The 143,802-nt window shown below is 41.7% G+C and overlaps 2 protein-coding genes across 3 annotated transcripts; one reads left to right on the plus strand and one right to left on the minus strand.

The window, feature by feature from the left end:
- Positions 1 to 3,319: 3,319 nt before the first annotated feature.
- On the minus strand, positions 3,320 to 16,869 carry UBXN1 (UBX domain protein 1). Of its 2 annotated transcripts, none has more exons than XM_075188589.1 (10): positions 16,775 to 16,869; positions 16,048 to 16,108; positions 15,439 to 15,492; positions 15,259 to 15,362; positions 9,675 to 9,720; positions 9,206 to 9,397; positions 6,085 to 6,136; positions 5,181 to 5,309; positions 4,276 to 4,459; positions 3,320 to 3,552 (listed from the first exon to the last, which is right to left on the minus strand). In XM_075188589.1, exons 2-10 carry the CDS (start codon positions 16,104 to 16,106, stop codon positions 3,512 to 3,514), a joined length of 861 nt encoding a protein of 286 aa, XP_075044690.1. In that variant the 5' UTR covers positions 16,107 to 16,108; positions 16,775 to 16,869; the 3' UTR covers positions 3,320 to 3,511. The 2 variants fall into 2 exon arrangements, with proteins under 2 accessions (XP_075044690.1, XP_075044691.1); XM_075188590.1 differs by lacking the exon at positions 16,775 to 16,869 and adding an exon at positions 16,513 to 16,584.
- A 23,392-nt stretch (positions 16,870 to 40,261) lies between these two features.
- On the plus strand, positions 40,262 to 107,452 carry LOC142104108 (protein lin-54 homolog). The gene is made up of 8 exons (XM_075188597.1): positions 40,262 to 40,409; positions 41,046 to 41,119; positions 66,981 to 67,072; positions 77,589 to 77,660; positions 95,931 to 96,033; positions 97,284 to 97,331; positions 103,840 to 103,949; positions 106,845 to 107,452. The coding sequence occupies exons 2-8, from the start codon at positions 41,066 to 41,068 to the stop codon at positions 107,029 to 107,031; spliced, it is 666 nt and encodes a 221-aa protein (XP_075044698.1). The 5' UTR covers positions 40,262 to 40,409; positions 41,046 to 41,065; the 3' UTR covers positions 107,032 to 107,452.
- The last annotated feature ends 36,350 nt before the right edge of the window (positions 107,453 to 143,802 follow it).

A 143,802-nucleotide genomic window follows, 5' to 3' on the forward strand; every position in this document is an offset into this window, starting at 1 on the left:
TGATCCCGTGAATCCAATTGTCCTCCGAGGACTCTGCCCACCGATCCCTGAACAGTAGCAGACGTCCCCCCACTCCCGCCGCCACCAATAGGAGGGGTGGGGGTCATGCTGCTGGTTTATCCAGAAGCTTGGAAGAGGGACGGCTTGTGGATGAGGAAAACCTACCTCGGAGTGAGTGTCTCCTGGCACCCGACGATCTGGACCTAAAAGTCTGACCTCTGCCCGACGGGCCCCCTCGAAAGGGCTGTCTAAATTAACTAAATCTTTGAGCCCTAGGCCTTGGAGCTTTGACTGGCAAAAAGGTACTCTTGCCTCTCGTAGCCTGGGAAATCATGGAATCTAATTCCGGCACGAATAACACTCTTTTGGACTCAAAGTCCGCATCCTAGGACCTCAGCCACAAGGCTCTCCTAGCCGCCACAGCTGTTGCCGATATAGAGGAGGAAATTGAAGCGGAGTCTTGAGCCGCCTCATAAACGTACCCTGAAGCCTCCTTAAGGTGCAGTGCAAGCGGAAGTAATTCAGAATCTTGCAAAGTTGTAGCTAACTGGTCAGCCCACGCTTCCATAGCCCTGGCGACCCATGCTGATAAAAAGGTGGGCCTGAAAGTGGTACCTGCTGCCGTGTAGATGGACTTTAAAAAAGCCTCTAACTTACGGTCAGTCGGGTCCTGCAAGTAAGCTGTTCCTGGAACAGGAAGCGTAGTGTGGCAAGCTAAGTGTGCCACTGGTGTATCTACCTTTGGGAGCTGTTCCCAACAAATTACATCTTCCTCCTAAAGAAGGTATAAAGACAAGTACCTTCTTGTGATAGTAAACCTTCGGTGAGGTTGTTTCCAAGATGCTTCTGCGATCTCTTAACTCCACAGATGGAGGGAAATGGATAGCTCGTCTTGTAGCCTTTTTAAATAGACTACGATCTGTAGATCTAGTCTCCTCTATGTCTAGGAAACCCAGTGCCTGACGCACTGCTATCACCAGGTCATCAATCTCCCGATATCTGGGAGACTCCTCTGTGTCTGCCTGTGGGGAGTCAGAATCTTCTAAGAGCTTACTCTCCTCTTCTGAAGATCTCTCCAAGTCAGAGAGAGACAGAAGGGGGTAGCAGATCTTTGCCTCCTGTTTTTAGGTAAATGTCTGGGGTTCTCTAAAAATTGGTCCAACCGATCTAGACCCCTGACCAACGATGTGGACCAAGCTGGCTCACCCATAAGGGGACTTGAGATGGCAATGCAGAGGGATGTCCTGCCATTCCTGAGACAACTGACTCGGAAGTTCCAGGAGCTACCCCCTGAACTAAGAGGGGCTACTGTTCCAGAGGTTGAAGGGAGTACAACGGCAACCGCTGGAATTTCTGAGGGCTTAGAAAGCAGTTGTACCAGTGTACTAACCCCCTGCGTCAGGGCAGCTGTACACGCTGGTGTTTCTGTCATAGCTAGGGCGATAGTCTGTGGCTGCACCGCCACGGAAGCCCCGATACAGTCAGCAGAGCATCCCTGGGTCCTGGTGTTCACTAGTCAAATTAATGTTACACTTGGAACAAGTATAATATATTTGGCCCAAGGAGCTTTACCCTTATCAGACATTTTAAGGTAATACAGTACAGCCAATAAGAAAACAGGCAAACACACAAGAGATAAGGCGAAGATACTAACTAATCTATGACAAGGTCAAAAGATAGTATCCCTGTATGAACAATTATATGTGAGAGCAAAAGTATCTAAACAATAATATACTATACCCCAAAAATATATATATGCATAAAACAGTGGTCTAATACTTCATTATCTATAAAATAGAGTATATAAAACAGTATTTTGGTACTTAGCCTTCCATGGACTAAGCAACAGCAGAAGGAGAAGCCTGTCAGCAACTCTACAGCCTCAGAAGGAGCCGATGCCCCTCTTTCCCGGCCAGATTTTGGTGCCTGGACGGCTCCACTGTGCACTGCAGACGGTGGGGTTCCGTTAACTTAAATCTGCCCCGTCTTCTGATGTGTTTTTCTGCTTGTTGTTTGCAGCAAACACTTGACCAGGCGATTTACTGCTTCTATATAACCAGTAATCGCCACTGCCTCTCTCCCCTGTCCGGCGCCGACTTCTTTAGCCCGGCAGTGCAGAACCAAGTTCCCGCCCTCCTTTTCTGAGGAGGGGACTTGGACTGCTCCAACATGATAGCCCCAGGCTGTGAAGAATACCGGCGCTCTCTGCCTCCGTGGCACCGCTGGTAATCTTAAAATCCTCAGTGTGACAGCGGCTTGTATAAGCCGCTTGTCACACTGCTGAGAAGCCTAAAAAAATAGAAAAAAAACTTCTCCAGACAGCTGTTTCTCCGAACGAGAGTACTCTATATGGAAAAGAGCACACTCGTTTTACCTAAGTACAAGAATAAAAAGGAGAAATAAAATAAAAAGCCTAACCACAGTGAACAAATTAAGACTGACCCATCAGCATTAACATGCTGATGGGTCAGTCTTACATGTATACTGTCGATGCAGTATGCTTTGTGCAACTTATAATTAAAATAGTAATGTATTTCAAATGTATTAAAGTTAATTTATATAATGTTTAATACAATGTATCCTGATGTCTACTAGAGATTGGGGTGAATTCAGTAGCACAACTGGAGGGTGGGCCACACTTCAGCCTGGGACAGCTGCAGAGGAGGGGCTTATAATTGCATTTCTGTATTCAATAAGGCTGCCTATGGCAAATCCTAACGCCTGTGCCGAACTGCTGCTGGAGGAAAGGTGACTTGATTAAATCCCTTTCTTCGAGGCGTTAGGAGAATAATGTGTGGCCTCTTTTCTTCTCTGCTTCTTTTTTTTGTCTCCTGGATTAGTTAAAAGCTGAGGAGATGACCAGGGGGGCTATGAAGGGTGAGGAGTTAGGTATTTTCGCCAGTGTCCTGCCTACTAGGCCTAAAACATAAACCAATGTGTCTTTTTCATTACAACAGCTGAGAAAGGGATTTAAAGGCATGTACAAAAATCACCTTACCCACAATTTGTCCACTTGGAACAATGACACTTATTACATTTTTACAATTATGTTTTTCATACACAGAGAGGGGCTGATTCACTGTAAATGTTCAATGTATTCCCATAAGCTATAGCAGAATCTTCACGTTCCTGGGAATATACTCCATTGTCTAAATAACTGTGTGGCAGTTGATACATCATAGAAAAGGAGCTATGTGTGATGTGGATGACTTGTCATTTGGGGTCTATTATATATGATAATTTAAACATTATTATCAATGTGCAGCGAACAACCTTTAGAGAGGCTTTTCTAAATAAGCATGGTGCTGTACAAGAAAACTTCACACAACTGATTTATTTCTCCCTCACAATACATAGGCTAGCACATCACAGATAGGGGAGGTGAGGGAAACAGTCTGTGTGATCCTTATAAGAAGATAGCTCTCATGATTTTCCTCTGTGTTGATCTTGGTTTCTTGTTGGTGTCATCTGTTTTTGGTTAGATTTACATAAGTAAAATCTGGGCGTAGTTTTATTTTCTGGCAACAATTATGACTGCGGAAGGCACCAAACCTGCAGAAAGCAAAAGTAGTAAGAAACAGGTTAGTCAGCTTTAATGTAGCATATAGATCATGCGCACTGTTAGATAACATATATATACATATCTCTAGCTTGACTGGCATGCACAGAGCTCTGGCTGGAACTCTGTTGAATACCTTTGGGATAAATTGGAAGAGCAACCTTATTACCAAACAATGTTCAACCTCACTAATGCTCTTGTGGCTAAATGGATGCAAATCCCTGCAGCCATGTTCCAACACCTAATTCCCAGAAGAGTGAAGGCTGTCATAGCAGCAAGAGGGGGGACGGGGGACAACGGCCATGCATTTGGAATGAGATGTTCAACAAGCGCACATGGATGTGATGTTTGGGTGTCCACATACCTTTAGCCATATAGTGTATCTAATTTATCCCAATTCTAAATACTGGATAAAAACTGAAACCTGGCTAATAAAGACAAAAGCCTATGCAAATCACCATAAATCCTAGTTCATACCACCCAATATTTAGAATTGGGACAAAATAAACCCCATCTCCGATTTGCCCAAACCACATAAAGAAATGCCCCCTTTTCAATTGAACTTCATCCATTTTCATGCAAGCCACATGAGATCCATTAATTGGGACTGTCCTGCCAATATCAGGACAGTCGGGAGGTATGCCCTTGTTTATGCAAAGTCCAGTTGGATTAGTTAACTTTAAAATAAACTGGGGGTTATTATAACAGACACTTACCGAGTTCTTGCAGTGGCTTCTCCATGTCTTCTTCTGTGAAAACACGTCGGGGGAAGGTGGTCAGGAGGTTAAAAGGTCCTTCAGGACCGCCAGGCCAGTTTAGTTCCACATACAAGCGGACAGCAGCCAGCTGCTCTCGGGCACGAAATGTTTGAGATAGGGATGTACCATCCAGTAGGCGCACCTGAAGGTATATAAGAATGTAACTTGTATGTACTGATGTAAACATAAAAGAGCATGACTTATGTTTTACTACCACACATATATTGAGTTTTAGACCACTTTCTCAGAAATTAAGAGATGGGGATTTCATAAAAGTGGAGGAAGTAAAAAAGTGGAGGTGCACTAACACCATGGGGGGTATTCAATTCCGATTCGCAGCTGCGTGTATAAAGTGCCATTACGGTACCGCAACATCGCAAATTTCCACGTGGATTTTCCATAGCGGAAATCCACAATGTTGCAGTACTGGGACTCATGCAGCCGCATGTAATCGCAGCCTTGCATCCTAACTGAATATGCTCCCATGATCTTTAAAATAAAAACATCCCTTTATATCCAGTTTTTTTAAATAGAATATAGTTATTTCACCACTATTTAAAGACAAGTTACCATCTTGTTCTCCTTCCTTAACCTTTAGAATCCCCCCCCTACTGAGACCTATATCTAATAACCTGGTAACTTTAGATACCTGAACTTGGAATGTAAAGGCTCAATAAAAGAGGCTTCCTGGGGTGTATCCATACATATAGATATAATAAATGTGTGTGCTACTTTTTGTCTGGCAAAACTCCAGCCTACATTGTAGCTAACATTACAAATGGACTCTCTAATGATACCCATTTCAAAATCTGCTCTCTCTCAACAGAATGCAAACACATACAATTCAGCACAAACTGAGCTACCTGTATACGGCATTGATCATACTCCTTCTTACTGGGCGGCTCCTGTATAGGTGAAGATGGGGAGGGTGTGGAAGCTGGAACGGGTAATTCTGCTGGAGGAGAGATTGGCTCTGATGCTGCCCCCCCAAACTGAAAGCAAGAGGATACCAATGAACACATTACAAACAGAAATTGGTTCATGTTAAAGAGCAACTAGTGACATTCACAAATATATGAAAACCAGTTCAGGAAATGTCAATAACTAAATATGTTTATGGTAATAAGGGGAAGGGTTCCCACTATTCAGCAGTGTCTATTGAACTGATGAACATTGAGGAGCCTTACTGCTGGCTCACTAGTTTACATGTTTTGAACAAAATATTACACTAATACCTCATTTTTACTGTACTAGATATGTGCAGTATTACACAGATGAGGTAAATGTGAACACACCAATCACACAATATGTCTTTACTTTATTGTTGTTATGCTATTCCTCTGCACAAGCCTGTCTCCTCTTTTCCTGCTCCTTTACATTTTCCTGATCTTCCAACCACACCCACCATCCCCATTAGGCCACATCTCTAAAGTGCTGAATGGTGAAAGGATTATCACATGATAATGAATGAATGACCGGAAGGCTCTGGTGGCAATAAGGAGGACTACGAGTCACTGATAAAAACAAACCAGTCTATGGCAAGGTAATTTCTGCAACCAGATGTAAATATACTAAAAATGGGTATACACAACTGTTCTTATACATTAACATTTTAATATTTCCATTACCAAAACACAAAATGAAAAAAGAAAATCAATGATGTAACGCACACCATGCTGTTTTTGTCAAAATTCTATACTGATAGAATCTAAAACGCATATCTAAAAACATGGTCAAATGCATAACCTGCATGAAGATCACACTCACCCTTCTTGCTCGATCCGCTTTATCTCGTGCAATTTTCTCTCTTACGCGTTCTCTGTAAATGAGAACAAGAGACTTTCATGGGTGGAATGGTGAAGGGCATGGGCGTATGCCCGTAGTAAATGTACAGGAAGGGCCAAGCTCGCGTGCATGCAGAACTTTACAATTCAAGCTTTGGTGATCTCAAAGGTATGTGTTTTTCTATTGTATGACTTGCACCAGCTACAGGGCAAGTGTAAGTGCTGATTGTTAGTGATGATGTATGTGTCTGCATGCCAGAACATGTGTTTGCAACCAGAAGCAACTGTAAAAATGCATTTCATGTACAGCAGAGATTAATAACATCCTGATAAATGTACTTTATTGGGAGGAGGGGGGGGGGGGGGGGATATGAAAATCCCTCACTTTCTCACTTTAATTTTTTTTCATTAATGACTATATTATTAACAGGTGACAATACTTTTTTTGTGCTTTCTTTTGGGACTTTATATTACACATATGTACTGGACATATCCTGTAATATATTGTCAGTCAAAGTAAAGTGCACCTAGACCCACACGAGATGTTTCCTCAGATCCGCTTGTAGTTGAGTACGGATATGTATATGCCCGAATTGCGTGTGTTTCAAAAAAAAAAGAAAGCAATTTACATTTGCTTTGCATGCTTTAATTAATCAGGCCCTGAATCCACATGAATGTATGGACTGCTCCTGCTCTGAAAACTGAATGGGATGCCATGTCTTAGACAGTCTTGCTTCAAGTAACAGTGGGTGTGCCAGGTGAGGGATTGTCACAAAGCTTTTACATCAAGGGGCAGGGCATAATGAAAACATTTAGGTTGAGACATAAAAGGCCATGGCGTTTTATTAATGGACACAAAACCCTTTATGAAGATGTAAAAGCCAGGGGAACTCGGACAAGGAGGGCACAAGGGCAAGTGACCTTCAGGCAACTCCTGTTTTACAAATAATGGCAGCATTGAGAAGTTATAACGGACTCTTTCAATGCTGCAAATAATCAGCGCCGTCAACAAATTACAATTACTTTGACTATCCTGCAGGAAGAAAGAAGCACTCATCCTCAATGTCTGCCAACCTCTAGAGTCCTTCCTATAGTATTATAAACATGTAGCAATTTCCATGGTACCATGGGCCACTTATTTCTTCTTGCCCCCTGAGGTGAAGAAGTCAGTGGTTACATGCCATGGCAAGGTTACAGTAATCACAAATTTACCCAATTAAAGACCAGTTACTTCTTACAGATAATGTTGCGAATTTGTACAGACTAGGGGATCCATCAAAGGTTGATATTGGTTACAAGTTACAATTGCCATTAATATATCCCAAACTCTACAATCTTTTAAACATTATTTCTTTCAATTCAGACTGTTTTTCATTAATTTGAATAGGAAATGCATTTAAATATGAGCAGAAAGAACAGCATTGGGCATAAAAATGAATGGGATGAACTCAATCAATTACATATGCTTACATGCCATACATGTGATTGGCTGAGCAGGTACTGACCTCCAGCCCCACTGATAACAATGGAGCTAGAAACAAAGCAATTAAGAACGAATATGGAACTGTTCTGGCTATCAGGACATGTTGGCGCTTATAGCTTCACAAGTCCCAGCAATTACTAGGACTTGTAATTCCACAAGCGTAATTGTGATTACGGAGGCAATTGCTGCCTGGGCTTGCTGGGACTTCAAAATGGTATCTACATTTTTTTTTAAACTATTTGTTGCAAAAAAATATTTACTTCACAGAGCATTTCCCATTCATTTCAATTGGCAATGCATTTCTGTTGGTTTTCTGCATGGTGGCAATTAGTGATCTCTATAGTATAAACAGCGCCAAGATAATGGTATTCAATGTAACTTTGGATATAGTTAATATCAGATCTTATGCTGTAAGTGAGATTATTTTTGGAGAGACATATGGCGATTTGTCTTTTGGAGGATTTATAAAGTAGATTACGTGAACTGCAAACTGCCATGTGCAGCACTAAAAAGGAAATTTGGTCAAAATTGACCTTTGAAAAGACTGAAAATGCACTTTAACCATTCTATTGCAGGAATCGTGGTGGCAAATGATGTTTTCCTGATGGGTACGTATCCTACCTCATTACTCCTTCATCTCTTCAGAGAAATTGAAGAATATGGTTCCCAGTCAACCCCCAAAAATTAGGATTTCAAAAAACCAGTGCCAGAGCTATGCACAATATTTGTCATCTCACTTCCATGTTCAATATCAACAATGATTATTATACATATCAGGGTTCTCCATCAGAAGGGGGCAAATCTAATTTGAACGGAGTAGTTAGTTCTAAGAATAGCATCATTATTTAAGAAATAAATTAAAGAGAACTATATTTGTATATATTATTTTATCATAAATATCCTTCATTTTTATTTATTGGTTTGAATATGGGATTTTGTAATTTTTAAGAGTATATGTAAAGTATTATTAAACATATCAGACACATAATCCTTATAGGACCTGATACTTTCAGCCTAACATGATCAGCTAAGAGTTCCATCTAATTACCTTGTATACCATATTAATCAGCGGTCAAAGTAGAAATTTAGAAGTGGCGTTATGAAAATTTTGAAGTAGTGGAATGGAAAATTTGACCACTGGTGTTTATAACAAAGCACTATATTATAGATGTAAGATCTTGGTTAAAATTTCCTTTGATCACCTAATGTGTTGTGTTTCCTGATCATTTCTATAATCTTTACATTGAGGTTTGTTATTGTTCAGTGTACTATCAATAGGACGTGATCGTGGTCTACACTTAGGGTCATCTCTTTTTTTTTTATTCATATAATATTTTTATCATGAATGTTTCTTTTTTTTTTTAAGAAAAACCTTGTACTTTATGGTTAATAGTTTTGCATGGTAACATTAATAAGGATCGAGGTTTGATGGGAAGCTTATGTAACTATTTATAATTTATTTAAAGAAATATAGGATTCGCCACTTATTATTTGTGGCCTTTTCTTGTTTGTCTAGGACTAGTTTTTTAAATTAAAATGATATATATATATCTATATACACATACACATACACATACACACACACGCATATACACACACACACACACACACACACACACACCTGGCCAATCTCTCCTCCTGCTTCTCCTTTCTCCTCTCTTCAGCTGCTTTCTGCATTTCTTGCTCCTGTAGTTTCTGTTTGATTGCAGCTAACTCTTGTCCTTGTTTCCGTCTCTGTTTCTCCAGCTCAATCCTCTCCCGTTTTTCTCGTTCTTCACGTTCTTGTTGCTTTTGAGCTATCAGCTCCATCATTCTGTTGACAAACAGACCTAGAGATTTAATACCAAAAATCTGACTCAAATATCCTTGCAATGTCCTCTTTTATTGAAGAATAGATTCAGGCTTTATTACGAGTTTTAATATTTTCAAGGATGTAAAGTTCTACATTCGGATTAACCTAGTACAATTGGAAGGCTCTGCAAGAATGTTCCACTTATAATGGTATACTAGTAAAATTAGCAACCTGATGTTATATATCAGAGATTTCAGCTTGTCAATCATACATACACTGATGCTAGCATGACACTAACCTTTTTGTCTGCTTCTCTTTCTCCTCCTCAGTTAAGGATGATCTTCCTTTGGTAATGGAAACAAAAGTGTTATATTATGCAGACACAATTATTAGGAAGTGCACAAACCAATACATATCTAATGCTTTTGTTTAAATAATCACACAGAAGGAGCAAGTGTAAAAAGATATACATTAAATTTAACAGAAATAAAAGAGAAAATGGAAAACACATCCACTACACACTTCAGGCAAGGCAACTGTTATTGACAGAGAAGCCTTTGTTAACCAGGAAAAACAGGAAACTTTTGTTAACCAGTTGATAACTAAATTGCTATACATGTTTTATAAGATGCCAAACCACACCATGGGGTAAATGTATCATACCCTGGTTTTTTCAACTCGCCGGGAATCGGTGAGTTGATAGCTAAAATTTAAAGCAGCGCTGGCTTGTAAAGGCAGCGCTTGCCTTTACAAGGCAGCACAGTTTTAAATTTTAGCTGTCAACTCGCCGATTCCCGGCGAGTTGAAAAAAACTGGGTATGATACATTTACCCCCATGTCTGTATACATGATATATGGATGAGTAATGAGTATTCTAGCATGCTACTCGAGTGCTCAGGAATCTCTTTTAGCCAATCAGAAAGCAGACAGAAGAATCTAGAAAGAAGAAAGGGAATGCATTGGTAGCTTGTGTATCGTTCGAGTAAATCAGCAACCAAAGATAGATTGAAAACTAAACACATATTCCTTGTTGCACTGAGAAGATAATGATCAAAATTCACTGTCAAGGAATATCTTTGGTTCAAACTTCCTACGTGAGGGAGTCAGATTTCGATAGGTATAGAAAAGGGCAAGAAAAAGAAAGGGTCACTGTGTATTATACAGTATGCAAGTAGATGATATGAATCACAAATAGGTTTAACTTTTACGTTATAACATGGCTGACGGATGTCTCATTTTCAGCATAATGACCTTATTAATCCTAGTAACTAGATCGATCTTGCTCTATACTCTATATCACTACATATTTGCAGTATATCTTGTGACTATCAGCTCTGATGACCCTGATAGTGCTTACTACAATTTAAAGTGATAATTATGTACTTACTATTCCATAATCCTATAGGTAAATGTTTAAAGGTAAAAAGAAGTTAAAAGTTCAACATAAACATTGGTAATGGGATGGTTCAACAAAAAAGTGAGGCTGCATTACATAAATAAACAATGTTTTCATTCTGAAAATAAAAAGAGATCAGAAATTATCAGGTAATAGATTCAATAAAAACTTATACATTATCTATTAGTTCAATAGAAGCATTAATGAGAAGATAAATGCAAAGTAAAATCAATAGCATTTGTAAACAAAATATATATGTGAAAACGAAGAAGTGACCATTTAAAAATAAGAAATCAACTAGTCTTAAATACAACATCCAAACAACCATTCTAATGTATTTTATGGAACAAAAAAATAAAAAACAAACAAATGAACCTCGCCAGTAATTCTCCCCACACATTCTTCAGTGGAGAGAACATTTGAGGCTAGATTAAGCCTTGGTTTCCTTTAGATGTTTCGCCCTCAATCTCTATATCCATGTTTGAGATGAACTTTTAGGATGTTTGTTTCAGCTGTGACTGAAAAAATGTACTTAAGACTTGGCATTCTTGGAAATCTGTGTGGTGTTATTGCCAAGGTGGAAGTGTGAGATATAGACAGAGGTTCAAGATCAGTGGACAGATTGGTGGTTGTAGTGATGTGAGGCATTTAAGTGGGCAGTTTAGTCAAAGAACTATTTTTTGTCTTTCGGGCTGGTGAAATTTTCCTCCAATTGGTTAGATCATGGTTTTTTTTTATTGCTACTTTGGTGGAACTTGGAGAATGATTGTTATTAATAGAACTTCTTGTTTTCTGAACAAGGAATTGCTTGTTGTAATTTTATATGGGTTAAGTTCCCTATTTAGATGGTGGTTGCTAGTGGAGATTAATTTTTTTTTTTACGGTTTTGATGAGGTACCAAGAGTAGTTCAAACTCTATTGGGATTAACTTTTTAATTCTGATTAACCATTTTATGATACAGTATTATTGGGAACTGATCAGAAGCATCTTATTACTTTTTTTTTTCATTTTATTAGGGGAAATGTATTTTTCTAGCCTTTTGAACTTGTATTAATAATTAACTAATCAAAATGATTTCTAAAATTCTCTTGTTGCCCCTTAAATAAATTAATATTTCTGATTGCCATTGTACATTCAATTTTGTGAGTATAATTATCCTTTTTACCCTCTGGTTCACCTGTGAAAAGGGCACTATTACTACATTTTATCTCTGGGGACGTGATCCACATTCTGTCTACATAATCCCAGGAACCCTTCAAGTAGTTTGCAAATGCTGGTTGCCTGCCATTATGACTTATTTTAGCAATAAACCATTGTAAATATATACTTCACATGTAATGATGTTTAAGAAAATACACCATATGTGCTCTTTCTTTTCTCTGCAGTCCATGTTTATCATTTGGCAAGAGGACGATACTCAACATAAAAGGGGATAAGTGTATTTAAACATAAAAGGGGATAAGTGTATTTAAACAAAAAAAATCCAAGGTTTACTCCTAATCAGGAAACAACTGAATGTACCATATAGTCAGTTTAGTAGAACAAGTAAAAATGTTAACAAAAAACCCCAAATACTAATTCAAAGAAATGAAGCAAAAAGTATTTCACATCACTGATACCAGATTAATTAATACAAGCTAATTCAGGAAAATAAAGGGATTATCTAAGCAAGTTAAACATTTATCCAACGGATACTAAAATAACATTTATCCAACGGATACTAAAATAACAGTAGAGTATCAGTTGAACTTGATTACTTAAAATATTCTCTAGAAAAGTGGAACCATTTAACACAAAAGTCTTTTTTAACTCCATTTTTGGAAAGTTAGAATTATTGGCCTATTTCTCTATTATGAATCGTAGCAGTGAGTATATAGTATATTTGCTTGAATACAATCTATATTACTAGAACGTAGCACACAATCCCTAAGGAAACGTATAGCCAAGCACATGCACAACATCTAGAGGAGCTTTTTCCAGCTGTCATGAAAATCACTCCTATTCAACAATCAGAGAAAGTAATCATACTGGATTCATCAAATGAAAACATTTATTTTTTATTTTCTCTCTCCATTACATCAAGGTGGTTTAGATATTATTTCAGACTAGTCATGGTCTTGTATTAGACTACTTACTTTTTGTTCTTCGTTTACAAATGTAATTGATTTTGTGGTTTGTTTTTTTTACTTTCTCCTTAATGCTTATACTACAATAACAAGTTCTTGTATATGATCTTATTGTATCTATTACTTTACTATTTTTAGAACAAAGCAGCTAGACTAATATTCCTCACAAAATGATCTACTGACGCTCCACTCTGCCAGTCCCTACATTGGGTCCTTGTACTTTATTAAATCCAATATAAAATAGATCTACTAACATCAAAAATATTAAAACACAACACTAATATACATCTCTTTACTTTTCTCAAAATATCTGCCAACTCCTCTGTTCAAAATCTACACCTGCCATCCGCACTCATTACTTGTTCCCATTCTCGGTTAATGGACTTTTTCTGTCGTCTTTGAACAAAACATTCCTGTAGCCTCCAGCCCTTTAAGTGTTCCCTGAAAACTCACTTCTTTAGGCAAAATTGTAGAATTCTTCAAACCACCCTCTTAACCTCCTTAGGCTATTCAACCCATTTACCACGCCTTGACATAGTTAAAAAATAACACATTCATTTTCTCATTTTCTTTTAAATATACAATCTGCAGCTCATAACCTCATTTACCAAACTTCTATTTTCCTACATATTGTAAGCTTGCGACCAAGGTCCTCTTACCTCTTTGTCTGTCTGTCAATACCTAGTCTTGTTTTATTACTGTATTTTTTTCCCTTACAATAAGACGCTGAGGAATATTCTAGCACTATATAAAGGTTAATAATAAAAATGATGTCTGTCTATATATGCTAATGCAGTCTCACTTATGTTTAACCATCCAAGTACCAATGCAAGTTTTAACTTTACATACTTAACGGTATCATTTTGCCCTGATGAAGAGGTAAATCCTCTGAACGCGTTCACGGTAAAGCATTCTCACTTTAAGCTGGAGTAAGCACTATCACTGCTCAATGAGAACATTGTTACCACAGGATATATTGCTGGTGCGTAATGATACTGAAGGGAGAATAAGCTTAAAAACAGTACTATAACTATGATACTAAGTATTCTAAGAATAAATGTCCATTCCACTCACATCAAGGTGAAAAGTAAACATATTTCTGGCACTTGCCATCTACTTGCAGAATATACTTAGTGGTACTGCTTGCTCTCGTTTTTTTCCTTTTAGCCAATCAGAGGATTTCCTAGTGACTATTATCAGCCAATACCAATAAAACAGTGCAATACATTTAAGGCAATATATTATGGGAACAATATTCTAAACTGATTATATGAAAACCTGAGATCTCTGAAGTATTTTACATGATCATACAACAGAACCTAAAAAGCCATTATTCTGGCTGCATGTATAGTAAAATTTGGATGTCTACACATACATGTTAAGGCCAAACTGGGGTCCATGTTACCACTGACAAATTACGACAAACATAGGTCAATGTGTCATTAGCAGATTTCCTGCCCTAATGGATCAATTCCAATCTGACTAAATTTTGTTTGTCTAGGCAATCAGTTTGAAGCCCACATGCTTCCTCATTGTCTGCCAATTTGGGCAGAAACAACCAAAATAGAAAACGGCTCACACAGACCAGCACTTTCAGATAGATTCTTCCATTCTGATATGTACGGAAGAAAATGCAAGAAAAGCACTACAGGCACATAGATTATTAATAGTGTAAACTAGAGAGCTGCTGTTCAAGCATGCAACAGTGTAAATTGCAGTTCAGACCACAATATCTGAATATAGTTCATGCACAATTTTCTGGTGTATAGGTTTACACTACAACTTTTGTGAACAGTACTTCTCTTGCCTCTTGCTCCATATGGCATTCGTTGTGAGAAAATCTTATAAAAGTGCTCATCTGGACAACCCCAAAATCGACAAGTGTATGGGTAGCTTAATACTCATGCAATTAATTAATAAAAACAGGAAACAAAATATATTTTACACATATGTAGAATGAGATCCTACAGAGAACATAGTTATTTAATGACAATGTGTTGCATCAACACAGTTGAGGTAGACATATTGTGAGAAACATTTATTCATGAGAATAGAGCCTCATGAATATTTGGATATGAAGTACTTCAGTGGCATCATTGATACACTTTGAAGTGCACATGTTACCTACAGACAGTAGAGGCAACCATTTTGTTGGCCGATCCACTGCTCATGAGATTGCAGTTCACCAATTCATTAGGAACCAGAGCCTTGTGAGCGTTGGTCATGAAGTATTTTTGTGATGTCTGCATTCTCATGGACCATGGTTCCTAGTGTGACTACATTCTCATGACTATTGTATCAGTCAAAAATATTTTCCTAAAATGTGTACAATTTAAAGATTTGCACGGCAATTACAGACCTCCACTTGTCTCCATTTCTTGTGTATCCACTTCACTTTCTGCATCATTGGTGACCGATACAATTGGCTCATCTAAGTCAGGATCATCTTCATGTTCCATTAGCCTGAAACAACCACAATGAAATGGCAGAATGTACAGGAATTTCCTTATAATACGTACACAGCGATAATTCTGCTTACCAGTCCATGGCAGACTCTATTCCTTGATTTCCAGTGGCAGCCACTGCCTTTTCCCTATTAAACAAACAGATAGCATCAAGGATTATGCAATAACATGGTGCAATTAGCACAAATGTGCTATAAACCATATCAATAATTTTAACTACCTATAATGCAATCCATGAATTGTCTGGATGGTAGCTATGCCTTACAGCACATTTTTTCAAAACAGAAAATGGGTAATTCCTGGGAATGGGGGATGTAATGTGTGTATACGCTGAGGAGAAATTCAATATGAAGAACAAATAATTAAGGATGGATAGTATATAGTTACCAATGTATAACGCCCCCAACTCCCGTACATCAATCTTATTTTTTTTAAATTAAATTCAAGACGTATGGACCCAAGTAAAGGCAAAACAAAAGCCTAGCAAGACAATTGCTAAACTAGTACCACAGTTGGGTAAAAACTGTCATCCTGGCATGGCAATATGACACAGGTAAAATAGATAATGTTGTTTGGAGGGAATATTAAGAATTTAGGGGATGATGGTCATGGTATGTAACAGACAATGGCAGGAAGAACAATGTGTAAAGAGTTAGGGAGACAGTGAAAATTTTAGACATTACGCTCTGGTTTGGGAGAATCCCATCTCTATGAGACTATCCAGCGCTGAACACTGAGACATTTCTGAAAAACAAAATACAAAACAAACACAGTGAGTGGTATATAAATATGAATCATTCACCCACTAGGAAGTATTTATGTAAACAACATTTTTATTGTTAACAATATTATTGTATTTAGTATGCAGGTTTGGGCTGTTTAATGAATAATTACTTGACATTCATTTTTAAATGTACTCATAGTGCCATTTAGTAAACTGCTGACTCTTAGCTGTCTGTTTCTCACAAGCTTTGAGATGACATGGTCTGTGCCTACAGTGCACCATAATAGATAAATTAAATTAAGACCACATAGAGTTAACATGCAAATTTAAACACATCAAGCAATATACGATATTCACATACATTGTGGAGGATGTGAACACAGAGATCATATTTGGTCTATAAGACAGAAACGTCAACACATACCTGTGAACGCAGATGTATTTATAAATATATGCTTTTTTATGTAAACAAAAATGTCAGTAACAAGAAACAATACAATCCGAGATATTTAAATGAGAACATATGTACAATATATGTAGCTTTATAAATCTCTATATACCAGTCACTATACAGCTTTGTGGCTATACGCGTATAATAATAGCACACAGTCCTTTATAATAGCCACAAAATTCTATATTTAAATATAACGATATAGGTGATGGTGACGTCACGTGATCTCACTCACCGGCAGCTCTTGAAAATCACGTGACACTGCACCCTGGGAGGGGCGTCGATGAGCACTTCCGGTTTACGGAAGCCAAAGAAGGCCAATCGCAGGCATTAGGGCGTTACTGCGTTCGACGTGGTGTGGGCAGCGGCAGTTGAAGAGACGTTGACGTTGTGGATTGTCATCCGCGTGCGCTGTGACCATCCTCTTACTTACTGTTCGAGTTCTCATTCTCCTCCACTAAGTGGCAGCACGTTATTGATGTTTGAGATAACCTTACTGCTAGGGATGTAAGTGGGAACATATCTAAATGTCGCGATAGATACCAAACATTCAGGATGCTCGCCCTGTAGATGTTATTCCTGTGTACGTCATTCATGAACCTTTTCATGAGCTACTAGGTAAACGGTAATATAAAAATGATAATGTCCCTAGCAAGTGCCAAAGCACTATAACCTGCCAACTTGTTCCCATGGTATGTGTTATAGTTATTCCAGACCAAGGGGTCTATTTATGGCTGCATCCCTCGTGTATTGCTGCAAATCACAACGGTACATAATGCCGCTGCCCAAAACATCCCCTATGCCGCAGTAGACCCTCACTTCCTCTTCAGACTAATGCTGACAGCAAGTTCAGAAAGTGCTATGATGAATCCAGCAAATCCAGAAAGGCTTTAGATGGTTGTCATTGAAAATGACAAGTAATGTCATCCTGAGGTTGTGTTGAAGTTCTTCATAGCTGACTTCAGTGGTTCCCAAACTGTGCCATGGCTCCCTGGGGTGCCACGGCGATCTCACAGGGGTGCTGTGGCTAGGGCCGGTGGTAACCAAGGCAGGGGACTACTTGGTAATTATTTTGGCTTAGGGGTGCCTTGAAAAAATTATTGAGACCCTAGGGGTGCCTCGAACTGAGAAAGTTTGGGATCCACTGGCTTACTTAATGAATTGACTAATACTGCTATCCCCATAGAGGTCTATGGGGACAGCAGTAAGCTCTGATAATTAGGTTAATGTCAGAGAAATTTATGGTTTTTCCAACTTTAACCCTTTGTTAAGTAATAAAAAGCTGTGGAAGGGGCTTTTGCAGGTGTTATAGCTCATTGCGACTTAAGTAGGCCCCCAAATCACAAAGGGGCATATTAAATTTAAATTCCGTGATCGCAAAGGTAATCCGCGTCGCCACAATAAGGCTGATTTTCTGTGTTATTGTGGTACCGTATTACCTTCGGTAAGGCGCAACTTTAAATTTATCCCACAGAATAGTATACCAAATATATAATTGTGTTATTTTGGTGCATTTCTCTCCTCCCCTTTATTAGAACAAATATAGTTGAGATTCATATGGCAGAATTGTACAGGCAGAAATGTAATTTATCTCCTTCTCTTTTCCTTTGACAGTCACAAGTGCTGTTACCAACCCACCTATGTGAACTTGTTGTCCTTTTTTATACTTCTTTGTTTCCCATTGATATATATTTTTCCAAGAGTCACAATTTCTATTGACGTGGATTTCATGTTAACCATAGTGAACTTTGTATTCTATTCCTTATTAATTAGACCTATGGAGGTTTACCTATTACATAGTTAAATTGTTTTCGGTGACTAAAATGTAAGTGTACAATAAAATCTAATTTGTTATAGCGATCAGAATGCCATGAGGGAGTATACCAGTGATTGTATGATATATAGCAGGGCTTGGCAACCTTTTTCTATCAGTGTGCTAGAATATTTTTTTTCAAGCCCAGGAGTGCCAGTTGTATGTGTGCATGTATATGTATTTCTTATTTTATCATGCTGATATCATGGTAATGTTAATAGTAAAAAGACCAACAAATAAACATTCATGTTATGCAGCATAGATGTGCCCCCATTTTATATTGTGCCACAAAGTTGTGCTTCAAGTTTATATTATGCCTCATACTTACTCTCTGGAGACTCCGCACGCACATCCACACATCATTCGTTCCACAAGGGAACCATGGAACCGATTCATTAAAACTGCTGAAGATTATCAAAATGGAACTGTTGCATTTCGACTATCTTTGGTTGCTTTAGTAAGGCAGCTGCAGACCTCCGGAGTGCCAGAAAGAAGTGGTCCAAGTGCCACGTCTGGCACGTGTGCCGGGGGTTGCCTACCCCTGATATATAGTATATAGTTTCAGGAAGTTTGTCAGTATATAGTATTTAATTACCTTTGTTTCACAGGTGAAATTCCTAATGACTTTACATCAGCTATCAGTATACCAGAAAAATATGACTTTCTTTCTATGGCTAGCAATGAAGACATTTATGTTGATTGTGGAAACATACATGTGATCACTAAACATCTGCATCCTCTTGATGACATTTTCAGTTTGAATACAGGTGATAAGAATGGATAACTTCAAATACTCACCAGCTTTTATTGACTCTTTGAATCTGAAGCCAGGAATAGAAATTCCTGAGGTCGACTGTGGACATGAGCATGTGCAATCCAGTTTATATAGTGTTGATTTGTGTTCTCCTACAATAGCACTGCAAAATAGTGCCACCACACTACTAGACACATTCAATCAAAGTGGAAGATCACAACTTGATGTTAACATTTTTACTGTAAGTTAACAAAAAAACGGTTTGTTTGATATTTACTATTTAATGACAAAAAAATGAAAGCATGAAATGGAATAATGTTGGAGACATACATTTCCGAAATTTAAAAAAACTGTTGTAAATGCCTTTTCACCCATATGGTAAGGAGGTAAAGCTGTCTCCATTGGGCCTTGTAAGCACATTTATGAAAAAAAACTTATCCTGTAGATGTAATGTAGACTTAAAGAAGATAATTGACTGGTATTCCTGTAGACAAATATTAAAAACACCATATTGCCTCTGTAAATTTGCTGCGCTGCTACACTGATGATTCCTACTTTAGTTGCAAATTGGGTGTACGAGGCACATTTCTGAGCCCTTTCTTAGTTAAATACTCTAACAACTTTGGGTGGCAAAACTATGACCTAAGATAGTTTCAGTGGGAGAGAAAGGGGAATGGGTATTAAAGATTGAGGAGGCCAGTAGTAGGGGAGTGGGCAGGGCTAGAGGTGGGCTAGGCGGGCCAAGTCTTAAAAGGCACAGAGGAAGACAGCACTTTCAGTTGGAATTGCTGCAGAACTTGGACCCTGCACTTCTCTGCTTATTTCTCTCTTCTCCTCTTACCTCCTCATATCCTGTCTTGCTGTTACCCCTGTCTGCCTCCTCATCCTTACTACCCGCTTTTACTGCCAAACCGTTTCCACCTTTGCTGTTGCCTGTATTAGCCATTAGCCTAAAATAGTTACCAAGGCTTGTCAGGGATTCCATCAGAGACTCCTGATCCTGACATAGTGAGAAATCATCAGCAGAGACCTGAAGTCTAGCACAGCCATTTTACCAGTGGTTTTTCTTAAAATGATGTGCTTCGTGGCTGTCTGGCATTAGGGTTTTTTTTCTGCTTCCATTTACCGTCTCCTTAATTGACTTTATTTCATTTTACTATTCTTTAATACAGGGAGGATATTAGGAGCCCCTCAATGGTTGAAAGGGGGCGGCCCCGACTGTCACTATGCAGACAGGAAGCCTGACTGTAAATCCCATGCAGACTTGACTAAGCATCTTCTGCCTGTGCACTGACAGGCAAGTGGATTTCCTGCAGGCTACCTGTCATAAAAGACGAACTGCTGTAATGGGGTAAGTGATTGAGTGAGGGGGATGGGGGGAAAAAGTAGCAGAGGGGGAAGGTAAGAAAAAGCTGCAGAGGGAGGGGGGAATAGATGCAAGGTGGGAGGTAAGGAAAATTGTTGCAAGGCGAGGGGGGGGTGTATAGGGTGTAAGGTAAGGAAAATTCTGCAGGGAGGGAAATGGCTACAAGGGGGTTAAGGAAAATGGCTGAAGGGGATGTAAGGAAAATGACTGCAGGGGGAGGGAATGGATGCAGGGTGGAAAGTAAGGACAGTGGTTGCAGGGGGGACAATGGCTGAAGGGGGTTGTAAGACTAATGTCTGCAGGGGGGGAGTAAGAAAAATCACTGCAGAGGGGATAAGGAAATAGCTGGGGGGGAGGGGGGTGAGGGGTGTATTAGCTCAGGGTGGCCAAAACCCTTAATCAGGCCTTGATGATCTCCCTTTCCCACAATAGTTTGCTGGGAGTAGTAATGAATCAATGGTGATACAGGTCACAGTTACTATAACGGAGGGCTTGTTTCCTGCATTATTCTCATAGCTTTGTTGTGTAATAATCTGCTATATGATCCTTTGTTTACTGATCTGATTAATAGTCATAAATGACAATTATTTATTTTGATTGAAATAATGATCGGCAGTTGAGAAGAAAAACTACATTTCCTAAGGGATATAATGACTGATAATTAGAATAAACACTAAAAATATAATAACTACTAAAAAATAAACCATATCCATGTTCTGTTTTTTTTAATTATTTATTTTTTAGTTTTTATTCTTTTAATGCTTAAGACCTTTTGGCTTATGTGTTTTGAACATAATGTGCCTTTAATGAAGAATTTTATTGCAATAATTCTCTAAAATGTAACACAACATTAAGTATGATACAAACTCTTTCTATAATTGACTTTTTATTGCAAGAATTTTGTCAAAGGTCACAACATTTGAAGTATGACATGATAGTTTCCCGAATATAGAAATTTTTCTTGCTGAGATTGCCACTCACTTTTCTGAATGGAGGGGAAAAGGAAATAAAAATAATAATTTCAAGAGCTTCCTTCTTGATGTGTTAACTCACATATCTTTTAATCACCTATTTCTTACTGTTTTCACTTCTTATTTTTTATTTTAATATTTCGATGGATAATGGTTAATGTGTTAAGATATGTTTTTTAATTTTACTAATAAAGGAATATGGTCTTAAACCTATTGCATCAATGTAATGAATTAATGGTGGAGTGCCCTTTATCAGAGAGAGAGAGAGAGAGTACTTTTTTTTCTCTTGTTTACATGCACTAATATGTTTTTTGTCCTTTAAATGTTTACATCACATTTTCAAAAAAAATGCTTTGCAATTTAAGATAGTACTGCAGGTTATTTGTTTATTAAATACATCTATTTCTTAGCTTTCTCTATGTATTCTTACTGGTGTTTACTGAACGTGTAGGATGATATGTAGGATCCCTTGACAAAAGAAGCAAAAGTACGTCAGGAATACGCGCCATGAGGATGCAATCATGGTGGCTAGTACTTAGTCAATGCTAGAGATGGGCGGGCTCGGTTCCCCGAGAACCGAACCCGCCCGAACTTCAGGTATCCGAGTACCGAGCCAGCTCGGTACTCACCCGCCGATTTGGAATTGAAAACGAGGCAAAACGTCATTGTGACGTCGTCTGATCTCGGAGCTCGGTTCTCACGATGTTTCAAATGCATAAATAGCCGCCTCCACAGCAATCCAGCGCCGTTTGACAGAGGGACAGAGAAGGGTTAGGTAGCAGGATTAGAGCAGGGAGAGAACAGTTATTACAGCAGGAAGAGAGGAGTGTAGAGGAGGCATTTTTCCAAACATTATAAACTGTTTGGGGTGTCATATTCCCTCCTAAAGAAACTATTTTCTGCCTGCAGAAATTGTAATATACCAGCACAATTTCTTTCTGAATTTACACTACAAGTGTTGGGTGTCACATATTCCCCTGTAGTAAAAAGCTATTTTCTGGTACTGAAATAATTCTATACCAGCAGTATATATTTCTGAATTTGCACTACAAGTGCTTGGGGTGTGACATTTTCCCCATTGCCCAAAAATCCTACTATTAACATGCAAAGGATGGTGGAAGATTATTTTGAAGAGTAAATTGATATGGAAGTGTATGACAGTCCCATTCCATACTGGGAAGAAAAACAAGCCATTTTGAAACCCATGTACAAACTTGCTTTGCAATACCTAAGCTGCCCACCCTCCAGTGTGTACTCTGAAAGAGTATTCAACACAGCCGGGAACCTTGTCAGTGATCGACGTAGGAGGTTACTTCCGAAAAATGTGGAAAAGGTGATGTTCATCAAAATGAACTATATCTTCCACGAGGAAGGCCTTTACCGTCAAATACATCCAAGTACTGACACTTCTGTAATGGCGGATTTCAGCGGAGATAAATGTAATAGTCTGTGATGATGATGTACACACTGATGAGGGTGAGGATGATGCTGAAGATGATGATGACAACATGTTTTTAAAACTTTCACTATAAGTGTAGGGTGTAATCTACCCCCAAAGAGAAAAGGGACTTGGGACATTTCTATTTAATGTACAGTCTTTGCAGGCTGCTGTTTTGTCAATTTCACTATAAGTGTATTGTGTAATCTAGACCCAAACAGAAAATATGCTTTGGCCATTTCTATTTATGTTAGTCTTTGCAGGCTGCTTTTTTCTCTATTTTTCTATAAATGTAGGGTGTAAAATACAGACAGACACCAAACTGCCTTTTTTTACTATGAATGGTCAATAGCTCTTTTTAGAACTGTTGGCTGCCACTCTGGATTGGCGTGTGTAGCTGTAGAATTAAGGATGGCCTACTAGGGATTATACTGTATTTTTCCTAATTTTCACTAATAAGGTTTGGGTGTAATCTAGAGCCAATCAGGAAAGATGCTTTGACCATTTCTATTGATTGTCCATTCTTTGCAGGCTGGTTTTTTTCTATTTAGCTATAAATGTAGGTTGTAATATACAGACAGACACCAAACTGCCTTTTTTGCTGTTGATTTCAATAGCTCTTTTTAGACCGTTGGCTGCCACCCTGGATTGGTGTGTGCCTGTTAAAAGCACACATCCTGGGGGGGTCAGCGCTCGTTGACATTTATTAGCTGTAGAATTACCCCACTTATCCAAGAAACAGGTGGAACACTAAATTATGTTATTTTAGCCCAAAAAATGTAATTTTTAACAATTTGCAAAACCAAACCAAAACACGCAAGGGCAGTTTTGCCAAAACCAAAACACGAAGCTAATCCAGATCCAAAACACGGGGGTCAGTGAGCATCTCTAGTTAATGCAACGGAAAATAATTTACTTTGTAACTTCAGGGTAATATGAGGCAGAAATAATAAATAGGTAGATATAGATTCCGGATATGAGAATGAGAAAATATATGGGACACATATAATTTGTGAAATCAAATAACAACTGGGAGGAAGATCTTTTACAGAAATTATAGCAACACACAGAGAATATGCAGTGTTCAGTGAATGATAATAGCAATAAAAGGGTGCAATGCATATACAAATCAGTGAAAACTTTGTGAAAAGTACAATAACAGCTGATTCAGTGAAATTATAAATGGAAAGCACAAAAAAATAAAATAATGGTGAATACAGACCAGTGAATAGCTTGGGAGATATGTAACATTTGTGGAGTCATTTAAAATAAGAGATGTAATACATATGTAAATTAGCAACAAATGTTGGAAAGTGTGTAATATTTATATAATTAATTGAAACAAGACTAATGTGTCCTATGAAGTTGGATGAATGCCAAAATAATATTGTCGGATATGAGGAATGCATATTGTAAATCTGTGATATAAATAAGTAGTCATTTGAGACTGCTAGATTGGAATGAATGGGAGAAAAAGTTCACAGCAAAAAGAAACCAAATAGGTTTTATGGTTAAGTGTAAACCCAATTTGCACAAGGTGTGGTTTATAAAAGAGCACAGAACTTAAGCCTATTTCCCACCGTATACAAATTGAACTAGATCTCAAGATAGGTTTCCATTTGAATCTGAATCTGTCTACACAGTACTTGTCGTACGTAGACAGAGAGAACAGACTGCAGTATATGCACAAGCATATGTGCAATATAAGGTCCCATCAGCATAAAAAATAAATAAATGAAGAAGTCTTAACAGTATAATCATTAATAAAACTATGGTTTGAAAAGAACATTAAATAAATTAAGATGCTATTAATGCGTACTTTACATACAATGTCTTTTTATAGTCTCTTACTTGATACATGTCTTCTGTGCTAGCTTATGGATCTCGTGTGTAGTCTTTAACGCAGACTATGCCGATAGTGTCAGTCATCACTATCACTCGGCACTTACACTTTCTTTGTAGCTGGTGCAAATGATACGACTAAAACCAAGTGTACTTATGAGAAACCAGGAGATCAATTGGTCATATCTGCATTGGAATGCCATTGGCACACCCCAACTGTATATGGCCCACGTTAATTCTGCCTTGAAAAAGAATCTTAATGATTCGAAACGCGTCGGATTGACGGGGAGACTAACGCTGGGACTACCTGAGGAGGACGGCAGCCAGTAAAAGCCTATTGAACTTTGCGTAATTACCCTGTTATGTGCGCTGTAATCCTTTTACTCAAGGTACACTCCTAGAAGCAGACCAAACCTGTGGATTATATATTTTAAAATTTTATGATCAATAAATGGTATTATGCTATGATCTTTTATTTTTTGCACATGTGTATCGTGTATCGTTGGTGAATGCAGATATCGTGTCTTTCATCTGGCTGATGTGCTGTGTTTAAAGAAACCAGTTTGTAAGCATACATCCAGGGGGGGGGGGGGGGGTCCCTCACGTGGTTACCCTGTAATTGGTTAACTTGAACTCACTTGGAAGAGGGAACTGGAAAATATTTGGACCCTTTATTAATTGTTGGGACTTTACTGCTCGATGTCCATTCCATTTTTGTGTTACAGTGTCCTGTTTGATGCTGGCATTTCTATCTGTGTGAACCTTCCAGCGCTGTAAGTCATCAATTTATTTGTGAATTTGTTTGGGGAGCAGGTGGCTCCTTATGTAGACTTAGGCAGCTCTTTGGTATACATCAGCGCTCATTCTTGATTTATTGCTATATTTGTATAATTCTGCCATTCTGCCTCTGTAGTTGCAGGCAGTAGTAAGTGTCATTTGTGTTCAGATATGAATTGCATGCAATTGTGTTCATTGACATAAGGTCTGTTTCTGAGCATGTGCAGAGCTATTTCACGCATGATACACTAGGCAAATGGACGTACTGTATGTCCGAACATGAATCAGGCACTTAGTGTCCAATCCTAAAGGATTAGTGAGTTGAAGTAATGAAAGAGTTGACAGCATTACACTCAGGTGTTTACATTAAAAATGAGCACATGGTACTGGAAAAGCATTGTGATTAGTAAAACGTTGTATAAAAAGAGGGAATATGATGTATGTATTTTTGTACTTTGACTCTCTGCAACTGAAATAAAGAGGGATTTTGTAACCAAATCAGAATCCTGAGTGTGCTGATCTTCTAATTGTTTGAATGCCTAAACTTGTGTGGATTCAGTGCTATTCCACTGTGAAGTCCAGTACCCTGGAAATAAAATGATCTAGGCATAGTCCCGCTGGCTGATTGATGATGATGGTTTGTATTTTCTGTATTTTTAAACTGTGTCATTGATAAGGACAATCGTGATGCTTCTAAACCATGCATTTTTTTTATTGAAATATAATGTTAATCTTTATGTTGTATAATATTTGTTCTATTACAGGATTTTAGCCCATTCACAGCTCATTATAAGGAATTTACAAGTCCAGATGATAACTATTTGCAATCACTTACCGGACTTCCTAAGCCTCCAAATGTTTCTAATTATAGCGAAGGTAGGTACTCTCTAAAAATAACCTATGCTGCTTCATAACTTTCAAGAGTAAATTCAGCATGACTTTAAAGTACATCTGTAAACGGTAAAGAAAGTTTTATTATTTTGTATGTTTGGTATACCTGGAGACAGATGTGGTCACTATATTGTGGTGCACAGGGGAATGTTATTAAAAAGTTACATCTTTATTGATTTGCTCTAAATTATCACGATGCCATCACAAGTAAAATATTCATTATAAAATTATAGAAAGAAAAGTGTACCAGATAGAAAATTGTGAATAAATTCTAAATAAAATACAGTGCAACCACTGTAATCGTCACTTGTTGCTGTGTAAATTTACAATATTACACTATGGGGCATATTAAATTGTCCGCGGTTTCCGCAGCAGAAAAACTATTACCAGTATTAAGGTAATAGTAAGCTGGATTTCAGCTCGCCGCTCCCTGAGCCGCGAGCTGAAATCCAGCGAGAAAAGTACCGTAATACCGGTATTTAGGCGCACTATTACCGTCCGTAATGACGGTAATAGTGTGCGCGCCGCAAGATTTTTGGCTATAACGCCAACAATTGAATATGCTCCTATATATTATATATTTGATAAGCCCTATTAATCAGAGAGTATATTTAAACCATGTAAATAATCCCATCATTCACACCTGTAATATCTATTCACTAAATAGTGAGCTAGAGTGTCTCTGTCAATAGAGTTTATAGTAGGACAGATTATCTATTTAATCATAAAAGCTATTAAGCAGCATAGTTTAAATTCACCATGACTTTGTGATATAAAAGTACATCTGTAAACGGTAAAGGGAATTTTATTTCTGATAACTTTTTGTATACGTCATCATCACTAACTTTACATTTTAAGGTCTATTATTGTTATTTTTTATCAGCCACAACATTAAAACCACTGACAGGTTAAGTAAATAACATTGATTATCTTGTTACAATGGCACCTGACAGGGGGTGGGATATATTAGGCAGCAAGTGAGCAGTCAGTTCTTGAAGTTGATTTGTTGGAAGCAGGAAAAATGGGCAAGTGTAAGGATTTGAGCGTCTCTGACAAGGGCCAAATTGTGATGGCTAGACGACTGGGTCAGAGCTTCTCCAAAAGTATGGGTAAAGCACCTATAATGGGCATGTGAGCGCCAGAACTGGACCATGGAGCAATGGAACAACATGGCCTGGTCTGATGAATCACGTTTTCTTTTAGATCTTGTGTATGACCAGGTGCATCGTTTACCTGCGGAAGAGATGGCACCAGGATACACTATAGGAAGAAGGCACATCGGCAGAAGCAGTGTGATGCTCTGGGCAATGTTCTGCTGGGAAGCCATGGATCCTGGTATTCATGAGGATATTATTTTGACATTAACCACCTACCTATATACATTGCAGACCAAGTCCACCCCTCCATGGCAACAGTATTACCTTTCAGCAGGATAATGCGCCCTGCCACATGGCAAAAACTGTTCAGGAATGGTTGGAGAAAAATGACAAAGAGTTCAAAGTGTTGACTTCAGGGGCGCACGCAGGATTTTTAGTTCCCCCCTCCCCCCCACCCCAAAACAAAACAAAAAACCCCCCGAGACAGCTGCTGCGCATGCACAGCAGATCCGTTTCGGCAGCTCTGTACTATACAGCAGCCGCGGCACTGTCAAAGAGGCGTCCGCGGCGGTGCTGTATATGCAGCACCGTCGTGGACGCTTCTTTGACAGCGCCGCGGTTGCTGTATAGTAGAGTGCCGCTATGTGGGGCACTTCCTTAGCGGGGGGAGGGGTTTCTGGAGACCCAGAACCCCCCCCCCCCCCCCTGCGTGCGCCCCTTGACTTGGCCTACAAATTCCCCAGATCTCAATCCAATCGAGATTCTGTGGGATCTGCTGGAAAAATGAGTCCGAGCCATGGAGGTTGGATCACGTAGAAATAATTTATTGTAGAAATGTATTTCAGTTAGTGGTGCAGGCGCCAATTTACATCATTGCAAATGTAGTTATTTTTTTTTATATATTGGTATGTGTTTGTATGAAAATGTATAGATTTTGGAGACAGCAGGTAATCTCATATCAATTAGACCTTTTCATCGCTGAATGACCAACACATCTGATGAGTCTGAAAGAACGGGGGGAGGGTGGAGGTTATTAGACTGGCTGGTAGTCTCCTTATGTGTGTAAGACTCATGATGCAAGTGATCACAGGTGAATGTGAATTTTGCAGGTTAAATTGCGAGATTAGAGAAAATGTTATATCCTGATGGTAAGCATTCAATATAAAACTTGAGTTATGTGCAGGCTGCATGAAGCACCTGGATTGGTTAGAGGGGCAGGAGGCTGGATTGCCTCCTGCCAGGGTATCTATGTAAATCTGTATAAAAAGCAGACTGTTTGACTATGTAATGTAGCAGTATACTATCGAACTTCTGGAAAGATCACTAGTACCACAAACTGGCGTGTGTAACTGTTTTGATTAGGACACTTGAGCTAAAAAAATATCACTGCTTCAAGATCCTGCTTTGATGCTGGTTTATCACTGTAATTCCTGTGACTGTCACACGCCAGTCCCACAAACAGGTACCGGTGCTGTTACCTGCCTCTTGTAAGCGGTGATCAAACCTACTATTTCATTATTGTGGCATCACTTGTAGTTTCTCTGCACAGGTGCTACCTGTTACTTTTGCTTAGGACCTCCTACCTGTTCCCGTTGGTTCTAGCATTTTGGAGCGCTAGTTAAACCTCCCATGGCTCCCTGTTCTTTGTCTGTTCCTTGAATTACCCACTCTCAGTAGGATTTGGCTTCCTGTGGTCTTCTCACCTGTGTTTGCTGAACGTCTGGAATCAGCTATACTCATTGTTGTTACCGCTTGTTATACCTGGACTCATCGCTGCTGCTCTTCTACTCCATTTTCCTCCAGCCAGCTCAATACCTCCATTACCTTGTTATTTGGGACTGCTGCTGTACTACTCAAGCACGGATCAGCTACGTTTCACTCCTTCGTTATCTCCACACACTGAACTGTTTAATGAACTGCTTGCTTCACCTGTACTCATCTCCGCTGCTCGGAATTACCAACTGTGGATCAACGTTCAATGCCTCTGCTCTTTCTACATTTGAACTGACGCAGTGCCAGTGACTCGTCTGCTATTCTGAATCACCATTCACGGATCAGCTAAAAGTTCTATTTCTCGTCATCTACTTTACTGAACTGCCGCTGCACCAATACTCGTCTGCAGCTTTGAATCATCATTACGGATCAGCTAAGTTCCATACTATTATTATCATTGTTTGAACTGTTGCTGTGTCAGTGATTTTATTGCTTGCTCTGAGTATATCTACGGATCAGCCAAGTTCTAATTTCTTTTACCTTCGTTTGAACTGCCGCTGTATCAGTGATTCATCTGTGATACTTTGAGTTACTAACTTTGGTCCAGCTAAGTTCTATCTCCGTTATTATCACTGTTGAACTGTTGCTCTACTATATTCCCTGCAGTCTCTATGAGTTACCAATTGTGGAGTAGCGTGTTGTGATCCATTATTTCGATCTGACCAGTTCCTGTGTTCCCGTGCTTGCAGTTGCCCTGAGTTACCTCTTCCATTCAGCTACATCGTGTCTATTATAATATCCTGTTGCATCATCCATATTGCTGTTATTGTATCTCAGTCCTGCTACCAGCTCTATTAGCTCATGTATCCAGATTCTCTCTGAACATCTGTATCAACCTATTGTGTTTTAAGCTCCACTACTACCCAGCCAGTACTCATTTGGGAGACCGCGACCAGGAGCAGCGAAGTTCATATCCCCTTGCGGGGGTCACTGGCGAAAACCTCCTACCCGTTAGACTCCGCACTCCTGAGTGAGTTCCATCTCGGCAGGGACAAGGGATCCATTAATATTACTCAAAGTCGTGACAGTGACCTACAGATTAGAGCAATCTAATCTGTTATCCGGCTGTTCTGAGGTTGGAACCCAACATTCAAGTACCTACCAACGCTCTGCCCGCTACCTTGCAGCTCTGGCCAGTGTGATAGGCCAAGGGGAACCATCTATAGCAACCATGTTCTAAAGGAAGCAGCGAGAATTACCCAGAAGAAACCGGTTTTAGGTGCTGGCAAAGGAGCCTAGTGGTTGCAGCAGGCTCCTCCTACTGCGACATGAGGGGCACAATTTGGGATAAAGAAAGGGAATGGTGGCAAAGCAAGCCTAGATGGTCCCTAATAACACAACATACAGGGTGGCATAGGCGGTCTGTCCTGTCACAGAGGCCCCATCTCACAGGACTTAAAGGATCTGTGCCAGATACCACAAGACACCTTCAGAGGTCTTGTGGAGTCCATGCCTCGACAAGTCAGAGCTGTTTTGGTGCCACAAGGGGTACGTACACAATAATAGGCAGGTGGGTTTAACGTTGAGGCTGATCGGTATACAGGACCAATCACATTATGCAGCGCTGTACAGAGGATATGACGTCATTCACATCAAATAAATTTTACATCAAATAATTTCAAGCATCTATTACTATCCATTAGTGGTTTACTTTAATATCCATATACTGTCCCAGTTTGATAAACATTTTGTTATAATACTAAGGTTAATTCTAGAAAGAATAACATTGTTCATGGAAAGCATTTAAACAAAATTGAATCAGAAATGGTGTGTTTTGCAGTTTGAGCATATTGTCCTGTGTCAAATATATATTTCAATGTAATTCTGGAGAAGCTATCTCCCAATAAAACATTTCTTGAAGCCTCACTGATTCCTAATGAATTGACAGGCTGCTGTACGCATTTGCAGTTCTCATGAATGTTGGTTCAGCCCACATAATGTCTGCCTCCACAACACTGTGTGTAGACTGCTGCTATTTAAAATTTACAGTAGCCTGAATAGAAAAAATGAGAACATCTTTTTAATTATTTTGTCAACAGAAAGCTGTCAGACCTCATACAGAACTTCTAGTGAAGAATATGTAAGTTTCCTTTATTCTCTCTGTCTCTCTTGCCTTGTTTATTTTAGAAATAGCACTGACATACTATTTTCAGTTCTTTGCTTTGTTCATCTCATGTCTGTCGTTTCTTTGCTTATTGATGTGATTTGTTGTTTTCTGAAGAAAAACATGAAAAAGTGAAAAATGGAAAAAAAATCATATTGGGTCTGATTCATCTTCGACACAACCTGAACTCAACTTGTGTTTAAAAAACACGAATGTAACTTGTGCACACGTAAGACCATATTCAAATACATGCAGATCTCAATATACATATCCAGTTGAATCTGAGTGTAAGTATGCTCTGGCTATAAAGTTCCAGCAGGGCGCATGCAATTAAATAATGTTTTAGAAAATAAATTAACTTGTCTTAATACTATAATCATTAATTAAAATATGTGTTTACATTTTTTTGTATAATAAATGAATAAATCTGTTCTCAATGCGTACTGTACATACAATCTATTTTTATAGTTTCTCTCACTTACACACACATGTTCTGTGCTATCTAGTGGCAGGCATACGTGTAGTTTTCAGTACAAAGAGGATACCTTGACAATCACCACTATCAGTCGGCACCTACACCTGTCCTGTAGCTGGTGTAAGTGATACAGCTAAAATACACATGCTTAAGAGAACACGGACTTGACTCTGTGCATCTCCGCTGGCACGCCCACGGCACCCTTTTACTGCACATTGCCTACGTTAATCCGCTCCTTCCCTCCCCATTCTTCCTCTGAAGACGCAGGCAGTAGTAAGTATCATTTGTGTTCAGACATGGATTGCATGCAAATGCATTCATTAGTGTAAAGTCCATTTCTGAGCATGCACAGAGCTATTTCACTATATGGTATGTAAAGGGACTTATGTCCAAAGATAAATCAGGCACATTATGTTTTATAAATAGTGACATCTCTTATTCTCTCTACTTCCAACTGCTTTACTCTTTAAATCAAGCTTTTTCTCAGGGGTACTTTGATATTCTCTAGTGTTATTTTTTTTAAAAAATGTCCAGTAATGTTTGGATTTTGCACTTATTTTGGAATTCCTTATAAGCTGGATGCGCTCTGAAGTACCTGAGTCATTAAAGAGAGCAAATGAAAAATAAAAGGAGAACTTTGCACCTTGGCAAACCATGTTGCATTGGAGAGGAGGTAAATTTAAAATGTGGGGACATATTTATATCTGGGATTGGGCATGTGCGAGATAAAATAAAGTTATCAAGTATTTGTGTACAACATGACAAAAAAGCCAGTATTTTTTATGTGCAATATAATAAACTAATTTGCACCCCTTGCAGTGTAACATGATTTTTGTCCAGGATCAAATGTACTCCTTTTTTTTTTGCCTTGCTCTCCTTAATGACCCAGGCCCTAAATATTCTAAAATGCTCAGGAAACCAATAATCGCAACATGTTTTCTTTCTTGAAAACTTAAGTACTAAGCTGCTTTAGCTAAATTTTCACCTCATACAGATCAAAATCTTAATTGTTTGTTGCCTTGAAGAACTGGGTGGAGTCTCATTGTCTTGGATTTACTTGGTCTGCATGTCTAGGGTGGTGTGGCAGTAGCTCATCTCAACGCTTTTACCCGTGGATCTTTCTACTAATGCAATCGTTTTAACAAAAGTTTTTCAGAATAAGGTATTGAATCGCCCAGTAACTCCCTTCAAATCCCTAATGGTTGAGAGCCAAACTGTATTTGCATGTGCATTCCTTTTCTGCCGCCCAGGTGCCATTCTTCACAGACTTTGTTGTTTCAGAGATTGTTCAATCAGTGTTGAGCTGAAAAATTATTTGGAGATACAGGATAGGGGCAACAGGGTAAAACAACCCTATTGATGCTATTATCTTTAGCACATACTCACGTTTAGTGCTCCCATTTTTTGTAGCAGCTCCAAGCAACTCTGTCAAGTTATCTGCAGTTGTGCATCACAGACCTCCGTTGTCACTTACGTTTGTAGAACTTTGTACCAAGTTGGACAGCCTAATGTAATTTAATAAACCAGCCATTTTATGCCCAAGACCTTAACCAATGAGCTTGTAGCTTAATACAAGTCTACTTGGCTGATTACTGAGGTTGTTCCCTCTTGAGGCTCAATCCATGGATATCCTGGTGCTGGTGTTTTCCACTTTTGGCTTCTGAGCGTGGGTTGCCACACAGAACCTTCACCCATGGTGTGTTCATTGGAGAGCCATCCTAATAAATAAGGCATCTGATCATCAAAGAGAGGGTTGAGACCAAAAACTGTTAAATAAAGCATGGCTCATAAAACATTTATACATGGTCTTTACAGGGACGGATTGGCCATAGAACCTACCTGGAATTTTCCCTAATGTCCTTTTTTTCGGGCGGGGGAAGGGGGGGGGGTGTTTAAAGAAAATAGAAATTATTTATTTACATATGGAGGGTCTGGGATAGTCACCTGCCTCCTGGATTATTCTGGGGCCTTATTAAGGTTGGGGGGGTGGCACATTCCCAGGACCCCCTCTGTCAGGGGGCCCTCTGGTGACTGGCCCCTTCCGTCTAGTGGCCATGGATCTCCATGTGTGGTTGTCGCCTCATATCTGTGTTCTAGACAGGAGTTACATGGGATACACAGCTCTTGACAGGTGCCATCCCATGTATGTATAAGCGGCAAGAGAGGCTGTCTGCATCTCTCACAGTGGATGTAACAAGGTAAGTGTGAGGGATGGGAGAGGGGTATGTTAATACAGTGTGTAAGTGTGATTGGAGGGCTCTTAATAAAGCGAGTTAGGAATGGAAGGGGGGTCTTAATATAGTGTGTGATGGAAGTGAGTGGGGGAGTCTTAATGTAATGTGGGTGGTGTTCATGTGGGGACTGCTTATTTAATGAGTGCTATTTTATTTGTGGGGTAATTGTGGGGCAATTTAATTTATTGGTCTGACCTATTAAGTTAAGATGGGGTGATGGGACCATAAATTTAATTCTGCAGGGGGTTTGAGGGCTATTAATTGAATGTGGGACTTTTTGGGGAGAATGAGGTCTATTTATTTAATATGAATTATTTAATGGCAGGGATGTATGCAGGAAATAGGTATATTTATTAAACATAAATGCTATTAATTTATTGCTGGGGTGGGAGTGGTCTCTACTGTAATTTGGGTGGGACGTAGGCTATTAATTTAATGGTGGACAGAGGGTCAAAGCTACTTATTTAATGGTCGGTGCTATTCATTTATTCGTGGGCTGATGCTGGGGCTATTTAATATAATAGTGGGACTTATTAATTTAGGGTGAGGTGACGGAACTTTTAATTTAATGCTGGGATGGTTTGGGGCTCTTAATTGAATGTGTGGTTGAGTTTGGGGGAGGGGACTATTTGTTAAATGTGAATATGAATTATTTAACGCTGGGCTGGTTGTTGGAAATGGTTATATTTATTAAACATAAATGCTGTTAATTTACTGCTGGGGCTCTTTGGAGGGTGGGAAATAGGTTTATTCATTAAATAGGAATACTATTAATTTAATGTCAGGGCTGGTTGGATAAATAGATCTATTTATCAAATGTAAATACTATTATTTTAATGTTTGGGCTGGAGGGAGGCCTAATTATTAAACGTGGGTGTTATTGATTTAACGCCAGTGCCGGTTAGAGGTTTCTAAATTTCATGTACCCATTTTTAGAACTCCCAACATTCCAGGATCCAGACAAGCAGCACCTGAGCTAAAGACACCAACACTCACAGGTGGTAAAAATGACAAGAACAGGACACACATATACAGGTACACAAACTGGGCACACATAGCCCAGTGCAGACACTGGGCACACATACACTGAGCACCCATACACTGGGCATGCGAATACTGGTATAGACACTGTGCACACATATATTGGTACCAACACTGAAAATGCATATACTGAGCACACAAATACAGGGACCGGGACAGTGGGTGCACACACATGCAGGAACAGTGGGTGCACACACACACACATGCAGGGACAGTGGGCACACACACATGCAGGGACAGTGGGCACACACACATACAGGGACAGTGCGCGCTCACACATACAGGGACAGTGGACGCACACACATACTGGGCCCCGCCTACCATTTATTTGGCCTTGCCTACATGAGGCCACTTTCAAACTTTTTTCCAGGGCCACTTTAAGATCCCAATCTGCCCCTGGGCCTATATATTGGTGCATGATCCGTGTTGTGAGCTAAATAAAGTATTCTCTGTAGTTAGTCTTCTGCACTATCAGTTTATTTCCTTATAAATGCTATGTTAATACTACTTATGACCACAAGAGGTTGCCAGAGACTGTTCTAGCTGGTAGAAATGTTTAGTTGTGCCTCTTACATTACAGTTGCATGCTAAAGCATCTCATTGTGCCTGTACTCATTTTTTTAGTCTTTTTAATAGTAAAATTTCTGTTTTGATCAACACAGTTAACAACCTAAATTCTTGGTACCCTTTTTATACAGGACCTGGTTCAGATGATTTTATTTCTATGTTATACATTATACAGTCGCTTCATGAACCTCTCAGGACAAAGAATGAGGAGTCCCCTAGTTATGCCTTTTTTCCTTTTATCTGTAGTCACCCTGATTTGTCTCACAGTACACGTATGAGGCAGTAAACCTGCCACACATAAGATACTTACCTTTTGGCTTTTTTAAGGATACAAAGTGAATGGGAAAAGAATACTTCTATATTTATCTCTACTGTGGAAGATCAATGTATTTATAAATTATTAATACAAATGTATTCAATTTTTAAGTGATAAACAAAAAGGCCTATGGTATTCAAATAGAATACCATAGGACTTATCTGTGCCAGGAGGCTGCAAACCTTCCTAAAAGAAGAGACAAAAGAGAAAAGTGGAACATCATTTAAAAAGTCAGGTATATATGTATTGAAAATCACTCTAATGTGTTGCCATGGCTTTCCAGCCTGCCAAGAATACAACATCCAGTACTAAGTCCTACATTAGCATGCAGAGCCGTAACTTAGAATCCTAGTGCCTGGGGCAAGAAAGATAAATGCCGCCCCCCTAGCCCTCAATTTTAATCAAGTTAACCTAAAATATTCCTAAACTGCGCCACCCTTCAGCATTGCACCCTGGGCGGTCGCCCCTATCGCACAGCCCTAGTTACGGCCTTGTTAGCATGCTGGACCAACCTGTGAGGACAAAAACATATACCCTCGATATTCTCTCATTTGAATGTTTGCTCAACCGTCCTTCCCTTCTGAACCCAGGAGTAGCTTTTAAGCTCTGGTTGCAGTCTGGAGTCCTTAGTGCTGACCACGTGGTGGGCTTGTTTTATGTTCATACCTTTTAGGATATTTAGGCTAAATGGAACCCACCTAGTTCAGAATTTTGGCACTATTTACAGCTATTTTCATGCCCTATGTGCTTTTGGAATAAGTCTGTCATGGGGGTTTCCTATGGGCTAGTCTTTACTGATATTTTAAGTGCTGTACTTTTACTGTAGCTCCTGTCTTCCCCTAAGACCACCAATTTCTCTTGCTGAATTTCCCCCTGTGTGGTCATTTTCTGTAATGGTGTGCTACCTGCCAAAGGCCTATTGTTCAGGCATGTCAAAGGCTGTGTAAACACAGTTTATCCCATTTCTTCCTTGTGTGCGTGGGTATAAGCTTACATATCTGCTCCTTTAACAATCCATTAATTCGCTCATTTACCCCTGCAGCTTGTGAGTAGTAAGGAATATGGAAATCCTGGTGTATTTACAGTGCATTTACTTTGGTCAACTGTGAGGCATTGTCTGTTTTTTGATTTTTAAAAAGTATCCCATAGTAAAGAACAAGTCATTGTAGTAAATTTAAGTTAGTCTCTTGGCTTTGTGAATAGCTAGTTGTTGCATAATACATCAATTTTCCTCCACATTGTCGGCAATTGTAAAATTGATAAACCCTTCCAACAGGTGAAACTCCATTTCTGTTGCGAATCTATCCCTTTGAGGTTGCATTATCAGCGGCTTTAGACTTGCCAAGACAGAAATAAGCTTTCTGTGTGTCTATGTAGAGAAACAGCTCCGAAATGATGCCCCACTGTTCCTTTGGCCATTTCTTGTGTTATGCCATTCTTTTGAAAGGCAATGAATTTGCTTCCACATCTTTATTTGGGGTTATCTTTTGGAAGAAAAGACTAACTTGAATTGGTTTCTCTTCATGAGTGGATGAGGCTGTCAGTTTGGCTAAATGGTTTATTACTTCTTTAAAAACCAATTGCTCTTGATACTGGCTCTGTGTGATGGCATAAATCTTAGTGTGCCTCTTGCAGGTATACGTTGCTGTTGGCTGTAAGATGAATGTTTTCCTGCTGAGTCAAGGTGGCCTGTACCAAGCCAGCAGGTACAGAAGGGCCTTTTTTTTTTTTTAAAAAAAAAAAAGCAGATTAACTTACCCACAGTGTCCTTCTCTGTACTGTATTGGTGACTTTTCTGGTTTCCAGGGTAATATACCCCATCATTATTTTATTAAAAATCAGGCTTGTAGAAATTTCAAAAGAGGAATGGTATTTCTTGCCATGGAAAGTGGCACTTCATTGGTTATTTGGGATTCATTGGATTTTTTTAATGTTCTATTTCTAATAAAATAGTGGTTGGTTGGTTATTCTACTCAATAGAATTAAGTTGGACCAGATCCTGTAACCTATTATTTTGTTTAATTTTATATTGTTTACTATACCAATCCAGAATCTTACTTGGGTTTTTTTCAGTCAGAACTGAGGACAGCTGTTGCAAGTATTACAGATGTGAACATGGATGATAATAGCTGTAGTCTGATGTCTAATGAAGAACTTTTGGAAGATTTGTCATACGTTCAACAAAATGTCTGTAATTCAATGGTAATTATATGTCCATTTACTATGTAATTCAGTGGATACAACATGGGTGTTCACCATCATTAATAAAATTTAATGACGTATCCAGAAAAATGCATATAATTCCACATCATTCAAGTTTTAGAATACATAATTCAAACATCTTATTAGCAGGTTAAAAAACAAGAGATCTGATATGTAACCATTTAAATTATTCCATTTATCTGAATGTTTTGTGCAACATAATGCTGATAATAATTATTTATAATAGGTGTAGGATTGATAGTTATTCTCTTCTAACAATCCACAAGGAGTGTCATAACATTTAATGCACATTAAAGTGTATATAGTGAACAATAAGTGTACAATGTGAAACAAACATATATTATTTGTTTCAAATAGTGCATCAGTATCCAGTGAAATTACAAAATATTGTGAATGGGCTTCTATTAATAAATGTTACATGTATGAAGTATTTAAATTGTATGTTTTTATATCACCATAACGAATCATAGCCCTTTTGCAAATCACTGAACCTTTCTGTGCAACTACCTGCTCCATCTCCCAGGATTTGATGTCTGGCCCACTATAAAAAGATGTGCAAGCAGTCATGTGACTGTAAATGGTAACTATGGTAATGTAAAGAAACTGTGCCACAGCATTTAAAGGTACAAGAAATAAAAAAGACAGTCACATTATTGCGAACACATATATAAATTAGGTCAACAACATTACATTTACTTCATTAAGATTGTATGTCCATTTTCTTTTTGTAAATGGGAATTAATATATTTAGGATGTAATAATGCTAATAATAAAGGTGGGTGGAGCCAGGATGACGGGAATTGTGTCATTAAGCCTCGCCACTGTCCACTTCAAAAGGGAGGTAGCTCTGCTCTCCCTGGAGTCTGGGAAATCGCCTTCAAATTTGGGAGTAGGCAACTATGACTTAGGAGTACCCAGTAATTTTGGATGCTTAAAGGACCACTAAACCCTAAAATGTAAATTTTCAGACATGAGGTACAAAGATAAAATAATGTTTTTAGCGTTACCCTGGCATTCTTCTGCAGCTGTGTTAAAAAATAAAGTATTACCTCCCTATTTGACTACAGACAGCTGAGGCTTCTCTCACATCTAGGAGAGTTTCCTGATGGGATCTCATGCAGGTCAAAAAGTTGAGAATGCAATGGTTCAAGCTAATGTGACATCAGTGATACTTTGCTGTATATGAATCCCTCAACCCACACAGTCTACAAACCTGTTACTCAAACTATGCTGCTTTCGTTAGAGAAGCACATCCCTCCTAACAGTGAAATAGAGTGGGCATATTTAGATAAGTATAACCACCCCAATTTTTTTCTTTTACATTATTGAGATAATTAATACAGAGACTTTACAAATTGTCAAATGGTGACTTTACTTCCTCTTTAATAAAACGTTTGCTTAATTGAGCATGCACATTTTCATGGGATTCCCTCATGCTCTTTCATGGTGTTTAAATACAGTGGTTCTTGGATGATCATTTGTTTTAATGATCAAGCTCCATGACCAAGAGGAACTCCTGAGATTCATTCATTCATTCATCCTGAGAGTATTTATTACATTTATACAATGAAATCAAGGGATATATTTACTAAGCTGCAGGTTTGAAAAAGTGGGGATGTTGCCTATAGCAACCAATCAGATTCTAGCTTTCATTTTGTAAAATGCACTAAATAAAGGAAAGCTAGAATCTGATTGGTTGCTATAGGCAACATCTCTCTTTTTCAAACCCGCAGTTTAGTAAATATACCCTCAAGTGTTTTTTTGTAGTAGATGTTGTCTTTTATGTATTTGGACTGTATAGATACAATGTTTGCAATTGGTATATAATGCAGATGGTTATGAATAATAACATTTTGTGTACATTTTCAAGTGAATGTTCAGTGCTCCGTAGGCTGCAACCCCACCAATAAAAAAGGATTGTGTATGGATTTTGAATAAACAGGGAATAAGTGAGATAAAATATTAATTTTGAACTTTAAATGCTTTGATAAAAGTTATTTCCAATCATTCACACTGTTTGTTTATTTCTTTCATGTATTGTGTCAGAATGGGAACAGTAAAATTCTGTACGTAAATAATCCTGACACTGGAGAAATAAAAACCTACCAACTTTTATCTCACCCCGAAGAAAAGTTTCATTACAACCTTCCAACTTTGGAAAGGAGTGAAAACATTAGAAGTTTTACAGGTATCAATTTTATTAGAAGGCAATTGTTTATGGGGTTTAAATTTTGATAATACTTTTGACATTATATTCAAAAACTAGATGCATTAAAAAAATATATAATTTGAGATGCTCTAGTCTTAATTTCCAAGTGCATACTATTCATTTAATGATTATATCCATTATACATGTATTCCTGTTTTTATATGTAGATTGTCATGTTGTGGGGTTTTATGTATGACTAGGTGATTTTGAATTAACTTAAAATAGTTTTCATAGTTAGGAGCCTTTTGTGTTTTCTTCTGCCATATATTTTCTCTTAATTGATTTGTTTATATATACAAATTAATACATAGTACTTGCCATTCCTTTTGTTTTATTCTGTTTGTTACTATATTGAGGGATGTGGCTCTACCCCGCTATGATGAGTTGACTTGCAATATTCAGGATACAGATTAAATATATATTTTTGTAAGCACCTAGGAAATTCCTTTTGGTTCTTGTTTTTTTAATTGTAACTAAATTTGGTACCAGCAGACATTTTATTTATTGTTTATCTTATATTTATTTGATTGCTTCCAGTTATAATAATAGAATATTGTTTTTTTATTTTACAAGATCATGACATAATCTGGTATTCTTCCACTTTTTTCTTTTAAGATACATCAAATCCATCTCCCATGTTAAGAAATATTTTACCTGTTGCATCTGTGCCACATATCACAATACACAATGTGAGTCCAGCTTAAATGCTATTTTTATCTTTCATATTACTTAATTGTGTATTCTTGTTATTACATAACATACATGCAGATAAATGCATGTGATTCAATTGCAAATAAAATATAAGTGGGAATGTTACACAATGCATTTAATTCATATCCTTCCATTGATTGTAAGGCAATTTGAAAATTATTGTTATTCATTTTCTGCTGCTATATAATAAAGTTGTTTTTGGCTCATGTACTCGTCAGTTACATGTAGTAAATTAGTTTGAAAAGATAGCAGTCAGGGCTCTCACAACCTCCTCCCTTCCCTATTCACTACAAGGCAAACACAATTACTGTTAGTTTTTTGTTTTTTCTTATTTTGCTGAAACAATGTTATTGCTGCAGTCTGCGGCACAGCTAACCTTTAGTGCTATAGTGCTATAGAGAAGCTAAAAAGGTTAAATGTCACTTTTCAATCATAAAGAAGCAGAAAATTTAATAACAGTGCCCGCAAATCCTCTGATCATTTGAGCTTTATATAAACAAATGATCTTTGTCATCTCCTTTTGCATTGAAGGGTAAAATGCTTAACAAAGTGATATATGGATAGTCATGTCAACTCCCAAATTTTTATCCATTAACATAGCCAAATCTGCAGTAAAATTCAAAGTGGAGAATCAAAGGTGATTGTACTCTTTTTGCGTCGTGAGAGAGGGTGGGTCCTAGACGCTAGTATATTTTGGCAGACCTGATGAGAGGGGGGTTAGCTGGGACTGGGACCAGTGTTCCCTCTAAGCTGAGAAATCTGGAAATGATAGAGTTAAACCTGTATCTTACTAGGAAACATCCTGCAGATTGTGAATGCAAACCTTTTGGGTGGAGCCCTCATTAGAGTGACCTTTTAACTCTTTCCTTTCCAGATTGCTCAGCTTAGAGGGAACACTGACTGGGACCTAAACCAATGTCCTATGGGTGGCCCAGGGGCCAAGCTAAATCTGCTCTGCCCCTGTACAGAGAGATGGGACTCTGTGCTGTTATGAAAAGAATGCAAGAACGAACTGAAGATTGCTTACCTGATCAACACACATTAGCTTGCCGCAGGCCTTTTGAAGCTCAGCACCGCGGCAAGCCTGGATTGGTGATTTTATTAAGCATTTGCGAGCTGCGGTGGTTTAGTCTATCGACGGAGACCCAGGAAGGAGAACTTCATGATCAACAAAGAAAACACCGAAAATTAAGAGAAAAGAGAAGGAAGCGACGGACGACGGGGGAAGACAACGCTATCAAGCTAAAACAAAAGAAGATATCAGGATCAAATCAAGAAGATAGCGATCTCCAGGAGAAGCAGCAGGGGGAAGGCACTTAGCAGTCACGGTTCCTCCTGCTGCTAACAAAAGCTGCCAGAAGAAGTTAAGATCTTTGACACAGGCCTGCACCTGCACACTTATTTCTCACATTTGGACACAAGACACATAGGCAGGCCCGGCGCTCCCATTAGACAAGGTTAGGCAATTGCCTAGGGCGCCGGGCTCTGCAGGGCGCCTCAAAATTAAAAACAATGACTGTTGTAGTTTAAAACTGTGCGGCGACCGCTGAGCATACCTTAAACGGCCGCCGCACAGCTTGAGATCGATCCACAGGGAGGGGGAGGGGCTATGGATCACCACCGCCGCCCTCCCCTCCAACATCTGATGGGGCGCTCTTGTCTCCTCCCCTCCACTCACTGACTGAGGGACGGCGCCCGGCAGAGAGGACCAGTGCCAAGAAGGTAAGGAAAGACGGGGGGAGTTTTTTACATTTTTTTCTGTCCCTTTGGTTTCCCTGCACTCTTTTCAATATAGCACTCATTAATCAGGCCCCCATTAAAGGTAGGCTCTTGACGTGCTCCCGGTATAGGATCCATTAGTCCGGCCCCCTTTAAAGGTAGGTTTTTGGTATTTTGGCCTGTGAATTTACTGTATGGTACTTTCTTATTTGGCTGTATAGTATTGTGGATGTCTTAGATTAGTACACAATACATCATACTAGAAGTTATAGTGGCCCAGCATACCAGTCTCAAAGAGTGTTGATAGGACCAGGTCGCTGCTATTGTAGTTGTGGTTAATACTAGTGTGGGTGGTAAATACTAGCAATGATACAGTCCTGTGGGAGGGTTGTTATACTTTGCCCCTTTCCTAGAAGCCATTCTTGGGAGTCTAAATCAACCATCAAGAAGAGATGGTGCCCATCAGGGGAGGGTTGAAAATTTTTAGCCTGGGGGGCAAGACTTGACTCAGCAGCCTATTAAGAACATTTTAAAGGAAAAAACTCCATTGACCCAGCCCAAGGTAACCCACAATGGGATTGCCTTGGGGGACATATGCCCCCCTGTCGCCCAGTCCAGCCTGCCCCTGGTGAGTGTGTACCGTCCGTTTCACTCTTGATTAGGCCCTCACCACTGGTGAGTAAGATATGGGAATGGGACTGTTCCTTATCGCAGATAGCTGTAGTACCATGCCCAGGCCCAGAACAAAATTGAACTGTCAGCAACAGGAGTAGAGTGCAGTTTCTGTACTCCCGCCCATCACCTCGGACATTCCCTCTTTCCCTCATCTCTGTACTCTTTCCCAAGTAATTGTTGCTGTCTTCACCCTAGACCGGAAAAAACGATGTGGCGAGCAGTTGCTGATGGAGTGGTGTGATTGGCAGGTGGACGGGGTTGAGAACAGGTAGGGCTTTTTACACTATCACAATCTCCAATCCTGTATCTTCCACTGCGGCACTTCACTCGGGAAAATAAGCAGCCGTGCTGCTGGGGAGTTGAGAGGGATGCACTGAGCCTGTTCAGCATTCCTAGAGGTTTACTCCAGTCCAGGGCTTAACAGAAATTGTAGTCCTGTTGCAGTGCCACTGTCCTGGGGCTTTGATAGCTCTCTGCATAACTGTATCTGGATTCAGTCTATTGTAGTGTATCTGTTTGTTATCTCAAATAAGTTGCTCTACATTCATTACTGACACAAAAACCCACTGCTTTCAGAAGTGCAAAATACTTGAAACCCCACTGAACTTGACTATGTCGTAGACCACGTCAATACTTTTTACCTAAAAAGCCTCACACACACAGCCATTAAATTTATTGTGTGTGTGTTTAAAGACTGTTATGTGCGTATCGTCGCTAACCAATAACGATTGTCGAACCTCGAGTTGTGTTTCCAAAGCACAAAGATTTATTCGCAAGTAAGTAGAATAATATGCTCAAGCGAAGTAATAGTAAATACAGCCGTTACTTATCGCAGGCGCTCTGGATCCAGTGCAGTCATTCAATCCTGAAGTCTGGGGACAAGAAGTCTGCACTCAGGATCACAAGCTGCTGCTTATATACACAATCACATACAGTAATACAATGAAGATGGAATAGCTTGCATCTATTGGTCCAGGTCTCAGGAATGTCCAAGGGGTCGTCATCATTGGCCAGTTCATACAAAGGAATCCAAAGGAGGGGGTCATCTCAGCAGGGGGTATGCTCTGCTCTTCCCGCCAAGATTCCTTAGTCTTAAGTAGTTCATAATTCCCTATCATTCATAACTTGTGTATGCACTCTGCGACTCCCTCGCAGAGTAAACCAAACAGTAGGATATGTAACAAGGTTCAGTATGATACCACTCATGATGTTATTCCTTCAACCCATTCCGTGTATTTCACTAATATGCATGTAACTCTGATATAACATATAAATACAACTATATTTCGACATAACTGACTATGTGTTGCAACTACCATTAATGTGTACTATTTCATAAGTATTCGTGTTTGTGCGAATGTGTGGTAAAAGACCGATTACTGTTGCTGCCACGTGTAGTGGATGCGCACGCCCTTTCACGCCGTAGCGTGCCCTTGTACGCCGTTGCGTACCGTACGCCTCTTTTCAGACAAAGACAACCAAGTTTGCTAGACTTTAATTGAAATTACTTTATCCAATTTACTGACTTCGACAGTTCCACCCTTTGATAGTGTAATAAACTATCACCCAATCACCGTTTCAAGTTCAGGATTATACAATACTTCTTCACAGACCATGATCTCGGTATCTGGTACCACCCTTTCAGTCTCTTTCTCAGTGTTACTCCTATGAGACCATTTTCCACACTTCAACACAGTAGGAACACATTTGACAACTAAACCAATTGCTAAGGTGACACCCAGTATAAGGAGAAGGAGCTTACCTACACTCGCAATCATTTCCTGTACCCACTCCCCCAGACCGGAGAACCATTTTGCTGGGTTCAACCATGAGAACCAACCCGCCACCTTTTCCCCGACCTCATATAACGAAGAATTATGGCTCTTTCGAAATTCCCATTTCAGCTGCAAAATTTCATCCATCTTCCGGTCTATAACCTCTTTAGGGTCATCCGTTCTATTCGTAATGTACGTGCAACATTTGACACCGAACTGGGTGGCCAGTGTCACACAGTACCCACCAGTAATAGAGGTGAGATAATTTAGTACCAGTCTATGTTGCACCAACTCTTTCTTGTACGCTTGTAGCTCCCTTCCAGTATACCTGAAAGTGTCATCATACATCTCGGTGATATTATCTATTAATTTGGCTAGGTCTTGTATATATTTAAAGTTGAATGTTCCCCGAGCGGTCTTGGTGAGATCTAGAGCAACCATAACTTGGAAACCAGCAGTTTCACTTATCAATTTTGTAGCTATGGGTTCCTCACCAGGAATCATATTTCTCTTGCCACGGTGTTCATACTGTGTGTGTATGTATGGTGGTGATGTTGTCTTGTGAATACCAACCATTTCTTCATGAGTAATAGTCATGATTTCAGGAACCAGTTTAGCTAAGAAACACAAGCCCTTGGAACTCGGAGTCACCCAGGAATAAGCCTTTCTTCCACAAACAAAATACACATCCTCAGGGAGAACATAAGGAACAGTATGCCCATGAATTATATCACACAGAGTTTTGACAAAACTACCCATGCCTAGTGTCTCCATCTGCTCTAGACAAGTGTCGGCATTAATGATATTTTTACATTTATCTGTAGAGACTTTTCCAATGGATACCTTCTTATGTTTGGTTATACGCCCTAACTTGTGACTTCCATCAACATTCCTGCCTAGTAGTGACCTTGTGAGTCTTCCTCTAAAATGAGTGTGGCGAGCCATTGTCTGATCTGATAGGTCAGCCTCCCAATTCTCTAGGCGCTTTGCATGAGATATGTTTAGGCACAGCAAAGATCTGCCTATGGAGTATTGTCGAAGCGTCAGACTAGGGGACCTAGTATTATTGTACCTCCCTTCTATGGGCCTCCCACCCCTTAATTCGAGTACTTCGGAAATGTTTAGAGGGAATGGCACTAGTCCTATGTTATGCTGCCCTTGAGGCACGTGAGAGCACACCCCCAACACTCGGTTTGGTTTAGCACCTTACCCACCAGGGAGTGATAATCCTCCAAAGGATGCCCGCCCATATTCAGAGTACTGGGGGACTGGCATCGTTGGATGCATCTCTCTTCAACTAGGGAGTCGCAGAACTTGCAGATACAATACACATCAGACAATAGCCCCTCACACTGCCTCCGAGTTCCTGAGCTAGCCGACCTTTTCATAACCCCTGGACCAAGTTTGATAATGGGCTGCTCAGAGTGTCCTATTAACTTTTCTTCGGCCTCCATTTCATCCGTATCACTCCCAGAACTCTCCTCCGTCCTCCATCCTCCTTCACAAAAATAGAATGTCCTAGAAAAAGTAAAAACAAGGAAAATCCTGGAACAAAGGAAAAACAAAAACCGCCACTCCATCGCTGGAAAGATAGTTCTGAGGCAACGTCTCTGGTTCAGGTGTCTCAACTGCAGGCTTTAGGTCTCCGGGAACAGGCTGACGAGTGACAGCTCTATGTCGTCGGTCTGAGTTTTGTCTTGCACTTTCTCCGGATTATGGACTCTCCTGCAGTGGGTGGAATGGACCCAAGTGTCTCTCTCTGCAACCTTCAGTGATGTAGTACTGGTCAGCAGCACTTGGTACGGGCCTTCCCAACGGTCTGTTAAACAACCTGAACGTAAGAAATTGCGGATCATAACATAGTCTCCAGGTTCAACATCATGACAGTTCGTCTCTGGCATACCAGGTGACAGCATTTTTAGTTTTTGTTGTTGTTGTTTCAGCTGTCTACTCATTCTTATAAGATATTGTACAGTCACTTCATTATTACACTTCAAGTCGTCTTGTGGACTCACGATCAAATGAGGTTGTCGTCCGAACAGTATCTCAAAGGGGGACAGATTAAGAGGAGGTCTAGGAGTGGTTTGAATGCTATGGAGGACCAACGGCAAAGCCTCAGGCCATGCCAACCCAGTTTCAGCCATTATCTTACCCAGTTTGTTCTTGATAGTACCGTTTACTCTCTCCACCTTACCACTGGCTTGTGGTCGGTAAGGGGTGTGAAGTCTGCTACTGATTCCCATGAGTTTACACATATTTTGGAAGATATCACCAGTAAAATGGGTACCCCTATCACTTTCAATGATTCTAGGGATACCGAACCTACACACAAAGTCTTGTACAATTTTCTTTGCAGTGAACACAGCAGCATTAGTGGCTGCCGGATATGCTTCTACCCAACCGGAAAACACATCAATACACACTAACACATACTTTAGATTCCTGCACGGTGGTAATTGGATATAGTCAATTTGTATTACCTGAAAAGGTCCGTCTGTAGGAGGGATGTGGGATGGCTCAGTTGGAATAGTTTTCCCAACATTTTTCCTCAAACAAGTAAGACATGACATTGCTTTCTTACCAGCCTGAGAGGAAAATCCGGGAGCACACCAGTATGCTCTCACCAGTTTGCGCATACCTTCTTTACCCAGGTGAGTCAGGCCGTGTGCTGCTTCAGCCAGGCTTGGATAGTATGTTCGGGGAGCTACAGGCTTACCTTGTCCATCCCTCCAGAGTCCTGAGGACTCTTGACCACATCCCTTCGCCTTCCAGACCGCCTTTTCCTGCAGGGAACACAAATCTTGCATTTCAATTAATTTCTGCATGTCTAATGTCTGAAAAACCATCATAGTCTTGGTCAATACAGTCATAGGTTGCCCTGCTGCCCATTTAGCAGCTTCGTCTGCTCTGTTGTTGCCCAATGACACTGGGTCTTCTTCAAAGGAATGGGCTTTGCACTTTATGACGGCTACTGTTCTGGGTAACTGTATCGCTGTCAGAAGTCCTTTTATGTGTTGTGAGTGTGCCACTGGTGTACCTGCTGCTGTCGTAAAGTTTCTAAGACGCCAAAGGGCCCCAAAATCGTGCACTACCCCGAAGGCGTACCTAGAGTCAGTATATATGTTGGCTGATTTACCCTCTGCCAATTCACACGCTCTCCTTAGTGCTACTAGTTCCGCCACCTGGGCTGAGTGAGGTGGACCAAGGGGTTCAGCTTCTACCACATCCTGATCGTCTATAACAGCGTAACCAGTACATAGCTCTCCTGTCTCTGTTTGTCTATGGCAACTTCCGTCTGTATAAAACGTAAAATCTACATTTTCTAAGGGGGTGTCACGTATGTCGGGCCTTGCAGTAAAGGTCTGATTCAGGTGTTCCATACAGTCATGCGTGTCAGTATTCTTGCCTAACTCATCATCAACCAGGGTCTCCTCATCTCCCACCCTTTGTGTCTCTAGAGACACATACGGAAGGTATGTAGCTGGATTTAAGGTGCTACATCGTTTGATGGTGATGTTTGAGGGTGCCATCAAGGCTAGTTCCCACTTTGTGAATCTAGCTGAAGAAACATGTCTGGTTTGGGCTGAATTTAACAGAGCTGATACAGCATGGGGTGTATAGATGGTTGAATTATGTCCTAATACTACATCCTCGCTCTTACTTACTAGAAGGGCCGTTGCTGCTACACTTCTGAGACATGTTGGGAGTGATCTTGCCACATTGTCTAATTGTGCACTGTAGTATGCTACCGGTCTGCTAGCGTCACCATGTTTCTGAGCGAGGACACCTGCTGCACAACCATCAGCTTCTGTACAAAATAGTTTAAAAGGCTTTTCATAATCAGGTATTCCCAATGCAGGTGCTCTTGTCAGACTATCTTTAAGATTAAAGAACGCTTGCTCTGACTCCTCTGTGTGTACAACACGTTCTGGTTTTGAGGAAGAGACTAGCTCCTGCAATGGTAATGCCAGAATAGAAAAACCTGGGATCCAGGACCTACAGTATCCACACATCCCCAAGAAAGTACGAATCTGCTTCTGCCTCTGTGGCAGGGTCATGTGTTGTATGGCCTCAATTCTGTCGGTTGTCAGGTGTCTTAGCCCCTTAGTGAGGCAGTGTCCTAAGTATTTGACCTTAGTCTGACATGGCTGTAATTTATCCTTTGCCACCTTGTGCCCTGTTTGTGAAAGATGAAGCAACAACAATTTAGTATCATGTAAACATGACATAAAAGAATCAGAGCACAACAACAAATCGTCCACATATTGAATTAGAACAGACCCATTGTGGGGTTGAAAGGATAGCAAACAGTCATGTAAGGCTTGGGAGAAAATACTGGGGCTGTCAATGAACCCCTGGGGTAGTCTGGTCCATGTGTATTGCACTCCCCTGTAGGAGAATGCAAAAAGGTATTGGCAGTCAGGGTGAAGAGGGACTGAAAAGAAAGCAGAACATAGATCAATGACAGTAAAATGACTGGCAGACGGTGGAATCTGCATGAGGATGACAGCTGGATTCGGCACTACGGGGAATTGGCTCTCAACAACTTTGTTAATTCCCCTTAAGTCCTGGACTAATCTATAGCCCCTCCCCCCACTCTTCTTCACAGGGAAAATGGGACTATTTGCTGTACTGGCCGTACGGATTAAAATCCCTTGTTGTATCAGCCTCTCAATAACAGGATATACCCCTAGTTCCACCTCCGGTTTTAATGGATACTGTGGGATTTTTTGGAGCTATCCTACCACTTTTTAGATTGACCATGACAGGGGCTACGTTTGCCATCAGTCCAGTGTCCTGTCCATCTCTGGTCCATAGGGAACCTGGTATTTCCAGCAACATCCCCTTTACTTGAGATGGACTTTGTTCTATAACAGGAGAGTGTAACATTAACCTTTGAGGGGTGTCCAATATGTCCTGTACCTCATGTGCAACCTTCTCGGGTATATCTAGGAACACAGCATCTGAAGTACAGTATATGACACATCCCATTTTACATAACAAGTCTCCCTAGCAAGTTAGTAGGAGCTGCTGCAGCTAAGAGAAACGAATGCTTAGTATGCAGAGGGCCGATAGTAACTTCAGCGGGTTTAGTTAGAGGATAATGTAACACTTTTCCTGTTACCCCCACAGCTAGAATAGTTTTACTGGTCACCTGTAGATTGAAAGGAGAGGTTATCACAGATCGGGCCGCCCCTGTATCTACAAGAAAAGTTTGTTTCCTACCAGCTATGTCAACTATCATTGTTGGTTCTTCACTCTGACTCTCAGTTAACCTCACTGGCTGTAGACTACAGGTATGACCTGACCCCTAGCGCTGACTATTGATTTCCCGCGCAGCATTTGCTGCCGTAATATGCGCGGGTAGATGTGAGTCTTCTAGTCTATGTGAATCCTTCCTTGGAGGATATCTATGTGACCCACCCCTATGTGTATTGAGTCTTTCCTTTTTACACTCTCTAGCGTAATGTCCTTCCTCGTTACAGTTGAAACACCTGATCACTTTAGGTTTCCTGTTATATGGGTTGTATGCTGGTGGTCGTGTGTGCACCCCTTCTAGAGCCTGTATACTTACCGTCATTAACTTATCACTTTTCTCTTCCCTTTTTCTAAAAAGGTTCTTGTCATGCTCCACAGCAGACTCCCTAAGAGAGTCTACCGTGACGCCTCTCCAATTAGGTAATGTGGTTTGTACTCTCGTCTTTAAATTTTCTCTAAGGCCGTCCATCAGTACTCCTACAGCTACCTCTCTGTGATGTGGATCTTCACTTATGTTGGATATCCCAGTAAATCGTGCGATCGCTGTTATAGCTCTAGCAAAGTAATCTGAGGCAGTTTCACTATCCTTTTGTTTAATGGTGAAAATCTTACTCCAATTTACTACCACTGGAAAACAGATGGCTAAGTGTTTGACAATTTGTTCTATATTCCGCTGGTTAATCTCATCAGTCAAGGTGTCATCTTCCTCCAACAAACAATCTTCAATAAATTTTTGTATGTTAGTATTGGGAGGAAGACACGCCCTCAACACTACCCGCCAATCCTTACTGGTTGGTTCGTGAGCGTTCCCTAAGTCTTTAACAAATTTCTGACATTTAGCTAACTCCTTTCTAGGGTCTGGCAATTCAGTCATAATGGAACGTAATTCTGATCTAGTCCAGGGACAATGCATTGTAACATTTCTTAAAGAACTACACCATCCTTATCCAGTTTTCCATTGGGAACCGATATTGTGCGGACCGGGAACACACCCTCTGGTACACTAACTTCAGGGGACGCTACAGGATTTACAGGCCCTAGATTTAGAACACTTTCACTCCTAGTGATCACGCTACTCTCACCTATCTCAGACATTTTCTCATACTTGCGCTGAGCCTCTAGTACATTAACAGCATGGGCAATGGCCGAAATCACAGTGGGTTCATCTTCATTTTCAGATACACTTGATTGAAACTGATTTAAAACAGGGTACAACTTAGTAATTTTTCTATTTTCAGTTTTAACAACGGCTGTACTTACCCCTCCCGCCACATAAGGTGGCGGGGGCGCGCTTGCGCTGAGTTCGCCACGCTTCTCAATGTTACATCCGCCTCGCGCGCGCTTTTCGCCACGCCTACTTCCGGTTTGCATTCGCTGCTCTGCCACGTGTTACCTTCCATTTGCCACAATTTTAAACAATCATTATGTCTATTTCTCTTTTTCGTTGACTTGATCAACCATACTTTATCTTTTACAGTATTTAGTACCTCTGCATTAAAACTCCCTATTGTTGGGAAAGGCCTATCACAAGCTTTGGTCATCCCGACCCACGTGTCACAATACACAGTTGCGTATGCACCATATTTCTTACACATGAGAAACCTCGCTGAACCAATAGGGCCTTCCTTAGGCAGTACACTGACCATCTCTAGCGTATGCTTAGCACCCATGTTGAACAATATACCTTCTACCCGGAACACAGACACACCGCAATGCTCTGTTCCTTCCGGCCAAATGTGAAATACAGACACACCGCAGTGCTCTGTTCTTTCCACCTAATGATTTCAACTCTGTTGCTATACTCACCGCTAGAGATCTATAATGCTCGGTGAACGTATTTCCTTTAGCCGCGTTCACTCGCTTTTCTCGCACCAGGCGAGGATCCCTAATACAGAAATATCACTGTGGTCCCCAAGGGCTATCAGCTCCTAGATACCCTGGCTTAACCACAAAAATCTGCTGAGTTTATTATCGCTGGGAGCGCAAAGTCGATACAATCAACCTGCCTTTCCAGTATAATTCCTCCTAGCTGCTTCACCAATTCGCACTAACGGTGCGATCGGATCGCACTGCCTACCAATACTAATTATTAGCAAACCTTGCGATCTATTGGTAGCGCTTTGCGAAAAAAAACACGTTTTCGCATTCGGTATACCTGCCCTTTATACCGTCCTTCAGTTGGGCAATCCGCCTCGTCAGACAGCAACTGAGCACAATCCACAATAAAACAGTGTATCTACGTTACAACATCACACACTATACACCTTTTCTGCGCAGAAAATCAAAAGTTCCCAACAATAGTAATAATGTCTCAGAGGTTTTCACAAGTAAATATACTATGCATGTATAATAACTATCAAAACGATTGTTTAACCACGTGGCAAGTTTACCGGAAGTTCGCGTACGCACAGCAGGAAGTACACATACGATAAACAATGCAATACAGTTAAAACGCACAATGACAGAAAAAAGAAACAGTTTTCTCTTTTGTCCCTAGGTTCTAGTTAGCGTGCCCTAGATAATGGAAAACGGACATTCGGTTTCGCAACACAGAGTAAAATTCAGGTTTTGAACACAATGCGTTCTTACCCGTTTATGACGCGTCTCCACCCTTTGTTGAGGAACCGAAATCCGTTGGTCTTGCGTATCATCGGCAACGAAACCTCCAAAGCTCACGAGCCCCCAAATTGTTATGTACGTATCGTCGCTAACCAATAACGATTGTCGAACCTCGATTTGTGTTTCCAAAGCACAAAGATTTATTCGCAAATAAGTAGAATAATATGCTCAAGCGAAGTAATAGTAAATACAACCGTTACTTATCGCAGGCGCTGTGGATCCAGTGCAGTCATTCAATCCTGAAGTCTGGGGACAAGAAGTCTGCACTCTGGATCACAAGCTGCTGCTTATATACACAATCGCATACAGTAATACAATGAAGATGGAATAGCTTGCATCTATTGGTCCAGGTCTCAGGAATGTCCAAGGGGTCGTCATCATTGGCCAGTTCATACAAAGGAATCCAAAGGAGGGGGTCATCTCAGCAGGGGGTATGCTCTGCTCTTCCCGCCAAGATTCCTTAGTCTTAAGTAGTTCATAATTCCCTATCATTCATAAATTGTGTATGCACTCTGCGACTCCCTCGCAGACTGAACCAAACAGTAGGATATGTAACAAGGTTCAGTATGATACCACTCATGATGTTATTCCTTCAACCCATTCCGTGTATTTCACTAATGTGCATGTAACTCTGATATAACATATAAATACAACTATATTTCGACATAACTGACACTGTGTTGCAACTACCATTAATGTGTACTATTTTATAAGTATGCGTGTTTGTGCGAATGTGTGGTAAAAGACCGATTACTGTTGCTGCCACGTGTAGTGGATGCGCACGCCCTTTCACGCCGTAGCGTGCCCTTGTACGCCTTTGCGTACCGTACGCCTCTTTTCAGACAAAGACAACCAAGTTTGCTAGACTTTAATTGAAATTACTTTATCCAATTTACTGACTTCGACAAGACTTTAGAATGCATGTTAACAAGGATAGTCCAATTAATAGTGTAAGTGAAAGGACCTATAAAATCACACTTTCTAACAAGCATTCACTACACTTTGCATCAATTTCGATATTGCTTGTAGTGTTCAGAAGTGTTAATGGTGTTCTATGATAGTACTCATTAAGTACATATAACTGTATGCTGCATGGAAGCTTTGAGAACATGCTTCTAATGCTATGTTAAAAGTAGGACAGAGTATAAGAGTTAACCTATGCTCTTACCTAATGTTATCACAGATAAGGTGCTAGTTTGCAAAAGTGTGTGCTCGTTTGTTACTAGGTATTCAGTAAAAATCTACCAACAAGTACTGTTCATTTTTTACTAGATCAGGGATTTTGCATGATGTTATACACAAAGGTCTAATATTTTTAATAGATTTTTCCTTATGATTTGTGTAGTTTACTGGTCTGATAACATATTCCAGTCTATCTGCAGAAGGTCTCTTTAGATTTCAAATGAAAATCCATGATTTACTAGTAAAATAAGTATACCCCAATAACATGACACACACTACGATTACTATTTCATACACAAATGTCAACTGTTAAAAGTTCCAGATCAAGTTCTATCATAAATTGCAGTTTTTCTTATAATATCATACAGCCATAGCAGACTTGTTTGCTTATTTATGTTTGTTAATTTTTTATTTTTTTTTAACTCTTTATTTTTGACAATACAAATATTGCAAAATAATTGTGAAACAGGGAAGGATGGAATGGGAAAAAGGAAAAAATTCCAAGAATATACAATATAGAACAGAGTCTGAGAGTACAGGCAAGTTTATCCTTAGTTGCGTTCTTAATTGCACACTTTTCTTCCCTTAATTCCCTAGAATCTCTTTTTGTTGTTGTTTTATTTTTTGGTTAAGATATAGGAGGGGGAGAGAGGAGGAGAAAGAGAGAGAGAAGGAATGAAGAAGAGGAGGGAGAGAGAAGAGAAAGAAGAAAGGTTCAATGGAATCCCCAAGGAGGGGGCGGCCCGCGCAACCCACCTTCAGGGGGCAATGTGTCTCAAAAGAGATGCTAGTGGATAGGATGAGGAAAGAGTTGGTGTCCACCTTCACGGTGAACTGGGGATAACTTAGTAACAGAGAAAGATCAAATCTAGAGGGGGCGATGATACAGGGGGTTAAAAGGACGAAATGAGGAGGAGGAACAAGTTACTGGATGGCAGGCATAGGGGACTGGTGAAAGGAGTACCATGGATCCCAAGTTTTGTGAAAATTGTTGACTTTATCATGTAGAAGGCTTGTAATGTATTCCATTGAGGCTATATACCATACTTGGGAGGTTATGCTATGAAGGTTCGTAAGGCAAGATGACTTCCAGTTCTTAGCTATTTGGAGGCGTGTTGCGGCACATACACTTTGTGCCAGCTTATTGCTGAACTTATTAAGTGATTTGTCTCGAGAGCATAGTAGCATAACCAATGGGTCCGGGGAAACCCCGACCTTCAGAATTTTAGAGATAAAGTCGGAAACCTGCGCCCACAAATTGGATATAAAAGGGCAAGTCCACCAAATGTGATAAAAAGATCCCACCTCGCCACATGATCTCCAGCATAAGTCTGACGTACCTGGGTAAATCTTGTGAAGTCTCGTGGGTACCAGGTACCATCTTGTGTAGACCTTAAATGTGTTTTCTTTGATCGACGTGTTAATGGATACCTTGGAGATCCTGGTTCTGAGCCGGAACCATCCCTCCTGGTCCAGAGTTTTGCCAATGTCCCGTTCCCAAGCGGTCTCGAACAATTCGATGGGACTGCTTTCTGGTATTAGATATACATGATATATCAGGGAAATCAGTCCCTGAGCTCCAACTCGGTTAGTACAGCATCTCTCAAAGGGCGTGGGGCTACGTAGTTTGGAAGATCTGCAGTTTGACTGTATAAAGCTTCTTATTTGAATGTAAGCAAAAAACAAGGACGACGGGAGTTTAGAATTTTCTCTGAGATCCGAGAAGGATTGGGGGGCATATGTCCCTAAAATATGGGTGAATTGAGTAATCCCCGCTTTTTGCCAGGGTGCAGCATAGGATTTGGTATTCCTGGGGGGGAAATCTGGGTTGTGCCAGAGTGGCGTGAGAGGGGAGGGAAATGAGGTGAGTTTCCATCTCCTGTGTAGTTTATCCCATAGATCAAGTGTAAACTGTAAGGTGAGGTGAGAATAAGTCGAGGCCGGTCTCTGACTGCGGGGAAGCCAGGGGAGGAAGCTGAGATTGTGTTCTGATGTGAGTGCATTTTCGAGGTCGACCCATCTCTTGAGCCCCAGGGGCGTCTGCCAAGAGACTGTATGGCTTAGGTTGACCGCGTGGTAATATTGATCAAAAAGCGGTAATCCGCATCCTCCCGATTGTGAGTGTTTGGCTAGACAGGATCTTTTGAGTCTCGATTTATTCCCCTGCCAAATAAATCTGCTACACAATAGCTGGAGATTCGCTTAATATGCCCCTGGGACTGGTATAGGTAATGTCTGGAACAGATACAGAATTCGGGGTAAGACGTTCATTTTTATTACATTTATTCTGCCAAACCATTAGATGAACAGCGGGTCCCATCTTATGAGGTCGCCTTTAATGGAGTTTAGAAGGGGGGTATAATTAGCGTTAAACAGTTGACTGTATTCCTTGGTTATCTGGACCCCGAGATAGCGAACCACTTTAGGACGCCATTGGAAGTTAAATGACGACTCTAGAAAACGTTTTACCGTGTCAGACGTTTGAAGCGAAAGAGCCTCAGATTTGGAATTGTTTATTTTATATTCTGACAGGGAACCGTATATATCTTTAGTTCCTCGAGTAAATTTGGGAGCGAAATTAGGGGGTTGGAAAGTGTCAGAAGGACATCGTCAGCAAATAGTGAGATTTTGAAGTGTTGGGGGCCGATTTGAATCCCAGAGATGTCTGGGTTTCGTCTTATGGCGGCAGCTAAGGGTTCGATACATAGTGCGTACAGTAGGGGTGACAAAGGGCATACTTGTCTTGTGCCATTACCCAGGGAGAAGGTGGGGGACAATAATCCATTCGTCAAGACTGACGAGGACGGACGGTGGTATAGGGCTTGGATGGCCGACATGAATTCCCCCCTCAGACCAAATTGTTTAAGGGTGTTGAACATGAAGGGCCAGGAAAGCCTGTCAAGTGCCTTTTCGGCGTCAAGGGCTAGGACCACTGTGGGAATTTTGTGCTGATTGACATAGGTCATAATATCTATGGTGCGCCTAGTGTTGTCTAGGGCTTGTCTAGAGGGGATGAAACCTACTTGGTCCGGGAATACCAGGGTCGACATGTAGTTGTTTAATCTGTTTGCCAAAACTTTAGCGAATAGTTTTACATCTGCGTTAATTAATGAGATGGGGCGATAACTAGAGCAACAGGAAATGTCTTTGTTTGGTTTGGGGATGACCACTATGGTAGAGCGGGTGGACTCTTCGTGGAATTTACCGTCATGTAGTATGTTGTTAAATAACTTGGTCAGTTGGGGGACAAATTCTTTAGAAAATGTTTTATAATAGAACATCATGAAGCCGCCGGGGGCTTTGGAATTTTTTTGTGATTTCAGGGCCAAGGTAACTTCCTCCCCAGTAATTTCCTGGTTTAAAGATGTGATCTGATGAGGGGACAGGGTGGGCAGTGAGCATTTGTCTAGGTATGATTTGATGGCCTGGGGAGAGGCTTCTGGGGTGTGTTGAACTTTGTGCAGGTTATAGAGGTTTTCATAGTATTCATGGAAGGTGCCGTTAATGACCCTGGGGTCATAAGATATGTTTCCCTTCTTGTTTCTAATGGAAGTGATTGTTTGGGATGCCCTTTTAGCTCTAATTCTTTTGGCCAAAAGTGTGTCGGCCTTATCTCTCTTCTCGTAGAAGAATTGGTTGAGCCAGCGGAGTTGACGCTCAGTCTTCTCTGCCAATATAGCCTGAATTTCCCCTCTAATTTTTTGAATCTGCTGCCCAAGAGATCGGGAGTTAGATTGCTTGTGTTGTAATTCTAAGATTTTGAGCTGGGAGAATAGCTTGTTGTATGTCTCGTTGCGTTCTTTCTTCCTACGGGAAGCGAACTGTATAATGTTTTTTCGGATTACTGCTTTATGAGCTTCCCAAATTGTAGGGATCGGAACTTCTAGGTTATTGTTGATGTCGAAATAACCTGTTAACGCTTCTGCTATTTGCTCTTTAAAGTGCGGTAGCTTAAGTTTAGTCTCCATGAAGTTCTGCCCCGGGGGTTCTGAAAAAGGTCGACCGAAAGGGAGAGTATTGAGTGGTCAGATCAGGTGTTGGGGATTATGTCGGCTTTCTTTATGTGTTGGAAAAGGTTAGTGCAACTCATGAACATATCTATTCTGGAATAGGATTGATGGGGAAATGAATAGAATGTGTAGTCCCTGGAAGAGGGATAAAGTGCTCACCAAATGTCAAAAAGGCCAGCCTCGGTTGTTTGCTTGAGCAAGTTTTTGGTGTGTGAAGCTAGGGAAGAGGGGCGCCTAGGAGTTGATCTGTCCATTGAGGGGGACATAACTGTGTTGAAGTCCCCCTCCAGGAGGACCAAACCCTTGCGTGAGCGATGTAGTTCTGTGAAGAAGTGTGTAAAAAAAAAAAAAAAGCCGCCTGACCTGTGTTAGGAGCGTAGATATTAGCAAGGGTGATGTCTAAATGCCCAATCCTTCCCGTTAAGATCAGAAATCGTCCCTCAGGGTCGTCCTTGATCTCTGACTTAACGAAGGGAACAGAATTGCGGAGTAAGATGGCCACTCCGTTTTTCTTAGTAGTATGAGATGAGTAGTAAGCCGTGGAGTGTCTTCTGGAGGACAAGGAGGGATGGCCGCCGGCCTTGAAGTGGGTCTCCTGTAGAAAAATAATATCACCTTTTAGTTTATGCATAGTGTGGTGACACATAGAACGTTTTTGCGGAGTGTTCAGCCCTTTTACATTGAGAGAGAGTGTAGTGAAAAACATAGCTGTTTTGTAGGGGGGCTAGGTTGTTTTGGGGGCAATATGTTCAGCAATTGGGGGGGGAGGTGGAACACCAAGGAGAAGAGAGGGCAAAGTATGCGCCAGGAAAGAAAGGCGCAGGAAGAAAGGAACAGTAGATAGAAAAAGGTGAAGAAGTTTTAGGGTGGGAGAGGGTAAGGGAGGTGGACTCAGGCCTCAAAGGCAGAGGAGGAATCCACAGGTGAAGTGCCTGAATAGCAAAATAAACTAAAGATAGGTAGAGTGAACCTATAAAACGTTACAAATTAGGGCACTAGGTGCGGGAGTGCAATAAGGTTTCGTATATCCAAATGTAAATTTAGAACTATAAATGTGTAATTCCCAATATGTGTGGGTGCGCGGCCAGGGGAGCAAAAGGAGTGTCCCCCTTCTGTCTTGCAAATTATCCAAGTATAATAGATTATTGGCGAGACGGCCAACTAGAAGTGATTAATACTGCAGTACAGCAAAAGTTATTTTAACAAGAACAAACCTGAGTGAACGAATGCAAACAATGCAAAAGAAAAAAAGGAAAAAACATAGTGTGCAAGACAATGCAGAACATAACGTTATATGAATTTAGAGATACGACTAGGTATTAACATCCTCTCTAGTGAGGAAGTCAGAGAGTTAAATCAGGGAGGTTGTTGGCTAGATGAAGTTTGCAGGTCCTCTCCAGAGGATCTGTCAGAGCGTGAGAGATTAAGTTTGTGGATCAAGTCTTTCCCTTCGTTGGGTGTGCGGATCGTTTCTTGATGACCTTCCACTTCAACTATCAGACGGAAAGGGAATCCCCAACGATACTTGTAGCCGTTCTCCCTGAGGGTACTTGTCACATCCCTAAGGTCACGACGTTTAGCAATAGTTGATGGGGCGAGATCTTGAAACACTTGAATGCGGTTACCGTCAAAGAATATGTAGGGAGAGTTCCTGACAGCCTTGGAAATAATGTCCTTTGTCTTGAAGGAGAGGAGGCGTAGGGTCACGGGGGGGGGGGGGGGGGTCAGAGTCCTTTGGACGTAGTCTTAGAGCTCTGTGGACCCGTTCTATCTGTATTGGTTGATTGGAAAGCATGGGGTCTAAAGAGGAGAAGAACTTGCATACGAAATCTTCAAGGTCCTTGGGTTCGATTTTTTCAGGGACGTTGCGCAGTCGTAGGTTGTTGCGACGATCCCTGTTTTCCATATCTTCCAGTTTGTCTCTGAAGAAATCGTTTTCTTTCAGTAGGAAGTCCAAGTCCTGTGAAGCGTCGTTCTGGAATTTGAGTAAGGACTCCATCTTGTTTTCTAGCGCTGAAGTTCTTTTAGCAATTATGACCATTTCCGTTTTGAGGTCCCCTGTTGCTTTTTGCAAATCTACCGAGAAGGCGTTGGTACGTTCAACAATTAAGTTTCTCAGTTCAGCAAAGTCGGCCTTAGTGGATGGATTTGACGTGCCTGATGACTCTCCACCGTTGTGGGGTTCTTGAGGGGAAGAGGGAGAAGAAGAGGATGAGCCTGGTTTGTCTTGACGAGAAAAATGCTGCGTGATTTCGCCGGCCGTGCCCCGGCGGCCTCTACCTGCAGATCTGTTCATGTTGGAGATTTTAGCTCTGGTAGACCGTTCGTCTCAATAATGAGAGTATAACAGACAGGTGGGGGACAAGTCCATTTGGTTTAGGTGGACATTAGCTGCTTTAAGCTGTTAGAATGGTAGGAAAGAGAGGATCACCTCGGGATATCCTCCGGGAACTGTCCTTACAATAGGTAAGATACGGTATATTTGTAATTAGTGCGGGACCGTATTGCTGGCCTCTGCTATTTTGGGGGGGGGGAATCTTCTCTCTAGTGGTGCGCAGCTTTGAGTGAGCCCAAGGCGAAATTAGCACAACTTATGGAGTTGCTGTAGGAGATTACAACAATGGGTTCCCCTCAACCTGCACAAGGAGCCGTTGTTTCTTCAGTTCTGAAGAATGTCAGAGGGGCCCCAACCAGACCTGCGCTGTCCACCCGAATCCAGTGATGGAGAGAAGGGATGTTTCAGTGGGGCAAACTTGAATCTTACTTGGTGTGGGCTGCGAGTTCAGTATGCGACAGGCGGATCACGGTGTGTAGGGGCAAGTATACAGCCACTCCGCGTCTGAGGTGTGGGGAGTGCAGAGGGTAACGTCTCCTTGTGAGCCCGGAGATTACCTCGTTGCTGGAGAGGTTGTGACTTCCGAGACCTCCAGACTTCCCAGCAGGCACTGCGAGTGGTAACACGGCGGAAGAGAAGGGGATGATGGCGGCTGCCACTTCCGGTACGGGGGTCAATATTTTTCCCTCTTCGAGGCCGGCTCAGCGGGGGGGGTCTCCAGTCGGACCGGACGTTCCCCAAACCCGCTCGGGTAAAAGGTGAGAGGGGTGGGAGTGTGGCGAACAGGAGGGCGCTCGGTCCGGATTTCAGTATCGGCTGCCGGGCAGAGGGGTTCGTGCTCGTTTCCCCTAGGGCCACCGATAGTTCCGAGACCTGGTCTCCGCGGGTCCACAGAGATGCTGAACGGGTTCTGTGGGGCTATCTCCGGGAAAGGGGTGGGATAGAGGACGCTTTTCCAGCGGTTTTTGAGGAGCTCACAGACTATGCGACTTCTCCTGATGGCTGCCAGGCCACGCCCCCCCCCAAGTTTGTTAATTTTTAATCTATCCAAGCCTGTGCCATTGTGTATGGGCAGCACGGTGGCTCAGTGCTTAGCACTTCTGCTTCATAACACTGGGGTCATGAGTTTGATTCCTGACCATGGACTTATCTGTGTGGAGTTTGTATGTTCTCCCCGTGTTTGCATGGGTTTCCTCCGGGTGCTCTGGTTTCCTCCCACATTCCAAAAACATACTAGTAGGTTAATTGGCTGCTATAAAATTGACGTGTGTGTTAGGGAATTTAGACTGTAAGCTCCAATGGGGCAGGTACTGATGTGAGTGAGTTCTCTGTACAGCACTGTAGAATTAGTAGTACTAAATAAATAGCCGATGATGTTGTTGTCAGAAATGTGGATAGCTATTACAATATCAACATAATATAAAGAATAATCTGTAGTTAATTTCATAATCTAACTAGGAGCATGGCCACAATAGGAGGACGCAATTTAAAAGAGAAATAATTGGCCAATGTAGTTTTATATACATATACTTCCCAACATGCATGTCCCCTGCAGCAGGATGGGATGTGTGGCTACGTCTCGATGGGACGTGGTCACATCACGTTGGGGGCATGGTCAACCACCCCGGAGGGTTGCCTATTAGATACTCCTTTGTGCTAATTATACTAAGAGAAAAATAAATTCTCTAAAAGCTCAGCATCGGGCCTTATACTCCTGGGATGAAAGCGAAAAAATAATTAGGCCCCTGCACCTAGTGACTACTGGTCCAAAGCTGTGTAGCACTGGGTCTCTCCTTTTACCCCTGGCTGTTGCCAAATACTGTCCAAATATAGTGCAAGAACTTGTGGCACTACAAAAACCAGCATGCACTGACAGCATACTTGCCAACTCTCCCTGAATGTCAGGGAGACTCCCTGAAATAGGGGTGATCTCCCTCACTCTCTGAAGAGTCTGGCATTCTCCCTGATGCTGAGCCAGTACAAGACGTGGTTGGCTTCACCATCTGTGGCATGATGACACAGCTCAGAAATTGTGTCCTATGTCCACGTATTGATGCCTATGGAGGTGGCCATTTTCATGGAGACCAAGATTTAATCAAAGACTGACAGGTAAGACAACATGACTTCAGTAATAGAGACAAAAATGTAAAAGACACTTCAGTCTCTCGAGATTCATTAGCTGCTTTTCTTTAATGCATAGTTGCCTACTTTCCTGTACTCTACTGTCTGGGAGACTCCCGCATTTCTGGGAGACTGCCCGGGTGAGCAGGGCAACCTCCCAGTTCTCGTCCCTGCAATAGACAAGTGGGGCCAAAATGATGATTCATCAAGCCCTGCCCCCACACACACACCTCCCCCGGGATCTCCCTGAAGCCAACGAGGAAAAGTTGGCAAGTATGACTGACAGCCTATGAGAGTTCTTGCATGAAACAAAATAAATAGCTTGTATCCAGATGTATTTTACCTTTAATGACTTGTATTAATTCCATAACAGAACACTTTCAAAATGAGTCATGTGACACATATGACATCACTGCTCTCCAAACATAAATAATATTTTATGGTTCTGACATCACTGCGCTCAAAATACAAGCTATATTTTATGGTTTTGACATTGCTACTCTCCAAATAAAAGTTATTTATTTATATAAAGTGTAACAAAGCGAGGCATTTAGCTGGCAATATGCAGAGAAAGCAGGGAAGTAAAGTAAAACATTTGTGCAGCAATGCACCTAGATTGAATGTAAAGACCTATGTGTAACAAACAATTGGTTAACTTACATGATAGAGAAATCCTTCCTCTCAGCAAACAGACAGGGTGTGTCTGTTTAGTGCAAACAGAGCCAGTGAATGGGCGTTTCCTTTTAAAGGGAAGGTGGGTGTGTCACCTGTCCATCAAGCTAAGGCTGGGGGGAGGAGTATCAGGTATAAAAGCTTGTTTGTATCATTTGTGCACTGAGACCAATGCTGGGTAAGCTGGCTGGTCCTGAGAGAGCTGGTCTATGTATAGCTAGCGTTTAGGGTCTCCAAGTATTGCTGTGAAATCTGTACGGTGTCAAAACATTTACCATCCTGACATGAAAACTACATAAAAAGGAAGAAGTTGTTCGCGTGTGCTTCTGCAGTAGCGGGCTCTTTCCACAAAAGATATATTTTACATTATATTTTACATATTCTTATGTCATAATAATTATGTTATAAAAAAACATAGGCACATATGTAAATCATACTTGCCAACTCTCCCGGAATGTCCGGGAAACTCCTGAATTCTGGGTAAGTCTCCTGGACTCCCAGGAGAGATGGCAAGTCTCTTATATCTGCCCACTTCCTAGTGAAGTGGGCAGACCCACTTCCTAGTGAATTGTGCAGATTTTGAGCCTCCATGATGCGATTCTCTGGGAATTGCATCATTTTGGCCCATCGCCATAGTAAAATGCGTCTGGGTCATTACGTCATGGGGGTGGGGTCAAAATGACGCCATGCACCGTCGCCTCACACCCCCTCGAATCTCCTGGAGGCCAGCCTGGAAAGGTTGGCAACTATGATGTAAATAATAACATACAATTGTGTAAAAACTATGTAAAACACATAATTAGGTTAGTTTACAAAAGTGCATGGTATTTTGTGATATCACAACCTACTTTTGTGCAAGTGCACCTGTTTTATAGTTAAGCACCTGAATTTTGCCAGCAAATATGTGATCAGTGTCAGTGCAAAATTTAGAGCAATCCCACTGGAGCATTTGGTAGATAGTGGGTCTTCCCTGCTAAGAACAGATTAGGCACATAAGTGTGCCTAGTTTTGCACTTCAGTGGGAAAATTAGATTTAATTTTTTTGGGATTAATTTATTTAAATGAGTGGGTGGAGCTGAGGAAGACACATTCAGTTAGCATTCTTGTTTTACAGGGGAAGGCGGTGTCACACAGCATTTTTGTCACCACAGAAGGACTTGTAAAAAGTCCTGATATCCCCTCACTCTTATGAATAAATGAATTTATCAGAAAATTAATAGGATTGCCCTAAGGTTTGACTTGTGAGGTTTTACTAATTCTACTGTACGCACTTTTCTGAGCATCTGTAAACTCACAAATGCAGTCACAGACCCCTTTTATGGTGGTGATTTCAAAATCTGAAATGTGCTAGGTGAACAACTGGTATTATTATTATCGTAGATATATAAGGCACCACAGTGCTCCACTGCGCTGTACATTAGGGAAACCAGTACATAAATAAAACAGGGACATACAAAGTAGACAAAATAAATGCAGACATAAAAACAAAGTGTATGCAGGACCCTGCTCATTAGAGAGCTTTTAATCCAAAAATGCTTGAAAACCATGTCCAAATAAGCCCAAGAGCCCTAGTGCTTTAAGCACTGGGCTGATTATTCCTAGAGGGGGGGCCCCACTCCCTAGGGAACAGCCTGGGGTTGGTTTGCCATTGTGGTAGGTGGCCCCTGCTATAGTGCCACCCACCCCAGTCTGGTTTGTCTAGTGCTGGTTATGTTACCCCGCGCAAATTATTCCCCGATTTTCACGTAACCAGCAGTAGGCTGGCAGCACTAGGGTTAATAGTGCCCAGGTGGGGGATTTCACGCATTTTTGTTTTTAAAAACTTTTATCTATTTTTAAAAATTTGACAGCCCCCGCACCTCCGGCTGTATATGCAGGGCAGTGTAATAGTGATGTGTTTACTAATCACACAGATAGGAAGCAGCATGTTGTATCTGGCAATTTTTAAAGCAAACTCATGAGAGTTTGTTTAATCGCAGCTTCATACATTTGAGATTTGTATAGCTAGAGTGGCAAACTGGGGGGACACTGCAAATTGGGGACACTACTGCCACACAGTAGTGTCCCCAATTCATATGCCACACAGTAGTGCCCCTAAATCACATCATGCCACACATAGCACCCCCAATGCATATCATGCCATACATAGTACCCCCCCAGTTCATATCAAGCCACACAGTAGTGCCCCCCAGGGCTGCCATCAGAAGCTGTGGGGCCCAGGACTAATTAATCTGGCAGGGTCCCACCCACCACCTCCCTCTTTGCAGTACATGCCCCTCCTTATTACAGTATTTTTAAAAATGTAAATATTATTAAGAAAAATAAATATAAATAAAAATAGATTTACCAAATGATATTTTTTTTAAATAAAACTGATAATAAAGTAAAATAGAAATAAAAATCAATATACATGTAAAATTAAATATAATAAGCTAAATAGAATTTGTTTAAATTATGAAGAGAATTAAAATAAATATAAGGTAGAGAAGCTGAGTAAATATGGTGATGAATTAGGCTGGAGAAAATATGAAAAAAAGGAGAGGAAAGAGTTCAAAAGTAGGTAAGGCTTAACCTTAGGCTTCAGTGGTGATCAGCGATGTTTCAATATTGAGCTGCAGCCGAGCGTATTCCAGTTCTGGTGCTTGGAACGCAAATGCATTCCAAAAGCAGAACTTCCTGTTTTCTGTCGAACCACAGTCGCCGGTGCGTTCCACTGTCTGCTTTTGCCGGGGGACCCAAGTGTTTCATACTGCCAAAGAGGACGTCATCAGGGAGGAGAGTTAGGGAGTCAGGGCAGTCCCGGGTGCCCGGACATATGGAGATGTCTGTCCGGGCCCCTCACAGCCGTACTTGCTCTACCCCCTGGCGACCCTGCTGCTATCCCCCTGCAGATTGCAGCCGTCAGAGCATGTATGGGACATCACTGACAGATGGAAAGAATCAAACAAGAATGTTGTGGAATACACAAGATAGTGAATTGCCCAGAACTTACTTGCGTGGATGGAATAACCAGGACACTGGTGTGTATGGAATAACCAGGACACAGAAAAGCACAAGGATAAAGTATGCTGGGACCACTGATATTTAGCCAGGAGTAACAGTCATGGACTAGACTTAATCTGCCACCATTTTGCTAAATATGATTTAAAAGTGCCTTAAATACTATGGAGGTGATTGGGGGCCAAGAGTTCAATAGTACATGAGCCTATACTATAACAATGTTATGGTAATTCATTGTTCTTTAAAAAACAAACAAAACCCATAAAACATTGGTGTGGTCAATTTGTTGTCTGTAATACTACAACAGTTTGCTATGTTCACCATCTCTTTTCAAATGCGGTATCTGATTACTTGAGCTAAAATTACTGTATCTTTTTGGTCCTTCTTAGTACTGATATAGTTATTAATTACAGATTATGGGAGAAAATATTTTATCACACTTTGTTTTATTGTATTTCTTTGTTTTTAACAGATGGATAGCGGATCAAAATATGCTTTAATTAATGATGCAATATTTCATCCAGAATCAGATATGCAAGGGACAACCAATTTAACCAGTACAGGGTAAGAAAATAGGTTCACATATTATAGTTTACATGTTGAGTTTGCTCTTGTCAATTAGCTGTCATATTATGGATAATGTTAGAAGTATGAATAATGTTGACATAATCTAAGTAATCTTGGATTAGAAGGAGATCCTTGTATATTAAATTTGCATTTGTAGGAATGGTACTTCCCGCAGAAGTAGATACTAATGGGAACATTCTGGAAGTAATATTGTGATAAAATATTACCACACATCTTAGCTATGGCTTTTCTTCTTGTTGTTTAACTGAAACCCAGAGTCATATGGATCATGCGTGTTTGCAGATGGCACACCGATCAACCACAACATAAAAACCTCCTGACTATTATAGTGTAGGTTTCCCTGGTGCCGCCAAAACAACTCTCACCTGTCGAGGTACTGACTCCACAAAATCGCTGAAGGTGTCCTGTGGTATCTGGCACCAAGACATTAGCAGCAGATCCTTTAAGTCTTGTAAGTTACAGCATGAGTCCTCAATGGCTCTGACTTGTTTTCCAGCACATATCTCAGAAGCTTGATCGGATTACGATCTGGGGAATTTGGAGGTCAAGTCAACACCTTGCTCACTTTGTCATGTTCCTCAAACTTTTCTTGAACACTTTTTGCAGTGTGGCCGGGTGCATTATCCTACTGAAAGAGGTCACTGCCATTAGAGAATACCATTGCCATGAAGAGGTGTATTTGGTCTGCAACAATGTTTGGTTAGGTGGTACGTGTCAAGTTATATCCACATGAATGCCAGGTTTCCAAGCAGAACATTGACCAGGGCATCACATTGCCTCTGCCGGCTTGCCTTCTTCCCATAGTGCATCCTGGTGCCATCTCTTCCCTGGGTACATGACACACATGCACCCGCCATCCACATGATGTAAAAGAAAACATGATTCATCAGACAAGGCCACCTTGTCCCATTGCTCCATGGTCCAGGTCTGGCACTCACATGCTCATTGTAGGAGCTTTCGGCAGTGGACAGGGGTCAGCATGGACTCTCTGACTGGTTTACAGCTATGCAGCAAGCTGTTACGCACTGAGTGTTCTGGCACCTTTCTATCATAACCAGACCAGTATTAACTTTTTCAGCAATTTGTGCTACAGTAGCTCTTCTGTGGAATTGGACCAGATGGGCTGCCCTTCGCTCTCCACGATCATCATTGAGACTTAGGAATCCATGACCCTATTGCTGGTGAACTGATTGTCCTTCCTTGGACCACTTATGGTAGGTACTAAACACTGCATACCGGGAACACCCCACAAGACCTGCCAGTTTGGAGATGGTCTAACACAGTCATCTAGCCATCACAATCATCATCATCAACAGTTATTTATGTAGCGCTAGCAGATTCCGTAGCGCTTTACAATTGGGAACAAACAGTAATAAAACAATACCGGGTAATACATACATACAGAGAGGTAAGAGGATCCTGCTCGCAAGCTTACAATCTATGGGACAATGGTTTGATACACAAGGGTAAGTGCTGCATCATATTGAATATTTGTCAAGCTAGAATTTAAAGGTTACAAAGTATTTAGTGGGCTGTATGCTCAGTCACACAACTATGTTGGTCAGAGTGTTGTTGTCCTGTGTTACCTGTGTAGAGGGTGGTAATAGGGTAACCTAGGGAGATTAAGATGGTGGTGGAGGAATATTATAAGCTTGTCTGAAGAGGGGCTTTCAGAGAATGCTTGAAGGTTTGAAGACTAGTGGAAAGTCTTGTGGTGCGAGGGAGTGAATTCCATAAAGTGGGTGCAGCCCGAAAAAGTCCTAGTTATAATCACAATTTGGCCCTTCTTAAAGTCGCTCAGATACTGACGCTTTCCCATTTTTCCTGCTTCCAACACATCAACTTCAAGAACTGACTGTTCACTTGCTGACTAATATATCCCTCCCCTTGACAGGTGCTGATGTAATGAGTTAATCAATATTATTCACTTCACTTGTCAGTAGCTTTCATGTTGTGGCTGACCAGTGTATACTTCCTTGGAATTGTTGAAATTGTTTGGGCTCATTCACACTTTCCTGCTTTTGTGCACTTTTCACACGTAAATAAACGCATCCAAGTGCATTATATAGGTCAAATAAGAGTATAAAGAATTATTTCCATATTGTGTTCTAAAATGTTAATTCTACATTTCAAATTTTAGAATGCCTCAACCGTTTTTAATGTGTTAACGCATGTTACTAGTACAATAGATTGTATTAGTAAAAGCATGGAGCAAATTATGCGCACGGAAGACACTTAAAAAGCACATCACTAAAACACGTCCAAAGAGCACATGTATTTTTACTCTCTTTTCCCAGCTTTTAGTATGAATGAGCCCTTAATGTTGTAATGTTCTTTTGTTGTAGTAATGTTTTAAACCAGTGCTAGTCATAACAAGTGGATCTATTGCTTCTGTCGTATCTAAATTTGTTTACATTGATTTCAAGAAAATTAAAAGTCCAATTGTTTTCATGTATCTTCCATATTAAATCACTATGACATTTTACACTACTTCAGGCAAAAATGTAATCTGATATACACAGGATACTAAGGAAAGAGTTTTCAAGAATGCAAAGATATTCTTCATTGTCTAATTGGATTATGAAGTCAACTATAGTTACACTTACTGAACATATGAATTGGTGATATTTAATAAATGAGGAGCACAGGAAAAGAAACTATTTGTTACCAAGGCACAGACACGTTCTTTAGCCTCTACACACTAGTAATTTCGTACAGTTTTAGCTCCTTTCTTATTTGGGAAGGGTAGGGGGACAGTTAAAGGGACACTATCATTAGAAAAATGTTTTTGTTGTGTACATTATTTAAGTGGTATATAATCAGTATTACAATGTTTTTTCTCTGGTTTTCTGACTTAGAATTGCTCTGTGTGCAGGTCCACTGTGCAGGTCTGTTTCTGCACAAGAACCATATACAACTTTTTATTCTCATCTGTTGATATCAATTGCGCTATTCCTGCAGTTAACCTGGATTAGGCAACCAAGAAATTGAAACGGTTTTAGCTAATTCGTGAAAATACAATTATCTATTGTTTTGAAGCATAGTAAAGCATCTTGAAGTCGAAAGAAGAATAGGTTTTGTGATAAGAAATACAGTATCTTAGGCTAGGTACACGCTAGAGAAAATTTATAACAATGCAATATCCTTAGCGATTTTACCAACCGCTGAAGTCACGCCGATTCATGCATACACACTATACACATTTTAAATGATTTTTACATGATTTAGCGTTCGAGTTGTGATTCTTGTCTGTCATAACCATCATCTCAAAAGATCATTACTCGGTACATACTGTACAGATATATGGCCTCCCAGCAGCAATATGATATAAAAAATTAAATAAAAAGGCTTAACCTCAGCGTACACAACACCCACAAACAAAGATTCAGGGACCGGAAATACATCCTCACCATTCATTCTATTGTACAGCTTTGTGTATAGTGTACGTTCGTCAACTCCGTTCGCAACTGCACAATTACTACAATTTATTTTAATATGGCCACAATATATCAAAAAAAGTTTGTGGTTTGTTGCTTCTTGCTATGACTAGAACACTGCAAACACAGACCTGTAGGGAAAGAAACGGACTTGTTAGGAGAGACTCTTTTTCACATATGCACCTGCTACAGGAGATCCAGAAAAACAATTCGGATGAATTCAGGAATTTCCTGTGGATCAATAATCCCACATTCCAGGAGCTGCTCCAGCTAGTCTCCACATTCATCCAGAAGGAGGACACCCATTTAAGGAGACCCATATCTGCAGAGCAGAGACTGGTTGCTACCCTACGATTTTTGGTCACAGGAAGGACACTGACTGATGTCAAATACAGCACAGCAGTTTCACCACAAGCTCTGGGTTTGCTCATACCTGAGACCTGTGATGCTATCGTGCAAGTTCTGCATAGACAATATATGAAGGGTGGTGAAAGAAATGATTTTAAACAAACTTTTTTTAATTAAAATAGAAACACATATTAACATTAAAAACAACACACACAAAATATATATATTTTACAAGTAGTAAGTGCTTCCACTGTATGCCAGCATACAGTAGAAGTGCTGCTTGGTGACCTACAGGCTGGAAGGATATGGGCCACATTTTCCCATGTGTAGCTGGAAAGATGGCAAAGTGAAATGAATATTTACTTGAATTGAGGGTAAACATGTACTTCTACTGTATGCCAGCATACAGTAAAAGCGCTGTTTTAGGCCAAAAGGCAGGAGGAGTATGAGGCCCATCTGTAGTGTGCAAACCAGAGATGGGCTGAAGATGGGAAAGCAAAACAAATATTTAAGTGAAAATAGGGCACACATAAACCATTTAAAAACTTAAAAATAAAAGTTTAGTAAAAAAATAAAATAAACATCACAGTTGTCACAACTGTTTTCATAATGGAAATGTTCAATGTTTTCCAATGATGATGGACTGTGTACTGTAGCATACTTGTGCTTCCCAATAGTTGTTGAAGTCCTGTAGGCAGGAGGGGTACTTGTTTGGTTTCCCATGACGGGATGTTGCTTGTGGAGTGGTAGTGGTTGGAATGTAAGCGAGTGGGCCAGCTAGAAATGCCCTTGCTCCTGTGTGTATAATATAGTGTTTTGGGAGAGTTGACCCCTCTTTGCCTTATAAAGCATATAATTCCAGAATGTCAGATGAGGAACTACTCACCATCTTTGTCATTTTGCTGGTAGATTGTCTGGCTATTTCCTGGTCAGCCGTGAAGCATAGGAGGTCAAAGTACCAAAACCTAGGTACATACACATTATCAGCCCCTGCCCCTGATTTTGTTCCTTTTTGAACACAGTCCTCATGTTCTGGATCTTTACTTTGACCCACTCTACATTTGCCTCTGTCTGGATAATGGGGAAGGCTCACGCTGACCATGTCCTCCAAAGCCAAGCTTCTCTTCTGCCTGTTGGAATACGATAAATTGGCGTATGAGCAGATGAAAGAAAGAAGTGATGTAGGAGTGGAGGGGGATGGATAAGAAGAAGCGTTGCAATTGGAGGAGGTTTAAATAGCCAAGCCAATGAGTCAAAGGGAGAGGAAAATGATAGATGAGTGCTGTAAAGTTGATCTAAGACATGCCCTACCCCAACTATAAATCAGTCCCCACATTTTAAGTTTATCTCCCCCTCCAATGCAACATGGTTTTACTCCTCTTTTACTCCTTACCCCTTTTTTAAGCTTTGCTCTCCTTAATGACTGAGGCATAATGGTATTAATTTCCCTTTCATCATATAGATACCATCGTCATTTTTGTCACGCTCGGAAGGAGAGAAGGAGGGCACAAGCACCATTATTTCTATAACTTCCGTTTTTGGAAAACGTGGCCGAGAAGATGGAAAAGCTAAACAAATATTTTAAACTTTTCAGGGAAATGTTGGGAAGAAAAATTTCCAAAAACAGGAGAAAAATTGTCTGGACTTGTTTCACATGTATGAAAAAGTTATGTTTGAAGCCTGTAGCCAGATAAAAAATTAAAATAATAATAATTACTTCAGAAGTTCAAAATATTTTAATAGGTAAATTAAAATGTTTAGCATTGTGAGGATTTTGTTTTCTTTTTCTTACATCCAGTTTCAAAAAATGTGGCTAATGTGTACAAATTAAAAATCTTGTAAACAACTTTCTGGTTTATTTTGTGAACTTACTAGATAGATAAGCCTGAAATAAAGGCAAAACCAGTTAACATGGTCTGTGTGTACAGACATAGGTGTACTGAGTATATTTCTAGTCAGCCATTATCATAGAAACTTAAATACACATAGAGGGACTAATGGGCATAATGGGTGCAATTATAAAAAGTAGACATATCAATACATACACTATATGGACAAAAGTATTTGCCCACATCTGTTAATTATTGAATTGAGGTGTTTCAAACAGATCTGTTGTCAGAGGTGTATAAAATCAAGCACCTAGCCATGCAGTCTCCATTTGCAAACATTTGTGATACAAAATGGGTCGCTTTGAAGAGTTCAGTGACTTCAAGCATGTCACCTTTGCACTAAGGTGGTTCAGGAAATTTCATCCCTGCTGGATGTTCCACAGTTAACTGTAAGTGATATTATTAGAAAGTGGAAGCATCTAGGAACAACAGGCACGAACCGGAAGACCACGTAAAATCACGGAGCAGGATCAACGACTGCTAAGGCGGATGGTGCGTAAAAGTTGCCAACGCTCTGCTGATTCCATAGCTGAAGAGTTCCGAACTTCCACTGGCATTAATGTAAGCACAATAACTGTGTGGCTGGAACTTAATGGAATGGGTTTATATGTCCGAGCACCTGCATGCAAGCCTCACATCACCAAGCCCAATACCAAGTGTTGAATGGAATGGTATAAAGCTCACCAACACTGGACTTTGGAGCAGTGGAAACGTGTTCTGTGGAGTGACGAATCACGCTTCTCTTTTGGCAGTCAGATGGGAGAGTATGAGTTTGGCAGATGCTGGGAGAACGTTACCTGCCTAACTGCTTTATGCCAATTGTACAGTTTGCTGGAGGAGAATAATGGTATGGTGCTGTTTTTCAGGGTTTGGGCTAGGCCCCTTATCTCCAGTGAAGGGCATTCTTAATGCTTCAGCATACCAAGATATTTTGGACAATGCTATGATTCCAACGTTGTTTTAACAGTTTGGGGAAGGCCCTTGTCTGTAACAATATGACTGTGCCCGTGCACAAAGCAAGGACTACAAAGGCATGGTTTGATGAGTTTGGTGTGGAAGAACTTGCCTGGGCCACACAGAGCCCTGAACTTACTCAACCCCATCAAACACCTTTCGGATGAAGTGGAACAGAGATTGTGAGTCAGGCCTTTTCGTCCAACATCAGTGCCTGACCTCATAAATGTTCTACAGAATGAATGGGCACAAATTCCCGCAGACACACTCCAATATTTTGTGGAGAGCATTTCAATAAGAGTGGAAGCTGTTATTGCAGAAAAAGGTGGACCAATTCCATTTTAAAGTATATGTATTTGAATGCAATGTCATTACAATCCCTGTTGGTGTAATGGTCAAGCGTCTGCATACTTTTGTCCATATAACGTGTGTGTGTATATATATATGTTCAAAGAATTTTAATGTTCCTTATAGCTATGTTTGTTCGCTATGTAGCTAATCCATATGTAGAAAACCCTATTGTTTTTTACCATCCATTCATTCATGGATTCAAAGAGAGGCTCTAGGAGGACCCCAGGACCTGTCAATTTAAGGATTCCACCAATTAGAGGCAGCAGGATTAATGGCCCAGTACTATTTAAAGGTCCAGTTGGTTGCTACTTGCTTACTGAAGTAATATTTTCCCTGAGAAAGCCTTTATCAGGGCGAAACATGTAGGATATCTTCAGCTACTCATGTTGTTAATATCGTTATTTTTGCCTACACACGCAATCCCTAGTTCGGAGGAACTTTTCATACAGATGGTGCGCATGCGCACTACACACTCTATCTACAAGCCGTTCGCGACGAGAAGGAGCTGAGAAAGAGCGTGAGGTCACGTCTGGAGGATTTAACCCAGGATCGGAAGACCCGGACATGTTACTTTGGAAGTAGGGTAAGTGCACTACCCACTCCTTATACTGCCGCCCACGGACTTTATGGATCACCCTCCGCGGCATTTCTGGCTTGACAAAGCAACTTATTAACGTCCACTATCAGATATTCCGTTTTACTTGCATATATTCTGGACAGACTTTTTTACATATTATTGCAAGTTTGTTTTATACTTTTTTTTACCACCTTTGAAGTACTCTCTGCAGTTGATTGACTTGGTTATTTTCCTGTGCTGGTGGAAACAGACATTTCATATCATTTTGTACAACGACTTTGTTTATTTTGCTTATGTGTTTATTTGTCTTGACAGAGTTATTACTTCTGTTATCATTTATTGTTGTTAAAATACAAATTTCTTTACATATCCATTGTTCTATATACCATTTTTTATATTTTCTTTTCTCTACTCATCAATTCCATATTCCCTACGCCGGGGAATACATGTTATATATATATATATATATATATATATATATGTATATATATGTATATGTATATAATCACAGCAATAAGAACAAAAAATAACAGATATGTCTGTTCTATAATCACGCTGTCCTCTCTTCATCACACCGCTGCACCATTCTCCCTTCATCACACCGTTCCCCCTGCACCACACTGCCCTTCATTACACTGCACCCCCTTTATAACACTACTGTCCCCTTCATCACACTGTGCCCATTATCACACTGTCCCACTCATTACTTTGCCCCTCATTACATTGTCCCCCTCATTACTGTGCCCCTTATTACATTGCCCCCCTCATTACTGTAGCTCTCATTTCTGTGCTACTCATTACACTATCCCCCTCATTACTTGCCCCCACCACTACTGCACCCCTCATTAAATTGTCTCACTCAATACATTGTCCCCCTCATTACTGTGTCCCTCATTACTGCGCCCCTCATTACATTGTCCCTCTCATTACTGTGCCCCTCATTACTGCATACCTCATTACTGTGCTTTGCATTACTGTGCCTTGCATTACTGTGCCCCTCATTACTGTTACCCTCATTACATTGTCCCTCTCACTATTATCCCACTCATTATATTGTCCCCCTCATTACATTATACCCCTAATTACTGTGCCCCTCATTACATTGTCCCCCTCATTGCTGTCTGACAATTAGCAATGCTGCTCTCCTCTTTGTGTGTAACCTATATAACACCGTACAATTTGACTGCAGATTTACACCAATCCTGCCAGCCCTAGTATTTGTATTTCAGCAATGACAATTAGCAATGGAGCTCTCCTCTTTGTGTGTAACGTATATAACACCGTACAATTTGCAGATTTACACCAAGCCTGCCAGCCCTAGTATTTGTATTTCAGCAATGACAATTAGCAATTGAGCTCTCCTCTTTGTGTGTAACGTATATAACACTACAATTTGACTGCAGATTTACACCAAGCCTGCCAGCCCTAGTATTTGTATTTCAGCAATGACAATTAGCAATGGAGCAATAGAGCTCTCCTCTTTGTGTGTAACATATATAACACCGTACAATTTGACTGCAAATTCAGAAGACTAAGCCTGCCAGCCTTAGTATTTGTATTTCAGCAATGACAATTAGCAATAGAGCAATGCTCTTTTCTTTGTGTGTTCCCTATATACACAGTACAATGTGACTGCAGATTTACACCAAGCCTGCCAGCCCTAGTATTTTTATTTCGGCAATGACAATTAGCAATGGAGCAATGGAGTTCTCCTCTTTGTGTGTTACCTGTATAATACTGTACATTATGGGACTGCAGATTTAGAAGACCAAGCCTGCCAGACCTAGTAATTCTATTTCAGCAATAACAATTAGCAATGGAGCTCTCCTAAATGTCACTGTAGACTTTGAAGAACACTGCTACCCCCTCCTATTTCTATTCTACCTATGACGCTGCCCAACTGCTCTACAGACTGTACTACCCCTTCTGTGTCCCTCTGTCAAATGGCGCTGGATCGCCATTGGAGGGCGGTACTTATAGAATCCAAAACTCCCGAGATCCAACGACGTAACGATGACGTTTTGCCTCGTTTTCAATTGCGAATAAGTGCGAAAGTACCGAGTTGGCTCGGCTCAGTACTCAGATCTGCTAAATTCGGGTGTGTCTGGTTCTCAGGGAACCAAGCCTGAGCATCTCTAGTAGCTACCAACACAGCAGGTGAATGCTCAATGACACTCTTCACACTCACAGCACACAATTCCATCAGATTGATCTGTGAATAAATTAAGTTTTGTGCAGTATAAAACTTGCATCTGAATGCCCTTACTGTACTGCGCTTGCATGTGAATGCCTTAAACTCAAATTGTAAGAGTTCAGAAATACAGGCTTGTACATTCACAGTTTGACAATATTTACAAACAATGCAAAATGTATATTAAAGGTTTCATATCTGACTTTTATACATGTTTACTTTTAACCAAATCTTTGCTTTTGAACATAGCAAAACTTAATTGAAGGTAGATATGGCAGCTCTAGTTGAGGGCAAATGGATTAAGCTCATGGAGTACTTATATTTGTTTCCCTACTATGCCTTGAAAATGTCATCCAGTTGTATATACTGCATACAGCCTATTATCTAATGGTTAGGCCAGCTAAAACTAACCCAAATTTTGACAGTTGATATCTCAGATGACATAATAATCCTGGTAGTTCAAACTATTCTTGGACTACAGCATAATGTGGGTTTCTGGCTACAAATAGTACAATTTTTCCATTACAAAATAGGCATCCCTCACAATGGATATAAAACTTTCTTGGCATCTGAACTCCCATGTGAACCATCAGCTGTTTTCAGAAAAATCTTATACACTTGACTATAATTCAAACCAGAAGAATGATATATAATATTAAAATAATTGTGTTGAATAGACATAATAGACAAAAACACACAAAAATCTAAACACAGTAAACCAATAACGTGTAGATTTGTTTTGCAGCATTCCTGTTTCCATGTTGGATAATAAGTCTAAAAGACCATGTAATTGCACCAAGTCACAATGTTTAAAACTGTAAGTAATTTAGGATTTGTTATTTCTAAATTCTACTAGTTAGATTATGAATAGTGTAATGTTAAAATGAAAAGGTATTAATGTGGTTAATTTATGTAATCTTATTATGTAATCTTATCAAGTCTTAACTAACAGCAGCATACATGTGTGTACATGGGGCAATGTGAACATCGAGGGTCTGATTAATCAAGGAACGTAAATGGTAATACATACGCATTTCACTTATGATAGTTCTGCACATGCCCAGAATCAAACAATACACCAGTAAACACAAGGGAATGCAATTTATCTTCAAATGCAATGGACACTTATGAAAGCCTATGACTCGAAGGGTGGAACGGGGAGGGAAGGGGTGGTTGAACGTAGCTGAAGTACAGTAAAGGCGTTCCTAAGCGGATACGGGCAATTCAAGTTCAGGTGTATGCAGAAGTATGCTCATTTTTAGACGTAAGGTTTGTACCTGCTCCAGGTCAACTGTAAGTGATGGATAATAGTGCTTACTAAGCATGGCATACACAAACACATTTTTGGCATGATTGTCAATTCACCTACACACCTGGCATGACTTATATCATTAAATAATATTTCGATTTTAAATAGAAAGCGCAAGAAAATAATTTGCTGACTGCTTACTGAAAAGAGGTAAGTGAAATTTTCACTCAGTAGGAACAAACCTATTTTCTTTCAAATGCATGGCATACGTTAGTATTTGAGAATGCTTTAAATTGTCTGACCTTTTTTAAAAATAAATCAAATCAATCCTCATCTTGCATTATATCAAATGTGTGGACATAGCTGCATACATTGTGCAATGCAGCTTTATATTTTAAAATGTTACAACTGTTGGCTATGTGATGCAGTTTACACATAGTTGCTGGCCAGGAGGAAGATGACGCCGATCCATGTCCTGCAGATTTACACGATTATTCGGCCTTCAAGGCATATGTGATTTCATCTTACTTACTCGCTTACCTTTTGAGTTGGCTTAAAATATAATGTTTATAATAAATAGACAAATAAGTAAGAGAACCATTTTTTTTTTTTCAAAACAGTGTATTTAGTGGAAAAAACAGGCAAACCAGTGACAAGCACAAGTGAAACATAAAAAATAATTTCGTTTTTAATCCTCACTTACCCCCTGGCCCAATATTACCTGTGCTACTTGATCAAACCATACTTGCCCACTCATCCAGAATGTCCGGGAGACTCCTGAATTCCGGGTAGATCCCCTGAAGTCCCAGGAGAGCAGGGCATTCTCCCGCATCAGCCTACTTCCTAGTGAAGGGGGCAGGATTGGAGCCTCCATGATGCGTCATTTTGGCCCCCTTTCGGGGTAAAATGACGCATCTGCATCATTGCATCATGAGGGGTGGGGCCAAAATGCAGCAATTCACCAAGAGCCACCCCCTCCATCCTCACACCCTACCTCCCCTCTGGCAACAGGTCCTACAGGGACAAGAGGGGCTGCAGATGGCAGTGAGGCAGGAGTGCAGAAGGTGGCAGTGGGGTAGGAGAGGCAGAAGGTGGCAGTTGGGCAGGAGGGGCAGCATATATCACTGGGGTAGGAGGGTAAACAGGTGGCTGGTGGAATAAGGGTAATCTGGTGGCTGATGTTAAGGAGGATAAACAGGTGGCATGGGGCAGAAGGGGCAAAATGTTGCACAGGGGAAGGTGAGGCAAAAGGTGGCAAGTTGGCAGCAAGGGAAAAATGTGGCACAGGGAAAGGAGGGGCAAAAGGCACACGGGCAGGAGGAGAAAAATGTGGTACAGGGTAAGGAGGGGCAAAGGGTGGCACAAGAGCAGGAGGGACAAAAGGTGCACAGGGGCATGATTCTGGAAACAACCAACACTTGTATCTGTTAGTTGCTCCTTGGTGAGTGTGCTGAAGATTTGATCCATTTTTTATCTAAATTTGTATTGATTTGATACATCTTATCAAATAATTCATCCAACTTAGAGCGCTGACCACTGCCTCCAGCTTCTTCATCGTGGGACAGCTATTCCTGTGCCCCGTCATAGGTGTTGTCCCCTATGGTCTTCTCTTCCACCTCACTTTGCACCTCTGCATCTCCAGCTAACTTAGTGTAATTAAAAAATAACGTCAAAAGCATGTATGTTTGTGTCCATAACATCCAAGTTTTTGCATCATATCAGTAAATATCATTATACCCATTAGTCTGTTTACATGTGAAATCTATTTTTTGGGTGTCATGTGGGTTCATGCAGAGAAAACAACACCAAAAGATTGGAGAATATGCATAGAGCGCAAACTGCATATCTTTGACTTGATGGCAGTTTTACCTATGCATTCATGTATCTTATTGTCTAAGGGCTTACTAGGTTGCAGATTAGAGCTCTAGACTTTGGTGGGGTTTTTGATGGCAAATCTCATTTGTAACAAGGTGGAGATTAATTTATGAAACATGGGCATATTTACATTTTTAGTGGGTGTGTTTAGATTTCTTCAGTGATAACATTGAAATCATTTGAATCGTTAATGCATGTATTCTGGTATGATGTTTACAGTACGTGAGGGTATTATTGTGCGGTTGGAGGATCTCGTCGCTTTTGATGCGCCCCATGCCTTGCACCAATTGATCATCCATGCAGGCCTATGTTGTGCGCTCCAGGGAACTGAGGTCTATGGACGCCATGGGACCACCACCTGGCATGCCTGCAGTGTTCTATCAATGTGTCCCATAGACAGCACTTGAACTCTTGCCATCTGTGTGAAATATTCATAGTGCAGAAAGTTGCAATGTATACTGGCAATAACAAGTTTAAATACTGTGGCATACATAATTATAGATATAAAAGTCTTGGGCCTAACGGTCACACAATAATCTCAGACAGCTACACAGCCATAATCATTTTTTTTACCCTTAAAACAGGTTGCAATGTAAGCTTGGAAATAGTTAAACTGCTATATATTTTTTTTTGTTATTTTTTTTTTTGTATTCCCATGCCTTGCAGGACATTTATGCATTTAACAATATTGAAAAAAGGTGCCATTTTAGAAATGTAGAAGGTGGCCATTTTAGAAATGTATGCAGAGCACAATATAATCAAATAAAATAAAAAAAGTGTTGCTTACCATTTTTTGACCTCAGTCACATGAAATTCGTCTAACGGATACTCAAGTAATGGGGAACTTAGCCATAATGCGTGCATATGGGACTAACCAGAACATTCTAGAAGGTGAGACACGCAAATATTCTAGGTGTTCACTCTGCGATCATTCTACAGTATTCCCCCTCTGTATATAAGTGATCGGTCACCCCACCAGCAGTCAGCTGACAGTTTGCAGTGGTATAGTGTCATCTGCTAGTGGGATAGTAGGTCAAAGCAAAATCAATGGAAAAAAGTGACATGGCCTTCAAGAGAAAACATGACTGTACCGGTGCACCGAACATCATGAATGATGCCATTGGTTGACAGGGAAAAATATCATTCTCCCACCACTCCATATCAAGCGTGGACTAATGAAACAATTTGTTAAGTCTTGGACAAAGATGGCGATTGCTTTAAATACATTTTTATATTGTTCCCTGGACTAAGTATGGAAAAGCTAAAAGCTGGACTCTCTGATGGCCCTCAAATTCATAAACTTACTAAGGTTTTGTTATGATTCTTAGTATGAACTCCAGGGAAAACAGAAGTGTTTGAATAAAGCAAAGTATGTTTATTTAAGCAGTGAGTGATTAATGGTTCAGTCTAGCAACACAGATTCAAGGTTGGGTGTAATGCCAGTTGTGGCCTGTGTGGAGATTGCACGTGAGAGCAGCACAGTACAAGCAGAGGCCAAATCAAACTGCAAATCTGGATTGTGGAACACAGTGAGCACAGGTAAGTCCAAAGGAGCAGACAACGTACACCACAAACCTGAGGCTGGGGTGGTATCACGGACAACAGGCAGAACACAGGTAAGTCCAATGGAGCAGACAGTGGACACCACAAATCTGAGGCTGGGAAGTGAAATCACAGATGAAAGGCAGAGTCAGGGTCACAAGCAATGGGTCAATCCAGACAGCAATCAGGGATGGTCACAGGCAGAGGTCAGAGAGGCAGCAAGGATAAACTATGTACTGCAAGGAGCAATTACTGAGACAGGTATATAAAGCAGTGAAACGGGTGCAAGCACTAATCAGGGAAGAAGGTTAACTCTTGCAGCTGAGGTGAAATGTTCAAAGTTAAAACACCAGCCCCTCTGGTGGAACAGAGGTACTGCAAGCCAATTACAAATTAAAACGGCAGACTTCTAAAAGGATTCTAATTTCACAATATTTATGAATGGTGTTAAAGCTTCTGCCTGGTGCAGTTTTGTCTTAGTTGTCAAGAACTTCTTGGGTGACCACAAAGCAGACAATTATGAAGAACTGGTGCAAAACATGCTCACAAACTTTAAAACTTTGGTACCAGTATGAGCATAAAGGTACACTTTCTCCATAGCCACTTACACAGATTTCCGGATAATCTTGGTGAGGAACAAGGGGAGAGGTTTCATCAAGATATAAAGGTGATGGAGGAAAGGTATCAAGGCAGATGGGACGGCAGACTATTGTTGGGGCCTTCAACGTGATTGTCCTGATAACCCACATAAAGTAAAATCATACAAATAGTGTTTTACTGTGCATTAATTTTAATTACTTGGCTCAGCTTACTATGTTTATCTGTTATTATACTGAATAAAATGCCACTATGTAATTCATGTGTTTACTTTTGTATGATTTAAGATCATTTTACGAATTGTAAGTAGTCTCTGCCTGACCATTAAATTTTTTGCATTTCTGTGTTTTTGAATGGGGTACCAATTACCTAAAAAATTAGAGGCAATCTAGCAAAACCAATGTTACATTCAGAATCGGCACCATAAAGTTATCCCAAAATAACTCCATTATGAAATGAGTGTTGACCAGTGGTTTAGTTAGTCTTTATTATGTTAGTTTTATGTGTACAAAGGTTATGTTTTCATTGGTTATTAAAACAAGTTAATTATTAAAAAATCTTTGGTGTGTGTTTTATTTTTTATAAGCAAATGTGTAATAATGCGATTAAGGTCTGTTGTAAAGGATTTTGCATGTCATGGACTAGTGCAAAATAAAGGGAATACAATGATACAAATGAGAGCGAGTAGGTAGCTGTGCCAAATTCTAACGCCAACAATCTACCATTTACAACTGGACTAAACGCGTTCCATTAAGACTCTGTAATGAAGATCAATAACATTGTCAATCGTACATTCCTTAAGTAGAATATTATTATGCCAGTGACAATCCCCTAAAATTATTGTAATTGATAATTCCCAGAGTGGTCAAATATGGCATTTATAGTGCTCATGATAATGCTCATTAATGGTTAGCAGTATCAAAGAGAACATGTACAAAAGTGGAAGCTGCTCAAATCAATTTATAGGCCATAACAGGTGCTGAAAGGGTGGGGTTATCCTGCAAGGAACATACACACAACATTTTTTCCCCCAGCACACTGCTATAGCCAGCAACAGATCTGCCATTTCTACTGTAGATAAAAATGCAAAAGTCTTTGTTGCACACATTTGCAAATGTATGTTTAAGCCATCCTGCCACGCCAAGGCGCTTTTGCATATAGGATGGTCCTACTCTAAACAATGAGAGTCCCTATATTTGGGCCATACATATGTGTTTTTAAATTGAGAGCTAACTTACCAAAGAGGTACCCCAGAAGCCTCCAAATAGCAATCCAATGTCAGCACTCCCCCTCAGCTACTGACACCAACATGCCTCTCAGACAAATACAAAAGTGGAAGCTGCTCAAATCAATTTATAGGCCATAACAGGTGCTAAAAGGGTGGGGTTATCCTGCAAGGAACATACACACAACATTTTTTCCCCCAGCACACTGCTATAGCCAGCAACAGATCTGCCATTTCTACTGTAGATAAAAATGCAAAAGTCTTTGTTGCACACATTTGCAAATGTATGTTTAAGCCATCCTGCCACGCCAAGGCGCTTTTGCATATAGGATGGTCCTACTCTAAACAATGAGAGTCCCTATATTTGGGCCATACATATGTGTTTTTAAATTGAGAGCTAACTTACCAAAGAGGTACCCCAGAAGCCTCCAAATAGCAATCCAATGTCAGCACTCCCCCTCAGCTACTGACACCAACATGCCTCTCAGACAAATACAAAAGTGGAAGCTGCTCAAATCAATTTATAGGCCATAACAGGTGCTGAAAGGGTGGGGTTATCCTGCAAGGAACATACACACAACATTTTTTCCCCCAGCACACTGCTATAGCCAGCAACAGATCTGCCATTTCTACTGTAGATAAAAATGCAAAAGTCTTTGTTGCACACATTTGCAAATGTATGTTTAAGCCATCCTGCCACGCCAAGGCGCTTTTGCATATAGGATGGTCCTACTCTAAACAATGAGAGTCCCTATATATGGGCCATACATATGTGTTTTTCAATTGAGAGCTAACTTACCAAAGAGGTACCCCAGAAGCCTCCAAATAGCAATCCAATGTCAGCACTCCCCCTCAGCTACTGACACCAACATGCCTCTCAGACAAATACAAAAGTGGAAGCTGCTCAAATCAATTTATAGGCCATAACAGGTGCTGAAAGGGTGGGGTTATCCTGCAAGGAACATACACACAACATTTTTTCCCCCAGCACACTGCTATAGCCAGCAACAGATCTGCCATTTCTACTGTAGATAAAAATGCAAAAGTCTTTGTTGCACACATTTGCAAATGTATGTTTAAGCCATCCTGCCACGCCAAGGCGCTTTTGCATATAGGATGGTCCTACTCTAAACAATGAGAGTCCCTATATTTGGGCCATACATATGTGTTTTTAAATTGAGAGCTAACTTACCAAAGAGGTACCCCAGAAGCCTCCAAATAGCAATCCAATGTCAGCACTCCCCCTCAGCTACTGACACCAACATGCCTCTCAGACAAATACAAAAGTGGAAGCTGCTCAAATCAATTTATAGGCCATAACAGGTGCTGAAAGGGTGGGGTTATCCTGCAAGGAACATACACACAACATTTTTTCCCCCAGCACACTGCTATAGCCAGCAACAGATCTGCCATTTCTACTGTAGATAAAAATGCAAAAGTCTTTGTTGCACACATTTGCAAATGTATGTTTAAGCCATCCTGCCACGCCAAGGCGCTTTTGCATATAGGATGGTCCTACTCTAAACAATGAGAGTCCCTATATTTGGGCCATACATATGTGTTTTTAAATTGAGAGCTAACTTACCAAAGAGGTACCCCAGAAGCCTCCAAATAGCAATCCAATGTCAGCACTCCCCCTCAGCTACTGACACCAACATGCCTCTCAGACAAATACAAAAGTGGAAGCTGCTCAAATCAATTTATAGGCCATAACAGGTGCTGAAAGGGTGGGGTTATCCTGCAAGGAACATACACACAACATTTTTTCCCCCAGCACACTGCTATAGCCAGCAACAGATCTGCCATTTCTACTGTAGATAAAAATGCAAAAGTCTTTGTTGCACACATTTGCAAATGTATGTTTAAGCCATCCTGCCACGCCAAGGCGCTTTTGCATATAGGATGGTCCTACTCTAAACAATGAGAGTCCCTATATTTGGGCCATACATATGTGTTTTTAAATTGAGAGCTAACTTACCAAAGAGGTACCCCAGAAGCCTCCAAATAGCAATCCAATGTCAGCACTCCCCCTCAGCTACTGACACCAACATGCCTCTCAGACAAATACAAAAGTGGAAGCTGCTCAAATCAATTTATAGGCCATAACAGGTGCTGAAAGGGTGGGGTTATCCTGCAAGGAACATACACACAACATTTTTTCCCCCAGCACACTGCTATAGCCAGCAACAGATCTGCCATTTCTACTGTAGATAAAAATGCAAAAGTCTTTGTTGCACACATTTGCAAATGTATGTTTAAGCCATCCTGCCACGCCAAGGCGCTTTTGCATATAGGATGGTCCTACTCTAAACAATGAGAGTCCCTATATTTGGGCCATACATATGTGTTTTTAAATTGAGAGCTAACTTACCAAAGAGGTACCCCAGAAGCCTCCAAATAGCAATCCAATGTCAGCACTCCCCCTCAGCTACTGACACCAACATGCCTCTCAGACAAATACAAAAGTGGAAGCTGCTCAAATCAATTTATAGGCCATAACAGGTGCTGAAAGGGTGGGGTTATCCTGCAAGGAACATACACACAACATTTTTTCCCCCAGCACACTGCTATAGCCAGCAACAGATCTGCCATTTCTACTGTAGATAAAAATGCAAAAGTCTTTGTTGCACACATTTGCAAATGTATGTTTAAGCCATCCTGCCACGCCAAGGCGCTTTTGCATATAGGATGGTCCTACTCTAAACAATGAGAGTCCCTATATTTGGGCCATACATATGTGTTTTTAAATTGAGAGCTAACTTACCAAAGAGGTACCCCAGAAGCCTCCAAATAGCAATCCAATGTCAGCACTCCCCCTCAGCTACTGACACCAACATGCCTCTCAGACAAATACAAAAGTGGAAGCTGCTCAAATCAATTTATAGGCCATAACAGGTGCTGAAAGGGTGGGGTTATCCTGCAAGGAACATACACACAACATTTTTTCCCCCAGCACACTGCTATAGCCAGCAACAGATCTGCCATTTCTACTGTAGATAAAAAGGCAAAAGTCTTTGTTGCACACATTTGCAAATGTATGTTTAAGCCATCCTGCCACGCCAAGGCGCTTTTGCATATAGGATGGTCCTACTCTAAACAATGAGAGTCCCTATATTTGGGCCATACATATGTGTTTTTAAATTGAGAGCTAACTTACCAAAGAGGTACCCCAGAAGCCTCCAAATAGCAATCCAATGTCAGCACTCCCCCTCAGCTACTGACACCAACATGCCTCTCAGACAAATACAAAAGTGGAAGCTGCTCAAATCAATTTATAGGCCATAACAGGTGCTGAAAGGGTGGGGTTATCCTGCAAGGAACATACACACAACATTTTTTCCCCCAGCACACTGCTATAGCCAGCAACAGATCTGCCATTTCTACTGTAGATAAAAATGCAAAAGTCTTTGTTGCACACATTTGCAAATGTATGTTTAAGCCATCCTGCCACGCCAAGGCGCTTTTGCATATAGGATGGTCCTACTCTAAACAATGAGAGTCCCTATATTTGGGCCATACATATGTGTTTTTAAATTGAGAGCTAACTTACCAAAGAGGTACCCCAGAAGCCTCCAAATAGCAATCCAATGTCAGCACTCCCCCTCAGCTACTGACACCAACATGCCTCTCAGACAAATACAAAAGTGGAAGCTGCTCAAATCAATTTATAGGCCATAACAGGTGCTGAAAGGGTGGGGTTATCCTGCAAGGAACATACACACAACATTTTTTCCCCCAGCACACTGCTATAGCCAGCAACAGATCTGCCATTTCTACTGTAGATAAAAATGCAAAAGTCTTTGTTGCACACATTTGCAAATGTATGTTTAAGCCATCCTGCCACGCCAAGGCGCTTTTGCATATAGGATGGTCCTACTCTAAACAATGAGAGTCCCTATATTTGGGCCATACATATGTGTTTTTAAATTGAGAGCTAACTTACCAAAGAGGTACCCCAGAAGCCTCCAAATAGCAATCCAATGTCAGCACTCCCCCTCAGCTACTGACACCAACATGCCTCTCAGACAAATACAAAAGTGGAAGCTGCTCAAATCAATTTATAGGCCATAACAGGTGCTGAAAGGGTGGGGTTATCCTGCAAGGAACATACACACAACATTTTTTCCCCCAGCACACTGCTATAGCCAGCAACAGATCTGCCATTTCTACTGTAGATAAAAATGCAAAAGTCTTTGTTGCACACATTTGCAAATGTATGTTTAAGCCATCCTGCCACGCCAAGGCGCTTTTGCATATAGGATGGTCCTACTCTAAACAATGAGAGTCCCTATATTTGGGCCATACATATGTGTTTTTAAATTGAGAGCTAACTTACCAAAGAGGTACCCCAGAAGCCTCCAAATAGCAATCCAATGTCAGCACTCCCCCTCAGCTACTGACACCAACATGCCTCTCAGACAAATACAAAAGTGGAAGCTGCTCAAATCAATTTATAGGCCATAACAGGTGCTGAAAGGGTGGGGTTATCCTGCAAGGAACATACACACAACATTTTTTCCCCCAGCACACTGCTATAGCCAGCAACAGATCTGCCATTTCTACTGTAGATAAAAATGCAAAAGTCTTTGTTGCACACATTTACAACTGGACTAAACGCGTTCCATTAAGACTCTGTAATGAAGATCAATAACATTGTCAATCGTACATTCCTTAAGTAGAATATTATTATGCCAGTGACAATCCCCTAAAATTATTGTAATTGATAATTCCCAGAGTGGTCAAATATGGCATTTATAGTGCCCATGATAATGCTCATTAATGGTTAGCAGTATCAAAGAGAACATGGCCATTAGTAGTAATGCCCATTGAAAACAATACAACTCATCATTTGATTTCATGGAATAGTGCAGTTTGGTGTGGTAAAGCATGTAAAAGATTTATATGCAGTCATTGTCAAGAAACATGAGTGTTTAGGAACATTCTAGTGAATAATGGTGAAGAAGGAATTACATGCCTGTGCGTTCCTCTGTTAATCAGGAGTAAAAAGGTAGTATGTAGTGCACTAAGGTGCTTTTGTTCACAAAGAAGATCAAATATAGATGCAATGATACATGTGTTCGTTATACATCACATAAATTAGTTACTCCCGTATTCATCACCTACATACGCTTGACCTTGAATATGGATGTGCATATGCCCAAATTACGTGCGTTTTGCATATTTTAATGAATCAGGCCCTGGGTGTCTGAACTGTGTCCCCAGATGTTGGATCCATGTTCTTTGCAGCTGCTGTGGTGAAGAATCATACTGACAGATTCTAAAGACGTGTTACAAAACAAATTTTATTTGTAGTAAAATTGTGATGTATGTATATATATATATATATATATATATATATATATATATATAGTATGTATATCATTTGATATATATGTATATATCATATATATAAATGTATGTATTATTTGTAAAAAAAGGTTTTTTTTTTCCTTTCATTTCTTTAACTGCATTTTTAATTTAAAGTTATCCTTGACCTATAGATTAGAAATACTGAGACTTCTACAAATGCAAAATAGAGCACTAAAATGTTGAAATAAGTCTTTAATTAAGTTCAGCAGTTTTTAATTCATTTGAAACCACAATCCAATTAACATTGGAACAGAGTTTTAAAAGGACTGAAAGAAGTGCTAGCTCATTATCTTCGAAAAAGTTAGCCTCTGTGCTGACAAAACACGTCAGTTAATATGTTCTTATGGACTTGAAAATATACTTGGACAAAACAGAGTATTTGGATTGACCGTTATTTCCAATACCAGTTTTCACCTTCTATAAGCGGATACAGCACCCCACTCCACTTGCATGAGGATCAGCATGTCAGACCGAGATCAGCCGTATATTCGGCGTTTTGAAGACACACACTTGGCTGTTTAAATATACAGGGGGAATTGTTCCCTAACAGCTTGGACGTCTTCCCCTTTACAACAGTAATTTTGGAGCCTGGGACACACAGTTTCTAATTCACCCTCTTTTGATCCTCTGGAAGCATCGTCTGTGAGGGTGCATATTCAGATCGTCAATAGGAGTTCAACTAGTGGGTGAGACTATTTTATAAAAGTATATTCCGCTATTTTTTGAAGTTCTGGATCAAGAAGTTATCCATCTGTTGCATATACATACCAGGATCTTAGATGATTCTATCAATGTGTACTGGCCAGACACTGTTTTTTCTCAATATAATGAGGACAACTATATCTGAATTCTAAGTGTATTTCCAATGTTTTTTATTATTTTTTTAATTCCACTACATTTCATTAATACATTTCATTATCATCTGCAGACACACCAGTGTGTATAGATTTGTGGTTGATTGTTTATATGTTTATGTACTGTTTTTCATTGTTCATTCCACATTGTCTAAATAAATCTCTTTAACAAGGTCTGCCATCCCGCACACATTTTTTCCTTTAGGATCCTCCTCTTGGCGCACACCCTATAATGTTATTTTCACCCTCTCTATATGAGGTTGGCACCCTCAAATAGGGATGCAATAGTGGATGGATTTTCCCTTATGTAACCCCCTGTCACTGTGTGTAGTATGAGGTGCAAAGGGTACACAGTGCACCTCCTTCTCAAGCCCTGGCTAGCTGATGGGCATGGTTGTAAATGATCAGGGGGTCCCTGCACATGCAGGTGTTTCTTTGTAGTTAGTAGGACACAGGTAATGTCACTTTGTGGTGCAATGCAATAAAAGTCACAATAATTTGGGCGCCAGACCATCTCTATGATAAACTGAACTTTTATTTACACTCCTCTTCCTCCAGCACGATAATCATAATGGTTGCAGCAATAAAGAAAAATATATACAGCTCCTTACTTTCTCCAGCACAGTTCTTAATGTTATCCAGATGTTAAATAACATAATTTACATGTCTCTTGCACTCCATACTCACTGCAGATCACCCTCCTCTGCAAGGGCACTCACATGGATGCTAATAGGCAGGCAGCTTCTCCTCCATGCAGCTCTGACACACTCTGTGTACCTCTCAACTGCAGCTCATCCCTCCTCTGCGGGGATGATGTCTCCTGTGCTCTGACACGTCACTCTGTGTTCTCTCAGGATCTGACACTACAGCTACCTTGCCTCTTGTAGCAACCCTCCTCCAGGGTCTCTTCCATGCGAAGTGTCCCCCTCTCTCTTGGGTTCTCTATAGTGACATGGAGTTCTCCCCCTCATCCAGGGCACACATTCCTTGCCCTCGTGCAGTCACCATGCTCAGACTTCCAGGGAATGCTGGGGGAGCCTGGGAGGAAGCTCCCAGTCCCCAGCTACATCTCTCTCTTCCTGTGTCTCTCTTCTCTATCCCCCCTTAATGACAGCCCCTCCTTCCTTTCACTCAGTCTCACAGGCTGGGCTGGGTTATCACCATGGTAACCAGTTTATGTAACTTTTTATAAACTTCTAGCTTACCCTCTAGGTGACCCCTCCTGTATTCACTGAAGTGCAGGGTTTTACTAGAACACCACTAGGGGGGTGTTACACTTATTTATATTTACATTCATTTTGTATTGTTTCTGTTTGGAGCGCACTGGGTTTGTTCTTGTTGTTTGTTACATTGTACATGAACCTATGAACATACCGTAAATTTGCTGAAGAGCTTTTAACACATACAAAAAAATAAAAGTAACCACACTTCTTGCTTTAACCCATCTTATTTCTTCTAGCTAAATTGGAAGGAAATATGGTAGCGCTCAGCCACACCTATATTTTTAGGGTACCGGCTGTACGGCAATATAAATGCACTATATGGATACAATCAATGTCGGATTTGGACATGAAGGGCCCACCGGGGGAATGCAAACATAGCGTCCCCTCAGAAGAGGTGTGGCCAGCTTTTAGAAAGGAGTGACCAGACACTAAAGGGGGCATGGTCAGATATCACAGAGGACATGGCTATCACAATAGTATAGTTTATAAAGAGTGCAAAGTCTGGGCCCTGCCCTCTAGATTGGGATGAAGTCCCAGTGAGTGCAAGAGTCACCCAAAATCAGGACTGCCCCATCAGGATCAGAACAATTAGAAGTCTGACCTACTCTCTCCTACCTGATCTTCCAGCTTTCACTACCAGATGCTGTTCATGTCTTATGCTCAGTATCTACTTGTGTATATCCTTTAATGTTGGATCCATGTTTAGAAAAAGGAGAGGTGATATGGAAAGCCTACAAATTAATGAACCAGCCCATACATTAAATTAATAGTATTTACGCTAAATAAATAAACCTATTTCCCTCCCTAAACAGCCCAGACATTAAATAGTTGATATTCACATTGACGACATCCTTCTCCCCAAATTTAGCCACGTGTTCGATTATTAGACCCCAAACCAACCCAGCATTAAATAGTGCCCTTTAAATTAATAGGCACCACCACTAAATATCCCCCACCAATAAATTAATATCAAACACACACTATTAAATTATTACCTTCCATCCTTACCATTAATTTAACAGTTCATAGTCTCATTATCTCCTCTGAAAACCCTCCTATCAGTCTTTTTCATGTGTACTAATAATAATATGTCCTAGTGGAAAAACTGTAATTCTGCACATTAAAATCACCCCCACTTCCCAGACTTGTCTTCGTCAATCCACTGCTACAGTCTTCTTCTCTAGGTAGCCATTAGCTGTTAGGGCTAATGGATACCTAGATAGACTTTTAGAACCAAACAGGATAGGTGACTTCACCTTTAGCAGCCACCTTTCCCATAGAACTGATTATGTTCGGAGGTACTCGGATGTCGAAGTCAGCAAATTGGATAAAGTCATTTCAATTGAAATCGAGCAAACTTGGTTGTCTTTGTTTGAAAAGATGCGTACGGTACGCTACGGCGTGAAAGGGCACGAGCTGCAACACGTGGAAACAACAGTATTTAGTCTTTTGCATACATTCGCATAAACACGCACACTTGTAAAATAGCACACATTAATGGTAGTTGCAACACATAGTCATTTATGTCGAAATATAGTAGTATTTATGTGTAATATTATGAGTAATATGCATATCAGTAAAACATATGGTACACGTTGAAGGAATCAAGTCATGTGTGGTATCATACTTATCCCCTTCGCATTTCCCACTGTCCGGTTCACTTTGCGAAGGGATCGCAGGGTGAATACGCAAGTTATTAATGTTATGGCATTATGGACTATTATGATGAGAACTCTTGGCGGGAAGATCAGAGCCCATCCCATGGAGAGATGACCCCCTCCTTTGGATTCCTGAGCTTAAACTAGCCTATGATCTACAACCCCCTGGACCCTCCTGAAACCTGGACCAATAGAAGCAAGCCACACCATTTGCATTGTTTCACTGTATCACTGTTTGCATATAAGCAGCAGCTCCTCATCTAGTGTTCAGACATCTTGTCCCCAGACTTCAGGATTGAATGACTGTACACTGGATCCAGAGCGCCTGCGATAAGTAACGGCTGTACTTATTATTATTTCGCTAAGATATATCTACTGCTACTTTTTGAGAATAAATCTTTGCGATGGAAACAAATCGAGATTCGACAATCTTTATTGGATAGCGACGAAACGCTCATTACACGGATGTCCCCAGTACTTCGCTCTAGAGTAGTAAAAGTTTATCAGTGATACCGATAGCACAAGGTGGAGGGTAACCGGGAATACAGAAGGCAGATACAAGAGACATTCCAAAAGTTCATGGGTCAGTAGCGAGCAGGATTAACGGACAGGTCAGATGTCAGGGCAGGTTGCTAACACGAGTAATCCAAAGACAGGCAGAGGTCAGGGGCAATCAGCGTTCAATCAAAGTTCAAAAACAAGCAAGCTCTCCCGGCCAATGAAAAGGGGAGAAGCACAGAGGTGCCAGTCAGCCTCAGGAGACTGTTAATTCATTTAAACGAATTGCGCATCACCTGGCCCCCGTACTTGCTTGGTGACGACTGGGACGATGAAACCAGAAGTGACATCCCGGCTGTTGCCATGACAGCCGGGACACAGTCCAACGAGAGGGGCCATGAGCCACCATAGGTCCTAATAAAACCACCCCCCTTGAAGAGGGGTTAAGGAAACCCGACATCCTGGTTTCCTGGGGAATTGTCTGAAGAACTCTTTAATAAGCTTATCGGCATGTAAACACCTCTGCGGCACCCAGGCTCGTTTTCACCGGACCATGACCCTTCCAATGCAACAGGAAATTAATTTGCCCTTGAACTCTTTAAGTACAGAATTTTTTTCTACCACAAATTCCTGACGACCATCCACGGTGACAGGCCAAGATCTTTGTGGTTGGTGGAGCCTAAAGTTGCTTGCAGAGATGGCAGGCTTGAGACGAGAGCAGTGGAAAGTATTTGGAATCCTCAGCGAATGGGGTAGCTTTAATCCTAAGGATTAACCTGTTTGACGATGGAAAAAGGTCCAATGAAGCCAAATTTTTTGACCCACTTTAAAGGAGCAAGCTCTACGGTGGCGATCTGCAATCATTTTTGACTGAAAAAAGGCCCAAAGTAAGGTGGAATGAACTTTATTCCAGATGATCCTGAGACGGTAAGTCGTAGAGCGTATCTCCAGAGAACCAGAAGAGTTGCAAGAGGACAAGGAGTTCGAGGAGATATAGGATGAAAACTAAAATTGCAGAAAAATTTATATATTTGAGTGGAGGAATGACAGGAGTTATTAGATGCAAACTCTACCCACAGGAGCAAGGATGACCAATTGTTGTGAAACTCAGAGGTATATAATCATTGAAATTGTTCCAGGGATTGATTAACACTTTCAGTCTGTTCGTTGGACTGAGGATGATACACTGAGAGACTGATGTTAATTTCGAGGAGGTTACAGAAGGGCTTCCAGAATTGGGCAACAAATTGGGAGCTATGATCTGAGACAATATTAATGGGGAGGCAGTGGAGGCTGAAAATATGCTGAATAAAGAGTAATGCAAGATTCTGAGCACTTGGAAGCTTGGTCAAGGGAATGAGATGAGAAATCTTACTGAATCGTTCTACTGCCACCCATTTGGTGTTGTACCCTGAGGAGCATGGCAGTTCTATAGTAAAATCCATTGACATATGCGTACAAGACTTCGTAGGGGTAGACGAGGACATAAGCTGGCCCGAAGGACAGTTTCTGGAGGCTTTATTTTTTTGCACAATCTTCACAGGAAAGAACAAAGTCCCTGACATCAGAGGACAGACAAGGCCAACAGACAGAATGTGAAAGAATCTAAATAGTCTTGGAGATACCAGGATGCAGACTGCCGTCCATTTTGGATACCAAAAAAAATCCGGCACCCACTGGAGATTTTGAAGGCCTCTCCTCCACATAATCTTGCATCGCCTTGGTTCCAGGACCGGAAAGTGAATACAGTCTCCCATTATATAGTGATGTGATGAGCGCTCTTATATAGATGTAAAATATGCTGCTTCTCATTTAAAACAAATTGAAAGATAAAAGACAAAAGGAGCGCAAATAAAATAAATATAATAAATTAAATAAATATGAGTGTGGACTCATAAATGTTTGATAAAAAAGAACAGTATTAAAATGAACAGTATTGAAATGAGTACCAATCTCTATACAAGTATGTGCAACAGGATCAAATATAAGTGTAAGATATGAATATAAAAAGAAATGCAAAGCTCATTGAATATGTTGTAGCATTAATTAATGCCGTTACTATAGAGGTGATGCTCCAGACAGAATTCTGGCAATGGAGCACCAGATTCAGACACTGCTGCCCGAACGTGTGGGGTAAGCTGTCCCTATTCACTATACTAACTATGCTCTTACCCTGTCTCGTCCAGTTAAACTTGCTGGTCATCTCTCGGCGTCCGATTCTTAGGGCTGCTCTGCTGAACACTGCAGTCCTGTTATGCTTGAAAGCATTATGGAATGCACGGACTTCCTGTATGGCGTAACATGTGAATCAAAAAGCGTGGACTTCCACTAACACGTTTCATTTATAGAGGACTTTTTCAAAGAGTGGTAGTTGCTGATTTGCAGGGCTTTTTAAGGTTGTTCTCCCTACAGTTTTTTATTTGTTTTTTTTTAATTATTGTTAAAAACACATAAAACAGATAGAAAATCAGAATCCTAAAAACTATGGAAGTTTGCTAATTGTTCCCAATATTACGCACACAGCATTTAGGTCTTGGTATTCCAGAAATAAAAGAAGGAAATAAAATAAAATTAAACGGCACTAAAAAAATATGTTTAAATATGTTAAAATAATGCGGCAATAGCATAAGTATTTACCCTTCAAAAATATATGGTTTCTTAAATAATGATTATATATATAAAAAAAGATATAAATAATTGCTTATGATAGGTTTTCAACTTAGATGATTATATTTTTAAGAAAGGACCTAGATCAAAATCTATATTCAAGCCAGCAGGAGTCATTGTTTTCATATTAAAATTACCAATACCAATTTGGGACCATTAAATACATTTTGCACACTCAATTAACAACTCTATTTATCACGCAGCGCAACATTGAGTTCTCATACATTTTTTTATATCATTTATATTGTAAAAAAAATAATATTTACAAATGACATAGTAAGTCTCTTATGCACACAAACGTTCTTTTACAATGTCTTTTTTGTATTTAGTTATTGTGATTGTTTTGCGAATGGCGAATTTTGCAGCAACTGCAACTGTAACAATTGTTATAACGATGTATACCACGAGTCTGAACGATTTAAAGCTATAAAGGTAAGGCAATATCACTAAAATTGTAAATTCCATTATCTTGCTTGTTGAACAAATTGCGACACATTATTTAGCCCTCCTTGAGATGTGTACCTAGGCTTTTACAGTTATTTGCTACAAATATCAATTTGCCTATAGCAATTTTTTTTAACATAAGCAAGAAAAGTTATCATAAGGCAGGATCCTTTTAAATTACTAGCAGCCATAATAATATGTTTTATTACTTGTTTTCCTATATATGTGTTACTGATTAAAGATGCTGTCCATATGTCCATCCATCCTGGTCATATTAACAATATGGGACGTTATTCATCAAGGCACGCATTCTGAGCGCAACCCGCATTCATTATGATATGCAGGTATTTAGGCTTGCGTCTAAAATTCAGCAAGGCACGGGTCTCAAGATGCATGTGCTTTGAAATCAGGCGCAGGTCTGCTTTGCACAACTACACGTCGGACGTAGCAGGATGCATTCAATACCTATGAGGATTATAAATTCGCAATAGAACGCACAGATAAATTTTAAAAAATCTTGCGTTTATGTTACCTGATAATAATAAAGGCATTCATTTTAAAACAGTAAGCATAAAATATATTTCTACAGTTGCTTGTGATTGCAAACACGCTACAGCATGCATACGAGACTGTCAACACTGTTAATCAGGACTTTGACTAGCCCCTCACCTGGAGCAAGATATACGGCAGAAAAACAAGTAACTTTGAGATGCCCAAAGCTTGAATCGGATGTGGCTGCGTGTGCTCGAGTTTGGCACGCCCTTAGTGTAAATTCACTACGGTAAACGCTCCTCTCCGCCCAATTCACTCCCCAGAATCGTAGGCTATAGTAAGTGTTCTTTGTGCTCGCAGGCGCATGGAACAGGACTGGATTCACAAGCGTATGTCCCAGTTATGGGCATGCTCAGAGTGATTTTGCATGCAATACACTCAAATCGGCAGAGACGTGCTTTGATGAATCAGGCCCATGTTGTCAGTCAATTTCTTTGCTTCTTCCAGTGAATGTAGTGCCTTGAGTACAAACCCTAAAACTTTCAAATGGCAATTAACACAGTAATTTGAATGTTCATATTCAGAATGCCAAATGATTTACTTTTTAGCTTGCTGGTAAATTGTGAATCATGTTTCATGTTCAATGGTGCATGTTTTTTAACATAATGAACAGTGAACAGCTTGCATATGTTTGACATGTCTTGAGTTTCAGAATATTTTTAAATATGAATACACATTTATTTTAGGCTTGCCTAGATAGAAATCCAGAAGCCTTCCAGCCTAAGATTGGTAAGGTAAAAACTGGTGATGTTAAACCTCGGCATACAAAAGGATGCAACTGCAAGCGATCTGGGTGTCTTAAAAATTATTGTGAATGTTATGAGGTTGGTAAACCTTTGGTCATTAAGATGCAGTGAGAAGGACCCTCTCACCTTCTGTTTCATTATTTTCGTTTTACTGTAGTTTTAATTATGTTTTGTTCAATTTGTTCTCCCTGATTTTGCAGCACATCAGAACATGTTGGTGCTAGATATTTAAGGGTAAAAATCAAAATAATATTAATAATGATTTTGTACATTGTTTATTTATTAACATTTATTCTTATAACACCAACATACTCTGAGTGCTTTACAATTTCAATTTGTGATGAGCAAATATAGTATTATTTTATGGGGTTATCCACTTTTTCAGGTTTGAAAAAGTGGAGATGTTGCCTTAAGCGACTAATCAGATTCTAATGATCATTTATTTAGTACATTCTACAAAATGACAGCTAGAATCTGATTTGTTGCTTTAGACAACATCTCCACTTTTTCAAACCCACAGCTTGATAAGTTTACCTCCATTTATTTAGGAGGATCCTCACTTCAGTATCAATTCAGTGAGATAAGATACCATATTATAGCTTACAGAAATGCCTTTGGAAGAAACTGATTTGCCAGTTTTCAATTAGTGTTTATGTTGCCTATTTACCCATACTTGCGCCTGTTGTAAGAATACAGGGAGGTTCTGTTTTCTGTAATCTTGACTTTATTTAAGTAAATCTCTGACAGTGTTCTCCACAAAAAATTTGACAGCCGGAATGGGGTATATTTACTAACCTGCGGGTTTGAAAAAGTAGAGATGTTGCCTATAGCAACCAATCACATTCTAGCTGTCATTTTGTAGAATGCACTAAATAAATGAAAGCTAGAATCTGATTGGTTGCTATAGGCAGCATCTCCACTTTTCCAAACCAGCAGTTTAGTAAATCTAGCCCCATGTCTGTCTTTCTCTAAAACATTCATAAGTCACTATAACATTAATTTGAGAAACATTGCTTTGAGATTAGCATTTAAGGCAAATTTTAGACAAAAGTCTTCACAATGGGATAAGACATAAGACTGTTTTTGAGGATAATATGTCCAGCCTAAATTTTATTTGAGGAATATTTGGTCTATTAGTAAAAGGAAATACAGTTGTTTTGTCATTTGTTTGTTCCCTGCTCTTTAATACGAATATGGTTCCCACAGTCTGTCCTTTCATATACAATGCTATATCAATTGGGCCAGACTGAACAAGTATTTGGAGAGTGAGACTATCTTTAAAGTACTACTGCTTATCATATTCTTGTTCTTATAATGTTGGGGCCAACTCTTCAGTATCCGCCTCAATATTTAGACCCAGTAATCACATCAAAATGCAGTATATGTTAGTACTTCAATATCACCAAAGTCAATAGCATGCCACTGCTGTTTATACTCATCATCATCATCATCATCAACATTTATTTATATAGCGCCAGCAAATTCCGTAGTGCTTTACAATTGGGAACAAACATTAATAAAACAATACTGGGTAATACATACAGACAGAGAGATAAGAGAACCCTGCTGGCAAGCTTACAATCTATGGGACAATGGGAGTTTGAAACACGAGGGCATGTGCTACATCATATTGCACACTGGACCAGCTAGAATGCAAAGGTAAAAGTATTGAGTGGGCTGTGTGTGTAGCAATGTTGGTCAGAGGGTTGTTGTTTTGTGTTAGTTGTGTAGAGGGTGTTAATAGGGTAACCTAGGGGGATTAAGATGGTGGTTGAGGAATATTATAAGCTTGTCTGAAGAGGTGGGTTTTCAGAGAAAGCTTGAAGGTTTAAAGACTAGAGGAAAGTCTTACTGTGTGAGGAAGGGAATTCCACAAATTGGGTGCAGCCCGAAAAAAGTCCTGTAACCAAGAATGGGAGGATTGGATGAGAGTGGAAGAGAGACGCAGATCTTGTGCAGAACGGAGGTGTCGAATAGGGAGATATTTTGAGACAAGTGAGGAAATGTATGTCGGTGCAATTTTGTTGACTGCCTTGTATCTTAGAAGAATTTTTTATTGGATTCGTTTAAATACAGGCAACCAATGTAGAGACTGCCAGAGTGGCTCAGCAGAGGAAGAACGGTTTGCAAGGAAAATCAATCTAGCCACTGCATGCAAAATAGATTGTAGGGCTTCATGTCTGATTTTGGGAAGACCAGTAAGGAGGGAATTGCAATAGTTGATGCGGGAGATGATGAGTGCATGAATTAAGGTTTTCGCTGTGTCTTGTGTGAGATATGTGCGTATTCTGGAAATGATCTTTAGATGTATCTAACATGATTTAGATATAGAGTTGATGTGGGGAATAAATGATAGTTGTGAGTCAAAGATTACACCTAGGCAGCGAGCTTGCGGTTTGGGATTTATGGTCATGTTATCAACAGAAATATAAATGTCAGGCAGGAAGCTTCTGTTTTTGGGTGGGAATATTATTAATTCAGTTTTTGAAAGATTGAGTTTGAGTTGGCGAGAAGACATCCAAGATGAAATGTAATAGAGTAATTGGTTTACACCGCACTAGGTTGACCATTAATGCTCCTATATATCATATAATAGGTAATTTTTCATATTGCTTATGATGGAGGGTGCACTCACACACAATGTTGAGGTCAATATTTATTAAGTTAGAGAAAGAAAAAGTGTGTCCGAGCAAAGAGGCACTCTAATGGTCAGAAAGTTAAAACTTACATTTTATTAGTTTATTTTAATAGAAATCCTCAATATCTTGAGTTCCATGAGGGCCCATAGCGAAATGTTTAAAATGTGAAAGTTGGATGAGTGTCAAGAAAGTAATATTCTGTTAAGATAGGTAGTAACACGAGACTACCAAGCTGCCCCGCTGCTCTCTTATATGTTAATTCAATCGTATGATAATTAATATTGTTGTATATAAGTCTGACCATTCAAAAATCATATGGATCAGCAAAAAGGTCTCCCAATACACATAATATAAAGAAGATCCTTTATAAACATGTAGATTTTGTATATCCCATATGAGTCCTTGTTTCCCACTGTATTAGAGTAATGTTAGTCTTATATTAAGGGAAAATAAACTGGCTCATAATTCAGTTAATAAAACACAGAGGTAGCAAGATTGTCTTAACTAGGTCCCCCTAATATTTATTGTATAGCTCCTATTTAACGCTGTGATATCATCACGGTGAGTTATACTGGTTTAAGGTTAGATCATTGATATATTTCCCTTGCTTGGCTCTGAAATTGATTAACAACGAAGGACATGCTGTTTTATAAATCTAATCATTCACGTTAGAGTTAGAGTGTGTATAGCAAGATCGTTTAGTCAGAGTCACGCTGATATCATCCTAAATATGAGCACCTCTTCCACTGGTATCTATATAAAGCTGATGTAATGTGGCTGGGGTTGTTTTCAGCGGACTCTGTGACTCGTTGTTTTGCCCTCAAGGGAAATGTTTAATATAAGGATGGGGTATATATCCTAGATTCCCCGCTATGTATGGTATTTGATATTGTTAAGACGGGGTCTCGCTATGCTCTGAGTGTGAGCTACAAGTAATTTCCAATGTTAGAGAGATTGCCAGATCCGGCAGGTTTCAGTATAAACTGTCTGCCTAAATTAGTAGTGATCTTAATTAATCTTTAGAGATATTCCTATTATTTATGTTTGACTGGTCAGAGAAGCAGCGAGTGCAGCGTCCGCCGACGCGCGTTTCGCTAGGAAGCTTTTTCAAGGCAAAGCTTCCTAGCGAAACGCGCGTCGGCGGACGCTGCACTCGCTGCTTCTCTGACCAGTCAAACATAAATAATAGGAATATCTCTAAAAATTAAGATCACTACTAATTTAAAACAGCATGTCCTTCGTTGTTAATCAATTTCAGAGCCAAGCAAGGGAAATATATCAATGATCTAACCTTAAACCAGTATAACTCACCGTGATGATATCACAGCGTTAAATAGGAGCTATACAATAAATATTAGGGGGACCTAGTTAAGACAATCTTGCTACCTCTGTGTTTTATTAACTGAATTATGAGCCAGTTTATTTTCCCTTAATATAAGACTAACATTACTCTAATACAGTGGGAAACAAGGACTCATATGGGATATACAAAATCTACATGTTTATAAAGGATCTTCTTTATATTATGTGTATTGGGAGACCTTTTTGCTGATCCATATGATTTTTGAATGGTCAGACTTATATACAACAATATTAATTATCATCCAAGATGAAATGGCAGAAAGACAGTCAGTAATGCGAGACAACACAGATGTGAAAGATCAGGAGAGGATAGATAGATTTGTGTATAATCCGCATAGAGATGATACTGAAATCGAAAGGAGCTTATTAGCTTTCCAAGAGAAGTGGTGTAGATACAGAATAGCAGAGGACCTAGGACTGAGCCTTGTGGTACTCAGGGCCGGTGCAAGGTTGCCCGGCACCCTAGGCAAAGCTTAAGCTTGCGCCCCCTCCCCCCCCCCCCCTTAATAAAAAAAATTCTAATTTCCCAGCCACTAACACACTTAAAAATAATAACTCTTACCTCCTCTTGGCTGGCTACAATGCAGTCCAGATGTCTGACGCAGCACTGATGTCTGATGCAGAATGCTGTCCAGGCTTCACTGCTGCCCAGGAGCAGACACAGGATATCTAGAGGGGAGGCTCCAAATGCTAGACTTCAGAACAAAACAAACGAAAGGAAAGAAAACATGACATCACTCACCTGTTACACACTGACATGTACCCCGCTGCCCACCAACTTCACTCACACATCTCCATCTGCCCACTAGCTGTTCTCACATATGTCACCCCTTGCCCATCAGCTTGTGTCACATATGCCAGCCGCATAGGCAACACCAGCTTTACTTACATGCTCCCCTGCCCACTACTTGGCTTTTTTTTTTTAGTATTTGGCCACTACTTGGCTCTCCTCTGTTGCTGTCTATTAATGTATTCTGTAGATGATATATTAAATATGCTAACACATGCAAATAAATAGAGAAAGGTAATCTAAATGACAGATAATCCAGACCGTTCTATTTTATTTGCATTTGTTAATGTATTCTGCAGATGTAAAATTAATTATACTAATAGAGGGCAACAAAGTAGAGCCAAATAGAGGGCAAATACTAATACACATAAATGGTTCCTTAACTATCCTAGAGTAGCCCCAGCAAGGTGAATTAAAGCTGTGCTTCATTATGCATCGCTGCATTTTGTCACGGCACTATTTTAGTATAAAGACCCCACAGTCTCTAACTCAAGGACATTTCTAAGTGTAATCCCCCGTCTCCCTATTTTCTCCAGCCTCCTCCTCCCCCCCCCCCAATTTTCTGTAGCATCCATTCTCCCCCCTTTCTGTAGCCTCCATCCCCCCCCTTTGTATAGCCTCCATTCTCCCCCCTTTGTATAGCCTCCATTCTCCCCCCTTTGTATAGCCTCCATTCTCCCCCCTTTGTATAGCCTCCATTCTCCCCCTTTGTATAGCCTCCATTCTCCCCCGTTTGTATAGCCTCCATTCTCCCCCATTTGTATAGCCTCCATTCTCCCCCCTTTGTATAGCCTCCATTCTCCCCCCTTTGTATAGCCTTCATTCTCCCCCCTTTGTATAGCCTCCATTCTCCCCCCTTTGTATAGCCTCCATTCTCCCCCCTTTGTACAGCCTCCATTCTCCCCCCTTTGTATAGCCTCCATTCTCCCTCCTTACTGTAGCTTCCATTCCCCCCTCTTTCTGTAGCTTCCGTTCTCCCCCCTATGTATAGCATCCGTCCCCCGTCCCCTCATGTTATCTGTAGCCTCCTCTTTCCTGTACTCACTTTAACTTCTTCATTTTCCTTCCTTTCTCTTCTTCCTCGCTTCTGTCTTCTTTCTCTGTCGGCTCCTCATCACTGGCAGCGTCGTGACGTCACGATGCTGCCAGGCGCCGGGTAAATTTTAAAATGCGGTGCTGCTACAGTGCAGCACCGCAATATAGCGATCGGGCGGGCAGGCAGAGCGATCGGGCGGGCGAGCGGTAGCATTTATTTAATTATCACTGGGCCCCTCACTTCAGTGCCGCCCTCCAGAGCCCGGCGCCCTAGGCAACTGCCTAACGTTGCCTAATGGGAGCGCCGGGCCTGGTGGTACTACAACTGATAAAGGAAACAGAGCAGAGGTGGATCCAGATAAATTAACACTGAAAGAGCGTTTAGATAGGTAGGATGAGAACCAGGAAAGGACAGTGCCTTCAAGACCCAGTGATTGTAGCGTTTGTATGAGGAGAGAGTGGTTAACAGTGTCAAATGCAGCCGAGAGATCCAGAAGAATTAGAAGAGAGTAATGTTTTTTTCTTTTTGCTGTGATTTTTTTACAATGTTGTAGATGATCATTTTTGTAACAATACAGGATTTAAAAAAAAATAAATGTTTATACAATTACCAAGTATCCATGAATTAGGTATCACAATTGTATGAGTGATTTGTTCATCTTTATCATAGGCTAAGATAATGTGCTCTTCTATGTGTAAATGCATCGGATGTAAAAATTATAAAGAAAGTCCAGACCGCAAATCTCTTAGGACTATGCAGCAAGATGCAGATGGAGGAAGGTATGAATCAGTAGAATACAGCATATGATATAGAAGGAGCAGTGTTCACTTGCAAACTTGGAAGCAGTGTGGTGATGCATTGTTTTTTGTGTATACATTGGTGCATGCTCACATTCCACCTTTTGACATTTGTCTACACAACATTTTGCTGGCTTTTTTTTGCCAGTTAACAGTCCAATCCCCAGGGACATTAGGTAAGTGCTCCCACTTGCTGCAGAAAGTTCACAATTACCAAAATTTCAGCTGTACCACCACCAAGAATCTGATATGAATGCAGAAATACAATGCCACACCAATGGAAGAAGTTCAGTAGGTAAGAAATGAATGCATTGAATAATGAAGAAATAAGGCTTCCACTAGAACAAGTGAAGAAATTTAGTGATTAAGAAAAAACACAAATTGCACTTATATTTAGTAGCATTTCCTGCAAGGCTTGGGCATTTAAACAGCTACCTCATTACTAGGGCTGCCAAGAGGAATTTGAGACCCCAGTATAGCAACTTCTTGGGGCCTCTTCCATAGATGTTTAGCACAGAGATTGTGTACCTTCGCAAACTAAAGAGGCGCTGCCGAAAGGGGAGTGGTCACACCATGTTGGCGTGTGACTGCGCCTCTTTGGACATTACATATTAAACCCGGGTTTCCCAAACCCAGTCCTCAGGGCTCCCCAACAGTGCAGATTTTCCAGATCACGTGTGACATAATTAGGACCACCTGTGGATCTGTTACAATGTGTCAGTCAGTAATGAATACACCTGTGCTCCAGCAAGGAGATATGGAAAACATGCACTGTTGGGGAGCCCTGAGGACTGGGTTTGGGAAACCCTGTATTAATCTGTGTTGCTCTATCCTACCTGTTGTTGCAGCTTTCACCACCTGCTACTGGATTCTTGTATGGATCCTGGAATGTTGGTGACTGCAAAATGTATTACATGAAATATGGAAACAGTACATAACACAGATCACACCACAGTATATCATACATATATTAAAATATAGTATAAATTTATTATACACAGTCTATATAAGCTCACAGAGAAAATATGTGGTAGCTGGATGTGGTTGCTGGATGTCTTAAAGCTATAATAAAATACATAATCTACCAGTCCCATCTGAGTATTATTCAGCATCATTGTGACCGACACATAATATTAAAAGCATCCCTTAAACTGCTGTACAATAGAGAGAGCATACTTTTGACCCCCTCAGAACACAGAGACCCCCAGCTATGTCATGCCCTCCCCACCCACATCATGCCACCTCCATCTAATTATGCCCTTCCCAGACACACCATGCCCTGTTCAGTCACACCATGCCCTCCACTGCCACATCATGCCCTCTCCAGCCACATAATTTCTTTCCCAGCCACATCATTTCTCCACCACCAGTCACATAATGTTACCACTTTCCTCCACACGATTACACTTCCACATCATGCTGTCACCTCTATAGCCACATCATGCCCCCTCCATCCAAATTAGGCCATCCCCAGGCACACCATGCCCCTTTCATCCACATTATGTCCCCCATAGACACATCATGCACTGTCCAGCCACACCATGCCCTCCTGAACCACATGATGCCACCAAGAGCCACACCATGCCACCATTAGCCACATAATTTCTCCATTACTAGTCACATCATACTGCCACCAGTCGCCACATGAACATGCTGCCATCCCCAGCCACATCATGGCTTATCTGCAGTGTCAGTTTCACACAGTTTCAATATATCCAACAGTGTAAGATGCAGCTACTTATCACAGACTCACGCTTCCTGCACAGTGTGCAGGAAAGCCCTAAGTCTTGTGAGATAAGGATTACCTCACCACATGGAACCAATAGCTCAGCAACCCACACTTTTGTCAAGGAACAGAAAAACACACAGAGTCTACACACAAAGTAGTATTGGGACTGGCCCGGTAACTATTCAGACAATGAGTGCAGGTAGCGGCAGGCAGCTGCACCCCCCAGAACCAGTATTTAGTGCACCCCTCTCAGTATTCCCATCTATTACATAAGTGGATTTTGTTGAATTGTCCATGTGCATTGCTTTCAACAGGTAAGCTCTTCCCAATTACCTGCAGTAATAAATATGTGTGCTCATAATGTTGATGCTGCTCTGTACATTGCTTGTGCATTACAAACATTGACTACATTGTAACATTGTGACACTGTCTACTAAACAGTAATTTGTAGGGAAAAAAACTAGAAGAAAAAAAAAAAGCCTGTTGCCACAATGATTCAAATTGTTTGCCACTAAGTCCTTTATGACCTACTAAAGGATCCATGTCAATCACAAGGTCTATGGTGTCACCTTATATGTAATCCATGAACATGAGCATGCGCTGTAGGCTAACTACATCTTAAATCCAAATTGTAATTTAGTCGTTATTCCTAGTCCAATCCTTAATTTGATAGAGGCTATGGCCACCCTGTGTATTAATGTGACTTTCAGTGCTTGATCATGCAAGTTGATATTTATTGAGGCAACCTGTGGGTACAATAAGGCATTTTGTGTAAAACTGCTCATCCCTGCTTGCTGTTCATAACATTACCAATCAAACACTAAACTGATGTAAGATTGCATAAAATGTGTTATAGGATATAACTCATTAAAATTGTTTAAGAGTTTTAGCACTGTAGTTTGAGCAGTAGAATGTGGCATTCTGAGGTGAGCCCACAATCATTATAGAAAATAGTGAATGTAGATCAAACCCCATTACTCCAGACCTGACAACTTAAAGCTTGAAGAATTGGTGCAAATCTTTTTCTTCCTTAAAGCTATGAAGGAATAGAAATGCTGAATGATGTATAAAGCCATGTGTCAACAGAAGATTCAGGCCGTAATATATAATTGGAGCACTGACATTCTTCTCATCTTCTTTCTTCATAGTATTTTACGAACTTGTACTTCCCTGGAAGTAGTGAGAGCAACATGTGCCTGCCTTCTAGCTCAAGCTGAAATAGCAGAAAAAGAGAAATATTCTGACTGTCTAGCACAGCAATTGGTAATTGAAGAATTTGGAAAGTGTTTAGCACAGATAATACACACAGATGTCCAAGGAGAAACCTGTTCATGAAAGTTGTTTATAGCCTACAAATGTTTTAATTATTCAATTATTCTAAGTTATATAGTATACTAAGGGCACATGTTATGTAATTGTAGTGTTTACATTTAGTTGTGGATTCATTTTCAATTGTTGTCTTTTGCTGAATCCATAAATAGGAATGGACTATTTATTGTGGATTTCTCTGGAGGCAATTGAGCATTAGCATTTGGAACAAGTTTTCCAAATAATAAGTAATGTAGAGGTGGTGGATTATGGAGAAATAGAACAAGTCTGATTTAATAAAAATAGAGCAAATAGGAGAAGTAATTATAGGCTTGGTGTTTATTAAATTACAGTTTTACATGTTAAAATATTTGCATACTTAGCATAAATACAGTATATTTGTATGTTATTTCATGTAAGCTGTGCAAATATAGTAAAGTTGAATTGGTCTGTTGTGTGATATTATTTCCAAGCCAGTTTTGAAGGGTCGGTACATACAAGGAAAAATAAAGATCACATGAGAATGATGTAAATAGCAAAGTCACACTAGACACTTTCTTATTGAAATTCTTCCAGGACTTGTTCATGTGTTGAACACCAAGCGGTATATTTACTGAACTGCGGGTTTGAAAAAGTGGAGATGTTGCCTATAGCAACCAATCAGATTCTAGCTGTCATTTTGTAGCATGTACGAAATAAATGATATCTAGATTCTGATTGGTTGCTATAGGCAACAATTCCACTTTTTCAAACCCGCAGTTTAGTAAATATACTCCCAAGTGAAACGTTTAGTCAGATGACAATTGAACAACAGCATCTGCCATAACAATTATTATTTGCGGATCTCAATACACTGCTTGGGAAACTTTAATACATTGGGAAATTAAAGGTTAATGTAAGGAATATAAAAGGTGGTTTTATTCCTCCTTACATGACCAGTTAATGATATAAACAGTGGTCAAAGTGAAAATTTAGAAGTGACGATATGGAAATTGTAAGTGAATGGAATTTGATAGTTTTAAAATGAAGGCAATTTGTATTAATAAAAACCAACTGAAATACAAAGGGAACAATCATAATCAGCTCACAGATACAATACAGAAAATATCAACATATTTACAAATTGGCTATCTCCCTAATATGGCAGTAACAAATTTACAGCCTTCAAACATTGGAAAGACTCATAGTTGATGAATATGCTTTTTCTTGAATGCAAGTGATAATATTTTGCAGTTGTTATAATCATCATCATCATCATCAACATTTATTTATATAGCGGCAGCACATTCCGTAGCGCTTTACAATTGGGAACAAACATTAATAAGACAATACTGGGTAATACATACAGACAGAGAGGTAAGAGAACCCTGCTCGCAAGCTTACAATCTATGGGACAATGGGAGTTTGAAACACAAGGGCATATGCTACATCATATTGCACAATGGACCAGCTAGAATGCAAAGGTAAAAGTATTGAGTGGGCTGTGTGTGTGGCAATGTTAGTCAGAGGGTTGTTGTCTTGTGTTAGCTATGTAGAGGGTGGTAATAGGGTAACCTAGGGAGATTAATTTGGTGGTTGAGGGATATCATAAGCTTGTCTGAAGAGGTGGGTTTTCAGGGAATGCTTGAAGGTTTGAAGACTAGAGGAAAGTCTTACTGTGCGAAGGAGGGAATTCCACAAAGTGGGTGCAGCCCGAAAAAAGTCCTGTAACCGAGAATGGGATGTGAGTGCAAGAGAGACGCAGATCTTGTGCAGAACGGAGGTGGAGATATTTTGAGACAAGTGAGGGAATGTATGTCGGTGCAATTTTGTTGACAGTCTTGTATGTTATAATCAGATACATTGACTCTCTCTCAATACATTCATAGTTGATGGAACTCAACACACTATATCTGAGTACTTCAGAGACTGTAAGCTCCTAAATCTATCTGCTATTTCCTTACATAATGTTCTGCTTCCTCAGCAATCAACTTTAGAATGTTGCATTGTTTCCTCCTCATGATAATCCAGAAGACAATTGTTATCTGAAACATTTAAAAATGTTAAAATACCTCTGAGAAACATCTTACCATGCAATAGCAACCAAGCTATTTCAAAAATCTTTGCTGGAAGTCTCAACCAATTTGAGAATTTTAAACTTTCCTGCAAAGTTCTATCCACACATTCTCTGAGTACAAGCTGGGAACAAATGTAGGTCCTCCATACCTTAAAATATACTTCTTTACTTGACTTATTCTCAATATAAGATTTCTCTGTTCCCCACTTCCTCAGAGATTTGAGACCAGATTCCACATATGGTGGGTAACAGTTCTGCGTCCATTTACCCCTTTTGAGACTACCATCTGCATCAAAGATTCTGTAAAAGGCAATATCCAATTCCTGAAACTGTTAACCAACAGAGAACCAACATATGAGTCCAAGTTTTCAAAATGTACGCTTAGAAACAAGGAGTCAAAGAAAACCCTTGGGTTCAACATATCCAAACAACCACCTTTCTTCTATAGGTACGTGATCCCTCTTTTTATTGGATTCAGTCTGTTGCCCCATAAGAGCTGGAAGAACAAACCAGAGATCCTGGTTGAAAAAGATTCTGGTAAAGGAAAAACTACAGCAACATACAAAAAATAGGAACCAGGAAAGTTTTTTACATTGTAATCCTTTCTCTGTAGGTCAGACTCCAGTTCTTCCACCACTGAATCTTTACATCTCCCATTTTAACTTAGCATTTTCTTCCTTACCAAAGTTCACCCCTAACATCTTAATACGGGAGGAGGACTTTGCAAATTCAGGCAGATCAAAATCAGGATCACCTTGATATGTTCAGAAAGCTTCACTGTTTTCAAGGTTGATCAGAGACCCTGAGGCCTCTGAATAGCTTCTGATGGCTGCAGATAACAGCTGGCCCTCACGAGGCTCAGAAACACTATAGTGATATCAACCACATATGTGATTAGAGTCAGAGGCAAGCAGTTGGGGGCCAGGACCGCTCGAAAACCACAAACTTGTAATAACCTCAAAAATGGGTCAACAGCAAAGACATACAAGAGAGGACTCAAAGGGCATCCCTGCCTCACCGCCCCCCCCCAACTCTGAATGTGTCACCCAGCCAACCATTAATCAGAGGGAACCTCTCTGCCTCCTTATATAAAGTTTTAGCCAATCAATAAATTGTTCTGGAATACTGTACTTTGACAAAATTGTCCACAGATAATCATGATCTACTCTATCAAAGGTTTTAGCCTGGTCTAGACAAGCCACATACTTCCCACACCCAAAACATCTCTCATCTCTCAAATATCTCTCTTATTGAGAGAACTGCTCCAGAGATGTCCCACCCTTTAACTGTGCCAAACTGATAGCCTGGTAATAGTGCTGGGGACTGACCTCTAATCTAGAAAACAAGATGTTTGCAACAATCTTCCTATTGACATTCAGGGTTATTGGGCTCCAATTTTTGATGTCACCAGGCTCTTTACCTTTGCACAACAGATTCAACGATCACACATCTCATGGACTGAGACAACCAGTGCTTTTCAAAACACCTTATATACACATCCACCAGAATTGGTCCTAGTGCCTTTTTTTGACGCAAGTTGTGTAAAGATACTGGGTTTTCTGGCCTAATTCTACCCACTTCACTCTGGCTTTCTACCCACGGGTGCCTTCCTATACCAGGGAAGTCTACCCAGTACCTTCTAGGATTTGTATAGTCACTCAGGCAACTGCAGATAGAAAGTAAAGCAATACATTTATTGTAATAAAAACAATCACTAGATTATTATGTACACACAGTAAATAAATGCCAGGCAGGTTTACAACATCATCAGTCCCTTACCCCACAAGCTTAAGGCGTTACAGTCACCTGGCTGTCCGGACTTGACGACCCATGGATCTCTCTCAGCTGCATATGCAGACTCTGGTAGAGAACAACAACTAACAACCAGACCTTGCACCTTCCATGAATGAAATCCCAGAATGAACACCCCCTCCCCCTCCTGGAGTGGCTCCTTATATCTACGGTCTAATTTCCACAGAGATTTCCCCTCTCTGGCCAAACCCCTGAGCCTCTCCTTGTTAAACATTGGTCAGTGCTGGACTAGGGGTGGTTGGAGAGGGGAGTGATGATGAGCTGTCCTTCTGCAGAACCTCCTCTGCTAAATGGGCTGTCTGGAATAGTCTTCTGAGAACAATAGACACTAATTAGTTTTCCCCCTCCAGTATCTTGCAACCTGATCCCTACCCATAACCCCCTGGCTTCACTTTAAGGAATAAAAACCTCACTGCCACATCACCAATATACAATAAATAATATACATATTTACAATAAGCTACAATGTCCCCTTATCCACATGTATTTCGACACTGCAGTGGTATTCTGTTGGACTGGGAAACAAAAGCAAGGGCTATAAAAAGTACATGCTATAATCCACATTTTGTATGAAATGAGGGACAGACTGGTTAGGGTGATATTAATACTTTGTTTCACCACAAGTTGTCAATAGCCTCTGTCAAGAGGGAGAAATCCAGGTTTAGGATTGCCTTCAAGAATTGGGCCATATTTTCTTTATTCAAAACCTTTTTCTTAAACAAGTCAGCATAGTACGATTTCACCACTCCAAAAATACCGACCCAAATTTCTTGTAAACGACCCTAGGAGTCCCTTCCCTCCAAATTAAGTGACTCCCAATTCTTTATGAAGTCTTATATAGTTGCTATACTTACTCTTTTCCTAACTAACTGACAGTCTCTTAAATAGAGAAACATTATCCTTCCTGACATCCTCCCATTAATCTACACTGCTTTCATAAAAATGTAACCTTTCTTATTGTCACTCAAAGAAGGATTTTACCTGACCCTGTACAACAGAATCCTCTAACACAGTGTTTCTTAAACATGGTCCTTAGGACCCCTAACAGTACATGCGCTAACAGACCAGGATTAAGTCTTCACAGCCCTCAATCTACATCTGGACACTTTCTAGGACCCAGGCAGAAATACAGGACCATATGACCAGGATAAGGAAGTCATTTTTCACTCATCCTATTAATATCTTCTGTAGGACTCACAAAAGTCAAGTCTATTCTACTACTTCTTCCACCTTAAGGGTAAGTGAAGCCTGGTTTTCTACTATCTTGTTCAAAAACATCACATAAACTGGCTTGCAAAATAATCCTCTTCAGGACCTTGGAATCTTTATTCAACATTTTGCCAGCCAATCTGTTACTTGGCATCCTTGTAATATTTAAATCCCTAGTCCCACTGGAATAGATGTAAAAAAAATACTGCTTAACTTCATGGAATAATCTGAGTCTTTCTGACACTGTCTTGGGTCCATAAATATTGATGAACCTGAATCTTCTGCCCTGAAGGGTTACTTCCAAAACAGACATCTACCCATCATTACCTCTGTCAATCTATGTACAATCACATTCTGAGTGTTAAACAGAATTGCAACTCCTGCATATGACTTCACAACCAGAGACCAGAAAGATGGACCTGTTTGCCAATATCTCTGAGCTTCATGTAACTGCCCTACTGTAGATAAGCTTGTCTTCTGTAAATAGAACACATCTGCATCCAGATATTTGAGATGGTTATAGACTCTATTGTCTGGTTTTCCTGAGTTTAATGCTACTTACATTACTGGAGATAACTCATATGGAAAATCTGGTGATGCTCTTACCTTGTATCTGTTAGGAACTCCCAAGTCAGTACAGTGAAACTCGGGAACTACTCTGAAGGCCAGGTGTTCGATGGAGCCCCTAGTGGTGGGGACAGACTGGGCTGCGGGCCGACCGAGGGTCGAGTAACGTATACTGACTTAAAGGAGTTCCCAGGAGTGGAGTGATTGGTGGACTGTAGTATAAGAAGAATCCTAGGTCAAAAGGTCACAGGCACGGATGCATATCCAAGGGCAAGCGAAGGGTCAAACTCACAGGCAGAGAAGCGAAATCCGAATTCCAGGCAACAGGTCAAGGTCAGAAGAGAAGGGTCACAGGTCCAATAACAAGCACCCTTTGTCAAAACACGGGTAGTCAAATCCAAGGTAGCAGGACCCAAACTAGATAGCACAAGCAGGCAGCAGAACTGAGGACAGAACGCTATAACCGGCAGTGAGGCTGCAGACCTCACTGCCCTAAATACCACAAGCCACCAATCAGAGCCTAGCTCTGAGTCTCACACAGCCCCCATGATAATTGCATTAATCAGCCCACAGGCTGTGTTAAATTACGCGCATGCGCCCGGCCACTAGTACCGCCGGGACGCAGCGCTAGATTATCGGCGTCGGACCGTTGCCTTGGCAACGGCCGACCAGGAAGTGGAAGTGACGTCCCGGTCGTCAAGGTGACGGCCGGGACGCTGGCAGAACCAGGAGACGGGCCGCGGCGGCTCGTAACAGTACCCCCCCCTTGAGGAGGGGTTAAGGAACCCCGACACCCCGGTTTAGTAGGAAACTTCCTGAAAAATTCTCTAATGAGTCTCCCAGCATGGAGACGCCTCCGCGGTATCCAGCATCGCTCCTCAGGGCCATAACCCTTCCAGTGCACCAGAAACTGAACTTGGCCTTGGACTCTCCTTGAGTCAAGGATTCTTTCAATGATATATTTCTGGTCTCTATTCACATCCAACAGCCGGGGCCTGCTAGAGGAAGGCTCTGCTGGGAGCAGCGACTTTCTTAAGAAGCGAACAATGGAAAGTAGATGGTATTTTTAAAGACGGTGGAAGTTTTAACCTGAAAGCCACCGGATTTATCTTTTTCTCAATTGAAAAAGGTCCAATGGCCCCAGTTTCTTGCCTCAACTTGATGTTCCGTGTGGACAACCAAACTCGATCTCCCACCCTCAGAGAACATGGCACACGATGGCGATCAGCGAAAGCCTTGGATTTTTGCGAGGCTTGACCCAGGGCAGAGTGCACCTTTTTCCAGATAGATCTCAACCTAGCCGCAAAGGCAGGTGTTCCAGAATCCCCACTGGGAACAGCAGTAGAGAAAGAGTTAGACTTCGGGTGAAATCCAAGGTTGCAGAAGAACGGAGATGTGTGTGTTGTGGAATGGCAGGAATTGTTGTAAGCGAATTCCGCCCAGGGCAAGAGAGAGGACCAGTTATCATGAAATTTTGAAACATAGATGCGTAAAAACTGTTCCAAGGACTGGTTGGTTCTTTCTGTCTGTCCATTCGACTGCGGGTGATACGCTGAGGACAAACTGATAGTGATCCCAATGGACTTACAAAAAGATCTCCAGAATCGTGCAACAAACTGAGATCCTCTGTCCGAGACGATGTCTTCCGGAAGACCATGGAGACGAAAGATGTGGGTCAGGAACAAGGTAGCCAAAGTCCTGGCATCCGGTAGTTTGGGTAAGGAAATAAAATGTGCCATCTTACTGAATCGGTCCACGACTACCTAAATGGTGTTATGGCCTGCAGATACTGGAAGGTCAACAATAAAATCCATCGAAAGATGGGACCAAGGTCTGCTTGGAGCAGGCAAGGGTAGCAGTAGACCAGCAGGACGGTTCCTAGCAGATTTGTTTCTAGCACAGTCAGGACAGGCACGAACGTAAGTCTCCACGTCATCCGATAAGGTGGTCCACCAAAGCCAGCGAGAAAGAATTTCAATAGTCCTACGAATTCCCGGATGACCAGCAGAGCGGTTGTTGTGACCCTCTATGAGGACAGGTCTCCTTAGATGAACCGGGACAAATAACTTGTTGAGATGTGTCTGAACGGGAGCAATTTTCTGGAAGTGTTGGATAGTGGCTCCCAGATCCTGGGTGAGTCCGAGATGAATTGAAGTGGAAGGAATAATAGACTGCGAGTCAGGAGTTTGGGGATGCTTCGGGACAAAGAATCAGCCTTAACATTTTTTGCACCTGGACGAAAAGTGATGATGAACCTAAATCTGGTGAAGAATAGGGCCCAGCGAGCCTGCCTGGGATTCAGAGTTTTTGCAGTCTGAATATATTGGAGGTTTTTATGGTCTGTGAAGATGGTAATGGTGTGTGCAGCCCCCTCCAACCAATGTCGCCATTCCTCCAATGCCAACTTAACAGCCAATAGTTCACGGTTTCCGACGTCATAATTACATTCCGCTGGCAGAAATTTTCTCAAGAAAAATGCACAAGGATGTAGTTTTTTACTCTGTGAGTCTTTCTGAGAGAGGATGGCACCAGCACCGACATTCGAAGCATCCACCTCCACAATAAACGGAAGCCCTGGGTCAGGGTGTCTAAGGAATGGGGCGGAAATGAATGCAGCTTTCAGAGCTGAAAAACTCGCCAGTGCTTCTGCGGACCACTCCGCTGGGTTTGCTCCTTTTCGAGTGAGGGCAGTGATAGGAGCCACTAATGAGGCAAATGAGCCAATAAACCTACAGTAATAATTGGCGAAGCCAAGGAATCTTTGGATCGCCTTCAAGTTAGTAGGTAGGACCCAATCCTGAATTGCCTGCACCTTGGCGGGATCCATAGCGAATCCTGATGAGGAGATGATATAACCCAGGAATGCCACTGTGGATACCTCGAATTCGCATTTCTCCCGTTTTGCGTACAGATGATGTTCACGCAATCTCAATAAAACCTGGCGGACGTGCTGACGATGCTGAGATAGGGATTCAGAATAAATTAAGATGTCATCCAAATAAACAACCACTGTTTTTCCCAAGAACTCACGTAATACATCGTTAATCAGATCCTGAAAGACTGCCGGAGCGTTGCACAAACCGAATGGCATTACAAGATATTCGTAATGTCCCGAGTGGGTATTAAAGGCAGTCTTCCACTCATCCCCCTTCCTGATTCGGATAAGATTGTAGGCCCCTCGGAGGTCAATTCTAGAGAATACAGTAGCTGTTTTTAATTGATCGAACAGAACAGAGATCAAGGGTAAAGGATACATATTCTTAATCGTGATACTATTTAGTCCACGGAAATCGATGCAAGGCCTCAGGCTGCCATCTTTTTTAGAAACAAAAAAACAACCTGCGCCAACCGGGGACTTAGAAGGGCGGATGAACCCTTTCTCCAGGTTTTCTTTTACGTATAATTTCATGGCCTGAGTTTCAGGAAGGGATAGTGAATATAAACGCCCTTTGGGCAACTTAGAACCGGGTACCAATTCAATGGCGCAGTCGTATTCCCAGTGTGGTGGAAGTGAATCAGCTTTTTTCTTGCAAAAGACATCACTGAAGTCCTGATAGGGTACCGGCAACAATTCTGGACTAGGCTGCATAATTCTAAGAGGCAGGGTCAAGCAGGACGTAGAGCACCCGGGACTCCAACGGACAATCTCCCCTGTTTTCCAATCAATAAGGGGGTTATGACTGCGAAGCCATGGATACCCCAATATCAAAGGAGCAGAGGGACAAGAGATGAGATAAAAGGAGAGCTCCTCCGTATGGAGGACTCCTACAGACAACCGAACCATTGGAGTCCTGGCGAGAATCTTTCCCCCAGGCAAGGGGTTACCATCCAAACCACATGTGGTGATTCTTGATCCTAACCTGATATGTGGAATATCAAGTGTCTGAGCCAAATGCATATCCAGGAAATTACCAGCCGCACCACTGTCAAGAAAAGCTTTCAGGTCCATGGATCTCTCACGGAAAGTTAGACGTCCAGGGACTAATAAGGAATTGTCTGATGAGGTAATCTGAAGATCCAAGCGCACCTCTTCACCTGCACTTAGGCTTTGGAGTTTCCCGGCTTGCTGGGACATGAACGGACTAAGTGGCCTGGTTGACCACAATACATATACAAACCTAGTGAGCGTCTTCTGGAGCGTTCCTCCGGAGGCAAGCGATAAGCGCCCAATTGCATAGGTTCAGAGGAATCGGGCAAAGTGTTATCAGAGCTTGTGAAAACGTCCATCGGAGCAGCGGACTCTCGTTCAGCCTTTCTCTCGCTGATCCGACGATCAATTTTTATGACAAGTTGCATCAGGTTCTCCAGCGTGTCGGACATCGGATACTGAACTAAGGAATCTTTCATCTGCTCAGTAAGTCCTAAGCGAAATTGGCTTCGCAATGCTGGGTCGTTCCAGGCGCTATCAGTGGACCATCGCCGAAATTCCGCACAATACTCTTCCTCTGAGCGACGTCCTTGCCTTAGCGTACGGAGATGAGCCTCAGCTGAGGCTACCCTGTCCGGGTCATCGTACAATAACCCCAAAGCTTGAAAGAAGGCATTCACAGACTGTAAGGCTGGACTTGTGGAAGGCAAGGAGAAGGCCTAAGACTGCGGGTCGCCCTGGAGTAATGAGATGATGATCCCTACCCTCTGCTGTTCGGAACCAGAGGAACGTGATTTCAGACGGAAGTACAATTTGCAGCTCTCTTTGAAATTACGGAAGGCTGGCCTGCTTCCAGAGAATCGGTCAGGCAAATTCATTTTAGGCTCCGGTGTGTCACCAGCGGGAACTTGCTGGAACTGCCGGTCTCTGGAAACCCCTTCTTGAACTGCCAGACGCTGGGATAAAGTCTGCACCACTTGGGAAACCGCCTGTATCTGGTTGGCCAGAATCTGGGCTGGAGACAGATTAGATTCTTCTCCGTCCATGACCTTATGATACCAATCTTCCTTGGCCGGTTATAATGTTAGGAACTCCCAAGTCAGTACAATGAAACTCGGGAACTACTCTGAAGGCCAGGTGTTCGCTGGAGCCCCTAGTGGTGGGGACAGACTAGGCTGCGGGCCGACCGACGGTCGAGTAACGTATACTGACTTAAAGGAGTTCTTAGGAGTGGAGTGATTGGTGGACTGTAGTATAAGAAGAATCCTAGGTCAAAAGGTCACAGGCACGGATGCAATATCCAAGGGCAAGCGAAGGGTCAAACTCACAGGCAGAGAAGCGAAATCCGAATTCCAGGCAACAGGTCAAGGTCAGAAGAGAAGGGTCACAGGTCCAATAACAAGCAGGGGTCAAAACACGGATAGTTAAATCCAAGGTAGCAGGAACCAAACTAGATAGCACAAGCAGGCAGCAGAACTGAGGACAGAACGCTATAACCGGCAGTGAGGCTGCAGACCTCACTGCCCTAAATACCACAAGCCACCAATCAGAGCCTAGCTCTGAGTCTCACACAGCCCCCATGATAATTGCATTAATCAGCCCACAGGCTGTGTTAAATTACGCGCATGCGCCCGGCCACTAGTACCGCCGGGACGCAGCGCTAGATTATTGGCGTCGGACCGTTGCCTTGGCAACGGCCGACCAGGAAGTGGAAGTGACGTCCCGTCGTCAAGGTGACGGCCGGGACGCTAGCAGAACCAAGAGACGGGCCGCGGCGGCTCGTAACAGTATCAGCCATTTCCTGCTGAACTTCCTGCCGTGTTAGTATTGAGACATACATTAATGCCTCCTCTTCCGAAGCCTCTTCTTGTACCAACAAAGCCTCATCTTGAGAATCCTTATGTCACATGGCGGTCCTTCGGCTTCCATAACCGAGGACCGACATGCTCACCTGTTTCTCACTGATTCCATGGCTGCTGGCGTCCTGTCTCCGGTTCTGCGCATGCGCGGACTCTATCTTTTATGTCCTCTGCATGCTACCAATTGGTTAACCATTCTGGCTCCAAACTTTAAAAGGCACTTCGCCCTTCTCAGTGCCTGTTTATTGTGTTACCTGCCTGGTTATAGACTTACCGTCTTGCTTCCTGTATGTTCCATTTGGTCTTCAGTGCTTCACCTGCCTCCGCTGTGCCGCTAGCTAAAGAGCTCACGCTCCACCTGTCTTCGCTGTGCTGCTGGCTAAAGAGCTCACGCTCCACCTGTCTCTGCTGTGCCACTGGCTAAAGAGCTTACGCTCCACCTGTCTCTACTGTGCCGCTGGCTAAAGAGCTTACGCTCCACCTGTCTCAGCTGTGCCGCTGGTTAAAAAGCTTACGCTCCCCCGTCTCCGTTGTGCCGCTGGCTGAAGATCTTATGCTCCATCTGTCTCTGTTGTGCTGCTAGCTAAGAGCTCACGCTCTATCTGTCTTCTCTGTGCCACAGGTTGTAGAGCATATGCTCCATTCCTTCATTGTCCCGCTGGCCACAAGAGCCTTCATCTCCCTCAATTATATTGCTGGTCTTAAGAGCTCTTGCATCTCCATTTCTCAACACTATTCTCCACAAGAGATTACGCTACATCATTCAGCTACATCATTGTCTACAGGGCTTGTGCTCCATTTCCTCCGCTGTATCTTATCTTTCTCACTCAGTCTATTCCCCTAAAGGGTCTCGCCTGACACTCCTGGTAAGGGCCGCGACCTGCGGGCGGATGCAGCTAAGACGAAACCACCTTGCGGCGGTCCCTGGTGAAAACCGTCCGTTTGTTAGACTCCGCGCCTTGGCATCTGGACAATCCTTATGGGGGTGGCCAATTCTTCCACATAAATTGCACCTAACATTTACACAGGTAGCACTTACATGACCAGACTTCCCACATGTAAAACATATCCTGGGCTGACCTGCATAGAAACATACCACTCTTTCACTTCCAATGTAGAAACAATTTGACAGATGTTGGGTTACATGGTTATACTGCTGCAGTTTTACCAAAACCCTTCAACCGCCAGTCCAGACATTGTAGGCCCCTCGGAGGTCAATTCTAGAGAATACAGTAGCTGTTTTTAATTGATCGAACAGAACAGAGATCAAGGGTAAAGGATACATATTCTTAATCGTGATACTATTTAGTCCACGGAAATCGATGCAAGGCCTCAGGCTGCCATCTTTTTTAGAAACAAAAAAACAACCTGCGCCAACCGGGGACTTAGAAGGGCGGATGAACCCTTTCTCCAGGTTTTCTTTTACGTATAATTTCATGGCCTGAGTTTCAGGAAGGGATAGTGAATATAAACGCCCTTTGGGCAACTTAGAACCGGGTACCAATTCAATGGCGCAGTCGTATTCCCAGTGTGGTGGAAGTGAATCAGCTTTTTTCTTGCAAAAGACATCACTGAAGTCCTGATAGGGTACCGGCAACAATTCTGGACTAGGCTGCATAATTCTAAGAGGCAGGGTCAAGCAGGACGTAGAGCACCCGGGACTCCAACGGACAATCTCCCCTGTTTTCCAATCAATAAGGGGGTTATGACTGCGAAGCCATGGATACCCCAATATCAAAGGAGCAGAGGGACAAGAGATGAGATAAAAGGAGAGCTCCTCCGTATGGAGGACTCCTACAGACAACCGAACCATTGGAGTCCTGGCGAGAATCTTTCCCCCAGGCAAGGGGTTACCATCCAAACCACATGTGGTGATTCTTGATCCTAACCTGATATGTGGAATATCAAGTGTCTGAGCCAAATGCATATCCAGGAAATTACCAGCCGCACCACTGTCAAGAAAAGCTTTCAGGTCCATGGATCTCTCACGGAAAGTTAGACGTCCAGGGACTAATAAGGAATTGTCTGATGAGGTAATCTGAAGATCCAAGCGCACCTCTTCACCTGCACTTAGGCTTTGGAGTTTCCCGGCTTGCTGGGACATGAACGGACTAAGTGGCCTGGTTGATCACAATACATATACAAACCTAGTGAGCGTCTTCTGGAGCGTTCCTCCGGAGGCAAGCGATAAGCGCCCAATTGCAAAGGTTCAGAGGAATCGGGCAAAGTGTTATCAGAGCTTGTGAAAACGTCCATCGGAGCAGCGGACTCTCGTTCAGCCTTTCTCTCGCTGATCCGACGATCAATTTTTATGACAAGTTGCATCAGGTTCTCCAGCGTGTCGGACATCGGATACTGAACTAAGGAATCTTTCATCTGCTCAGTAAGTCCTAAGCGAAATTGGCTTCGCAATGCTGGGTCGTTCCAGGCGCTATCAGTGGACCATCGCCGAAATTCCGCACAATACTCTTCCTCTGAGCGACGTCCTTGCCTTAGCGTACGGAGATGAGCCTCAGCTGAGGCCACCCTGTCCGGGTCATCGTACAATAACCCCAAAGCTTGAAAGAAGGCATTCACAGACTGTAAGGCTGGACTTGTGGAAGGCAAGGAGAAGGCCTAAGACTGCGGGTCGCCCTGGAGTAATGAGATGATGATCCCTACCCTCTGCTGTTCGGAACCAGAGGAACGTGATTTCAGACGGAAGTACAATTTGCAGCTCTCTTTGAAATTACGGAAGGCTGGCCTGCTTCCAGAGAATCGGTCAGGCAAATTCATTTTAGGCTCCGGTGTGTCACCAGCGGGAACTTGCTGGAACTGCCGGTCTCTGGAAACCCCTTCTTGAACTGCCAGACGCTGGGATAAAGTCTGCACCACTTGGGAAACCGCCTGTATCTGGTTGGCCAGAATCTGGGCTGGAGACAGATTAGATTCTTCTCCGTCCATGACCTTATGATACCAATCTTCCTTGGCCGGTTATAATGTTAGGAACTCCCAAGTCAGTACAATGAAACTCGGGAACTACTCTGAAGGCCAGGTGTTCGCTGGAGCCCCTAGTGGTGGGGACAGACTGGGCTGCGGGCCGACCGACGGTCGAGTAACGTATACTGACTTAAAGGAGTTCTTAGGAGTGGAGTGATTGGTGGACTGTAGTATAAGAAGAATCCTAGGTCAAAAGGTCACAGGCACGGATGCAATATCCAAGGGCAAGCGAAGGGTCAAACTCACAGGCAGAGAAGCGAAATCCGAATTCCAGGCAACAGGTCAAGGTCAGAAGAGAAGGGTCACAGGTCCAATAACAAGCAGGGGTCAAAACACGGGTAGTTAAATCCAAGGTAGCAGGAACCAAACTAGATAGCACAAGCAGGCAGCAGAACTGAGGACAGAACGCTATAACCGGCAGTGAGGCTGCAGACCTCACTGCCCTAAATACCACAAGCCACCAATCAGAGCCTAGCTCTGAGTCTCACACAGCCCCCATGATAATTGCATTAATCAGCCCACAGGCTGTGTTAAATTACGCGCATGCGCCCGGCCACTAGTACCGCCGGGACGCAGCGCTAGATTATTGGCGTCGGACCGTTGCCTTGGCAACGGCCGACCAGGAAGTGGAAGTGACGTCCCGTCGTCAAGGTGACGGCCGGGACGCTAGCAGAACCAAGAGACGGGCCGCGGCGGCTCGTAACAGTATCAGCCATTTCCTGCTGAACTTCCTGCCGTGTTAGTATTGAGACATACATTAATGCCTCCTCTTCCGAAGCCTCTTCTTGTACCAACAAAGCCTCATCTGGAGAATCCTTATGTCACATGGCGGTCCTTCGGCTTCCATAACCGAGGACCGACATGCTCACCTGTTTCTCACTGATTCCATGGCTGCTGGCGTCCTGTCTCCGGTTCTGCGCATGCGCGGACTCTATCTTTTATGTCCTCTGCATGCTACCAATTGGTTAACCATTCTGGCTCCAAACTTTAAAAGGCACTTCGCCCTTCTCAGTGCCTGTTTATTGTGTTACCTGCCTGGTTATAGACTTACCGTCTTGCTTCCTGTATGTTCCATTTGGTCTTCAGTGCTTCACCTGCCTCCGCTGTGCCGCTAGCTAAAGAGCTCACGCTCCACCTGTCTTCGCTGTGCTGCTGGCTAAAGAGCTCACGCTCCACCTGTCTCTGCTGTGCCACTGGCTAAAGAGCTTACGCTCCACCTATCTCTACTGTGCCGCTGGCTAAAGAGCTTACGCTCCACCTGTCTCAGCTGTGCCGCTGGTTAAAAAGCTTACGCTCCCCCGTCTCCGTTGTGCCGCTGGCTGAAGATCTTATGCTCCATCTGTCTCTGTTGTGCTGCTAGCTAAGAGCTCACGCTCTATCTGTCTTCTCTGTGCCACAGGTTGTAGAGCATATGCTCCATTCCTTCATTGTCCCGCTGGCCACAAGAGCCTTCATCTCCCTCAATTATATTGCTGGTCTTAAGAGCTCTTGCATCTCCATTTCTCAACACTATTCTCCACAAGAGATTACGCTACATCATTCAGCTACATCATTGTCTACAGGGCTTGTGCTCCATTTCCTCCGCTGTATCTTATCTTTCTCACTCAGTCTATTCCCCTAAAGGGTCTCGCCTGACACTCCTGGTAAGGGCCGCGACCTGCGGGCGGATGCAGCTAAGACGAAACCACCTTGCGGCGGTCCCTGGTGAAAACCGTCCGTTTGTTAGACTCCGCGCCTTGGCATCTGGACAATCCTTATGGGGGTGGCCAATTCTTCCACATAAATTGCACCTAACATTTACACAGGTAGCACTTACATGACCAGACTTCCCACATGTAAAACATATCCTGGGCTGACCTGCATAGAAACATACTACTCTTTCACTTCCAATGTAGAAACAATTTGACAGATGTTGGGTTACATGGTTATACTGCTGCAGTTTTACCAAAACCCTTCAACCGCCAGTCCAGACACCATCCGTATCTTTATTCTTTGTCAGGTCTGACACTATATAACAATTCCTCTCGAGCCAGATCACAATGTCCTGGGAAGGCACTGCTTTATTCCAAACAAATGTTGTGATACTGTGTCTGGCTTGGAGATCGAAATAAAATTAAACTTATTCCAGTCTTTTACATCCCTAAACTTGCTAAAATTTGCCCAGAATCTATCCAGATCAGACATAATACCCTTGTCTATCTGCCAATATCTTAGCTTGTATAAAACCCTTCTGGGGATACCATAACTCTCCTATGACATATCTTCTGTCTGGCAACTCCTCTCTGGTACCTTTGTTTATAAATCTGACCACATTCCTCCACATAAAAGCCTGGCCTGTATAGTTCGTATTTGAATTATATGTTGGTATCCCGCGGCTCCAGGCATTTTTAAGAGGAACCCGGCCAGATCCACTATTTGTATAATTTCCCTTTGTACCATTTTGTGTATGATCTAGAGCAGATTGATCACTCACTGTAACAGGTACATCTGCTAATACCTGAGACTGTCCAGCTCCAGATAAAGGGGAGAAATTTAGTGTAGTATTCTCTACTGAAACGTCCATTTCATGTCTCTCAGTATTCTGGGCCCCTGATTGCTCCATTGGTTGTTCTGTTTCTTTGGCGGGTTCAACTTCCCATATTGATTGCAAACTTTACTTACTCTCCTTTACTTCCACCCCTTGTATATTACCATCTGTATATTCTACTTTATCAGCAGCAACACCATTGTTATGCATAATATTGGCACTAAACTACAGGGGCCTGATGCTCCCTTATCCTAACCTATCAGGGCCTTGTGCCTAATGCCCAATATGAGCCTCGGGCCTAATGCTCGTTGAGAGAAGGTGCGGGCGGGGGCCTGGGAAAAGGGGTGCCCAGTAGGGCCCTACCTGTCCTTGGGGGACCATTGACCACCCTGGCGTAGCTTCTCCCTCTACCACTGTTTCCTGAACTGATGACGACGTCTTTGGGCCTTCTGTGCTTGATCCAGTTGTTGCCCAGGCAGGGTAGCTCTCAGCCCTTACAAGTGCTCCTTGCAGCTGTTCTCCGCCCTCCGATGTACTCTTCCGTGTCCTCTTGAGTGTGCCGTCTTTTTTCTTTTTTCCGGCAATCTTGGAGTCTTCTCCAGCGTCTTTGTACAGCTCTCTTTTTGCTCTGCCGATGAACTGCCCAAAATGTCGGCACGCAGCGGCTTATAAAGCCGTTGACGCGCCGACATCACGTGCTGACGTCATGATGCACCTAAACAACACGGCGAGCCTGGAGTGGCTCGCTGTGCTGAGAAAATTTCAACTTGACAGACGGAGAGCCGTGATTGGCTCCCCGTCCCCTCCAAACCTACCATCCCAGGAGGACGCTGGAGGGACTCACTAGGATACAAGGACCCAGGTTAGTCCCCAACATTTGCTTGGATTTGCAGCTTTTAGTTTGTAAACACATTCAATATGTTTATGTATTGTCAGCTTTGTTTTCTTTGGTTTATCCTGTATTTGTTGCATTTCATCTTGAGGTTGCTGCATTCCCTTTGTTTGAAGCTGTTGCATTTGCTGTTTCATTTGTTTACTGTTAGTTTGACTTTCAAAACCTTTATCTTGTTTAGTAAATGCACTTACTTTCATGTCACATTCTCTTTCTTTCCTTCACCTTTTTCTTTTTCCACAATCACTGCACTTGCTGTGGTGACATTCATCACATAACCTGGCTGTGAAATAACTTGAGGTTTTGAAAGCAGAGGTGTTTAGGCTTGCCTTGAGAGTTTCCCGACCCAGGGTGGATCAGCCCTCGCCCCACCAGACATCAGACAAGCACAACCATACTTCCTATCAGGAGTTTTTGGGAGTGGCTACAATGCAGTAGGAAAAGTAGTGGTATGGAAATTGTAAGTGGATGAAATTTGATAGTTTTACAATGAAGGCAGTAAGAGAAATGGCGATATGTCATACCACCATGTCCCAGCCCACTTTAACCACTGGATATAACATAATCCATTATGTGTACAAAACATGCATATTGTTTACATTTGCATATATAAAAATGCATGTTTGTAAATATGGAAATGGGCCACAGGAAACACTCAACTGACACATCCATGTTCAACAATGCAGCTTAACTCAATATCTAAAGTAGTAATGATGATTGCCTATAAACAATGCATATCCTGCATGTAGACTGTGGGCCTGAAATTCTACTTTTCGATGGATGTATAACTAAGAAATACATATTTCTATATAAAATATACACATACCTGAGGAATAAATACTTTTATATAAAATATATGCATAGCTGAGGAATAAATAATTCTATATTAAATATATGCATACCTAAGGAATAAATACTTCTATATAACATATATGCATGCCTGAGGAATAAATACTCCTATGTAAAATATATACATGCCTGAGTGATACATGCTTCTATATAAAATATATGCATGCCTGAAAAATAATACTTCTACATAAAATATATCCATACTTAAAGAATAAATAATTATATATAAAATATATGGATGCCTGAGTGATAAGTACTTCTACATAAAATATATGCATGCCTGAAGAATAATATTTCTATATAAAATATATGCATACATTAAGAATAAATATTTCTCTATTAAATGTATGCATACCTGAGGATTAAATACTTCTATATAAAATATATGCTCTCTGGTGTTACCTTGAAAAATTATTAACCCTAATACCTATTTTTTAATCTATAAGCGAGCTATAGGCACTGTAGGGTACCTATAATCTTAAATACAAATTGTAATTTAGTCATTATTCATAGCCCAATCCGTAATTTGATAGAGGCTGTGCCTGCCCTGTATATTAATGTGACTTTCAGTGCTTGATCTTACAGGTTGGTATTTGTTGAGGCAACTTGGGGGTACAGTAAGGCATTTAGTGTTAAACTGCTCCTCCTTGCTTACTGTTCATACTATTACCAAACACTAAACTAATGTAAAACGGCATAAAATGTGTTATATGATATAACTCATTAAAATTGTTTAAGAGTTTTAGCACTGTACAGTCATGGCCAAAAGTTTTGAGAATGACACAAATATTGGTTTTCACAAAGTTTGCTGCTTCAGTGTTTCTAGACCTTTTTGTTAGATGTTGCTATTGTACACTGAAGTACAATTACAAGCATTTCATAAATGTCAAAGGCTTTTATTGACAATTACATTAAGCTTATGCAAAGAGTCAATATTTGCAGTGTTAACCCTTCTTTTTGAAGGCCTCTGCAATTCTCCCTGGCATGCTGTCAATCAACTTCTTGGCCACATACTGACTAATAGGGCATTTATATTGCAACACAGCTGGTACCACATACAATATAGGATATACCGAGCGCGGGCTTATTGCCAAGCAGCTGGTACCATATATAATGTGGGGTATACCGAGCGCGGGCTTATTTTTCTTTGGTTATGTTTTAAAATATTTCCTTTTTGTCATCGCAGCTGTCCACTAAGCCTATTTAAGGCACATTTGGGTGTGGCACACAAGCCAGCCCTTGCTAGATGTAAACCTCTATACCTGGGAGGTGAGTGCATCTGATTTTAACTGCATTTTAATGGTGTTTAAAGCATTTATTTATTTTATTTTTTCTTACATACTGACTAAGAGCCGCCCATTTTTGCCTGATAAATGCTTGGAGATTTTTCAGAATATGTGGATGTTTGTTTGTCCACCCTCCTCTTGAGGATTGACCACAAGTTCTCAATTGGATTAAGGTCTGGGGTGTTTCTTGGCCATGGACATAAGATTTAGTCACCAAATTGTTCTTGGATGGTTGGGAGAGGTTGCCCTTGAAGGATGTTTTGGTACCTTTCTTTATTCATGGCTGTGTTCGTAGGCAAAACCAATACTTGTGTCATTCTCAAATCTTTTGGCCATGGCTGTAGTTTGAGCAGTAAAGTATGACATTCTGAGGAGACTCCATTATCAGTATCGAAAATGTTGAATTTAGATCAAACCCCATTACTTCAGACCTGACAAGTAACAGATTGAAGAGTTGGTTTAAATATTTTCCTTCTTTAAAGCTATGAAGGAAAAGAAATGCTGAATGATATGTCAACAAGAAGAAATACATGTAAGATGCATGCAAGTGATAAAGTTTGAAAGTAAAATAATTAACAGTCAAATACTCGCTTAGCACAGTTGCTTACAAGTATTTGCTTTGCTTTTATTCCCCAACCTGCATTCACTTTGTTACAGGTCCAACACCTCCTTTCGTGATCAAACATTGCCCATACCTCACAAAAAGAGCATCAGTGTGGCCTCAGGTAACTTAGGAAGGGGCATGTAGGTTTAGGCTGCATGGTAACAGGATTTAGATTGCTCAGGGAGATTTAAGAGCTGCTAATGGAGGCTAGGTTTAAGTAAGTAAGTGAAGTAAAGGTTAGGCTGATGGTGTGGTGGTTAAGGTCAGTCTGATGACAGTTGCCCTTACCTGCAGAAGTTCAGCAGTGATTTCCACCACAATCAAGCAATGGGTCACGATCATTTGACAATGTACATTAAACTGCAGATGGAAGACGTGTCATTTACTACCGTTACACCTTACACAACTTAAGACCTACTTGCTAAACCTTAAAATAACGACACTAGACAAGAGTTTTGGCGAAATAATAGGTCACAGTTTATTGAATAATAAATTAACTTAAATTGGTGGTGGAGAAGGCAAGTTGCAAGACGGCACAGCCAATATACATAACCAAACAGTATATGGCCATACGGCACTAACCACTGGTCCTAGGACCACAGTCCTATACGATTGGTCAGTGCTAAATCTGGCAGCAGAGTGACTACACCTCCTCTGTAATCACAATGCCGTGCCCGCACAAGGCCTATAAAGTGATTCCCCAGCCAGGGGAACAAGAGCCAAGGTGCTTCGAGGAGGGCAGTGACCTGCGGCCAATTACTGGTCGCCGGCTCACTAATGCCATTCTGCCAACTGTCTTTATAGGCAAGTTTTGCCTGTAAAGACATTGCCATTTCAAATCTGCCCTACAAAGTCACTGAATATTTGTAACTTGCAGAATGTGCAGATTGATACACTTACCTCCTAGAGTGTTCATTCATTGCTAGAATTTTCATATTTCATATACTGATCCCTTTTTTCAAACAAGGCCCCAATATTCGAAGATCTATACAAGCAGCAACTGAGCTTAAGACATCAGCAGTAGTAGGAAGTGAAAATTGAGAGAGCAGGGCAGTCTGCTAACTGTCCTGATACTGATGGGGCAGTCATTATTTTGGGTAACGCTATGCCAGAAGGAAATAAGAATCACTCTAGTGAGGTGACCAGGACATGACTAAATGGTAGCTGGACACACCTCTACAGCAACTGGTCATGCTGTTTTGCGGCAATGCATGCACTATTTCATGGGCCCCTACATTGCATTTCCCCAGTGGGCCCTTCATGCCCCAGTCGGACACTGTATGTACCAGTCCAAAACCTGTGTCCTGGAAATGTTATTTTCCCAGAATTCAAACTCCAGACTCCAGTCAGGTTTACTATTATTTCATACCAAAAAGAAACATTTGAAATTACTACTGTAGCAAATATGCCATGCTTTCTGGCTTTATTATAGAAAATCATAGGTACACTAATATTCACAGAAATAAAATACATGTCTACAAAAAGCATTTTTTTTTTAACTAACAAATGTTAATAGTGTTATAGATTGGACATGTGTCTTTTTTTCCCCAATACCATTTATTGAAAGTATCACAAGCAATACAAGTGAATTTTATAGTATCACAATAGTAATAGGCTTTCGTCCAGAAATATAGATCAATTTGTAACTTAAATCAAAAAGTATAAATAAAAAGAAGAGCTGGCAAATCAAAATTTACAAACAATATGGGGAAAGGGGATAAGGTGGGGACCAAATAGGGCTTGGGGTTGGTATAGAGGGAGGCAGGGTGGGGGTAGATCACCAGGATGACCATCTAGACGGAGAACATTGGATTACAGAAAATAGACAAGAGCGTTGGAGAGACAGAGACCAAATTTTTTTTATTAAGATTTTTGTCAAAGATAAACAGTACAGTATTTGTTATGCTCAAACAATTCATAACAATATTAACAACAAGAGTTTGCAAAACAGGTGAGGCATAGAACTCGGGGCCACCACAAACGTAATGGACCGTAGGATTAGTAATATGCAGATAAACGAGAGTCAAAAGAGATATGGTTATGAGATATCCGGGGTACCATGAGGGGAAATTGGAGAAGGGGAAAGGGAGAGGAAATAGGAGAAGTGGAACGTGGAGGGGAGACAGTTTGGGGGGGGGGGAGGAGGGAATGTTAGTAAGGGGAAGAGCAGAGAAGAAGGAGGAAGGGACGTATGTGGGGTTAGACGTGTGTGATTTCTGCACTAAGTGGGATTTTCTCACAAAGTGGACGAAAATGCACAGTTAGACAACACAGTTGGACAAACATTGGACTACATTTGACTTGATTTAACTCCCAGCAATAAGCAACATCTGCCACAGCCTATTTCTGCACTACTTGTCTATTTATATGGAATACTGCTAAGAGGTAATTCTTAAAATATCCTTGCTTTTTGCTTTTGCCCCTTTTATCACAATGTTTCACAAATTGCTTTTCTTAGTCTCATTTCATGGCATGATCTTTAGGACTGTGTCATCTTTCACCCCTTCACCAACACACAAATTTGTTCATATTGCACCTGCATTACTCCACTCACCTCTATTTAACACCCATGAACTGTTGTCCTATTTATTATCTCTAACAAGTACAGCCTCCACCTGTCGCCAGAAAATAAAAGGCCACACATCTTACAATCCCCTTGCCTATCTTTCGCTCACTCTGCTTCTATTAGCTGGTGATATATCACCTAATCCAGGTCCCCCACACTCCTCACACACACATACATCAGAACACTACCGTTCTATAGCAAACCTCAAACACATCACCTGTCTACCCTCTCTTCCCAAGTCCTTTAAATGTGCCCTTTGGAATGCACGATCTGTTTGTAACAAACTTACCTCCGTTCATGATCTCTTCCTCTCAAAAAACCTCAACCTTCTGGCAATAACAGAAACATGGCTCATGCAATCAGACACTGCCTCACCTGCAGCACTTTCACATGGTGGCCTCCATCTCACCCACACCTCCAGACCTGAAGGCAGACAAGGAGGTGGGGTTGGACTACTTCTCTCCCCACAGTGCACATACACAGTTCTACCAAATGTCCCATCACTCACGTTCACATCTTTTGAAGTACATGCTATTCGCATTTTTAATCCATTCTCCCTACGTGTTGCGGTGATCTATCGTCCCCCTGGAGCACACCAACAATTTATTGAGGATTTCTCTGCATGGCTCCCTCACTTCTTATCTTCAGACATCCCCACCATCATCATGGGTGACTTCAACATCCCCATTGATAACCCACCTTCCAAAGCTGCTTCCAAACTACTCTCTCTAACATCCTCACTTGACCTCTCCCAGTGGATTGAATCATCTACTCATAAGGATGGCCACTGCCTTGATCTTGTTTTCTCTAGACTATGCTCAGTTTCTAACTTTATTAATACACCCTTCCCCCTCTCGGATCATCACCTTATCAGCTACACTCTCACCCCCACTGCTCTAACCTCTCTACTGTCTAACTCAACCAAGCCTCCTCATACTTGTAGAAATCTGAATTCTATTAATCTTCAACAATTTTCCACCTCTCTCCAACACCTTCTCTCCCCTATCTCTACATTCTCATCCCCTGAGATGGCAGTACCTCATTTTCACCTAACCTTAGCAACGGCCCTTGATCAAGTGGCTCCAGCGACACTTCATACTACACGTCGACTTCGATGTCAACCGTGGCACACCAAAGCAACACGAAATCTTCAAAAACTGTCCCGTAAAGCAGAACGTCACTGGCGTAAATCTCGAAGCTCTAATGACTTCTTCACATATACTTCTGTCTACCACTCCTATCGAAATGCTCTGGACACTGCAAAACAAACATACTTTCAATCTCTTATCTATGCTCAGGCTTCTAACCCCAAACGCCTTTTCAATACATTTAATCATCTTCTCAATCCTCCCACCCCGAACCCTCCATCTACTATCAGTGCTCAGGATCTTGCTACCTACTTCAAGGACAAGATTGATAAGATCAGACTAGAAATGGTATCCTCTTCCTCAACAAGCCATCAGCTCATTTCCTTCCCACTACCCTCTGACACCCTCTCTTCATTTGACCCCACAAATGAAGAGGAAATTTCTACGCTCTTCTTATCTTCCTACTCTACCTCCTGTCCTCTTGATCCTATTCCCTCGCAAATTGGTAGATCCCTGTCTTCTGTGCTCATTTCACCTCTAACTCAAATCTGTAATCTCTCACTCTCTACTGGCATCTTTCCATCACTATACAAGCATGCAGTGATTACTCCTATTCTAAAAAAACAAAACTCCGACCCAAACTCTCTCTCAAATTACCGTCCCATCTCTCAGCTCCCTTGCCCCTCCAAGCTTCTAGAGAGACTTGCCTACACTCGCCTCACACGCTTTCTTTCCGCAAACAACCTGTTGGATCCTCTTCAGTCAGGCTTTCGTTCTCAACACTCCACAGAGACTGCGCTGACCAAGGTTGTTAATGATCTGATCACTGCTAAGACTGAACGCCATTACTCTCTCCTAATTCTCCTTGATCTCTCGGCTGCATTTGACACAGTTGACCACTCTCTTCTCATACAAACGCTGCAATCCCTAGGTCTTCAAGACACAGTTCTATCCTGGTTCTCATCTTACCTCTCTAATCGCTCTTTCACTGTTAATTTCTCTGGAGCCACATCTGCTCCGCTTCCCCTATCAGTTGGAGTACCACAAGGCTCGGTGCTAGGTCCTCTGCTGTTCTCTATCTATACCGCTTCTCTTGGAAATCTAATAAGTTCCTTTGGCTTTCAGTATCATCTCTATGCGGATGATACCCAAATCTATCTATCCTCTCCTGATATCTCGACATCTGTGTTGTCCCGTGTAACTGACTGTCTTTCTGCCATTTCATCTTGGATGTCCTCTCGTCAACTCAAACTTAATCTTTCTAAAACAGAGTTAATAATATTCCCACCCGCCAACAAGAGCATACCTGACATTTCTATCTCTGTTGATAACATGACCATAAATCCCACCCCACAAGCTCGCTGCCTAGGTGTAATCCTTGATTCACGCCTATCCTTTGTTCCCCACATTGACTCTATATCTAAATCATGTTACATACATCTAAAGAACATTTCCAGAATCCGCACATATCTCACACAAGACACTGCTAAAACCTTAATTCATGCACTAATCATCTCCCGCATTGACTATTGCAATTCCCTCCTTACTGGTCTTCCCAAAAACAGACTCAAACCCCTAAAATCTATTTTGCATGCTTCGGCAAGACTGATTTTTCTTGCAAATAGCTATTCCTCTGTTGAATCACTCTGTATGTCTCTACACTGGCTGCCTGTCTTCTACCGAATCCAATATAAAATACTTTTACTAACCTACAAGGCCATCAACAAGGCTGCACCAACATACATCTCCTCTCTTGTCTCAAAATATCTCCCAACTCGGCAACTCCGTTCTGCAAAAGATCTGCGTCTCTCATCCACCCTCATTACATCCTCCCATTCCCGGTTACAGGACTTTTTTCGGGCTGCACCCACTCTATGGAACTCTCTCCCTCGCACAATAAGACTCTCCTCTGTTCTACAAACTTTCAAGCGTTCTCTGAAAACCTACCTATTCAGACAAGCGTATAATATTCCTCAACCACCATCTTAACCTCACTACCTTTAGCCTGTTACACAATTTCACACAAGACAACTACCCCCGGACCAACATTATTGTGTGACAGGATCATTTAGCTTATGAGTCACCCTACCTTTGCAGTCTGGCTGGGCCAAGATGCAAAATGTATACTTAACCTCATGTGTCAATCTCCCATTGTCCCATAGATTGTAAGCTTGCGAGCAGGGCCTTCTCACCTCTTTGTCTGTTTTACCCAGTTTGTTTATTAGTTTATTACGTTTGTCCCCAATTGTAAAGCGCTACGGAATATGTTGGCGCTATATAAATAACTGATGATGATGATGATGATGATAAGGGGAAGAGCAGAGAAGAAGGAGGAAGGGGAAGTAGAGCCTAGCTAGACTCAGCGCAGACAATTACTAAGGTAACGTTGTTTTCATTCTTTAAGAAGGGGAAGGTGTGGCAGAGAAGTAATCTTGCCACCTGTGCCATGTGGAAAGAAATTTGTAAGGGCGATCATTAACTACACTAGTCATGTGCTCTAGGTTGTGTATTTGCCAAACACTTTGAATTAGTTCTGAAACAGAAGGGCTCTCTGACTGTTTCCATTTCTTGGCTATTAAGCATCTGGCTGCGGACAGGATATGGGCCGGGAGTAACCACATAATTTTGTGGGTGTCAGGGGGTAGTCGAGGGAGGAGAAAGTATGAAAGATGGAATGGAGATCTTAGATTAGACACTTTATAAATAAGGTCAGCTACTTCCTTCCAGAAGGGGATGATTTTCGGGCAGCTCCACCAGATGTGGGACAGGGAGCCACGCTGGCCACAGTTGCGCCAGCAGAGGTCCGAAGATGCCGGATAGATTGCTTTCAGTCTGGATGGGACTAAATACCACCGGAACAAAAGTTTGTAGGAGTTTTCTTTTATATTTGTACAGATGGAGGATTTGGCGACTGCCTCACGTATCTCAGTCCATTCCTCAGGATCCAGAGACTCGGCCATCTCCTTCTCCCAGCGGAGCTCATGAGTCTCCTTGTCAGGCAGATTATGATTCAATAGTAGAGAATAGAAAGTAGATATCAAGCCTTTAGAAGACGTTTTGTTTTTACAGAAGGTTTCTAGGGGGGAACGATTGTGAGGAGCACGAGGGTCTATTAAGGAGGTGAAAATGTGACGAATTTGAAGATATTGATAAAACACGGAGGACGAGAGATGGAAACGCTTGCGAAGGTCAGCGAAGGTCGGAAAAAAACCCATTGGGACAATATCGGAAAGAAACAAAATATTCTGTTTTGTCCATTGGGAGAAGGATTTCGGGTTGACCCCTGGAGGGAAAGAGGGGTTATGCCATAGAGGGAACATCCGCTTGGGATTAGACAAGAGTTTAAAAGTGCGGGTGCTATATCTCCATATTTCAATAGAGAAACGAACTGTAGGGGGGAGGGAGAGCAGGGCAGGAAGGTCCTTAGGGTCTAGCCAGAACAAAATACTGGGAGATAGCATCTGGAGGAGGTCAGCCTCTGTGTCGACCCAAAGCCTAGTTTGGGGGGGAGAATGAGAAAGAACGGCTTGGGTGAGGTGTGATGCCAGGTAGTATTTATGGAGGCATGGTAGCCCCAAACCACCATTCCGGGCGTGACGAAAGAGGACTTTGAGACGAACTCTAGGACGACGGCCGGACCATATAAATTGTGAGATGCTTGCCTGGAGATCTTTCAGAAAGAGTGATGGGACACGTACAGGGAGAGTCTGGAAAAGGTAAAGAATCCTTGGTAGAATATTCATCTTAACTGAAGCAACTCTACCAATCCAATAAATATACCTTGGGGACCAGGACTTGAGGTCGCGCTTCAGGGCGGATATTAGTGGGGGAAAGTTGGCCGAAAATAGACGATCATATGTTTTGGTGAGATTGACACCTAAGTATTTAATGTGATGGGGTTGCCAGTGAAATTTGAAGGTGTCTTGCAAGTGAGTTTGGATGTTCGGATGGAGATTAAGGGCTAGAGCTTCAGTCTTATCGGGGTTGATTTTAAAGTTTGAGAGAAGACCGTACTCGTTAATTTCAGCAAAAACGGACGGGACAGAGACATGAGGGTTTGTAAGGGTTAGAAGGACGTCGTCTGCGTACAGGGCTAGTTTCGCCGATCTTAAACCTGTAGAAATACCAGATATATTAGGGTTGAGGCGAATCCTGGAGGCCAGAGGTTCCATCATTAGGGCAAAGAGGAGGGGAGAGAGGGGGCATCCCTGTCTGGTACCATTCCGAATTGAGAAAGCCGCAGAAGCACATCCGTTAGCCAGGACCGTTGCTGAGGGGTTGAAGTAGAGAGAGGCAATTCCATTGAGGAAGGGACCTTGAATGTTTGATGCTATGAGAACCTCGCGCATGAAAGGCCATGAAACCCGGTCAAAGGCTTTTTCAGCGTCGAGCGCGAGCACCAGAGCCGGGGTTTTAAGCTTATTCGAAGCATGGATTAAGTTGATGACTTTCCTTGTGTTATCGGCTGCCTGGCGGTTGGGAATGAAACCCACCTGGTCAGGGTGGACCAAGGAGGGGATCACACCGGCCAAGCGGTTTGCTAAAATCTTCGCGAAGAGTTTCAAATCAGTATTTAGTAATGATATTGGGCGATAACTTGCACACAGACTAGGATCCTTACCCTCCTTCGGGATCACCACTATATTGGCTCTGGTGGTGGCGCTGTCAAACTTTTGGCCCTTGAGGATCGAGTTAAAAAGATCTAGGAGCATGGGTGAAAGGACAGGGAGCAACTTTTTGTAATATATGGCCGTGAGACCATCTGGGCCCGGGGCGGAGGTATTTCTCAAAGATTTGACCATATGTTTTAATTCGTCAGTAGATATATCCTGACTAAGTGAGGTAGATTGCGATACGCTTAGCGCTGGTAGACCACAAGTATTTAAGAATGTTTTAATACGAGATCTGAGGTCTCTAGGGGGGGGGGAGCGTCAGATTGAAGGTCGTACAGTTTGGAGTAAAATTCCTGGAACCGGTTAGCTATTTTCTGTGGATCAAATTGCTTACAGGAGGAGGCGTCTAGAATATGAATAATTCTGTTGCGGGTCCGTTTGGAGCGTAAACTACGAGCCAAGAGGGCATCAGCTTTATTTCCTTTCTCGTAGAATCTTTGGCGGAGCCATTTCAGGGTGTTGGCTGCTTTAGTAGATAAAAGTTGCTGTAACTGAGCTTTAACAGCCAGGATTCTGAGATAAGTTTTGCGTTTTGGGTAGCGTTGATGTTTCTTGGTGAGGGAGAGAAGCTCAGATTCGAAATCTTGAATCCGAGCTAAATTAACTTTTTTCTGGGCTGATGACATGCTAATTAAGAGGCCTCGGATAGTGGCTTTATGAGCCTCCCATAAAACAGAGTGCGAGATATCCGGGGAGGAGTTGAAGTTCTTCAACTCCTCGATTGCCTGTGACACTTTCTGTAAGTTTTCCGGTTTGGTGACAAGGGTGTCATGCATGCGCCAGGATTGATGAGGGCGGACTGCGGGAAGGATATCCACATTAAGGGAGACCGCCGCGTGATCTGACCAGGTAACTGGGATTATATCCGAAGAGCGCAGGGAGGAGGTGGAAGATTTATCTGTGAAAAATCATGTCAATGCGTGTATGGACGTTGTGAGGGACGGAGAAATGTGTGTATGCGCGAGCAGAAGAGTTCAAGACCCGCCAAGAGTCATAGAGATCATACAGCTTTATTAGGGAGCAGAGATGACGAGAGTCTCTAGAGGTCCGCAAGGAGGAGGGTGACGGAGGAGAGCGGTCTAGCTTGGAATCCAACGTGACATTGAAGTCTCCACCCAGAATGACGTGTCCCTTAGCTGACTGAAAAAGTTTAGCGAAGAAATCTGAAAAGAAGGATCCCTGTCCCACATTAGGAGCATAGAGAGTCGCTATGGTTATGGGCGTTTGGGAAATAGATCCAATCAGTATTGTATATCTGCCTTGGTCATCTGTTATTGTAGAATGTACAGTTAATGGGACTGACTGATGGACTAGGATAGCAGTACCGCTAGTTTTACGAGGGGAGGTGGAATAATATGCGTGCGGAAAGGTTCTATTTGTAAGGCTTGGGTGCGAGTGTGTGAAATGTGTTTCCTGCAAGAGAACTATGTGAGCCTTCAGGCGTTTTAATTCTTGGAGCGCCATGGTGCGTTTCTGTGGGGCATTGAGACCATTTAAAGATATTATCTTGATAGTCATGGTGGGTGTAGAGAAGGAAAGCTTAATGAGGCAAGTCTGCGAGCTAGGCAGAGAGGGGGGATCAGAAGAGATGTTAGTATGAAGGGGGAGGAAGGGGAAGAGAAGGGACCGGAGATGGGGGTCCCAAACTCCGGTTTAAACCTATGTGGAAGACACATCCTGTGTGTCAATGGGGTTCGTGGGGGTCGTGACTGGCAGTCCAAGTGACAGTCACGGACTAGAACAAGTTAACAAAATTGTCAAGTTAGAAGAGGGGAAAGTATGGTGAACCTTGGGGAAGGGATCGTGATCTGAGGGGGCATTTTGGGGGTGATGTCATGTCCAGGGAGAGGCCGAAGAGATATATCCCGAAACTCCATACGGACAATGGCATATCATTTGAAATGCATTAAAACATGCTATATATGACTGTCGTTGTGTCCACTTGATTCTCAGATTTTTCCCTATACAAACCCTGAACCTCTAAAACGCCTATATACAACTGGGGAGGGTCTCTCGTCAGGTCAGGAAGAGATTAAATGTGTGCGTTTTAGAGGTTCAGGGTTTGTATAGGGAAAAATCTGAGAATCAAGTGGACACAACGACAGTAACATGTTTTAAATCAACAGCGTCTAAGAGGACTAACAACACCTCTAGAATAGCGGACATATCTAAAGGCAGTTATTGGGTAACAATAACCTATCTAGGATACCCTTGTCAAAATAGTGTAACTTAGGGAGGACTCACTGTGTAAACATAAACTCCATATAACATCACAATGACGGGCTTTTAAACAGACTTTTAACAAGCGAGAAAACATTATGCGAAACATCAAACAAGAGTTATTGGAAACAATGGTAACATGGTGTGTTGCCTAACAGTCATAACCTTGTCAAAGTAGTGTAAGTTGGGACGGACCCAATTGAAATGCATAGGTCAATCACAGAGTACACTACCCTGTAGAACTATTGAGTAGAAAGATAATCACTGGCTGGGAGTGACAAGGAACATGAAACATATATTTTACACAGATGAGTACTATTAAGTCGAGTCCTCTGAGGGGAATCCGGGGTCTGGATCAGCGTTGATCCGGGGGTCCGAAGGACCTGTACTGGAAAGCAGAGAGAGAAGGAGAGGAAAAAGAAAAAAGGGAACAAGCAACAGCAGGAAATCACACAAACAATACTTGCTGCAGACGGGTAGAAGCCCGGCGAGGAGACCCAGAAGCGAATCAGGCTTTAGACCAAGTAGGTGAAGGGGCTCTTCGCGGGACGGAAGAGCTGTCTGCGGGCAGGGTTGGAGGGGTCATCGGGATGCCCAGCTTCTCCAGCATAGTGAGACCTTCTTCATGAGTCTTAATCCTATGGGAGGAGCCATTATGAGTTACTTGAAGAGCAAAAGGAAAGCCCCATCGATATCGAATGCGATGATTTCTGAGGGCTTTTGTGATGGTGATCAGGTTGCGGCGTTTTCTTAAAGTTGAGGGAGCTAAGTCCTGAAAAATCTGGATGTTATGACCAGAATAGGAAACAGCTGGAGTATTGCGTGTCGCGGCTATAAATTGTTCTTTGATAGTGTAGTAATGGAATCTCATCACCACGTCCCTGGGTGGTTGGTCCGAAGGGGGTTTGGCACGTAGAGCTCTGTGAGCGCGGTCCAGTAGAAAGTCGGAGAGAGGGGTGTCAGGGAGGCATTGGCAGAGAAGACCCTCTAAATATTTAGGCAGAGCATCGACGTCAATGAGCTCAGGGATATTTTTAAGGCGGACGTTGTTGCGCCTTGTACGATTCTCCACATCCTCGTTATGATCTTGCATATCTGAGATAGATTGGCGCATTTCTGCGAGCTGTTGGTCAACTGATTGTTGTGGGAACAGACATCATCCACTTTTCGTTCTAAAGAATCTGTGCGATTGCCAAGAGCTAGGACTTCGGCTTTAATGTCCTGGATGACCGCCCTCATCTCAGATTGTATGGTGGATTGAATTGTTTTCAACAGCTCTGGTGTGGAGCAAATTACATTTGAGGATTGGGACTCCTCATGGTCCGAAGTCGGTGAAGAAGTTTCTAGCATGGAGGAACTTGCTTGTGTTCTGTCTTTGCGAGAAAACATGGCCGGCTGGGCAGCTTTTTTCGGTTTGTGAGACATGACTCAGGAAGTAGATGAAATACCGATGCGGCTCAACTCAACTGCAGGGAAATATGCCTGAATCAAGATATTGGCGTGAGATCCCCAAGGTTCAAGGGTGGAGTCTGGTTACTCCATTATAATTGGGTTTTTAGTAGACAGGAGAAAAGGGGGAAAAAAAACCCAAAAACAAACAAACCAAAAAACCCCAAAACACTGGGATTTTGTGTTGACTTGTATAAGGAGTGTAGCAGTAGAAATTATCAGTGAGCAGTTAAGTGTTGTATATCGTCACCAGATGGCGACAGAGATCAACCAATAATGCTGAAAAGAGTCGAGTTATGGACTATACACTTTAACCACTAGGAGGTAGTAGGGCACCAGCTAGGTCTTGTCAAGGATGCAGAATGAAAATCAGCCACTAGATGGCAGCAATGTGCCAGTAGATGCGGAGGCTCTTTGCTGCGAGTGGATACAGATACAAAAACTGTTTTAACAAAGACAGCACTTGTTTAAATGGCACTGGAATGTAAGCCCTGAAGCCAAATGTGAGAGGGTGCAGGAATATAGAAGCTCAGCGACTTACTTGCACTCTTCTTGAAGTGTGGCCTCACGGTTAGATTTTCTCTTCATTCTGGTGGCTGAGAGGGCGCTGCACTGTTAAAAATCCTATATGGGTCAGAGTCTCCAGGAGGTGCAGCGGTAGAATGCAGCCTGTAGGTTCAGCCTGGATCATCAGTAAGGCTGCTTGTTCAGGAGGACTGCGGTGAGGCGCAGCGGACACTCACCCTCACCATAGGATTCCGTGTCCTGGCAGGTAAGGTGTTAGGCGCCTGTGGGTAGAATCTGCACCTTCTCTGGGGCACCGCTCGCCGAGAAGGTCGGAAGCGGAAGGTGCCGTGCATGATATAGTGCAGCGGGAGACAGCACTGCGGAGATCTCTCTCTCTTCACGACCTGGCCTCCTCTCCTCTTGCTTTTAATCAGCACGGCCGTTTAGGGGTAGCGCTGGTCGGCGATCACACTGTGCCGAGGTCACTTCGCGCCCAAAGAGCGGAGCGGTGGATTGGGTGGGAGAAAGAGGCCCCAGGGGCAGTGGGCTCGAAATAAAGATGGTTCGGGGGGGCAGTGATTTGTCCTCTACCCGCTGATGGAGTTTGCGGTGAGAAACGAGCAGCCGCAGCGCCTTGTAGAGGGACAGATATTTCCTGAAGGACGGGGCCTCTAACAAACTCGTCTGGCCATCTTGGCTACCAGGCCACGCGCCCCAAGAGACCAAATTTTAACTTAGAGACTAAGAAGAGGTTGATTGTGATAGGAGGCTCATGGGTCCCATACTTTGGGGAAAGATACAGGAGAGTTTCTCAGGTTGCACATTATATGTGTAGCATATTTGATACATGTGAAACACACGTTGTAGACTGAAATGATGACGCTAAAACATTCTTCAACAAAGTTGATATTTGGCATGTCACAGCACTTGTGATATACCTGAGTAGCTTCTAGGCATGCTTAACAAAGTCTGGGATAGGCAGGGGAAGCAGAATATGCTGAGAGTAAAGCAGGATCTGCAGTAGAGATGCGCAGGCTCAGTTTTCTAAAAGCCGAGATCCCCCGAACATCGTAAATCCGAGAACCGAGCCGAGCCAGCTCAGTACTCTCCCGCTTCCTCGGATTTAACATTGAGGCAAAACATTATCATCGCGTCATCGGATCTCGCGGGTTTTGGATTCCATATGTACCCCCCTCTCCAGGAGATCTGGTGCCAGGAGGGGTAGCATCGTTCTTGTCGCTAGGGCCGCCATCGGGGGGGATAGGCCAGTACTGCTGTGAGGGGCCCGGACAGACTAGGGGGCCCAGACAGACCTCTCCATCTGTCCGGACTCCCTGGACTGTCCGGACCCCGCAGGCACAGACCGTGCCTTTCCTTTTTTACTTACCTTCTCCGCGATGCTGCAGCTCTGCCTCCCAGACTCTGATAGGCTGGGAGCGCGGCCGGCGTGGTGATGTCTTTACCACACGCCGCACTCCCAGTGTATCAGTGACAGAGGGAGGCAGAGCTGCAGCATCGCGGAAAAGGTAAGGTAATGAGCTACTATTTTTTGGAGAGGGAGAGCCCGGGGGACCAAAATTGTGGAGGGGAACAGGGAGAGCCTGGAAGACTTTTATTGTGGGGGGGGGGGACAGGGAGAGCCTGGGGGACCAGATCTGTGGAGGGCGGGGGGAATAGGGGGACCTGATCTGTGGAGGGGGAGCAGGGGGACCTTATCTGTGGAGGGGGAAGAGGGGAACCTTATCTGTGGAGGGAGGGAGAGGGGTACCTTAATTGTGGAGGGGGAGGGAGGAGGGGACCGTAACTGTGATTGGGGGGGAGAGGGGGACCTTAACTGTGGAGGGGAAGAGAGGGGGACTTTAATTGTGGAGGGGGAGGATAGGGAGAAGGGGACCTTAACTGTGATTGGGAGGGAGAGGGGGACATTAACTGTGGGGGGGAGTGGGGACATTACCTGTGATTGCGGGGATGGGAGAGGGGGACATTTACTTTGGGGGAGGGGAACATTTACTGTGATAAGGGACTGGGGGGAATGTACTGTGATGAGGAATAGGGGGCGCATGTATGACGAAGATGGAGGGGTGCACATGTATGAGGAGGGGGGCCCCGCCAGATTGATTAGTACTGGGCCCCACAGTTTCTAATGGCAGCCCTGGGCACGGGGTATTTAAGACAGGGGGCCCCTATTATGTAACATGGTTATCATATTAGACAAATGTTAGACAAATACACAGGCAATACTGTGTGTAATACTGTTACATGCAGCTATGCCTTCACAAGCAGTACAGTGTGAAGTGGGACTTACCTCCCAACTGTCCTTGTAGTCAGACTCACTAAACGAGACAGTAACCAAAATTTGGGACTTCCCCACCAGTGTTCTTGTCACTTTCACCACCTGTGGCTGCTTGTGTCTTTAGTTGCTGCTTGTCTGGGTCCTCAAATGCTGGAGGCCCTATTTGGAAAAAAAATGGGTACATGTAATTTAGAAAACTCCAACCAGCCCATGTGGTTAATCAATGCAACCCATGATTTATAATTAGGCCTCCCTCCAGCCTAAACATTAAAATACTAGTATTCACTTTAATAAATAAACCTATTTACCTTCCTCCAAACAACCCCAGCAATAAATTAAATAGCATTTACGTTTAAGAAATATACCTATTTCCCGCAACCATCACTGCCATTAAATAATTACTAATCACATTTAATATATTGACGTTATTTTTTTCCCAAACAGCCCCACTTTCAATGAATAGCCCCCAAATCATATTATGCCACAATAGTGCCCCAGTTCATACACTAGTGCCCCCAGTTGATATTATGCCACAATAGTGCCCCCAAATCATATACCATACAGTAGTGCCCCAAATCATATGCTATACAGTAGTGCCCAAAAATCATAATATGCCACAATATTGCCACAGAATAAACAAATTAACGACACTAAATTATATTTGCATAAACTGTGAGTTTATATAAACACCCAGTAATTACGGACCATACAGCATGCCCCCCTGTGTGGCATCCTTTCTCTTCTCCCCTCCCCCCCATGGGGCATCCTCTCTCTTCCCCCCCCCCGTGTGGCATCCTCTCTCTCCCCCCCTTCCTATGTGGCATCCACTCTCTCCCCCCCTGTGTGGCATCCTTTCTCTCCCCCCCCCCTCCCTGTGTGGCATCCTCTCTCTTCTCTCCCCTTCCCCCCCCCACCCCGTTTTCTGTGTGGCATCCATTCCCCCCTTTCTCTTTTTTTGTGGGGCATCCATTTCCCCCTTCCCCATTTTCTGTGTGGCATCCTTCCCCCATTTTCTCCCCCTCACCCATTTTAGTGTACTTACCTTTTCATCTTCTTTTCTCTTCTTCTTTCTTCTTCTGTTCTCCGCTCCTCTGATCTCGGCCAAGTTGACAGTGCAGCGCGTAGCGCTACACATGTGATCTGGTGGCTTGTTCCTGGGGAGGAGCCAGTCACCAGGAAGCTGACTGCCCGGGACCGGACCGGCCCATCTGGCCATCGGCCCTTCTGCCATTTGCCAGAAGTGCCAGATGGCCAGTCTGGCCCTGATTACCAGTGTATACTCAGTGTTATTATACAGAGCAGTGTGAGCATTATCAGTGTATACTCAGTGTTCTTATACAGAGCAGTGTGATCATTATCAGTGTATACTCAGCATTATTATACAATGCAGTGTAACCATTATCAGCACTCACCATAGCACAAGTTATATCACTTTCTCCTATTCTGACCTTTGGGCAGGGATGGGTTATTAGATTACTGGGCAAAGTTTATTAT

Source organism: Mixophyes fleayi, chromosome 10, assembly GCF_038048845.1.
Source record: "Mixophyes fleayi isolate aMixFle1 chromosome 10, aMixFle1.hap1, whole genome shotgun sequence".
Classification (NCBI taxonomy): Eukaryota; Metazoa; Chordata; class Amphibia; order Anura; family Limnodynastidae; genus Mixophyes; species Mixophyes fleayi.

Coding starts and splice junctions, on each gene's coding strand:
- UBXN1 (XM_075188589.1), bottom strand. CDS start 16,106: ATGTCTCAGTGTTCAGCGCTGGATAGTCTCATAGAGATGGGATTCTCC. Junction 6,137..9,205: donor CAGGAGGAGAGATTGGCCAG/GTGTGTGTGTGT, acceptor TCTCATTTACAG/AGAACGCGTAAGAGAGAAAA. Junction 5,310..6,084: donor AAGCGGATCGAGCAAGAAGG/GTGAGTGTGATC, acceptor TCTTGCTTTCAG/TTTGGGGGGGCAGCATCAGA.
- LOC142104108 (XM_075188597.1), top strand. CDS start 41,066: ATGTTAAGAAATATTTTACCTGTTGCATCTGTGCCACATATCACAATA. Junction 96,034..97,283: donor AACGATTTAAAGCTATAAAG/GTAAGGCAATAT, acceptor CATTTATTTTAG/GCTTGCCTAGATAGAAATCC. Junction 97,332..103,839: donor TCCAGCCTAAGATTGGTAAG/GTAAAAACTGGT, acceptor TCTTTATCATAG/GCTAAGATAATGTGCTCTTC.